Source organism: Engystomops pustulosus, chromosome 6 (genome assembly GCF_040894005.1).
Source record: "Engystomops pustulosus chromosome 6, aEngPut4.maternal, whole genome shotgun sequence".
Lineage (NCBI taxonomy): Eukaryota > Metazoa > Chordata > Amphibia > Anura > Leptodactylidae > Engystomops > Engystomops pustulosus.
The window spans coordinates 83348836-83493014 of NC_092416.1; the positions used below are offsets into that span (position 1 = coordinate 83348836).

Sequence of the window (144179 nt, forward strand, 5' to 3'; positions counted from 1 at the left end):
GTGGTATATCCGATGGTGCATAAAGAACCTGGAGTGACGTAATTCTTTTGGTAACTAATATTTCTAGTTACATTTTTGTTATTTAAGTTTATTTAAATGAAAAGAAACAGCAATATATTTTCACTGATTTTAACACTAGATTAAACAAAATTTATTATGTGAGTGAAATTTCTAATGTTGCTACAGCATAAATGTTGAAAATTTATGGAGTTTATACTAGTTCATAAAACATGTGTCTAAAAAGGAAGAATTAAGTAATTCACTTTTTATGTATTTAAACTAGAGTATACCTAGTCACATGAACAATCCACAGTGTAATAAGTTAACCCCTTAACGCCAAAGCCACTTTTCACCTTCCTGACACGGACCATTTTTTCAAATCTGCCCCGTGTCATTATAAATGGTTATAACTTTGAAACGCTTTAACATATCCAAGTGATTTTAAAATAGTTTTCTCGTGACACATTGTACTTCATGTTAGTTGAAAAATTTTGGTAGCATGTTTTGCATTTATTTATGAGAAAATCAGATATTTGGTGAAAATTTGGAAAAATTCTCGATTTTCGAACTTCAAAATGTTCTACTTTTTCCACACACAGTCATAACAGCAAAAAAACGTAATAACTAACATTCACTGAATGTCTACTTTATGTGGAGATGGTTTTTTATGCATACTCTTATTTTTGTAGGATGTTATGGGGCTGTGAACGTTAGATGTGATTTTTCACATTTTCATAAAAAACGCAAAATCCTGCTATTGAGGGACCTGCTCAGGTTTCAAGTCACTTTGAGAGGCCTAAATAAAAGTAAAACCCCATAAATTACCCCATTATAGAAACTACACCCCTCAACGTACGTAAAACAACTTTTATGAAGTTTGTTAACCCTTTAATTGTTTTACAGGGGTTAAAACACAATTCTGAAAGTAAATTTTTTTTGGCTAAATTAATGTGTTTTTAAAAAAATTTACAAATTCTCAGTGGATAAAATACCAAAACGCTCCACAAAATTTGATACCCAATCCCTCCTGTGTATAAAAATACCCCATATGTGGTGGTAACCTGCTGTATGGGCACACGCCAGGGCATCGAAGGGAGCTGCGCCATTCAGAACAGATTATGCATTGTCCCTTTTTATTGGCTATAAAATCTTTATTTTTTTGGCAATTTGGACATTTAAGGGCTTATTTTTTGTGACATGAGTTTACAAATATTTCATTTTAGTGGGTCATTAGCTTATTGATGAGATTTTATTAACTTTTGAATGTATGGGTGAAAATTGTCAATTTTGGTTTCCTTTCTTTTTGTATCTTTTGGGGGTCGTACACCGTACACTGAAAATACTATATCAGTGATGGCGAACCTTTTAGAGACTGAGTGCCAAAGCTACAACCAAAATCCACTTATTTACTGTGAAGTGCCAACATGGCATTTTACGCAGTAACTTATTGCTACCTGTTCTTCCACATCTTTCAATCGTATCAGCCCCCTGAGGTCACCAATACAGTTGAAAGAAAGAGTGCAAATTCAGACTCATTGAAGCTCCTCTCCAGGCTCTCTGCAGAGGAATAATGAAGGGTCCAGCAGGGGGACCTCAAAAAGATATTGCAGCCCTGTCCACACCTTCTCACTTTTCCCGCAGTTCCAAACAGCCAATGAAGTGTCACTTAAAAATAGCGCTGAGAGTAGCATCTCTTAAGTTGGGACTGCAGAAATATTTGGTGAATTTGTTCCTTTCTGGTGAACTCTGCCCTGGGGTGGTAACCTGAGTGCCCACAGAAATGGCTCTGAGTGCCACCTTTGGCACCCGTGCCATAGGTTCGCCACCACTGTATTATATTATCTTTATTCTACAGATCACTACGATTACGGTGATACCTCATTTATTTAGTTGTTCATTTATTTTCACAATTTTACTGGAAAAAAATTAATATAGAGGAAATCTCAGTTGTTTTTGCATCGCCATCTTTTCGGAGACGTAACTTTAATATTTTTTGGTTGACAGAGCTAGTTTAGGGCTTATTCTTTACGTGTTGAGTTGTCCTTTCAAGTGGTACCATTTTGGCGCACATAACTTTTTTTGATCATTTTTTAGATCATTTTTGTGAAGAGATTTTATGAAAAATGTAAATTTTTGGCGAGTTTTTCGTGTTTGGCGTGTTTTGCTTTTACAGCGTTCACCGAGCAGGCCCAATAATGTTTCTGAGTTATTGTAAGGATTGTAACGGACGCGGCGATACCAAATATATGCGATTTTGTGGGTTTTTGTTACTTTATTACATGTGTATAGGGAATGTTTGTGCTTAGGGTACTTTAACTTTATTTAATTAATTCTTTTTCTTAAAAAAATTTTTTGTTCCATGTTTTTAACTATTTTTATTCACTTTTACAGGTTAGCTTGAACAAGCGATCCTTACACAGTGTAATACAGATGTATTACACTGTGTAATGTAACACACTGGGGCAGATTTACTTACCCGGTCCATTCGCGATCCAACGGCGCGTTCTCTGCTGTGGATTCGTATCTTCCGGCGATTCACTAAGGCAGTTCCTCCGATGTCCACCAGGTGTCGCTGCTGCGCTGAAGTCCGTCGAGGCCCGCCGGAGTGCACGATCTCATACTTGGTGAAGGTAAGCGCGTGTCCCGCGACACTTTTTTTAAAAAAATGCGGCGGTTTGTCCGAATCCATCGGGTTTTTGTTCGGCCACGCCCCCCCCGATTTCCGTCGCGTGCATGCCGGTGCCGATGCGCCACAATCCGATCACGCGCGCCAAAATCCCGGGGCAATACAGGGAAAGGCGGCGCAAAACTGAAAACTGAAAACAGGACCTGGTTCCAGGAAGAGGATCGCGCAGCCCCGGGCACTGGCAGTCCCAGGGCTGCGATCGTCAGCGCCGCGGGGGTCCGATTCTTGTCAAATGCGATCTCCGATCGCGGGTGTTAGAGGCGGGTGTCGGCTATAATATATACCCGACACCCGCAGTTTCTGGCCCCGACTCCGTTCGGGAAATCCGTCCCCATGATTTACCTACTAAAAATAACTGTTATGTAGGGATAAGCCCACCCCTCACCCATACTTTTTATTATTGAACTACTACTTCCGTGTCAAAATGTTAAAATATGTTAAAGCCTCATTTGCATATTTCGTAAATGACGTTTTGGCATTGACTATTACATAAAAGTATGGGGGGGCATGTGTGTATAGCTCATAACATAGCTTGAAAAGGGCAGTTTAATCCCACTTCAGGTAATATGCCAGGAACAATTAATATTTAATATCATTATTCTAGAATATTTGTAAATTAAACATTGGATTGTTAAAAAGAATCTTATTCACAAGATAACAGAATTTTCACAAGAGTACTCAAGGTTTAATAGATTCTCATGTGTAAATACTTTATTTAAAGGTGAGATATCGATACTTTATGATGAACATTAGCACCAAAAATGAGGGTATCTGGTTCATTTTGAGAAGGAGTTGGGTAATTTTTTTTCCCTTAATCAGCTGGCAACAAGCAATGTAGTCATCTTATAGGATATACTTTTGTACAAACCATATTGAGAAGCTTCATAAATTACAACTAAGAAGCTATTTATCACCAGCGCAACTGGCAAAATATTCAGTTACGGAATCAGACTGCTGCTGGCATTGCAAGCCGAAAGGAGCAAGCTTAATCCACATCTGGTGGTATTGTCCCATAATTATATTTTTTTGGCAAGAACTGCTAAACTTGATTGGGGCAATATGGAATATTGAGCAAGAGCTGAGCCCAGAGTCAGCGGTTCTTAATCTAAATATGGAATCCATACTGTTCGCATCCAGATGGACAATACTAAGAATGCTGGGCTGAAGAAGCAATAGCATCTTCCTCAAAGAGTTCTATGCAGCCAGAACTTAATGCCGTAATAAATAACTTCAGACAAGTATATCAATATGGAAATATATATAAAACAAAAATGGTACTCTTATAACAATGAACTTTGAAAAGAATTGCGAACAGTAGTATTTGAATCATAATAACCTGCTCCTGTAGTGTCCTAGAGTACTTATTTGCCTCTTTATAATTGTATTTTTTGTTTTGTTAAAGATTTTTTTTTCATTGTTTAGTGGCCTTACCGCCTTGGGAGTGTATTTGGAATATTGAGTACCATTTGTTTGTAAATTATTGTAAAACTCCAATAAAGAATTATGGAAAAAATAGCTCATAACATATCTGTTACTTGGGTAGGCAAATCATGGTCTCATATTCCCTTTAATGAAATAAGTTACTGGGAAGAAACAAGGCTCTAAACTGGATCCCACACATATCCTATTTGTATTCATGGAGCTCAGGAGCTTTCAGCTCTTTGTTTTTTTTTTGAACTCCCAGAACACTTTAGCTTGTGCTGGTGCATGATATAACATCATAGCATCTGTCTATGCTGGATCACAGGTAGCTCTGGTCTTGGGCCAGAAGAAACCTATGGGCTGAACTTCTTGTGATCCATTGCAAGTGAATGCATGATATCATCTGTGGGAACACTGTCACTATGCAGAGTACAGTTATTACTGACTGTGAGGGCATTCATGTTTTTGGTGACGATTACTGTTGCTTAGGGGAAAAAAAAGGAACTCCGGAAGACGGCGCCTTGGGTGATAACGTTAGGAACAACACAACCAAATTGGGTACAGCTCCAACCTCCACCTTAATTTTCCTCACTTCCAACGCGCTTGTTTTCACAGAAGATGGAATATCATTTCATTAAAAAGGTAATATTTTGTTAGTTCACAAGAGCATATTTAAAAGGTCATTGTTAGAGATTAGCGAGCACTAAAATGCTCGGGTGCTTGTTATTCGAGACAAACTTTTCCCGATGCTCGAGTGCTCGTCTCGAATAACGAACCCCATTGAAGTCAATGGGAGACTCGAGCATTTTTCAAGGGGACCAAGGGTCTGCACAGGGAAGCTTGGCCAAACACCTGGAAACCTCAGAAAATGATGTAAACAGGAAACAGCAGGGGCAGCATGCATGGATGCCTCTGAGGCTGCTTAATCGAACCATTATGCCAAAATTATGGGCAACAGCATGGCGATGACAGAGTGACCGAATGAGGCTAGATAGCATCTAAAACATCCAATAATTGACCCTGACACTATAGAAGACGGCATGCAGAGGCAGCGGCAGCAGCGGCAGGCTAGAGAGTGGCATGGCGACATACCCCAAATGGACTCAGGCTTCAAACCAATTTAAAAAATTCCTTTTGGCGAGGATAACGTGTAGCAATGTATGTATCAGTATTTTGCCTGGTTAAGGCGGCGCAGAGGAACCAAAGGAGGTGAGCAAGAAGCGCTGAAATGATTTCCTATGTGAACAGAAGATTGACGGTATATTTAGTCGATAACACAGCATGGTGGCGACATAGTGACCAAGTTCCATAACGTATCTGGTGAGACACCCGAAAAATGAGCCTGACACCGCTCGTTTGATAAGGGGACGAGATGTGGAGGCAGCCATGGAGACGACTTCCATGATTAAGAGCGACAGTATGGGGCATCCATATTGCGCTTCTATGATTGAAACTTCAGGTCTCCACCATGGCGGCGACAGATGCGCCGAGTACCATTATGTATCTGGTGAAACACCTGAAAATTCTGCCTGACACAGCTCGTTTGATAAGGGGATGATGTGCTGTATTTCCTCTCGCGCTCCAGCGTCTGGGGTATAGACAGTTGAAATTTGCGCATGGAGACATTGGTGGACGCTGTGGAGGATTGTGGAGGCGAAATGGACAGGAAACCGCAGGGGCAGTATGCATGGATACCTCTGAGGCTGCCTAATCTTGGGATGGAGCTGGCGGTCCGCTGCCAGGCGATCTTTCGCCTGTCCAAGCCCCTGTCTCTCGGCTTCTCCCCACCCAAAATGGGCCTGGGGGCCAGAAGCGTTTACTTTGAAAAAATTATAATTTTCAAAGTAGGCGGGGTCGTTTGAATATTTCATTTAGGAATAATGGAATAGCATAGCAGTTCTATTTTTAATAGTTTTTTGGGAATTCGTTCCATGATTAAGAGCGACAGTATGGGGCATCCATATTGCGCTGCTATGATTGCAACTTCAGGTCTTCAGCATGGGCCGAGTTCCATTATGTATCTGGTGAAACACCCGAAAATTCTGCCTGACACAGCTCGTTTGATAAGGGAAAGATGTATGAAGGCAGTAAAGTAGTAGTAGATTAAAGGTGCTACAGTTAAAACTATGTTAGTTGGATCTTGGGATGGAGCTGGCGGTCCGCTGCCAGGCGAGCTTTCTCCTGTCCAAGCCCCTGCCAATCAGCTCCTCCCCACCCAAAATGGGCCTGGAGGCCAAAAGCGTTTACTTTGAAAAAATTATAATTTTCAAAGCAGACAGGGGCTACAAACAGCACTTCTTAGAACCTTTTGTATAAGGTATACAAGTGTAGTACTGTTCTTCTAAGTAATTGGCTTGGTTATGGCGGTTATTCAGGTTGAGCTTCTTTCACCTGATGGAGAATGGAAATCCTTATCAGTGATGATGACACCAGCTGCACTGATAACCCGCTCAGACAACACGCTAGCGGCAGGGCAGGCAAGAACCTCCAAGGCGTACAGCGTCAGTTCGTGCCACATGTCCAGCTTTGAAACCCAGTAGTTGTAGGGAGCTGTGTGATCATTTAGGACGATTGTATGGTCAGCTACGTACTCCCTCACCATCTTTCTGTAAAGATCAGCCCTACTCTGCCGAGGCTGGGTACAGGTGACAGTGTCTTGCTGGGGTGACATAAAACTGGCAAAGGCCTTGTAAAGCGTACCCCTGCCAGTGCTGGACAAGCTGCCTGCTCACCTACTCTCCCTCGCTACTTGTCCCGCAGAAGTACGCCCTCTGCCGATAGCGCTGTCAGATGGGAAATACTGTTTCAGCTTGTGCACCAGGGCCTGCTGGTATTCATGCATTCTCACACTCCTTTCCTCTCCAGGGATGAGAGTGGAAAGATTTTGCTTGTACCATGGGTCCAGGAGAGTGAATACCCAGTAATCGGTGCTGGAATAAATTCTTTGAACGCGAGGGTCACAAGATAGGCAGCCTAGCATGAAATCTGCCATATGCGTCAGAGTCCCAACGCGCAAGAATTCACTCCCCTCACTTGCCTGACTATCCATTTCCTCCTCCTCCAACTCCTCTTCTTCTGCCCATACACGCTGAACAGTGAAGGAGTGAGCAATGCTCCCCTCTTCTGTTTTGCCAACATTCTCCTCCTCTTCCTCCTCATCCTCTTCACCTCCTCCGATATGTGCTGAGAAACAGACCTGAGGGTGCTTTGGCTATCAACAAGGGAATCTTCTTCCCCCGTCTCTTGTGACGAGCGCAAAGCTTCCGACTTCATGCTGACCAGAGAGTTTTTCAACAGGCCAAGCAGAGGGATGGTGAGGCTGATGATGGCGGCATCGCCACTGACCATCTGTGTTGACTCCTCAAAGTTACTCAGCACCTGACAGATATCAGACATCCACGTCCACTCCTCATTGTAGACTTGAGGAAGCTGACTGACCTGACTACCAGTTCCGGTGGAAGTTGACATCTGGCAGTCTGCAATCGCTCTGCGCTGCTGATAAACTCTGGATAACATGGTTAATGTTGATTTCCACCTCGTAAGCACGTCGCACAACAGTCGGTGAGCGGGCAGTTGGAGGCGGCGCTGCACTGCCCCGAGAGTGGCAGCATCTGTGCTGGACTTCCTGAAATGCGCACAGATGTGGCGCATCGCAGCAAATGAGACAGATTGGGGTATGTCTTGAGGAACCGCTGAACTATGAGATTTAACACATGAGGCATAGTAGGCCTGAGAGACCTGGACCGAGGTAGGCCCCGCAATCCTCAGCGTCGGCAGTATACGAGCAGCCCCAGGGTCAGACTCGGTCCCAGCCTCCACCAAGTTAACCCAATGTGCCGTCAGCGATACATAGTGGCCCTGCCCGGCAGCACTCGTCCACGTGTCCGTGGTCAGGTGGACCTTGTCAGAAACGGCGTTGGTCAGGTCACGGATGATATTGTCTGACACGTGCTGGTGCAGGGCTGGGACGGCATATCGGGAAAAGAAGTGGCGGCTGAGGACCGAATACCGAGGGCCGGCCACCATGAGGTTGCGAAAGGCCTCGGTCTCTACCAGCCTATAGGGCAGCATCTCCAGGCTAAGCAGTTTGGAGATGTGGACGTTCAGGGCTTGGGTGTGTGGGTGGGTTTCACTGTACCTCCTCTTGCGCTCCAGCGTCTGGGGTATGGAGAGCTGAACGCTGCGCATGGAGACATTGGTGGATGCTGTGGAGGATCGTGGAGGCGAAGGTGTGGTTTTCGCACGGGAGGTGTTTGGGCCGGGGTCCTGGACTGGTTTGCAGCCAGATCTTGTTGCAGTGAGCTCTGCAGAGTTTTGTGGCAGATAACCTTTAAAAAAAAGCATCAGGAAAGCGAGTGTATGAGCTTGGCGATGAGTGTGCATTGATCCAAAGTGTGTGCAGTGTCTTAAGTGTGACTTACGTTTAAGGGAAGGAGTACTTTTTGGATCCAGCAACAAATAGATAAGTGCATCTACATTTTTATTTCCTGATATTCATTGTGTGATTTTTATTGCAACCAAGTAGAGCTGAAGGTATTTTACTTGCATAATCTGTACATTGTGTGGGGGGTATAGGGAGGCATTCACCTTGCTTATCTACACAGTATAGTCACAGGTGCTGCCTAATTAATAGTGGGGTGTGGCTATCTAATTAGCAGCCTTTATATACTTCTGTGGTCAGTTTGTTTGGTGGTTTGCAGCCAGATCTTGTTGCAGTGAGCTCTGCAGAGTTTTGTGGCAGATAACCTTTAAAAAAAACATCAGGAAAGCGAGTGTATGAGCTTGGCGACGAGTGTGCATTGATCCAAAGTGTGTGCAGTGTCTTAAGTGTGACTTACGTTTTAAGGGACTTAAGTTTGAGGGACTTTAGCAGGTAACTGCTGTGTTTTGTGTTACTTCGACTGTAAATTCTTCTTTCTGTGCATATTTCTATTGTAATTCCCATTAGAATAATGGACTCCATAAGTGGCATTGCTACACGGTGTACATCCTGTGCCATGTATGCTTTCCTTGAACAGCCGTTCGAGGGGGAATACTGCTGTGTGGGGTGTGTGAAAATTGCTCATCTGGAAGCCCAGATTCTGGATCTAAATGAGCAAGTTTCAAGGCTGCGTGCAATTGATAATATGGAAGGAAGTTTGCTGCTCCTGGAGCACAAACTCTCTGGGGAAGATGGGTGTGGGGAGGGAAGTATGGAGGTGCAGAGTGAGGGGGCAGCTAGTTGGGTAACATGTAGAAGGCGGGGTAGAGGGAAGAGTTGTAGGGAGTCTAGTCCTGATCTGGTACACCCCAATAAGTTTGCCAGGCTGGCGGATGAGGGGGATATCAGCTCTGGGGTAGCAATGCTGCAGAAAGACGTGGCCGCTAGCAACCAGGGGAATGTCTGCTCCGGTAAGAAGGGTAATGGGAGCACAGGCAAGGTCAGACAGGTGCTGGTAGTGGGAGATTCGATTATTAGGGGAACACACAGGGCAATCTGTCACAAAGACCGTGCTTACCGAACAGTGTGTTGTTTGCCGGGTGCTCGGGTTCGGCATGTTGCGGATCGGGTTGACGGATTACTGGGAGGGGCTGGTGAGGAACCAGCGGTCATGGTCCACATTGGCACTAATGACAAAGTAACAGGTAGATGGAAGGTCCTTAAAAATGATTTCAGAGATTTAGGCCATAAGCTCAGGGCAAGGACCTCAAAGGTAATTTTCTCCGAAATACTGCCTGTACCACGTGCCACACCAGAAAGGCAGCGGGAGATCAAGGAGGTAAATAAGTGGCTCAAAAGTTGGTGTAGGAAGGAGGGTTTTGGGTTCATGGAGAATTGGACTGACTTTTCTGTCGGCTACAGGCTCTACAGTAGGGATGGGCTGCATCTCAATGGGGAGGGGGCCGCTGGTTTAGGGGAAAAAATGGCTAGAAGGTTGGAGGAGTGTTTAAACTAGAGACCTGGGGGGAGGGCAACTACACTTGTGCAGGGCAAATAGACAGTGTACATAGAGAGCTGGGAAGAGTCATAGTTCATGGGGGAGGAAGGGGGGCTGGAATGAGATTGGGGAATAAGGACAAAAGGAATACGGACAGGGAAAACCATATAAAGTGTGTGTACACAAATGCCAGAAGCCTCACAAACAAAATGGAGGAACTGGAACTCTTGATGTTGGAGCGAAAATATGATATAGTGGGTATCAGCGAGACATGGCTGGACAGTAGCTATGACTGGGCTGTTACTATAGATGGTTATAGTCTTTTTAGAAAGGATCGTATAAATAAAAAAGGTGGAGGGGTTTGTTTATATGTGAATTCTTGCCTCAAGCCCGTCCTGCGAGATGACATCAGTAAAGCAAATGTGGAGTCCCTATGGGTGGAGATAAGGGGAGGGAAAAAGAATAATAAAATATTACTAGGGGTTTGTTATAAGGCTCCAAATATAATGGAGGCAACAGAGGAAATGCTGATAAGTGAAATGGATGCGGCTTCAAAGCTTGGTGAAGTACTTATCATGGGGGACTTCAATTACCCAGATATCGACTGGGGGGCAGAAACCTGCAGGTCCTTCAAAGGCAGCAGGTTCTTGTCAACAACAAAAGACAATTACCTGTCGCAACTAGTCTTGGAGCCAACAAGAGGGGGGGCACTGCTGGACCTTATCCTAACCAACAGACCTGATAGGGTATCAAAACTACAGGTTGGGGGGAACCTGGGGAATAGTGATCATAATATCATTGATTTTGTATTACGCTTTACTAAGAGCGTTAGTGAAGGGGCAACCAACACTCTAAACTTCAGGAGGGCAAATTTTCAGCAACTAAGGGAAGACCTTAAAGGCATAGACTGGGATAATGTTCTCAAAGACAAACCCCCCCCCCAAAAAATGGGACTTTTTCTCATATATTCTGAAAAAGTCCTGTGAGAAACACATACCTTATGGGAAAAAGCATAAGAGGAACAAGATAAAGCCAATGTGGCTAACTAGTCTTGTAAGGAAAGCAATAAGCGAGAAAGATAAAGCGTTTAAGGTGCTAAAACGTGAAGGTAGCGATGAGGCATTACAGGATAATAGAGAGAAAAATAAATCCTGTAAAAAGCAGATAAAGGCCGCAAAAATAGAGACTGAGAGAAATATTGCCAGGGAGAGCAAAAATAATCCCAAATTATTTTTCAAGTATATAAATGATAAGAAACTAAAAACAGAGAGTGTGGGTCCCCTTAGAAATAACATGGGGGTCATGGTGGAAGGAGATGAGGAAAGGGCCAATCTACTGAATGTCGCCTTCTCAACTGTCTTTACCCAGGAAAATTCCCTGGTGGAAGACACAATGTGGAATAATGTTAATTCTTTTAATAATGTCAACAGTTTAACCCAGGAAGAGGTACAGCGCCGCCTCGCAACCACTAAGATACATAAATCACCTGGGCCAGATGGCATACACCCCCGGGTTCTGCATGAATTCTGTACGGTGATAGACAAACCTTTATTTTTAATATTTGAAGATTCACTGAGGACTGGTTATGTTCCACAGGAATGGCGCATAGCAAATGTGGTACCAATATACAAAAAAGGATCAAATAGCGATCCTGGAAACTACAGACCCGTGAGTCTAACTGCTGTGGTGGGGAAAATATTTGAGGGGTTTATTAGAGATGCTATCCTGGAGTATCTCACTGTGCACAACCTTATAACCCAGCGTCAGCATGGGTTTATGAGAGATCGGTCCTGTCAGACTAATCTGATTGGTTTCTACGAGGAGGTAAGTTCCAGACTGGATCTGGGGGACGCTGTGGATGTTGTATATCTGGACTTTTCAAAGGCATTTGACACCGTGCCACATAAAAGGTTGGTATATAAAATGAGACTGCTGGGAGTAGGAGAAAATCTGTGTAATTGGGTAAGTAATTGGCTTAGTGATAGAAAACAGAGGGTGGTCATTAATGGCACATTCTCAGATTGGGTTGATGTTACCAGTGGAGTGCCACAGGGGTCAGTATTGGGGCCACTTCTTTTTAATATTTTTATTAATGACCTTGTAGTGGGTTTACACAGTCAAGTTTCAATATTTGCAGATGATACTAAGCTGTGTAAAGTTATAAATACTGAGGTCGATAGTTTAGCATTACAGAGGGATCTGTGGAAGCTTGAGGAGTGGGCAGAGAAATGGTTGATGAGGTTTAATGTAGATAAATGTAAAGTAATGCACTTGGGCCATGGTAACAAAAAGTATAATTATGTTCTAAACGGTCAATTACTTAGTAAAACTGAAGCTGAAAAGGACTTGGGGGTATTGGTGGATGGTAAACTTAATTTTAGTGACCAGAGCCAGGCGGCTGCTGCTAAAGCAAATAAAATAATGGGATGTATCAAGAGAGGAATAGATTCTCATGATAAAGACATAGTTTTGCCCTTATACAAATCCCTGGTCAGACCACACATGGAATATTGTGTACAGTTTTGGGCACCAGTGTATAAAAAGGATATAGTAGAGCTGGAACGGGTGCAGAGGAGAGCAACCAGGATTATTAGGGGAATGGGGGAACTAGAATACACTGACAGATTAAAAAATTTGGGATTATTCAGTTTAGAAAAAAGACGACTGAGGGGAGACCTCATTACAATGTACAAATACCTGAATGGACAGTACAAGGATCTCTCCAAAGATCTTTTTATACCTAGGCCTGTGACCAGGACAAGGGGGCATCCTCTACGGCTAGAGGAGAGGCGATTTTACCATCAACATAAACAAAGGTTCTTTACTGTAAGAGCAGTGAGACTATGGAACTCTCTGCCGCAGGAGGTTGTAATGGCGGACTCTATGTACATGTTCAAGAGAGGCCTGGATGACTTTCTGGAGAGAAAAAATATCACGGGTTATGGGGATAAAACATTTATTTAATTCTTAAAGGTTGGACTTGATGGACTTGCGTCTCCTTCCAGCCTTATATACTATGATACTATGATACTATGACAAGCAGAGGCAGCAGATTACACAGGGGAAGGAGCAGTGGTGTGCCCGGCCGGAGGTGAACGGCCTTGGTTCCATTGAGTGGGGTGTTTAGCATTCATATGCCTGCGCATACTGGTGGTGGTTAAGCTGGTAGTGATGGAACCCCTGCTGATCCTGGTGTGGCACCAGTTGCACACGACAGTCCGTCGGTCATCTGGTGTTTCTTTAAAGAACCTCTAGACTTCCGAAAATCTAGCCCTCACCACGGGAGCTTCACTACGTGAAACATTTGGCGCTGAGGCACCAGCTCTGGCCCTGCCTCTCCGTCTGGCCCCACCACTGCCTCTTCCAACCTGTTCTCGTCGAGGACTCGCCTCCGTCTCAGAAGCACTGTGTTCACCCGGCCTATCAACCCAGCTTGGGTCTGTCACCTCATCATCCTCCGATCCCTCAGTCTGCTCCCCCCTCGGACTTCCTGCCCTGACAACATCTTCACCACTGTCTGACAACCGTGTCTCCTCATCGTCCGACACCTCTTTACACACTTCTTCCACTACGTCAACAATGTCATCATCACCCACAGACTGCGATCGGTGGAAAACCTGGGCATCGGGAAAGCGCTCAGCAGCAACCGGACAAGTGGTTTGTGACTCTGGGAAGGGTCCAGAAAACAGTTCCTCAGAGTATGCCGGTTCAAATGCCAAATTTTCCTTGGAGGGGGCAGACTGGGGGGAAGGAGGCTGAGGTGGAGGAGCTGGAGGAGTGCTGATTTCGGGGAAGGAAGACTGACTGGTGGACAAGTGGCTAGAAGCATTGTCCGCAATCACCTGTTCGCACTGTTCTGGCCTCAACAGTGCTCCAGTGCTCCAGGACCACGGCCTCTGACCCCTGCAGTAATTGGACGCCCACGCCCTCGTCCTCTACCCCTACCCCTAGCCCTCGGGTTCAACATTTTCAAAATTAAAGTGTAAACTGTAAATTTTTTTGTGTTTTTATTTTTTTGTGTGTTTTTTTATTTTTGGTGTTTTTGTGTGTTTTTTTTTTTTAACAAAACAATCAGAAGAAATCACACAGCAACCACAGAGGATGATGATGATTGCTATGGCTAGTTTTTAACCTACACTGACAGCACACAACAGGATTTTGTGCTGTGCCTGTGATGACTTTCAGTTTTGAAAAAAAAAATAAAAAATCGGCAGACTGTGCCTAATTCAATCAAACCCCTAATAAATTGTCCCACTTAGGTGTTTGAGATGGATATGTATGTCACTAAGAGCTAAATAGAACGTTCACAAGTCTCCCTGCAAATTCGTCACAATATGGTACTAGCTGCACTACTAATGCCAGCAAGCCCAGCCACAAGCAAAGAAAAAAATAATATTCTAGCCCTAACAAGGGCTGTTGGGTTCTTGTAGAATCACTCCTGCCTAACACTATTCTAATAGAACACCCTAACGCTTTCCCTGACCAGCAGCAGCTCTCTCCCTAAAGGCATCCTGACAGAGAATGATGCGAGCAGCGCGGGCAGGGGCTAGTCTATTCCAGGGTCACCTGATCAGTCCAGCCAACCACGGCTATCGACATGTAAGTGTACCACGTGATGCTGGGTGGAGTGCAGAGTCTCCTGAAAACGGCGGGAGATGCCATGCAAAATATTCATCCGAGCAACGAGCAGTTTTGAGTACGCTAATGCTCGAACGAGCATCAAGCTCGGACGAGTGTGTTAGCTCATCTCTAGTCATTTTACAACATGTTCTTCTTCAGATAATAAGACCATATACACATTATACACATCAGTGACATTTAAACAAATTCAAACAGTCATGGTGCCGTGACGCCGACCACTCAGATTACAGATACATATATCCAAAGTTTAGACTTTGGCAATCTATATACATCTATTTACAAAGTTTATCTTAGTAGTAACTGCTTAATTGTACTAGAGTTCAAACTAATATGATTCAGAAGTGTATCTAGAGTATTGGTCATATGACCTAACAATCCCAGAATGACTTTGTAGGTCATGATCATGAGACAGCTCACAGCTGGGAGAATCACATAACCGGATAATCTGTACAGGAAATATTCACATACTGTAAATTATGTGTTCACACTGGTGTGACAGTGGTGCCATGGTGATGTTTATACTTTATACAACAAATTACAACCAGTGATTCAAGAATATAAGCTTGCTATTTTATTGTCGATTTAAACAAAGAATGAGTATTAGTCTTTAATAATGTGATCGTAGCCTCTGCCCTGATGGTCAGTCTATAAATAAAGAGAAAGATGATTGAGCGTATAAGAATCTAATATAGGTGACCTCAAATTTAACGTGAATTTTATATCTAGGGCTCACCTTGTATGTTGTACGTATTTCTCAAAGATCATAGGTAAAGTAAGTCTATGAGACTCCTTAGGAGAATACCGGAGATGATTCACCTTGACCTATGTGTCAGAAAAATCAATTATGGTCTTAGGTGGGGAAGGTAAAGATCCATAAAGGGTACATAGAGTGCAGAAAAGAAGGGTGACTGATAGATATTAGTCCATCTGGGCTTGGGTCTTATTGACCTAATAGTCATATAAAGTCCCTGCACAAGCCCTATTTAGGACAAGGCCTATCACACCCTAATGACCTAGCCTCGGAACTCTGGTCCTATGTGACCAGAGCCCTGACTGCAACCTGACCCTGCAGTAGCTGGTCCTATTACAGACCTATTCAGCAGGTATAGTCAGATTTAAAGCCTTCAGCGTCATACAGTGTCACAGGTAAGTGAAAAAACTGTGTAATCGAGTGTGTATGGAACCCAAATCCCAACAAGGCTTGTTTCGCCCTATTGGGCTCATCAGAGGAACACTGGGTTCTTCAGAAAACGCCCTATTGAAAACAGTGAGTAGGTACCGTGTTAGCCCCAATGGGGTCTAATTAGCTTGGATTTATAGCGCTATGGTGTGCATAGGTTCACTTGAAATAAATAAGGTTTTACCTTAGCACCGTAGGGGGTAACAAGGGAGTAGAAAAGGGAGCCAGGCAGTGTATGGCTGCAGGAGTCGGTATAGAGCTTCTAGTGGCAGCCCTGCAAACCAGTGGGTTATCCTGACTGATTTCAGTACAGGGATTTAAGACCCCCGAGTCTTAGGGGTCCGTCCCCTTCCGTCCCGCGTCACCTACCTATACAATCCAATCGTGTAGTTTCCTATGAGGCTTGGAAGGCTGGCGAGACGGGCGCCGGACAAAAAAGTTCAGACGCAGAGTCGGTACAGAGATGCGAATCGCGCATTTGCGCATGTGTGCATACTGCAAATCCAGCCGAGCGGCCCACACGTCAACACGCGTGCGCACTACCGCACTATGTCATCCGCCATTCATGGATAGGATCCCAAAGATGGGCGGACCCGAGGCGGCAGAGGGGAGGAGACGGGATTGGTGAATATAACTGTAAATATAGATGATAGTGAGCACAGTCATCATATATATAGGGGTGTTTAAAATAGCACACACCATATTTTATTGGACCATAACTGGACCATAACATTTTTATTGGCGCAGAACTGGTCCTAGTGCAAGGAAAGAGATTTTGATGGCATATGCATCCCAATGGCTGTATAAGGGGTCGAGCAATAGTATCGGACATAGAGCATCCTTAGTGTAGTTAGTATGAGGGCCCTGTCTTAGTAAGTGGTGATTCTCAATCGTAACAGTAATGATTAGTTATTGTACCAGTAATGATTAGTTAAAGAAAACAGGAAAAACTTAACTGTTCGTTAAGACCCAGTGGAGATTGCATGCGGAAAATCGACCATGTCTCTTTTTGTCTTAAAACTCGGTCCCAGTTTCCTACTCTATCTGGAGGTCTGACCAGATCAATACCAATAAAGGAAAGACCTGCCATATCGCCCTCATGTTCATCATGGATGTGTCTGGCCAGTGGTTTTATTTGTTTATTTACTTACAAGATTCAACCAACAAGTATCCCCTTCCTAGATGTCCTTATATCCCCTTCCTATGTCCGATACTATTGCTCGACCCCATATACAGCTACTGGGATGCATATGCCCTCAAAATCCCTTTCCTTGCACTAGGACCACTTCTGCACCACTGGCACATTATGGTCCAATAAAATATGGTGTGTGCTATTTTAAACATCCCTATTTATATATGATAACTGCGCTCACTTTAATCTACATATTTACTAATCCCATCTCCTCCCCTCTGCCACCATTGGGTCCGCCCATCTTTGAGATCCTGCCCATGGATGGCGGATCACATTGAGTGGTAGTGCGCATGCGTGGCAGCGTGTGTGCGCGTGCTGGATTCCAACGGATGCGCGCATGTACCGACTCTGCGCCAGAACTTTTTCGGCCGGCGTACACTTGTCACGCGCCCGTCTCACCCGCCTTCCCAGCTTCATTGGAACGTACATGATTGGTTGGTATAGGTGGGTGACGTGGGGTGGAAGGGGGCGGGCCCCTAAATTTCGGCGCGTCTCTTAAATCCCTGTACTGAAATCAGTCAGGAAAACCCACTGGTTTGCACATCTGCCACTAGGAGCTCAATACCTATACCTGCAGCCATACACTGCCTGGCTCCCTTTTCTACTCTCTTGTTACTCCCTACGGCGCCAAGGTAAGACCTTATTTATTTCAAGTGAACCTATGCACACATAGCGCTATAAATCTAAGCTAATTAGACCCCATTGGGGCTAACACGGTACCTACTCACTGTTTTCAATAGGGCGTTTTCTGATGCGTTCCCCTGATGAGCCCAATAGGGCGAAACAAGCCTTGTCGGGATTTGGGTTCCATACCCTATATGTGAGACACACTCAATGACACAGTTTTTTCACTTACCTGTGACAGTGTATGACGCTAAAGGCTTTAAACCTGACTACTGCAGGGTCAGGTTCCAGTCGGGGCTCTGGTCACATAGGTTCCGAGGCTAGGTCATTAGGGTGTGATAGGCCTTGTCCTAAATAGGGCTTGTGCAGGGACTTTATATGACTATTAGGTCAATAAGACCCATGCCTAGATGGACTAATATCTATCAGTGACCCTTCTTTTCTGCGCTCAATATACCCTTTAGGGATCTTTACCTTCCTCCCCTAAGACCGTAATTGACATAGGCCAAGGTGAATCATCTCCAGTATTCTCCTAAGGAGTCTCATAGACTTACTTTACCTATGATCTTTGAGAAATATGAACAACATACAAGGTGAGCCCTAGATATAAAATTCATGTCATATTTGAGGTCACCTATATTAGATTCTTATACGCTCAATCATCTTTCTCTTTATTTAAAGACTGAGCATCAGTGCAGAGGCTACGATGACATCATTAAAGCTTCTTGACTGGGTCTTTGTGACGCTTCTCTAAAAGCATTCTCCAATACTGGAAGAGGAGCCGAAGAAGACTAGGTGGTTTGGGGTTCATCCAATTGTCAGCAAGCAGCCTAGGAGGGGGTCGCTTTAGGAACTTGTATGCTGACATGCCGTTGCATCCGCACAAGTTTTACAATTATGTTTGGATGATTGTTACCTCTTTTGGAGGACCTGCGATCGGGGCTCCGGTTTCAGTATACCAATATGAGGCAGTTTGTCACACCTGAGGAACGGCTCATCGTGATACTGCATAATTTTTTTTTCAATTATATATTTTAAGTTCAAGATGTAATGTTTTTTCAATTATAGGTTTTAAGTTCAAGTTGTAATGTATTTTCAATATTTATGATTTTGCTCTATCTTTTTTTAGGTTTCTTGCCACCGGGAATTTATTTGCTCCACTGCTTATGAGTTCCTGCTGGGTGTTTCCACCATTTGGTTGATTGTGAGAGCTGCAAAGTGAAATGAGGGTGACTGAGAGCAATGGTGTTGTCTGAGCCGACTGCTGAAGACTGGATTCAGATACCTGATGGTTTCTAGGACTCGGCACAGTTTCTGAATTGCAATGGGTCACTAGATGGGAAACACATCCGTGTGAAGAAGCTGCCTCACTCAGGGTCTAAATTTTTATATTATAAACAATAGTTTTCTGTGGTTTTATTGACTTTGGATGACAGTGACTACAAGTTTATAATTGTAGATGTTGGGGCTTATGGAAGTTCTGCAGATGGTCTTCAGGGCGTCCAGTGGTTTTCAATCCAGAATTGGTGAATGGCTTTGCTCTAACCAGCTCACCTTGCCAGGGCCTAGATGTCTACCTTGATCTACTAGATCTCCTGCACCATTTGTTGTTGTTGCTGATGAAGGTTTCCCGTCATGTGTTGAGACGGTATGTGGAGTGTGCCTTTGCGATTCTTAGCAGCGGGTTCTTCATAGCTCTATTCAGATGGACCAAGACAATGTTAACAAGATAGTGCAAGCCTGTGTTATTCTTCATAACTTTGTTCGGATCCACAATGTTGCTTCAGAGGGTGAAGTGGAGGGACCATCTCCAACAGCGTCTATCGCCTGTGACCGGGAGTATGACTATTTGTTTGTGAGCAGTTTACCTCCTACTTTGTTTCTTCAGAGCGTGGAGTTCCCTGGCAGATGGAAGCTGTCAGTTGACGTTGAGGCTCTGGACTAGATTTGTTTTTTCTTAAAGGAAACCTACCACTTGAAGTGGCAGGTTTCAGATGGAAATACCGAGCACCAGCGCTGGTGCCGGAGCTTATTTTTGTTAGTGTTTTAAACCGCTGTATCGCGGTTTAAAACACTTTTTAAACTTTATAGCCGGTGCAGGGAGGTACGCGCTCGGCGCTTACCATGCGCGCGACCGTGCGCGCGGCTACATAGGAAGTGAAGGAGAGCCGTGCGCATGGTAAGCGCCGAGCGCGTACCTGCCTGCGCCGGCTATAAAGTTTAAAAAGTGTTTTAAACCGCGATACAGCGGTTTAAAACACTAACAAAAATAAGCTCCGGCACCAGCTCACCCTGAGCTGGTGCTCGGTATTTCCATCTGAAACCTGCCACTTCAAGTGGTAGGTTTCCTTTAAATTTTCCTTTTTTTCTTGGGTAGTGCAGCGTAGGGAGATGTGACCCCTTGATGAGGGTTGCAAGCTTACACCTTCATTGACCCATTCTTGATGTGTGGATTAAAAATGAATCGAGTTAACCAAGAACTCATCATATATAAAGTTTTTTTAAACTAACGCTTGTGTTGTGTGATATTTGGGGGGTGAAGAATTAGGGACTGGTGAGTAAGGCATTGGCACACAGCCTGTGTATACTTGCTGCATAGTTGCACGATCCCATGTTTTGAACACAGTGCTGTGGATGGGTGTCACAGCATTAAATACGAATATAATGCATGGACGATCCCCCTATTGGCCGATCAGCCTCGTCTGAACTATATTAACTATTATAGTGCGGGGCTGGTTGGTGGGGGAAACATTATATTTCTATATAATGCAGGGATTCTCATCCACAGCACTATGTACAGGCCGTAGGATTGTGCCATCATACAGCATGTATACACGGACTGCACACAGTCGTGGATAGACATTTAGACCCAAGAGCTTCCTTTCATCTTCTGAAAGGATTATTGGATAGGTTAAAAATCTTTTAATACCTTCTATACTAATTTCCACAACAGTACACATGGTATATGTATGGTATAAGTTGCAAACAAAGCAACACCACAAGCCTTGAGTAGATTAAATATTTGTTCAGTGACACTATATTCAAAATGCCAGGTCGATACAAACCCATTCATTCATACAAGATGACCAACATCACGACACCCTGACGCTTGTTTCGCTGTTATATCTTGTGTTGTCCACCACCACATTGTTTTCTCGATTGTTTTAAGTCCTGGTGACTATATTTATTTATTTAATATTATTTTTTGTAGTGAAAATGTATATATTTTTTTGAGTATAAGACTGTTAATTTGTGTACATTGGTCCAGCGGTGGATACACAGCTGTTAGTTCTACTAAATAGACTGTTAGAATTTGTATTATGGCTAGAAAAAAGCAGCTAAGTGAAGAAAACGAGTGGTCATCATTACTTTAATATGAGGACCGCCCTAAAAAGGAAGACCAAGAGTCACCTCTGCTGCTGAGGATAAGTTCATCCGAGGCACCAGCTGCAGAAATCGCAGGTCAATGCCACACAGAGTTCTAGCAGCAGACACATCCCTATAACAACTGTTAAGAGGAGACTGTGTGCAGCAGCCTTCATGGTAAAATAGCTGCTAGGAAACCACTGCTAAGGACTGGTAACACACGGAAGAGACTAGTTTGGGCTGAAGAGCACAAGGAATGGACATTAGACCAGTGGAAATATGTGCTTTGGTCTGAGTCCAAATTTGAGATCTTTGGTTCCAACCACCGTGTCTTTGTGTGACGCAGAAAAGGTGAACAAATGCCTGGTTCCAACCATGAAGCATGGAGGAGGTGCTATGCCAGATGATCTGGCCTCTACAGTCACCAGACCTGAACCCAATCAAGATGGTTTGGGGTGAGCTGGACCACAGAATGAAGGCAAAAGGTCCAACAAGTGCTAAGCACCTCTGGGATCTCCTTCAAGGCTGTTGGAAGACCATTTCAGGTGTCTACCTCTTGAAGCTCACCAAGAGAATGCCAAGAGTGTGCAAAGCAGTAATGAAAGCAAAAGAGGGGTGCTTTAAAGAAGCTAGAATATAAAACTAGGTATAAGACTTTCACTACAATTTAAGACATATTTTCAGTTGTTTCACACTTTTTTGTTAAGTATATAATTCCACATGTGTTAACCCCTTCCCCCACCTTGGCGTGATTCTAGGCCATTTATGTAGAATATGTAGAATCATGGCGATCACCTGTGCTCAGAAGGTATGCGGTAGCCGGGATCCCGCAGTTATCGCGATCCCGGCTTTTTAACTTTATAGACGCTGCGGTAATTTGTGAGTCACTGAATTTATATTAAATTTTGTTACTACATCAGCAAAAACATTTTAATTTACTCAGAGCTGTGACAGGCTCCAGAACAGGCGTATGCTAGATTATGAAGCTGATAACTGATGTTAACACCTATCGTGTTTCCCCAAAAATAAGACAGTGGGGCACTTTTACTTACCCGGTCCAGTCGCGATCACGATGAGGCACTAGGTCTTATTCTCAGGAGGGGTGTCTTATTTTTCCATGAAAACAAATCACCAATTCTGTAGTCATACATCAGCATAAACATCTGAATTCCATCAAGAAAGTCCTGCTACTCTTCATCCATGTACAACAATCTCTGGTACATTTTCAACCCTGGTATTTATGCACAAAAAGTTAGATTTTTTTTAATTTAAGGACCGGTATGTCAAAAACTTCTCTAAGATCCCTATTACTCTCCAAACTCTGAATTCTGAGTTTCTTGTGAGTCCATTTCTATTTGAATCATTGGCCCCAATCTGTCATGTTTAGCAATAACACTTTCCTTCAATAAGGACTTCTTCAGGTAGCTGCTCATAGCCCATTTGCAACGCAACAGTTATTTTGTCCCGTAAATTCTTCTCCCATGTCACAACCTCTTGCAATATCTAAATGATCTACTTATACTAATGTATTGCGGTGGGAGTGCTGTAGCAATGAGTGCTGCAGGGTCTTATTTTCAGGGGAGGCCTTATCTTTCTGAGCTTGAAAGAATTTAATAAAAAGGTTGACATAAAACAACTATAGTAAAAATGAATAGTAAATAGTAAATAATTTTTACTATCCATTTTTACTATCCTTGTTTTATGTCAACCTTTTTATTAGTGTGAATTTTATGGTCATACAACTTTTAAAGGAATAAAGTTATTCTGACAAAAATAACAAAGAAGTGCGTCCAGCGCTAACAATTTTTTGGGAACACCAGAGACCAAAAATGTTTCCAGAAAAAGAGATTGTACACTGACCGACCACAGGACCTTGAGTTCAGCTGACACACCCCCTATAGCAGCGGACCATTTATCCGGAGGAAAAAGCCATATATGCGTTGTGCCAGTCTGCACAACTTAGCAATGCAAGAGTACACCCACTCCACAAAAATGAAGCAGTCTGCAAATGATAGCACTCTCTTTATTTCTCTCTCTTCTCTTGTATTGTAAAAATACTGATTAGCTTAGATTGCAAAAGGGCAATTGTAAGCAATAATCCTAGTTAGATAATAATTGTACCACAGTAAAGGTGTCATCATCATGCTAATTGAGAACAAAAATTAATTTTCAATATTCACAAATATTACAACTTGTTTTCCTTAGTGGATGTTTGTTTGGGGGAGATTTATCAGAAGGTTTTTGAGGTAAAACTGCTCTAGTTGCACATGGAAACCAATCAGAGCTCAGCTTTAATTTTATAAACAGCTGTGAGCTGTTTATAAGCTGAGCTGAGCTCTAATTGATTGCCAAGGGCAACTCGAACAGCTCTGCTTTCAGACACTATGGAGGAGTTTTCTGGTGTAGAAGCAGTGGAATAATTGCAAATACTCTTGAATACGCCATGGTGTGGGGGAGGCATAGGGGGGCCCGGTGGCTGGCAAATTAAAGTTTTTTATGCAGAACTAAGCCTAGCCCTCGTTTTGCTTGCCAACCTCCCATAGTTTTTCTGGTTGGCCGCAAGATACATCAAAAGGCCTAAGCCTCTAAGCGCAGTTGTATGATATCTATGTGTTAAACAAGACAATTGAAAGTCAAATTCTATGGACTGTAAAAATGGTCACATTGACCTCAAACAAGGCAGGGCTGCGGAGTCTCTTTTGGAGTCGTAGTTGGTGAATATTTTGGTGGAGTCGGAATAAAATATCTGACACCAAAAATATGTAATAAATTGTTAAAACTAGTTTACTGCAGTATGTGCTGAATATGTTTTTCATAGGAATTTGGGGACATTATGGAACGTCCTATAGATGTCTGTTCTTCTTCAGATCTAAGGATGTAGGCTTTTAGTTGAGATGAATGTGGATGCACTTTTTGCTCATGCTCAGTATTTAAGCTCCTCCCCTACATAGCACAGTAAACAGACACTGGAAATGTTTGCAATCATCTAGTGGTTAGAAAATCAGAAAAAAAGTGCAGAGCAGCACATCTCCAAGGTGAATGCAAAGCTGCAGATCCCGAAGGCAAGGGTAATATTAGTAAGTCCAATGAAGTTTCAATAAAACTGTGCATAAATCAATTGCCTAGTGCATATTCTCTCTGTATGCTGCTTTACGTTTTAGCTTGCTTTTTCTCTGAGCTCATGTTTGAGGAGTCAGAGGTTTAGCTTTACAGCCCTGGAAAAAAGTAATGTTAGAATCTAGTATGCAACAGGGCAATGTCCTAAAAGCATTCAGACATGTGCAGATTATAAAGTGCTAAGGTCTAGGCCAGCAGTGGTGAACCTATGGCCATCTCTGTGGGCACTCAGGCCTTGTTCCTGCAGCTCTGGCATTTCTGGGTAGATAAATAAACTGCTGCATTCAGTGCTATTTTAAAGCAATACTTTTAAGGCTTTCTGGGACTGCAGGAGGAGCAAGGAGATATGGACAGGGCTGGATTATCATTGGAGCTCCTGTCCCATGATTCTTCCTGTTCAAAGGGACTTTGAATTTCCCCTCCTCCGTTACTGTCCTCAAAACACCAATACTATTGAAAGCTGTGGCAGAGCATGGAGAATAAGTTGCTGATTAAATTGCTGTGTCAGCACTTTGTGATAAATAAGTGGGTTTTTATGTGTAGTTTGTGTACTCGGCATCTAAAAGGTTCTCCACCGGTCTAGGCATTGTACTGTACTTGCAACCAGTAGATTGGGATTCACATGTGGTCAACTAAGTAGGGCCTCTAGCTAATGTCAGTTAAGAAGTACTATTGTGTCTGGTGTGGTTTGTATAATCTTTTTAAGCTTAGAATCTGGTCTGTTAAAGCAGGGAAATTTGTAAATGTGACACTGTAATGACACCATCTGGATGTTAAAACTTGAAGAAATACTACATAGAGCTTACGTTATATGAAGTTGCTTAATGCAGAAGTCATGAATAAAAGTTAATTATGTATATACTCCTCCAAATACTCCTAACTTGCAGCAGTATGATATGCTGATCCACCCTAATTGATGTTTTTGAAAAATAAACTTCAATATGGAGAACAAGAAACAGCAGTATTCCTTTTGGTTGTTACAGTCGTATATTTACCAGGATTTTTCCCATGAAACCAAATGTGGCTCAACATTACCATATTGGTAAGAAACATCACAAATGAACATGGTTTGCATGCTATAAAAGGACAGGAATCTCTGCACTATGCAATCAAAATGAGTAATGACAATGGACAAGACCAGCATGGTCAAGTGAATCATTACTTTTAATATCTGAAAGTATCAAGGGTATATTTTCTTTGTTGCCTTTTACTTGTTATTCTGTCTAATGTCACATACTGTTCCATTACAGACGTCATGCCCCTTATCTCACTGTGCCCGCAAGATGCTTATAAATTAATACAGTAAAGAAATAAATGTGAAAAAAACATAAAATACATGGCATTGGGATATCAGCCAAGTGTTCCCTCTGGATAAAAGTCATCTCTCTGTATATATAAAGAAATAATCTAATGTTCTCTGGATAATTTTCTTTTCTTGGAAAGATATTTTCTGTGGGTTTTGAGCTAGTTAATTTATTTTTCCTTTTCTCTATGACGTCATATTTGATGTACTTGATGTAAGAAAACATGGAAACAAAGGAGCTGTAGACATTTTTATTTCTGCAATAAGGTTACTTTAAGTCTTTCCCGAATAGTTTTCAAGCTTAACTAAACAGAATTAGTTTTGAAATGCATTTCGAAGCATTTTAGAGACAGGAAGTTCCTCCAGGTTCCCTTCGGAGGCAGATGCTTCTGCAGGCATATTGGCCACCACTGTCCTTTTGCATAAATACTGTAGAGACACCACTTTGCAGTTTAGTGGCTGTGTAAGCATAAGTGGGACAGGATGCTCTTTCCCTTCAATATAGCACAGATTAGAGTCAGACTCTCCTGCACTTGTCAAGCGCATGTAATGTTCAACCAGCTTCACCACACAAGGAAATGTTGGGGGAGTTTCTGCTCCTGCTACTGTCTCCAAGTAAAAAGATGTTCCCTCTAGTTTAATGCGTAGATTGGTTATACCAGCAGATGTGCGAAGGCTGAGAGTAAACAGGTGATGATGGTCTGAAGAGTCACGTATAAGAAAGGATCCAACAGGTTGATCAGATAATAGCTTTTTGGCTTCAGTACCCGAGAGGGTGCTCCAGTAGTAGCCACTGGCTTCCAGTCTCTCAAGTGCAGTCTCCACCCGTTCATAGCCACCACAGAAAGATTTGTAGTGGTAAGACAATTGGGCAGCCCGTGAGCTCATGGCTGCAAGGATGGATGATGGACAGAAGCGATGGAAGCAATTCCAGCAAAGTGTGACCATCGTCAAAATAATGAACATGGACTGCTGTATGTTTTGAGAGGTGAACTCAGGCTGGTTGTGCTTAGCTCTTTGCACCACGATTAGTGCTCACCTGTGTCCACCTTCCCAGTTCATCTGTAAGACAAAAAAAAAAAAATCTAAATCAGTGTAATGTACTTTAGGTAATTATTTACTTTGCCTGAAAGAGTTTCTCAATTTATAAAATACATTATTGCTATATAGAAGCTGTCATTTTATTTGGGTAGCACCTCGTGGTGACTTTAATCATGCCTAAAGACCATATTATTCCCAAGATAACACATCATCTAAGGTTTAGTCAACTACAATAAAAAGTGCATGCACGTTATTGCTTTTATTTTGAAGCATTCTCAAACATTGCTTGTCTAAAGCTACATACTGTATGATAGCAGTTGGTAAAACAATTGTTTGGTTGCCATCTTACCTGGCTTATCCATACATATAGATGTTCAGCTTGGCAAAGCAGTACAGTGTTTTTTTATGGGAAGAAGGTATCCTACATTTACGCTGGTACAGACTTTATAAAATGAGACCATAAAAAAGGATTTGTTTATGTTTTAAAATTGTTGACAGTGGAATGCCTCGTCCTTTATTGGGTAGGATAAGTCCATTCATGTGTTCAGATGTTTTCTGTGTTCATTTGATACTGTTATATATTTATTCTTGTGACTCATTTGTACATGTACCAGAAATATCTCAAGTCAGTGATTCATTCTCTAATATTCCTTTCATTTGTATAAGTTTGGAAGGTCATTTTCATTTGTGGTTATAAATACCACATTGCTCCCCTACTGTTTTTCATTAGGTAAAGACATTTGTCTGCCATATAATCATGTTGCAAGGCCTGTTTAATCGTCCAACATTATCTTATTGTGTTGCTACCTACAATAGGTGGCACTAGAAAGAGCCCACCAAGAACTGTAAATTTTAATCATTGGGCCTTGTCCTATTGGCAGAATAAAACATGTGTTTTTACATCTGATAGATGTAAAAATAGATGTATAACTGTAGCAGGTATCACTAATAGCCAATGCATCCCCTGATCCCCTGCAATCAACAAACTGGGAGATTGCAAGTACCCCTTATCTGCTTTTGACCTCTGGGTTTTGGCCATGCTGGTCCAGAAATCCCATACAAGTCAAGGTAGCATAGGACACGCAGCATCTGTGGATGGGGCATAGATATTGTTAAAACCCCATTAAATTATAATTGTAATGTAATTTATTAAATAAATTCTCTCAATACACTTGTTTTTATGCAAAGCCAAATGAGAAGTATTCATACTTTCTATGGTTGTCATATTCTCATACAGTATGGCTATAAACAATTTTTTTTCCTTTTTTTTTCAACACCAGAATCAACACAGTAAAGCTGCCACAAACAGGTAAATACAGTATATCAAACAATATCAAAAACAATAATATTGCAAAGTATAGTAAAGCCCACCTCAACTCCTCTGCCTTTTTACTTTTTTACAATTAAAAAACATAATAGCACACCCCAAGTGCTCATAATTTTAACCGCTAACTGGTGCTGTCAAGTCCTACAAATGCATAATATCATTAGAGGAGATTTATCAGGATTTGAAAGCCAGTTTTTTGGCATTCAAGCCCTGAAATAATTGCATTTATTGGCATTTCAGAATACGGCATGGAGGGGGCGTGAAGGTGGTGCGGCCATCTTCGGAGTGGACCAGTGAAGGGGATTCCTGCCCTGCATCTGCCCACTTACTAAAGGCTGTGAACGTTCACCGCTGAGCATTTGCAGTTTTTTGCGCAAAGCTGCCTACTCTGCCTGGCATTGTTTTGCCCAGCGACGTGGCAGCTCGTCGAAAACGACAGGAGTTCTATGCCTTCTGATGCATCCGCTGTGGAATGACGCAAGCACACAAGTGTATGATTAATTCCCCCCATTGACTCTGTAGAGCCACATAGACTTAAAGGTGGGTTCTCTCTTTTTCCATAAGGCCAAGCTGCCATTACTACATATTTTAACAGAGACATTTTTACAGGAGGCAATTTGGAATGTAGGAGAAATATATCTAAAAATGGGTGTTACTTTCATCCATCATCCAGATATTCCTCGCCTCACAAAGGATCCATATATGTCCATGCATATCTCCTAACAATAACTTAAAGATGTGAAGCACTCGCAAAAGGAATAAGTCAATCTGATATTGCAGGAATTCTCTAATTGAATAAGAGACAACTAATTTCATCCTTGAATCAGACATGATATGATGTATTGTGTCATAAAAGCAGCGTTAGAGATGCATATTCCCAGAAAGTAACATTACTTATCTTTCTTCTGATTTGTTACCGTCTTACTGGGAAATGCTCTTCAATTAGCATGTAACAATCATCTACATTTTTAAATACCTGAACTGCCCAGCCATTTTTACAGCAGGAAGAGCAGAAATGCTAGATATTAATGATACTGGTGACTCTTTCCATTGATTCATGTTTATCATCTCATTGTGTTCTAGGCGATTGCCTTTTTGCATTATTCATTTGTTCTAATAGTGACTGTAAACTTTGCAGTGTGACTTTATATTCTGGGTGATTAATTGCTACTAACACTTTAATGAGTGCCGGCCAACACTGAAACCCCAGAGCAGCATGTTACCAGCAATATTACCTTGGCTCATTGCTTGCAGGGAAATGACTGTATCCTCAGAGAAATAACAATATTTCTCACTGACCAGCACACATAATTAAATGGGATTCCCCTGTTAAAGTGATGACATGTTGTATGAATCGTCACTATTTCTGGTAACTCTAGCTATTTGGATACTTAAAACTAGAAGAAATCCAGCAGAATGTACCAGTACCATAAGTAAAACGTAACTTTTAGTAATTACTGATAAAATAAATTCACAGTGAACCACAATAGTATGCACATCAACCATCTAGTCAGCAAAAACACATCAAACCCTGTTAGTCCCTAATATGTAATCCCTACGCGCTTCGTACATCATGTGGCACACTCATCAGGGGAATAAATGTAGCTGTCCTGGCAACACCCAGGACAACAGCAGCATCCACTCAATGTCTCCTCTTTTCACATTCCAATGAGTGGGGGGGCAAGACATATCCCACTGCATGAGCATACAGTGGGATATGTTCTATCCTTCCGTTGTAAGGGCACTTTGGGAATCCGCTAAGTGTATTCTTACAATGGAGCGTAGAGCGTAAAGCTTAAGGCGTGGTGGATATGTAGCATTATGGATATGGGAATAGTGAAGAGCCCCTAAAGATCTGATAAGCCTGAAATTCTACAGAATTTTGACTTTTTTTGTTTTTTCTAGATTATTTATATGATATGCAACAATTTTTTGTAAAGTTTGGATAATCCCCATTGTCAGATATTGGATTAGAGGGTATCCTAAGGCTGGAACCCTTAATATGAGAAAAAACATTAGTTTCATTTCCTGTAGCAATAGTCCAAGAAATACATAATTTCACAGGTTCTTATTGAAATACACTGGATTTCTATGTGACACATAGGTCATATTACTCTATTAATATTGATACAGACAATGCTTAGGTGCACATCTGACTCACTAAAGTTTATTTTAGTCAATTTTCTGCCTTAAACGTTTTTTAAAGTGACCAGAGCAAAAAAGTAAAGATGCAGGACCTCTGCTCTTTTCACATATATGGCACATAAGATATACTGATAAAACTTAGCTATCAACTTCAGTTTCATAGCAGTGAATGAGGATTTACTGAAGAAGTAGTTGTACATGCACACTAATGTGCCATTTTACAATAGGACTCATGAATGCCTATTCCAGTAATAGCTGAAGGTTTAAGCAATTCCTTCCCTGGCAATCAGATACTTATCCCCTATTGTGTACAATAGTTTTTTTAATCCCTTACTTAGAATCTATATTAATATAAAATGTGAGAAGCTGCTCAACCACCCACTATGAAGACACATAGTCCTGTGCAGACGTGTTAAGAATCCTACACATAACAAACAGAGACTAGTCTTACCTGGGTGTACATTGGTAAAAAAACATTGCCAGGTGAAAGTGTTTTGCTCCGCAAATAACCTCAAATATGACTAGAGCTCCTGCTTCTGAAGCTGAACTTTTACATGTTATGTTATGGTATTATGTGCTTCTTAGAATGTAAAGGGACATAAGTGACAATGATCTCATGTGCGACTGCAAGTTTAGTAGTTCCTGATGTTATGCTGGCGAATTTGCTATTCTTATCTTTTAAAAAAAATGGAGGTGTCATTGGAGGGGATTACCAGAGCTTGAATAGATTTATCAGAGCCCTGAAATAGTTATGATTCCTGGTGCATAGCTGGGAATTAGGAATTGCAACTCTTTTTGCCACCTCCATGTTGAGTGGGCGTGGAGGGCCACTGGTGGAGTGGGCTGGTGTGGGGCCTCCTCCACACCATTCCCCTCATCTGCCTTCTGAATGCACAAGACAGGAAGTCTGGAGGGGTCAGTGTGGAGAAGAAAAGACTGACACAGGCACATACAGGCTGCAGCTGCCCCTCCTCCAGTGCTCACCACACGCTGCTGGTGGAGACCCAGATAATGTGAATTAAACCTATATAAACTACTGATATGATTCAGAATGCTGACAAACGCATTTTTAAAGTCAGCATAGCATAGGCCAGTGGTGGCGAACCTATGGCACGGGTGCCAGAGGTGGCACTCAGAGCCCTTTCTGTGGGCACCCAGGCCTTCACCCCAGCACCAGGTGCCAGGACTACACGACTTCACTACATTATCGTTGGAGCTCCTGCTCTGGGTCCCCTCATTCTTCCTCTTCAGGGGACCCTGGAAGGAAGCTATAATTCAACCTTCTCCATCTTCTTCTATTTTATTGGTGTCCTCAGGACGCAAATACGATTGAAAAGTGTGAAACAGCTGGGATCAATAGGTTACTACCCAAATTGTCATGTTGGTACTTTGCGACATAAAAGTAGGTTTTGTTTGTAGGTTGGGCACTCTGTCTCTAAAAGGTTTGCCATCACTAGCATAGGCTATTGGAATCTGCTACCAGCTGAACATTCCTCATGACAGGTTCTCTTTAAATACAGCAATGATCACAGTAAAGGGCAGTAATTTATGTTTGCAGCAGCTCACCTACCATCTTTGTTGTATATACTGGAACAATACGTGGCAGAGTCATCTCATTATCATTAGCTGGGGCAGATCTAATGGCAGAAAGAAAACATCCTAAACAACTTGGATTTATTTGCACTATTATAAAGCACTAATACCAACTGTACAGATGAAGTTTCAGGGTAAGGGTATATCTAATATGGCTGCCATGTTAAAAATATACAGGTAGAGCATTCATTCCTTAATGACCACAATATCCTTATTCTATGCTCATTTTCACCTTGAAGACAAGCTTGATTTTTCAATATATGTCACTTTATGCGTGACATGTTGTACTTCACATTAGTGGGAAATTTTGGTTGATACTTTTTGCATTTATTTATGAACAAATTTGAGATTTAGTAACATTTTGTAAATCATAAAGCAATTTTCCAAATTTTCAAGGAAATTTGAAGCTATTGTAGCTATGATTGCAGGTTGTTGCACAGCAGCCCGTGGTCCACTGAAGGAGCCCAGGGCTGCATGTGTTAAGTATCTACTAACAGATAGTTGCTTGTTAGGGAATGTATAATTTACTATATAATATAATTAATTATATAAGAGATTAAACGTTAGTGTTCCCTTGTGGGACAAAATGACATAAGAAAACACAAAAAAAATAAAAATGTTAGGTATAAAAAAAAAAAAGTCTATATAAAAAAGCACAAAACACACAAATATCACCCACCCCTTTTGAAAAAAAAGTAGAATCATACAAATTTTGCACCTCTACATTCGTACCAACAGAGGCTACAAAACTATAATAGTATTTATCCCAAAATACAAAACAATAAATACATTTATAATAATCGCAATCAAGAACGTTTATGAACCCCAAGTGTGTACAGATAAAATCTACAGGTATTTTCACCAAAAATAAGCAGATACACTGCCACAGTGACAAATGTAAAAAGTTATAACGCTTGGAAAGTGGTGTTGCAGAATATTTTTTTTCCTTAAAAGTATTTCATTATGCAAAGGAGGGCCATTTGTTGGAAAGAAAATTGGCAAAGAAAAATATAAAAGTTAAACCTTGTAGAAGGAATTGAACAAAAAAATGGCCTGAGCCGTAACGGAAAACAAATGCGGAGATAAAAAAATGTTTATCATTTTTAAAATTTTTATATGAATGTTTTTTATCTTCACCAATATGTATATTTGGTTTATAAAGTCCTCCCCCTGAAAGACAAAGCTGCACAATGAATATTGGCATACAGTTGGGGAGATTGGTTTTCAAAACTCTTTAAAGATTTGAGGCATTCATAAATATATATTATAACAGGACTGTGGACTGCTGTGTGTTTAGCTGTGGTTTGTAGAAAAATTATTTCCAAAGCCTTGTGTGTTTTGTGTATACCTCAAGGTCCAATTTATTTACTAGCTACCATAAACGGCCCTGTGTCCCTACAAACACAAATATGTTATGTACTGGAAGCTGAGATATCCTTAAATTATATGCTACTGAGATTATCAGGCCTTGCTATTGAACGCTTTTCCCAATTTCGCGCTAACCTGGCTTCTAGACGTATAATATGAATAATAAAAAATAATCAAAATCTATGAAGTAAGCTTTGCTTCTGGTACTGTGCATATGTATTAAGCTTGGTTCGGGTACTTGCAGTTGGTACAGAGAAATCAGCATGTGAGAAATGGATATTTAAGACTAATTGCATTGACATGAATTTCAGACTTTGATTAGAGGCTACATGCACAGGAACGTATGCCCGCCGGGCCGTAGCCGGGCGGGATATGTTCAGTGCGATGGAGACAAGGAGGGGTGACCCTCCCCTTAGATAGGGGTGCATGGGGAGCCTGTCAGGGTGATTTGGGACACCAAACTACCCACAGTTCCTTATTGGGTTAATATCGCAAATCACCCTGTAAATGTTCCCTCTGTGCCCTGTAGATCTCAGTATCTGCTCAGTGATCCAATAATGCCGCTGTAGTACACCATGGCTTTATGTGGCATGCACATTAACAGCTGGTTAATTAGCCAAATCTCTCTTCAGCTGTTGAAATGTGTTTTTAAACGCGATGTGTGACTGCACCCTCAATTAATTAATTAGGCAAATCCCCTCTCCACAGCTGTTATAATGTGTTTCAGAACGCAATCAAAACGCAACGTGGGACCGCGCCCTTAACTCCATGTGTGACCGCAGCCTCATAGGTCGTCATCTGCCTGGGGTGTGACTACAGTGCTTAGAAATGAAGGACACAGCCACAATTCTAAAATTAACAGTAGTGTACACTCCTGCAAATAACCCTCTCACATGGCTTGTGTCCATTCCTGCATATAACCTCCTTACGTGGCTTGTGTCCATGTGGATTTGAGACATTTGCAACAAAAAGTCTCAAAAAGAAACCAAAATTTGCGCCTGTCAGGATAGGAAAAACTGAACATGTATCGCAAGTAAAAAGACATGGTCATTAGAGATGAGCGAACATACTCGTCCGAGCTTGATGCTCGTTCGAGCATTAGCGTACTCGGAACTGCTCGTTGCTCGGACGAATACTTTGCCCGCTCGAGAAAATGGCATCTCCCGCCGTTTTGCTTTTTGGCGGCCAGAAACAGAGCCAATCACAAGCCAGGAGACTCTGCACTCCATCCAGCATGACGTGGTACCCTTACACGTCGATAGCAGTGGTTGGCTGGCCAGATCAGGTGACCCTGGAATAGACTAGCCCCTGCCTGCGCTGCTCGGATCATTCTGTGTCTGAATGCCGCTAGGGAGAGAGCTGCTGCTGGTCAGGGAAAGCGTTAGGCTGTTCTATTACAATAGTGTTAGGCAGGAGTGATTCAACAAGAACCCAACAGCCCTTCTTAGGGCTACAATAACGTTATACATTTTTTTTTTTTATTTGCAGCTAGTACCATATTGTGAGGAATTTGCAGGGAGACTTGCTACCGTTGTGTTTAGCTCTTAGTGACACACATATCCACCTCAAACACCAAAGTGGGACAATTTATTAGGGGTTTGATTTCAATTAGGCACAGTCTGCCAGTTTCTTTTTATTTTACGTTTATTTTTTGATAACTCAGCGTCATCTCATCTGGCATAGCAGTGTGCTTTCATAGTTTGCTAGAAAATAGCCATAGGAGAATCCAAACGGCTTACTTAGGCCTACAATAGCGTTATATATTTTATTTCTGGTTGATCTGCTGGTGGCTGGCCTTGCTGTAGTGCATCTACTACCATATTGTGAGGAATTTGTAGTGAGACTTGCGACCGTTGTGTTTAGCGCTTAGTGACGCACATATCCATCGCAAAGACCGAAGTGGGACAATTTATTAGGGGTTGGATTTCAATTAGGCACAGTCTGCCATTTACTTTTTATTTTACGTTTATTTTTTCATAACTCAGCGTCATCTCATCTGGCATAGGAGTGTGCTTTCATAGTTGGCTAGCAAATAGCCATAGCAATAGGATAGCATAGTTTGGTTTTAAAAACTAAAAAACACAAAAAAAAACACAAAAAAAAAGTTAAAAAGGGGTCAGAGGCCGTGTACTGGGCGGGGTGAGACACCACCTGCTGATGAGGGAGCAGGGGAACGCCGCAGAGCTACACTCCCTAGGTTCATGTCTGAAGATACTGGGACTCGTGGTAGAGCACTGTTGAGGCCAGAACAGTGCAAGCAGGTGATGTCGTGGATTGCCGACAATGCTTCGAGCAATTTGTCCACCAGTCAGTCTTCCACGCAGTCCACCCATGTCACCGAAATCGGCACTCCTCCAGCTCCTGCACCTCAGCCTCCCCCCCCCCCAGTCTGCCCCCTCCCAGGAAAATTTGGCATTTTAACCGGCATACTCTGAGGAACTGTTTTCTGGACCCTTCCCACAGTCACAAACCACTTGTCCGGTTGCTGCTGAGCAATTTTCCGATGCCCAGGTTTTCCACCAGTCGCAGTCTGTGGGTGATGATGACCTTCTTGACGTAGTGGAAGAAGTGTGTAAAGAGGTGTCGGACGATGAGGAGACCCAATCTGGGTTGAGAGGCCGGGTGAACACAGTGCTTCTGAGACGGAGGAGAGTCCTCGACCAGAACAGGTTGGAAGAGGCAGTGGTGGGGCCAGATGGAGAGGCAGGGCCAGAGCTGGTGCATCAGCGCCAAATGTGTCACGTAGTGAAGCTCCCGTGGCGAGGGCTCCCGCGGCGAGGGCTAGATTTTCAGAAGTCTGGAGGTTCTTTAAGGAAACACCGGATGACCGACGGACTGTGGTGTGCAACCTTTGCCAAACCAGGATCAGCAGGGGTTCCACCACTACTAGCTTAACTACCACCAGTATGCGCAGGCATATGAATGCTAAACACCCCACTCAGTGGCACCAAGCCCGTTCACATCCGGCCGTGCACACCACTGCTCCTTCCCCTGTGTCAGCTGATAGTCAGCCCCCTGCCCAGGACCCTGGCCCAAAAACCCCATCGTCGCCTCCACGATCCTCCACAGCATCCACCAGCGTTCAGCTCTCCATACCCCAGACGCTGGAGCGGAAAAGGAAATATAGTGCAACCCACCCGCACGCCCAAGCCCTCAATGTCCACATCTCCAGATTGCTTAGCCTGGAGATGCTGCCCTATAGGCTGGTAGAGAACGAGGCCTTTCGCAACCTCATGGCGGCGGCCGCCCCTTGGTATTCGGTCCCCAGCCGCCACTACTTTTCCCGATGTGCCGTCCCAGCCCTGCACCAGCATGTGTCAGACAACATCATCCGTGCCCTGACCAACGCCGTTTCTGACAAGGTCCACCTGACCACGGACACGTGGACGAGTGCTGCCGGGCAGGGCCACTATATATCGCTGACGGCACATTGGGTTAACTTGGTGGAGGCTGGGACCGAGTCTGACCCTGCGGCTGGTCATATACTGCCGACGCCGAGGATTGCGGGGCCTACCTCGGTCCAGGTCTTTCAGGCCTACTATGCCTCCTCCTCCTCCCACCCCTCCTCCACCTCCTCCTCCGAACTACCATCTGTGGGCATGGCGCCATCAGTCGCTAGCTCTAGGCACAGCAGCAGTGCCGTCGCTAAGCGACAGCAGGCGGTGCTCAAACTGCTGAGCCTAGGCGATAAAAGGCACACCGCCCAAGAACTATTACAGGGCATCACGGCGCAGACTGATCTGTGGCTGGCACCGCTGAACCTGAAGCCAGGCATGGTTGTGTGTGACAACGGCCGTAACCTGGTGGCGGCTCTGCAACTCGGCAGACTGACACATGTGCCATGTCTGGCCCATGTGTTAAATCTGATAGTTCAGCGTTTCCTCAAGACATACCCCAATCTGTCTGATTTGCTCACGAAGGTGCGCCGCATCTGTGCGCATTTCAGGAAGTCCAGCACAGATGCTGCCACTCTCAGGGCAGCGCAGCGCCGCCTCCAACTGCCCGCTCACCGACTGTTGTGCGACGTGCCCACGAGGTGGAATTCAACATTAACCATGTTATCCAGAGTTTACCAGCAGCGCAGAGCGATTGTAGACTGCCAGATGTCAACTTCCACCAGAACTGGTAGTCAGGTCAGCCAGCTTCCTCAAGTCTACAATGAGGAGTGGACGTGGATGTCTGATATCTGTCAGGTGCTGAGTAACTTCGAGGAGTCAACACAGATGGTCAGTGGCGATGCCGCCATCATCAGCCTCACCATCCCGCTGCTTGGCCTGTTGAAAAACTCTCTGGTCAGCATGAAGTCGGAAGCTTTGCACTCGTCACAAGAGACGGGGGAAGAAGATTCCCTTGTTGATAGCCAAAGCACCCTCAGGTCTGTTTCTCAGCGCATATCGGAGGAGGTGGAGGAGGATGAGGAGGAGGAAGAGGAGGAGAATGTTGGTGAGACCCAAGAGGGGACCATTGTTCAGTCCTTCACTGTTCAGCGTGTATGGGCAGAAGAAGAGGAGTTGGAGGAGGAGGAAATGGACAGTCAGGCCAGTGAGGGGAGTGAATTCTTGCGCGTTGGGACTCTGGCGCATATGGCAGATTTCATGCTAGGCTGCCTATCCCGTGACCCTCGCGTTCAAAGAATTTATTCCAGCACCGATTACTGGGTATTCACTCTCCTGGACCCACGGTACAAGCAAAATCTTTACACTCTCATCCCTGGAGAGGAAAGGAGTGTGAGAATGCATGAATACCAGCAGGCCCTGGTGCACAAGCTGAAACAGTATTTCCCTTCTGACAGCGCTAGCGGCAGAGTGCGTAGTTCTGCGGGACAAGTAGCGAGGGAGAGTAGGCGAGCAGGCAGCTTGTCCAGCACTGGCAAGGGTACGCTTTACAAGGCTTTTGCCAGCTTTATGTCACCCCAGCAAGACACTGTCACCTGTCCCCAGTCTCGGCAGAGTAGGGCTGATCTTTACAGAAAGATGGTGAGGGAGTACGTAGCTGACCATACCATCGTCCTAAATGATCACACAGCTCCCTACAACTACTGGGTTTCAAAGCTGGACATGTGGCACGAACTGGCGCTGTACGCCTTGGAGGTTCTTGCCTGCCCTGCCGCTAGCGTGTTGTCCGAGCGGGTTTTCAGTGCAGCTGGTGGCATCATCACCGATAAGCGTACACGCCTGTCGACTGACAGCGCTGACAGGCTGACGCTTATTAAGATGAATAAAGCCTGGATTTCTCATAATTTCCAATCTCCACCAGGTGAAGGAAGCTCAACCTGAATAATTTATGCACTCCTCCTCCTCATTTTCCTCCTTCTCCTCTTTGTACACTAAAGCAGAGGAAACTGGCTATTTTTTGACAGGGCCCACTGGCTCTAGCTATAGTACTCTATGCATTTAATTTTTCTGGAGGGCCACCTACCCGGTCCTCTGTTTTAAACAATTTTTGGGACTGCCACATACAGGCACTCAATCTATTAAATTTTTCTGGAGGGCCACCTACCTGCTCCTCTGGTTTGAAAACTTTTTTGGACTGCCACATACAGGCACTCAATCTATTTCATTTTTCTGGAGGGCCACCTACCTGCTCCTCTGGTTTGAAAACTTTTTTGGACTGCCACATACAGGCACTCAATCTATTCAATTTTTCTGGAGGGCCACCTACCTGCTCCTCTGGTTTGAAAACTTTTTTGGACTGCCACATACAGGCACTCAATCTATTTCATTTTTCTGGAGGGCCACCTACCTGCTCCTCTGGTTTGAAAACTTTTTTGGACTGCCACATACAGGCACTCAATCTATTCAATTTTTCTGGAGGGCCACCTACCTGCTCCTCTGGTTTGAAAACTTTTTTGGACTGCCACATACAGGCACTCAATCTATTTCATTTTTCTGGAGGGCCACCTACCTGCTCCTCTGGTTTGAAAACTTTTTTGGACTGCCACATACAGGCACTCAATCTATTCATTTTTTCTGGAGGGCCACCTACCTGCTCCTCTGGTTTGAAAACTTTTTTGGACTGCCACATACAGGCACTCAATCTATTTCATTTTTCTGGAGGGCCACCTACCTGCTCCTCTGGTTTGAAAACTTTTTGGACTGCCACATACAGGCACTATCCAAATTAAATTGTCTCCATAGCAGCCTCCACACGTTGTCTCCATTGCTACCTCCAAAAGTCGTCCATATAGCTGCCTCCATAAATCGTCCCCTTATCAAACGAGGTGTGTCAGGCAGAAATTTGGGTTGTTTTCATGGATTCCACATCAAAGTTGTTAACTTTGTCGCCACCCTGCTGTGTTATCCACAAAATATACTGGCAAACTTTTATGATTAACCGATATTATTTCAGCGCTTCTTGCGCATCTGTTTACATTCCCCTCACCCGCCATATCCCAAACTTATAAGAACGCTACTACACTTAACTTGGTGGAGGCTGGGACCGAGTCTGACCCTGGGGCTGGTCATATACTGCCGACGCCGAGGATTGCGGGGCCTACCTCGGTCCAGGTCTCAAAGGCCTACTATACCTCCTCCTCCTCCCACCCCTCCTCCACCTCCTCCTCCTCCGAATTACCATCCGTGGGCATGGCGCCATCAGTCGCTAGCTCTAGGCACAGCAGCAGTGCCGTCGCTAAGCGACAGCAGGCGGTGCTCAAACTGCTGAGCCTAGGCGATAAAAGGCACACCGCCCAAGAGCTATTACAGGGCATTCCACATCAAACTTGTTAACTTTGTCGCCACCCTGCTGTGTAATCCACAAAATATACTGCCAAACTTTTACCATTTACCGATATTATTTCAGCGCTTCTTGCGCATCTGTTTACATTCCCCTCACCCGCCATATCCCAAACTTATAAGAACGCTACTACACTTGATCTTATACAAAAGGTTCTTAGAAGTGCTGTTTGGGGAGTAGCCTAGAGACAGGGGCTTGGATTGGCGAAAGCTCGCCTGGCAGCGGAGCGCCAGCTCCATCCCAAGATCCAACTAACATAGTTTTAACTGCAGCATCTTTAATCTACTACTAGTTCACTGCCTCCATACATGGTCCCCTTATCAAACGAGCTGTGTCAGGCAGAATTTTCAGGTGTTTCACCACATACATAGTGGAACTCGGCGCGTCTGTCGCCGCCATGCTGGAGACCTGCAGTTGCAATCATAGAAGCGCAATATGGATGCCCCATACTGTCGCTCTTAATCATGGAAGTCCTCTCCATGGCTGCCTCCAAATGTCGTCCCCTTATCAAACGAGCTGTGTCAGGCTCATTTTTCGGGTGTTTCACCAGATACGTTATGGAACTTGGTCACTATGTCGCCACCATGCTGTGTTATCGGCTAAATATACCGTCAACCTTTTGTTCACAGAGGAAATAATTTCAGCGCTTCTTGCTCACCTCCTTTGGTTCCTCTCTGCCACCCATTGGTTTGAAGCCTGAGTCCATTTAGGGTATGTCGCCATGCCACTCTCTAGCCTGCCGCTGCTGCCGCTGCCTCTGCATGCCGTCCCCTATAGTGTCAGGGTCAATTATTGGATGTTTTAGATGCTATCTAGCTTCATTCTGTCACTCTGTCATGGCCATGCTGTTGCCCATAATTTTGGCATAATGGTGCGCTTAAGCAGCCTCAGAGGCATCCATGCATGCTGCCCCTGCTGTTTCCTGTCCATTTACGTGGTGTTTCCATCCTTTTTTGAGGTTTCCAGGTATTTGGCCAAGCTTCCCTGTGCAGAGCCTTGGTCCCCTTGAAAAATGCTCGAGTCTCCCATTGACTTCAATGGGGCTCGTTATTCGAGACGAGCACTCGAGCATCGGGAAAAGTTCGTCTCGAATAACGAGTACCCGAGCATTTTAGTGCTCGCTCATCTCTAATGGTCATACATAAGGCGCAAAAAAGAGCTGAGTATGGGATGGGTCGGAGCCAACCAGCATTCTTGCTTACTCACGTTAGTGTTTTGATACATAAAAATGTAAATTTTAGTGACATTGGGAAAAAAATTGATAGCAAGGGGAATGAGAGTACAATAATTTAGTGTATGTACTCTCATTCCTATACAACTCTCCCCACCCGCTGTCTTCAGTAAGGAATTTGATCATTTGCCAGATAATTGCCCCATATTTGGATTGGGAGACATGAATGATGTTTTAGATTTAGAATTGGATAGAATGTCTCTTAAAGTGTTGGAAAAAAATGGGTGTTAGCTAAAATTTATCTGGAATTAGGATTAAAAGATCCTTGGAGATTAAGGAACCTAACAAAATGTCTTTTTTCTGTTATAGCATGTCACATAAAACTGGATAAAGGATTGACCCAGTGATATGTAATGATCAAGGTGTCTATCTCACTGAAAAAGTAAATTATGGATCCGGTAGTATTATTGCTGTGTGTCAAAATTAACGCGGAGAACAAAAAATAAGGCTAACTAAGAGATTAGGATAATCCTTATTGGTTCACTGTATTGAACAAGGATGAGGAGATTAGAGAGCATTTTTTCGAAGGAATAATTGGGACACAGTACCAGATTGGGACACCCTGGCATTTCTGAGAGGGTATTTATCGTACTCAATAGAGGAAAAGAAAAAGGGTTTTGAAGAGGAAAAAATTAGGAAGGAGGTGGTGTTTGCTGCAGAAAAAAATATAAAAGGTATTTAAAGAATAAGGCTCAACACAAGTTATTGTTTCAGAAATATGAATAGTATAAAGGGTATATATTATATTATAGTAGTAGCAAAGTAAGATTTGTTTTAAATAATCAAAAAAATAATGGAAGAATTGACACAATTAGATGTAGTAATGGGGAAATTAGTATAATAAGAAGGCAAAATTTTTCGTTTTATTCACATTTATATCAGTTAGAAAGAATCCAAGGTATCCAAGAATCCAAGATAGAATAACCAAAAATCGCACACGAGCAGAGGGTGATGTTAGATGCTATAATTAGTGAAGATTAAATTTTAAAGGTCCTTAAAGATATCAGGAAAAACATACCTCCAGGAAATGGTGGTTTATTGTTTAGTTTGCATACAAGATACAGGTTAGCACCTGCTTTGGCCAGAATTTTTAAGAATTCAGCTGAAAGCAAATGTCTTCCGGAGTCTATGAACCAGGCAAAAGATCCGTTAATGGTGGAGTCTTATCAACCAATCTCCCTGCTTAATACAGATATTAAAATTCTGGCAAAGCTATTGGCAGGGAGATTGGTCAGGATTCTTCTGCATATAATACACAAGGACAAGAATGGGTTTATACCAGAAAGAGATAAACTGATGTTTAGTAACCCTTCCACAAATGTGAGGATATAAACGTTAAACAGACTGAAAGTTTCTGCCTGTGAAGGGGAACGAGGCAAGATTGTCCTCTCTCCCCCATGCTCTATGCAATGGCAATTGAGCCCTTGGCAATTAAAATTAGAGCTGACCCCAACATTTAACAGAAATTTACATCGGATCATTCCAACGGTGGTGATTTTATATAAATGTTGGCATTATAATAATATTTTGGAAGGTAGAAATGGTAATTTGGAATTAACTTCCTTATGGGAAAATGGGACCATTGAGGCATATGAATAATAAAGGAATAAATAAACTGAAGCATGTGCTGGAAGATGGTAAAATCAGACCATGGCAATAATTGAAGGAGGAATATGGATTATTGGATAAATGTATGTTTGAATGTATACAGCTTTTGCATGCTGTTCGTTCTATTGGGGATAAAAATAAGCACCTTGAAAACAAATGCCCAGTGATTGTAAAAAACTTACTTTTAGAGTTGAAGAAAAATGGAAAATACATGGTGTTTCTCTAAATTGGAAAAGAATTTATAGCAATGTTTTGCAGCAAAGAATGGTAATCATCGTATGATTCATTTTAATGTCATACACAGATTATATTATACTCCAAAATTTTGTTTAGTATTGTTAAAAGAGAAACTGATAATTGTCCCAGGCGTTTTATAGAAGTAGCGGATCTCCCCCATATTGTTTGGAGTTAGACTATCATAAAATAAGACTTTATTTGTCCCAAAATGTAAATTCAAATGTTTTACTCAGATCAGAACATACAGTATAATAACATTAAAACATTATAAACTTCACATTTAGTAAACATTTTAGTAATACGTCTACCTACACAATGATATGGCATCCACCTTACAACTGTGATAACTTGTTCTCAAGTCTTATGGCCATAAATTCCTCCGAATCTATCGGTTTTGTAATCCAGTTGAATGAATCTGCCACTAAAGGAACTGACGCTTTCTTTGACAAAGCTATGCAATGGGAGGTTGATAATTCCTATTATTTTTCCTGAAACGAGCAACTGTCATATCAGCCAACATGTCATTCCAGTTCTAAAAACTTTTGTAGAAAACATGAAGGACTATTAATGAAGCCACCTGGCGAAACCCGGAGTCAGGCTGGTAATGTCGAATGTGTAACCACTCTATTTTTATCTGAAGATTTTTGTGAGTACATGAAATAAAAGGAGAAGTTTCTTATGAAAAACCCTATTGCACTATTGTGTATTTTTCTCTTCCCTTACCGGTGAATGGAATTGAAGTGTTCCTTTTCTGCAACAAAGCAGAACCAACATTGGAGGAGTTGAGTTTCCGTGTCGGAAGAGGCACTTCGAGTTGAAAGAACGCTACACCAAAGGGGGATAGCGGGCAAATAAGGTTTTTTTGCCTCTACTCGGGTATATGTGTTTTGAAATGGAGAGGTACTGTGTTTTTCCTCATTGTTTTATTCAATAACACTTAATATACACGGGGGGACGTTGATGCAGAGGGACATTTGTATTTTTGTATTACAATATCCCTCAGTCTCACTCTTTGCATCCTCAGGGTTAGACAGTCCACCACCCATTCTATAATCCCAGTATCTACATTCATTGACACTAGCTTTTGACTAGCTATGGCTGCTACCACTGTTGTTAGGCCCCTATTTACATGTTTTTTCGTTTATTTTGCTATCGCATAAAAATTTTTACTAAACAAATATCACAAGTAACCTTAACATTATATCATATTCATTCCTCTTTTTGCCAAAACAGAGTACATCAGGTATCATTAAGCCTCCTTCTTTGTGTCCCTTATACAAATGGGAGATTTTAATTCGCACATGCTTTCTCCCCCATTGCACAGCCTCTCAATCAACTTAAAGAGTTTTTCTTCCACCCACACCGGAGATGCAGAAAGCTCACATAAAAACTGAGACAGAACCACCATTTTTAATAGGCATATTCTGTCCACCCTAGTAAGGGGCAATTTCACCCATATATAGATTTTTGATCTAATTTTTGCAATCATTGGCAGAATATTTAGCTCAACAGATCACCTTATATCTGCGGAGATCCGAACCCCCAAATAGTCCATAGGCGAATGAGGTTCCAGTACCTGCAGATTGCCGATGGCCTCAGTGGGAGATTCATCTATTGGGAGCAACACTGTTTTTTGCCAATTGATTTCTAATCCAGAATAATTACCACATTCTTGTATTATTTGAATTGCCTTTGGAAAAGAGTTGACCGAGTCACCTACACACAACAGAACATTGTCCGCCTTGAGCAGTATTTTATCTGAATATGTAATAAATAAGAAAAAGGAGTCAGCTCACCTGGATATCGTAGAACATGCGGTAACAGCGTAAAGGTTCGTGAGCACGGAATACTGCGGCTCTGAAGTTGTATACAAACAAGGAAAGAGAAAAATCCAGCTTCAACGGAACCCACGTGAGTATAAAAATAGAAATTTATTCAGAAACTTCTTAAAAAAGTTGAAATCAGCATACAGAAAAACCGAATCTTAGGTTCACTCACGAGTTGTCCAACCAACAGATACATTATCTAGATATCACCCTTATCAGTACTGAATGGGTTAAAGTGGAACCTTACACCAAAACTGTAGCCCTAAATTCTACTTTAAATGCGAAATCGTGCCATCCCAAGCACGTCATAAAGAACATCCCAGTGGGTGAAATGATCCGCATAAAAAGGAATTGTACAGATGAGGATACATTAAAAAACAAAATTGATAAAAAGAAAGGAGATCTCAAACAAAGGGACTATCCCAACTGGATGCTAAATAGAGCACATAAAATAGTACAGGATATCCCCAGAAAGAAGTTACTGGAAGAAAAGAACGAAAACGATAACACAGAGGCTAAATTCAATAAAAAACGTATGTCACAAATTACATTCTCTACCACATATAGCCTACAATTCTGTGAAATTACACAAATTGTTAATAAGCATCTTCCCATACTTTATATGGAGGATAATTTGGGGTCTTTACTTCCCAACAAAATTAATTGTGTGGCCAGAAGAGCTCCCACTCTTGGTATGCAATTATCCCCTAGTTTATTTCTCTATCAGCATGGGTATCAGGATGGGTGGCTTCAGGTCACAGGTTTTTACAAATGTGGCCATAAGAAATGTATCTGTTGTAATTATTCCGCACCAAATAAACAGTTTAAATCAGCACGTACACAACAGAGGTACAAAATACATAAGTACATTAATTGTAATATGACGTTTGTTATATATCTCATCACCTGTACTATTTGCGATCTTCAATACGTTGGCTGTACAACATGCTCGCTCAAAACACGAATACGTCGTCACATATCAGATGCAGGAAAAAAGGATTCCATTAATGTCTCTATGGTATCCCGGCATTTTCAAAACATCCACAAGGGCGATTGCTCAGGGTTATCTGTTACCGCCATAGAAAAAGTTACACGTCCTGCTAGGGGAGGCAACCACAGAAGGAAACTTCTCAATAGAGAAACCTTCTGGATCTTCACACTGCAGACACGAGTTTCCGAAGGTCTGAACAAGAGGCAAGACGTAATTCACCAATACTAGTTTATATTTTCTGCCTGCATGCTATCATCAAACATGTTCCACAGTGTATACAAAATGCCTGCCTTGTTTGTTTTTTAATTATAATGTTATGTTTTTATGTATCACTTTGATTTGAAAGGGTTGTCAATCAAATGGAAACACACACGTGATGTGTGACATCACAGCGTTGCACATCACGTGACTGTGGTAAACGAGTATATCTACTTCCCGTTTGTATTTCCATAGTAGCCATGATTAAGGAGATGATTCTCTGAAACGCTTAGGCGATTGTTGGTCCCCCCACTACCCTGTACACACATCAATTAAGCGGTTTTTCTGTATGCCGATTTCAACTTTTTTAAGAAGTTTCTGAATAAATTTCTATTTTTATACTCACGTTGAAGCTGGATTTTTCTCTTTCCTTATTTTATTTGAACTTTCGTTACATCTGCACCCGATTATGTCTGGGCTTGATCTTATCAATGTTGCCAGAGGCTTGATAAAAATATTAAACCATAATAAGTATAGGGGGCAACCTTGTCGGGTTCCCCTTTTTAAACTAAATTTATCCTATATGGAATCATTAATGATGATCCTGGCCGTCGGGTCCCTATATACCAACTTGACCCACGATATAAATGTTTCCCGGAAAACAAAATTTTATCATGGGGGCCCATAGGAAGGGCCACTCCTCCCTATCAAATGCCTTAGAAGCGTCTGGATCAATAAGGTTATGGATGATCCCCTGTAACCTTAATGCCAGAGATTTAGCCAGGATCTTCAAGTCTGTATTAAGTAAGGATATGGGTCTATAGGACGCTCTCTCTAGAGGATCTTTGCCCTTTTTTGGTATAAGAACGATTAATGCTTCCGACATTGACTCAGGACGATCACCTTTCAAAATACTCGCATTAAGGACCTCAAGTAGTAGGGGAAGCAAAATTTTACCGTACCTTCTGTATACCCCAAATGGTAATCCGTCGGACCCTGGGCTCGTATTACCCGAGATGGACTTGAGAGTTACTGAAATCCCTTCCAAAGCTAACGGCTGATTCAGCAACTGTTTCTAAATTTGTGACAGTTGAGGGAGGGGGATTTTAGACATATACTGCTCTAGCTCTAAACTATTCACTTTTAATTCTGTTGAGTAAAGTGAGGGAAAAAAAATCCATAAAAGCCCTGCTGATGTCCTGAGGGGGGTCCACAATCTCCCTTCTTTTATTTAAGATTTGATGTATATATTGACTTTCCCTTTGGTTTCGTACTACTGTTGCGAGTAATTTCCCTGGCCTACCTCACTCACAATAATATTTTTGTCCTTGGAAAAAGGTCTTCTGTTGGGCCTTTTCACTAATGTATTTTTCATACTCTGCTCTAGATTTTTGCAATTCTACAAGTTGACTATCTAAAGGGAACTTATTATATTTTTCTTGGGCCATTTCCATTGTACTCTTTAATGATGCCTCTTTTTGACGAAAATCCCTCTTTTTGGCTCGGATTTCCTATCTCATATGTACCTTCAGGGCGTCCCATACAACTCCGATGTGGGTGGACCCAAAGTTGTCCCCCCAAAAGGTAGAGATCTCCTCCTGTGTTTCCTTATCTCTGGTAAGAATAGAAAACCAGTGTGAATTGATTTTTGGAGGTTTTCCTCTGTTCTTGTTTTCTACTTCCAACTCCAGCACCATCAGGGCATGATCCTAATGACTCGCCATTTCATATTTCATTTTTTTCATAAAATGGAAGGTGTTGTCTGAGGAAAAATTAGATCAATTCAGGACATGACCCTGAGAGAGCTGGAGAAACAGGAAAAGGCCTTTCTGTACCCATATTTCACCCGCCACCCGTCTCCCAGCCCAGTTTCTAAGCAGAACTTCGAGTGGGGGGAAGCCGAACATGTCGAACCATCCCCCTTACTACTGCTAAATCTATCAATAGCTGGATAACACACGTATAGTCCCCAGAAACCCATAGAGGGCAATTCCCTTTCTGATCCATAACACTTGAAGGGAGAAGAGGGGAGGGATATAAACAAAGGCTAAGACACATTTCAACCCATTTTATATACCCACCAAAATATGTCTACCCTCAAGATCAATTTTATGTGAGATAATTTAATAATTCAATTGTGTATAAGAACACTGACCCCCCGGGGATAAGTGGAAAACACAGAGTGAAATTCCTTAGTTGCTAAGTTTCTACTAACTCTCATCACTGTATCTTTGGTAAGGTGAGTTTCCAATAAGCATATTTTTGCCAGGAGGTGTCTTTGAATGATGTAAAAAACAATACGCCGTTTAATCCTTTTCCCCAATCCTCTAATGTTCCATGTTATTAGAGATATCATGTTTTATGCTTAAAGGTACTGAGGGGAAAAAAAAGGGGAAATTCCTTTACCACAGGCAGATAACCTTCCCCCCACCCCTGCTCCAAGCCCCAACATGTATACAGTATAACCTGTAATACTCTTCTCCTCTAGCAATCCTGCCAGAACGTTTCTATGTCCCCATCAGTGCCCCAAAGAAACTTTTTATTATATTATACTAATCAACAAGACCCAAGCCAGGCACCTTATATTTCCTTTGATTCTGCCCATTTGAAAACTTCCTGCGGAGAGGAGAAAAAATGTGTAGTCCCCGGATATATCCCCCACAACTTAGTGGGGTAGAGCAATGCATAGGGCAAATCCTTTTCTGCTAGTTTTATTTTATGATCTTTAAATCCTTTCCTTTTATCAAAGTGTCCCTAGAAATATCAGGGTAAGCAGAGATTTTTGAGCCATTGTAGAGGGTTCCCCCCTTTTGTGTAGTTCTCTAAGTACCATATCTATGTCCCTGGCACATAATAATTTTGACAAAATAGGACGTGGGTATGCACTCAGGATGAGTTTGCGGCCAGGGACCCGATGGGCCCGTTCAACCACATAAGTTAGAGAAATACATTGCTTACCCAACACTCAGCCACTTTTGTAGGAACTAACCTGTGTCCATTTGCTCTACCTCCTCTGGGAAAGAGGTAGAGCATCACCTCTCCTGGATCGATCTTCCAGATTTATTATTTTGGCCTGTAACTCTTATTTTTCTACCTCCATTTTAAATATAATTTTTTGTTGTTTATCTTCCACTCCTTCGATTTTAAGTAGTCTTTCCCCCTGGTCCTTAATGTGAGCTCTGATTTTATTTAGGTCCTCCCGAATACCCAGAATATCATTTCTTGCCACCTCAAGCTGATCTTTCCATATTGGTTTTATTGACATCCTGTAAAATGTATTCCCAAATAGCTGGGTTACTTTCCTGCATTTCACCCCCTTCTGTCTTGAGAGGAGAGTATCTTGACCCAGCTTCCACCTCTTTAGCAACTTTTGTGGGTTTCAATGGTGGGGTTTTCAAATATTTGTCTAACTTGTTGGAGTTTTTTTCCTGAGGGGAGCTGACTTGCATGAAATTTTAGCTGGCATACGCGCAATCTAGAGATCCCTTTCACAATCACGGACAGGGGGCAAATCGAACCACAACTCAGGATTATCTACGGGTGACCCCTTTTCCTCTTTCCTTTCACTTGCCTTAATTTTTGTTTCACCCTTACTTATATCCTTTCCTTTCCCCCTTTATCTCCTCTTACCCCTTATAGTAACATTACATTGCGTTGATGTTACATAGCATTGCAATAAGACAAGCAAGCAACAAGTAGCTGTTATACAGAGTAAGGGGGGAAGAGAAGCTTTCAGCAGGCCCAGAAAAAGTCAGAAAAATTGTCCAGACAATAAACTCCTTAGGCCAACCAGGTCGATATTGGCAGATTCAAACAAGTTCATACAAGGGACCAAGGTTATTTTTGGGTACAGTCCCAGGATGAGGCTGTACGCTGTAGCAAGATCCACCATGTGACCATGTGCGCAGAAGAGGAAAAAAAAAAGAAAACATTTTCCATTCGAAAAGGGACCTTGTAACAACCTCTCAAACTGCAGCTGCATATAGGCTAAAGGGATCCTAGGGGACCAGACCCTAATAACTGTACCTTCTTTTATGAGAACTAAGTATAACCACTATCCCAAGTGTGGAGGACAGGCTTAGAAGGACACAAGGCAGGAACTTTCCTTTTACAAGCAGCAATACACTGCCGCACCCGACTAGGTTCTTGAGCCCCTTTATAGCCGTGCAACAGGAGAGAATATAGTTCTTTTTGAGTAGAAAGAAAGGCTGTACAGGCAGGTATAAGCATGAAGATAATGCTCCGGACAGTTCATCACATCGGCCAGCACGGACAAGTCAGTGTTTTCATACACATAGCAATATGGAGTAGCAAAGCATTTTTTACATTACAGAGCACCTCTCTATCCCGTTAACGGTGCTTACATCCAGGCAAATGTAAGCTTGAAAATTATACCCCATACAATTAATCACACTGACCAGCACTGACATTCCCAAGCACAAACACATAGCAGTTTGGGGTAGCAAAGCGTTTTACATTACCAAACACCTCTTTGGTCAACGGTGCTGGTTCCCGTCGCTGTGTATGCCTGTCCTAAGCTGTAGCAGTGCGGGGGGGAGGATGGGGTAGGTTACGCTGTGGAATCGGTCTGTGCGCTTAGCTCCCGTGCGCCTGACTTGCAGTTCCACGTGTCCTGCGACACCATGCAACCTTAGCCCGGAGGTGCCGACAGTGCTCACTCCCCGGCCAAAAGAACCCCCATAGTTGTCAACGGAGAAAACCTTCTAGCCGCGGGAGGACACAAGCTTATTCCTCCACATCGCTCCTAGAGGCTGCAGGGGGCCTGTGAGAGAGCTCCTGCTCATGGCGGCTGGCTTTTCCTCGGCACGACAATCATAAGTTAGTTTTATTGCTTTTGATATTCCTTTGTTACTTATTTATATAGTCCTCACCCGTAAAATACAGATGTATATCCTATATGTTTGGTGCTATAAGAGCTCCAGCAATGTTAATCTAGTACAAATTAGACCACACTTCATTGTAGTAATCTAAATGACCATTTCCAGATTATTTAGATTAGAGCAAATTATGGTGGGCACATCTCTATCTAACATATTTCTGCAACAGGCCTATACTTGACTCAAGAGGTTTAGAAGCTTCAGTTGAATAGACGTATACTTTTATAAACGCCTTATTATTTGTGCAGAGTGTACTGGGAAGACAGGTGACTTTCATTACGTCTACCCACTACAAGACAGCAGTAAAACAGTAATTGCATGCTTCTCCTACAACAGGCTCGTTAAATAGCACTCTACACTAGCGCTCATTCATTGCTTTTGGGAAATGCGTACATTACATCAACTAGGAAGATTTTTTTTACTGGACGTATAAAAGGAACAGTTTATGCCAAAGGGTTAACCTGCTTTTTATATTTACAGCAGTTAGTGAAAGGGTTAAAGGTTTCCATTCATCCTTGCTGTTAGCAGCACTTCTTGCAAGTTGTTAAATAGCGCTTTTTATCTGGAGTTCACAATCAGCAGTAACAGGTTACTAGAGTGCTTCATTTCTGGGAAATGATCAGGAGACTGAGACGGAGAGGGTTGGATGCCCAGGCAGGGGGTTCTGCTGCTGTCACGGCAAATGTGTAAAGGAGAAAGAGAGGCAGTAACAGGACGGATTTCAAAACCACAAGCTAGCTGGTTATTTCAGCGCTGTGCAAAACATTTACACTGCAAACACACTGCTACATAACAAAGATTGACTTTGTGTCATAGACATTGGCCTCATAAGAGGTCTGTTTCATCCAAATGTAAAGGGTGACTTTTTCCTGTAAGATTCCAAGATTGAGAGGGTTAAAGCACAAAATATGTAAGCATCACATTTATTAACCGGAGAATACCCTGTTTTTCCATTGGAGAGGATGTTATGAGAACTGCACAGACCTTTTGCTCTAATGAGCAGAAAACTAACTTTGCAATGTTTAGGAATCATGTTTATTGAGGTCATTGAGAAAAAAAAAAGCTGACTTCCAGAACTGAACCAAGCTAACATTAGTCATTTCCAGTTAGGTAATCTACATAAATTAAACCCGGCAACTGGGAACTAGGGTTATTGCCTCACTTTACCTCTTCTGACCATACATGAGTGATATCTTAATGTAAGGGAATGGCATAGATAAAATTATTGGTCCTGCACAGCAGTATATATTACTATTGGTTTAAAGACACAGGGGGTCATTTACTAAGGGCCCGATTCACGTTTTCCCGACGTGTTACCCGAATATTTCCGATTTGCGCCGATTGTACCTGAATTGCCCGGGATTTTGGCGCACGCGATCTGATTGTGGCGCATCGGTGCCGGCATGCGCGCGATGGAAATCGGGGGGCGTGGCCGAGCGAAAACCCGACGGATTCGGAAATACTGCCGCATTTAAAAAAAAATGTGTCGCGAAAATTTCACTCACCTTCATCCAGGATAGGCCGGTGTATTTCGAGGCATTCCAGCGGACTTCAGCGCAGCAGCGCCACCCGGTGGACAGCGGAGGAACTACCATCATAAATCCCGGCCGGACCCGAAACCAGCGCAGAGAAGGCGCCGCTGGATCGCGAATGGGCCGGGTAAGTAAATCTGCCCCACAGTATCAACTGTAGACCAAAAGCAAGAAAGATGTGTAATTACAACCATAAAAATTCAATAAATCAATATGCTTTATTTTTACAAATACAAACAAAGATAGACAAAGACCAGACAATAACATTTAGAAACACCTAAAAAGTGCCACAAAGTACACTAAAAGAGACCCAGTGTGGTGAATATGATAAATTCACCTCTAAACCTCCCTGATTGCAAATAGTGAATTAGGTGTTTGTTGATCACAAAGATCACCAAACAGCAAGGAAATATCCAATGTTCATACCATCAAATAACACAAAAATGCCCTTTTAACCAAATTAATTGTAATGAATCATCAAAGATGTATTGAACTTGTATGAAAAAGGAGTAAAAAGGTTCATAGGAGAACAAACAAATAATGCAGCCAGCGGCGCTCAGCAATTTCCGTCAGCACCATAGAGATTAATGGAGCAGAACAGTCATGCACGGCCGTCTGCTCCATTAGTCCAAAGGAGGTAGGTAGGACCCCATCGGACCCCTTGTTTTTGTGATCAGAGGAAGTTAGTCCCTATCCCATGAACAGAGGCTAACTTTTGTTCATGGGAAAACCCCTTTAAGAGAATACATATCCATATTTGGATGTTCCACAGGACTATTGGGAGAATGTCATATGGTCAGATGAAACCATAGTAGAACTGTTTGGCAGTGGCTTCAGCGCCACTTTAAAGCAACACTTCATTGGCTGTTTGGAACTGCAGGTAAAATTAGACGGTGTGCACTGAACTGCAGGTCTTCCTGCTAGACCCACCATTCTTCCTGTACAGACAGAGACCCTGGAGAGAAGAAACTATGATGGTCTGAATTTGCCCTCCTTCTTTCAACTGTATTGGTGGCTTCAGGGGACCGATATGATTGAAATATGTGGAAGAACAGGTTGCTATAAGTTACTGCTTAAAATGCCATGTTGGCACTTCATGGTAAATAAGTGGATTTTGGTTGTAGTTTGTGCACTTGGTCTCTAAAAGGTTCGCCATCACAGACTTATGATGTCTAGTACTGGCCTCTCTCATGTTTTTAAGTGGGAGAACTTGCACAATTGGTGGCTGACTAAATACCTTTTCCCTATTGTATATAATGTAAATTTGTACAGAATATACAATAGAATTTGTAGAATGTTATAGAATATATGTAGAATATTTCATGTATACTTTTCTAAGTAGAATAAAGGTAGACCCCAAGCATTTTACTCTCAATTACATAACCTAAAACAGTTTAACATAACCTAAAAGTTTAGTTGTTGAACTTTTTATGTGTCTTTTAATGAGAATTAACATTGTTTGAAGAAAGTATTAAATAAAATTAAAACACGCTAGGAAAAAAAAACATTGTAGGAAAATTAGGGGAAGATTTATCTAGCATGCCGAAATCTTTGCCCCTCTGGTATTGTTGTATGCATCAAGAGGCTCCTGTCTCTTGAGGTATAAGCGGGCCTGGCTGTACAGGGTTTATTTCTATGCCAGAACCTACCTGGCACACAAAAACATGTGCAGCAGGTGTCAGCCCACTCCCAGACGGCTGCACCCCCTTCATGCCCTTCCACACCCTCTTTGCATGGAAATGGCACAAAGGGGGAAATAATCGCAATTGCTGGCGGTCTTTTAAAGACTGGAGAAGATGTATCAATCTGTTTGCCCCAGAAAACTGATATAATCTGCACCTAAAATGCTGGGTGCCACATTTGTTGAAGGTTTTAGACCATTTTTTTGCAGTTTTCTGACTTGTGTGAAAAAGGGGTGTGTCCTCGGTAAGAAGGGAGCATGAAATAGCCAGAAAATTCAATCTGTGCCCCAGAATATTCAATATTGTGGTGCAGAAAACTGGACCAACTAATAGGAGGTGCAAAGTACAACTCTCCAGTCTTATACTGTACCAGATTAATCATCCAGAATCAGACACAATAATTAATCTGGCGCAGCAGAGAACTGTCTAGTTGACTGAACCCTGACTTAAACCAAGTTGAGCATCTCTGGAGAGGCTTGAAAATGGCTGTCCACCAACGTTCACCATCCAACCTGAGGGAACTGGAGAGTAGGAGGAGGGAGAGACAGCAACAGCCTGTGAGCCTGCAGGATGGAGGGGCTCTGTTAATGCCCCCAGAGCCCTCCATTTTCATTAGCATAAATGTAAAAGTTGATTTTAAAAGTAAGTAGGCCATGGATAACAAATATAATCATTGTTAAGCATTTACTCTTGCAGCTTCACATTTCAGTCTTCCTTTGTTAAGCTAAGTTTACACCTGCTTTCGGCGTGTTCCGTTCTCCCGTGCGTTATTGAGTAGCAGAAAATAAAGTGCAGCAGCTTGCACCATTTTTTCCACTTTTAATTAAGGAATTGAAACAGAGTGTAACCTTTCATACATTGAAGTCAATATGGAATGGAAATCCTGTTATCTCTCCTAAATCAGAGATTGTGTAATGCAAAGAAACAGAGCATAGAAAGAAATTATTTCCTCTAGCATCCCAGTCTGATGCTGGAGGGCAGCAATTACCGTATATACTCGACTATAAGCTGAGTTTTTCAGCACAATTTTTGTGCTCACCTTTCTGGTGCCCCCCGCAGCTCCACTTCTTGACCCCTGCCAGATGGTAGGTCCACGTCCGTGCTAGCTGTGCACAGACTATGACGTTGGTAAATGGCTATATACAGGCACTGGCTATATAAAGGGGCTGGCTTTACACAGGGGACTGAATAGCTGGCTATTTACAGGGGGCTGGCTAGCTACATACTGGGGTAAGTCTGTGGCCAATGCATTTTCCACCCTAAGCCTCAAGTCAACTTTTCCCAGTTTTTTGTGGTAAAATTAGGGGCCTCTGCTTATATTTGGGTTGGCTTATACTCAAGTATGTACGGTATAATCTTGATAATTTCCTCCAAATACAATTATTTTGGCTGTAAACTTTATTTTTTAGTAGAGCATTCTGCAAACACACAAATTAGTCCATTCATTGACCTGATAACCCTAAAGCTTCTTTACTGGCAGGTGCGTTTTGACCTCTTATCTGCAAAACATTACCTCTTCTCTGCATAATCACACTATTTTGTGTTCATTTTTCAAAACTTTTAAGTGTTTTTTAATCTTATGACCAGTTCCTCATTTTGACATCACTGCAGAAACTTAACATCCTGTTCTTATCGAAACCCTAATTAACAAATTGTAGGAAGTTTCCTGCTTCCTTTTTTCTGTATGAAGTCTACAGGGAGGTGGGGGAGTTCACAAAGTATATACCAATCATAGTTGATAGGACAGATGTTGATTGGTCATGTTGCTCGTCAGGCTTGTGATAGCTGTGTGCATTCCTGAACTAATTTCTAGACCTTGTCTTCATTCCTATACTGAAAATTGGAGTAAAAAATGTTGCCATATGTATACTTTTAGTTTAGTTTATTCTATATGGAAAAGGTGCACTTCCAAATGTGGAGCCATAAAAACCACCAATACCAAGACTTTATTATATCCTGTAAGTGGTTACTGGTTCTGCTGTATGACATTTCAAGTATAAACATGTCTCTTTTCATGCTGAGGATATAAATGATGTATATGGAGGAAAAAATTAATGACGCTTCTTATGACTGTAAAGTGACACCAGCCTCAGGAAATCTACCATAAGAATCAACCATGATAAACCAGGAGCACTCAGTCAAAGATCCATGCACTGTGAAAGTGGTATTCTTCTTATATTTTGTATTCATGACCTCCTTCCTACTAAAAACAACTGTTAACATTATGCTAATGAGTCTGAGGCTGATGGCTTTTCACTTGTTGCTACACTAAGCAGTACAGTTCTCCCTTCCCTCTGAATTTCCTGTTGCTGCTAGATTACAGGAAAATGGAGGAGGGAGAGAGCAGGGAGTTGGGTGGGATGTGTTCTGCTAATTGTAACAACCAGTGACATCACTGAGGGGCTCTGAAAACACCGACCAGATCCCCTCAGGCTCATTAGCATAATTTTAAAAGTTGATTTTAGAAGGAAGGCAGCCATGGATAACAAATATAAGAAGATTATCATAGTCGCAATCCCTGGATCTATGAGGAAGTGTCTCTGGTTTAAACATGCTTGATTATGATGGAAGATTTTCAATAAAGATTAATTGACAATTGGATTGTGTAGGGGGGAGATAATAGACACTTCCCAAGGATGGATACTTGTTCTTACATTCCATACAGATATTTTTTATTCTAATTTTGAAAAACACTAGTTTGGTGTTCACTGCCTGTAATTTTTTTTACCACATCTATGAGTTTTTGCGTATATAATCCAGAGACTTCCACGGATATGAGATGCCTCCACTGTTTTTCATGGACTTAACTTCCTGTGCTGTTTCCCTGGTCTGAAAAGACCACTCATTAGGGAGTAGATGCCAAATATTCAAGTTGTAAGTCCAACATGATATTGGTCCAGTCTTATAGCAACTTGTAAGCTGGAGATCGATCCACATAGTATAAAAGCAAATGCTAGTTCCTGGTAGGGGGAAATTCTTTTGGAGAAGCAATATAGACAGAGCACACTCTCCTCTGTGTTTCAAATAACAGATAAAACAGGGAAAAATCCACAGCTCCTCTCCTTTGTTACAAAAAGCAGTTCCAATGCATGAAATGTCATTCTCACCTCTCCACCATAGTCGAGAATAGACAACCCTTAAGCGATCCTTCCAACACTGATCCTTCCTGCACGAGGTCCAACCCGGTCCACAAATTCTGTGTTTTTACATGAGGAAATGTATACAACATCGCGTAGATAGCCCAGGTATAGAGATAAAAGGTATGCTATTTAAATACTCACAAACCAATCTTTTAACAACATGCATAAAAAATGTTAAAAAACGCAGAGAAACCTCGCCTAACCTCAGGTTTCGTCTCTCCAGGTGTCTGGAGTTGGCTGAGATATCTTTTTGTTTTTTAACATTTTTTATGCGTGCTGTTAAAAGATTGGTTTGTGAGTATTTGAATAAAATACCTTAATAAAATACACCTGGGCGATTTATGCATGTTGTATACCTTTGCTCATGTAGGACTCCTAGCTGGAGTGTATTTGCATTTGGATGAGTAATTTAAAGGAAAAAGGTGGACCAGATATATATTTCAATTGTAACAGCAACAGATGTACATTGTGTCAGGAACCACTGGACCACCGCGGATGGTGACATAAGCCGACACCTGGGAGTGGAGTCCAAGTGGCGACCGGTTGTCGCCAGAGCCCGCCCAAAGCTGCGGCATGTTTCTAACAGGTCGCTCCACAGGCGCTACTTTGTCAGTGGTTGTGGCCAAGGCAAGGTACAGAATCAGAAGGCAGGCACAGAGTTGTGATCAGGCAGAAGGTCAGGACAGGCAGCACGGAATCAGAGTAGGGGATGTAGCAGAAGGTCAAGGCTGGTAGCGAAGTCAGGAACAGAGCCGAGGTGACAACGGGAAATCACCATAAACACAAAGGACATCATGAGCAAGCTAAGGCACAAGGCACAAAGATCCAACAGGGGGCACAGGGAGAGCCAGGGAACTTATCTGGGAAGGCGGTCGGCCAGCACCAATCATTCGTGCACTGGCCCTTTAAATCTTAGATGGCCGGCACACCCATGCCATGAGGTGTCAGATCTCAGCTTTGATTTTCCAATAGCTGCTTATAAAATAAAGGCTGCATTCACACAAGCGTGTTCTCTAGTCCTGTATTTCCGTGCTGTATATATTTGCATATACATGACGGTTTTCCTCCTCTTGTGCACGTATGTTACCGTATCCGTATAAGATATGGTGTGTTAGCAAGTTATGTTACTGCTTTGCACAACCAGAGTGCAGGCATTACGGGGATTGCCGCTGGAGCTGGGACAGGTGAGTTCAGAAGCTGGGGCACACAGAGGTACACGGCTGCGCCTGTGACCCGGGATATGGGTCGCAGGGGCACACGTGACAGTACCCCTCCCCCCTCCCTTTTTATGGACTGGAGAAACCTTTGCAGAAGAGCACGGTTAAGGATGTTGTTCTCGGGCTCCCATGATCTCTTCTCTGGCCCTAACCCCTTACAGTCAACGAGAAAGTACCGTCTCCCTCTAATCGATTTCTTGTCCAGGACCTCTTTGACTTCATAGACATTGGTGGAATGAGCCACAGGAGCTATTTGCTGGGAGAAACGATTTAAGATGAGGGAGAAGGGAGACATGGAAGGAGGTCGGGATGCGCATGGTGGGAGGGAGACAAAGCTTGTACGCCACGGGGTTGATGCGCTTAAGTACCTCAAATGGGCCCAGAAAACTAAGACCGAGTTTGTAGGTGGGGCTCTTCAGATGGACATACCTGGAGGACAGCCAAACTTTATCCCCAGGAGAGAAGACTGAAGGAGGCCTAAGTTTCCTGTCGACCTGAGTTTTGGTGCGGGCAGATGCCCGAAGAAGAGAATGATGAGTTTGCTCCCAAATGGACTTAAGATCCCGTAACAGTCCCTCTACAGAAGGTACATCAGAAGGAACGGCAAGAGGAAGAGGTGGGCGTGGAAGTCATCCATAGACAATGTAGAAGGGAGAAGAAGGGATTCAGAGTCTAGAGAATTATTAGAAAATTCCGCCCAAGGTAAGTGGGAAGACCGTAGATAGCAGCCCAAAGTCTAGTTGACTGCGGAGGAAAAGTTCAGCTTAACTTGCAGTTGATTGCAGAGAGAACGCCAGAATCTGGAGACAATCTGATCTCCACGGTCCGAGACAATGTGCAGAGGGAGTCCATGTAGCCGGAAGATATGGAGGAAGAAGAGACTGGCCATAAGAGGAGCTTACTGCAGACCTGGCAGCAGTATAAAATGAGACATCTTAGAGAACCTGTCAGTTACCACCCAGATGACGGAATTGCCAGAGGAAGAAGGCAGATCCGTGATAAAGTCCATGGCTATGTGAGTCCACGGGCAACTGGGTATCGGCAACGGCAGAAGCAGACTTTTAGGCTTGAAACGTGTCGACTTGTTACGGGCACAGGAAGCGCAGGAACTCACAAAATCTTGAACGCCCTTGACCAGATCTGGCCACCAGTAGTAACAAGATATGAGAGTGGCAGACTTCTGCACCCCAGGTTGCCCAGCCACATGAGAGCAATGTTGAGTATCCTCTTCCAAAGAGCAGGTTGGACATAAGTTCGCAGATCCACAGGAGCAGCCACAACCAGTCATTATGAAGGAAAAATATGACAAGGAGCCGATTCCTCCCCAATGACATTGGATGCACGAGAGAGAGCATCGGCCTTAACATTCTTCTCTGCTGGATGAAAGTGTATCGTAAAATTGAAATAGCAGAAGAAGAGGGACCAATGAGCCTGTTGAGGATTGATATGCTGGGTGGTCTGGAGGTATAGGAGGATCTTGTGATCCGTGAAGATACAGACTGGATGAAGAGCTTTCTCCAGCAGATAACGCCACTCCTCCAATGCAAGTTTTATGGCTAGAAGCTCCCGATCACCTATGGAGTAGTTCCTCTCCGCAGCAGAAAAAGTCTTTGAGAAGAAACCACAGGTGAGCGTTCGACTATTGGGCCCTTTCTGGGTGAGGACGGCTCCAGCTCCTAGAGAGGAAGCGTCAACCTCAATCAGGCTGTGTGAGAACAGGAGCAGAGGCAAAGGCAGACTTCAATTTAGAAAATGCTTCTTCAGCCCCCAGGGGCCAGAGCTTAGGGTCAGCATTTTTCTTTGTTAATGCCTCAAAAGGTGACACGAGGAAGGAAAAATGTGGTATGTAGTTAGTCGGTAGTAGTTAACAAAGCCTAGGAATCTCTGTATAGCTCATAGTCCAACTGGGCAAGGCCAGTGGAGAACCGCAGACAACTTGGAGGGATGCATCTGTAGACCCTTGTCAGAAATTATATACCTGAGGAAGTGAAGACTCTCCTGGTGGAACTGGCACTTCTGGAGTTTTGCAAGTAGGCGATTGGCCCTTAGACGCCTGAGAACCTGTCGCACGTGGGCCTGATGGGATTACAGGTCAGTAGAGAACACCAGGATATCGTCCAAATAGACCACGACACAGGTATATAACAAGTCTCTGAAAATGTTGTTGACAAATTCTTGAAAGACAGCAGGCGAATTGCAGAGACCAAAGTGCATGACCATACTCAAAGTGCCAATCGCGAGTGTTGAAGGCAGTGTTCCATTCATCCCCTTCACAGATGCGGATGAGATTATATGCCCCCCGAAGGTCCAACTTAGTGAAGACCTTAGCTCCACGGAGGCGGTCAAAGAGTTCCATGATCAAGGGTAATGGGTAGTGGTTCTTCACGGTAACTAATTAAGCCCACGATAGTCTATGCAAGGGAGGAGAGAACCATCTTTCTTGGCCACAAAAAAGAATCCAGCACCGGCAGGAGACAAAGATTTGCGTTTGAACCCTTACTGCAGATTCTCTTTGATATAGGCTGACATAGCCATGGTCTTGGGTACGGACAATGGGTATACCTGACCTCGTGGCGGAGACGTGCCCAGCAGCAACTCTATAGGGCAGTCATAAGGATGGTGTGGTGGCAGAGTCTCTGCTTGCATCTCCGAGAAGATATCAGCAAAGTCTGTATGAGCAGAGGAAAGACCCACCAGAGGCTTGGAGGACACTGAGGCAGACATGGTGAAGAACACCGGGTGAAGAACCTCCCCAGTCTGCCAGTGGAGCACTGGAGCGTGTTGCTGTAACGGGAGACCCAACAGAATGGCAGACTTAGATCGGGGAAGTGCATAAAATGACAGTCTCTCCTTGTGCATAGCCCCAACATGCAGGGACAGAATCTCTGTGCGGTAATAAACTGGATCGCTAAGGACCTGTCCACTGACGGAGGAGATAGCTAGCGGCTTCTCTAGCCGAACCATAGGATGGTGATACTAGGAGACCAAGGCAGCATCCACGAAATTTCCTGCGGAACCAGAATCCAAGAAGGCTGTGGCTTGAAACTGAGTACCTGTTCTGAAGCTGAGTAAAACAGGCATGTTCAATCGTGGTGAGGCTTTGCTCTCATCTAGGGGTGCTCCTCCCAAGAGCCCTTGGTGTGTGAGTTTCCTGGACACTTGAGGATGGACTGGACAAGACTCAAGAAAGTGTTCCCAGCTGGCACAACAGATTCTCCCGCATAGTCACCGACACAGGAGTCCTCTTGACACAGATACAGCAAGGTGGTCTCAGCAGAAGATGCCCGAGCTGGTTCCTCAAAGACAGATCGGAACTCAGCGAAGAAGGTGGTGACATTAGCCATGACCGGGTCTTTCCTGTCCAAGTGGGGGGTTGCCCATGCCAGGGCCTTGCCAGAGAGAATGCTAATGACAAAAGCCTCTTTAGACCGTTCCGTGACAAACTGCATAGACATGAGTTCCATGTGCAGGGAGCACTGCGTGATAAAGCCCCTGCATAACTTGGGATCCCCATCATATTTGGACGGCATGGAGAGTTTTTGCTTGGGTTCCGCGGAAGGCAGACAAACCGGAGTAGCAGAAGAAACCACAGGAGATTGACGCTGGTGCTGAGTAGCCAATACTTGCTGCATCACGGCGGCAACTTGTCCGAGTTGCTGACCTTGCGCGGCAATTTGCCAGGACTGCTGGACCACTATGGTGGTAAGATCGACCTGAACAGGTAGCGGGACCTCGGTGGGATTCATGGTCGGATCTTACTGTCATGATCAGAGGTAGTGGATCCTTTGTACCACCGCGGGCGATGGCATAAGCCGACACCTGGGATCGGAGTCTAAGTGGTACCCAGTTTTAACCAGAGCCTGTCGCAAAGCAGGTTGGACTTGTTGCGGCGTGGTACCACCAGGTCGTTCCACAGGCGCAACTTTGCCCGCAGTGGCGGCCAAGGCGTAGTGCAGAATCGTGAGGGAAACTCATGGTCAGGGACAGGCAGGAGGTCAAGACAGGCAGCACAGGTTCAGAGTTGGGGACGTAGCAATAGGTCAGGACAGGCAGCAGGAAATCGGAGTCAGGAACGGAATCGAGGTCACAATGGGAAATCTGAATCAACGCAGAAGGCAGGGAACATAGAAAGGGTCTGGAATTTATTAGGGCAGGCAGCTGGCCAGCGTTAATTAGCTGCCGGAACTGGGACAGGTGAGTTCAGAAGCTGGGGCACACGGAGGTTCACAGATGCACCTGCGACCTGGGATATGGGTTTTGTGTGAATGCAGCTTAAAACTAAACTGTGATTGGTTTCCATAGACAACTAAAATAGTTTTACCATAGACACTTCTGGTAAATCTCCCCCACTATCATTTAATACTCAGGGACAAAAGTGTTTTGGTCCTGTGATGCATTGGAGAGCCTGTGGAAGGAGGCGGAAGATTTAATGGATCATGATCCTAAGGCTGATTTGTTGAGCTGTATGGATGGACAGCAGGGGACCCAAAAAGAACGTTTGGCGGTGGCAAAATTTCTCTACCAGGACAGGAAAAGCATAGCTAGGCACTGGTTGGATGCGGTACCCCCAGGGTTGGGAGAGGTGGTAACTATGACTAATAGAACTATATGGATGGAGATGAAAGTCTGCCAGAAAAAGGGAAATATAAAAAAAAATTGAGACACAGTGGTCTGAATGGGTGGAGTTTCCAGGGTTGGCAACTAAGGAACTTCAGAGAGGTTGGTCCATGCTGAAACTGGGGCGTTAGGGTTGTAAGGGGTATACTATTATGTGTAAACTCTTTACAGACATCCCTGGATGATCACTTCAAAGAGCTAAATTTTCAAGGCAAATATTTGCTCAATATGCAAAGAGTTAATCACTAGCCTCCTTATCTGTCTGAATATCTTACAAACTTCTTTCAGATACTTTGCTCATTGCAGGAGAATGAAGCAGAGAAAAGCACAGAGAAGCTGTTTTACTGATGTTTTCTTAAAGTTTAATATCACCTGCTCTATTAATTTCTGAAATAAAAATCAATTATCTTCAATGGTTTAGTTACACTTTAAGAGGTGACCAAAAATGTATTTTTCTTATCTATTCATGCATATCTATACTTATACATTACATAAAATCTTTGGCCCCTTAAAGGGGTATTCCAGGAATCAGCATAATTCATATACAAGTGGGCACTCAAAATATAAGCTAATGTGTAATTAGTTGTTATTTAACATTTTGCTCCCCTTAGCAGAAAATGCTGGTGACATAGACTGTTATGAAGAATTAAAATGCTACCGGCCCTTTAATCAGTCCGTTAATTTCCTCCACGCGGTCCGTCGCAGAAAAGAAGATGGACGCTGGTCACATGTCCACATCACATGTCCTGTACCTGCCTGGGCTGGGTCATGTGATCACCACTATGTTTGGCTGTAGTCAGTTGGTTGCAATGCATCCAGTATGGTCAGTGTTGTGGTGATGGCAGTTACACATCATTACTATGGTAACAGAGCAAGAAAACCTGTTACATCATCACTGTTAGCAGAGCATAAGTGGTAGGAGGAGTTACTGAGAACTAAAGGATCATGGAACTTGTAGTTTCCAGTGGTGGCCATCTTAGTGATAACTCCACCTACTTTAGAGAGGCCATAAATTTTGTAAATCATAAAATCATATTATTTTAGCTCCGTTTTGTGACTAATGACATTGAGTATTGTTGTATTCATTTATTTATATCATCAAGGGTTTTTGTGTCAGACGTTCATATTCCCGGAATACCCCTTTAAATATCAGTGCAATAGGGTGCCCACTCTTTAAAATGGATTTTCCTTAAATGCGACAGATGGTAACTATGTGTGCATGCATTCTTATAGTCAATAGGAGATCTTAGTTGTGCCTAAAACATTATACAGGCAGTCCCCGGGTTACATACAAGATAGGGTCTATAGGTTTGTTCTTAAGTTGAGTTTGTATGTAAGTCGGAACTTTTTTGGTCTCTGTGACAATTGGATTTTAAAAATGTTGGGTTGTCATAAGAATCAATATTAACAATAAAGCTTCATTACAGATATATTTGATAACTGTTATAGCTGTTTATTGTAGCCTAGGACTAAAGTACAATAAATTACCAATATCCAGAGGGCCGTTTGTAACTAGGGGTCGTATGTAAGTCGAGTGTTCTTAAGTAGGGGACCGCCTGTATTTCATGACATATTAATCAGACATCATGTCAAAACAGTTAGGACACCACCAGTCTGGAAGCTTGGACCACACTTATTACAGCAAACCAGACCTCCTTATTCTTGGGGTGCAGCACAGTCTCCATTTGGAAAGCCTATGCTATTCTGACTTTAGAGACTTTTATGCTTGTTTTCTAACCCTTTAACATATAACCTGTGTCTTGTTAGTGAAGTCGTTGTTTAGGTTCCCAGTGATTAACTTTATGAACAATAGCTACAGGACCTAGGTGATGACAGTCCATTAATCCCCATGGACTCATCGTGACTCTATGGAGAATATTTCAATATTATCTACTGTTATGTGTATACAGTCACATTTTCCATTTTATTGTCATCGACTCCTTGTATACGTCATGGTATTTATATATTGTAGAAAGGAAAGTGTGGGAAGTCTCTGGGGACATAGATACAATGTGTGGAATACAGTCCAGCATCTATTTTAAGCCTTCAGTAAGTATTTTGCAGGATGGTGTGTGATCCTCAGTACTCATTTCCAAAGTTTCCATTCATCTTATTCGAGCAAAGGAGAATTACCGCCTGGTGCCATGCTGCACCAATGCCAGGCTACCTTGTCTAGTTCATAAGGGACGTACTAAATTATAACACTGCAAATTGCATATACAGCAGCTATACACATTAACAACATTTATCCCATGCCTTCTAAATGATACTACATTGTAATGTCACAATCATATTGTATAGTAAAAAAGGCTAGAAGGAACATTTTAGACATGGAGCTGATAGATTGTTATCTCTTTGACCAAGGAGAGATGAACAGTTCCAAATACATACATGCTGAACAGTTATTAGTTATTGTTTGTAATCAAATATTATGTATCTATCAGTATGAAGTGCAGGCGCAGCTGTGCTGAGTATGTTAATGTAGGAGAGAAGAGTTTGTATTGTCACACAGCTCATTGTGGATTACAATAATATGTGAACTTTTATTGCCCGAAGTTCTACTTTGCTACATGTATAGATTGCAAGCTTCTGTGGAACAGCAAACCATGATTACTATACTTTGGTGACAGAAGCACTACTTTGCTAAATGCAATTTTTTTTGTATTATCTGTGAAACTTAATGTATTGTTCATCCACTATGTAATTCATTTGCAAACGTAAGAGACTAAGTGCAATTGATTTCTGATTTGATTATGTTGCTGTGTTTTAATTACGGTAAAATGCTGTAATGTATTCAGTTTATATAATGCCTCGGAGTAGCAGATCCCAGTGATAGAAGAACATGCAGCAAGCGTGAATCAATATCATTCTCCACAACTTAATATTCATGAATAATATTATAAATATTTATGCCCTGGTACGGTGTTTGTTACTGGAATTTACCAGAATGCGGGATATTATGAGTGTCATTTAGCAGAAATAGCAAGAATAACATTAGCATATTTACATAATTATCATACAAACAGGTCAGCTGACAACCCTTAGACCCTATTCACACAAGCAATTGCTGCCTAATACAAAACTTTTGAGAATATATCTGGAGATACAAGGTTTACTATCGTTTGGACAAACTACAGGGGGGAAGTAAAGGGATTACGGGTAGCAGAATAGGAGAATAATGGAAAAGCATCTTACCTTGTTGCATAGGGTCCCCTCTATGGTGCTTGTATACAACTTGCACAGACTATCTGGAACATCAGTAAAGTGATGCATGGTGGTAACTAGTAGTCTAATACATAGTTATGCACTGCCAAAAGCATGGAGAGGAGGACAGGTTCTTAGGGTTTTAATGAAGGTGAATGCAAATATTAATCCATAAATAATGCTGGAGGGGGCATGTGCTTGTCTGCAAAAGTCTCCTTGGTTCTGCATTCTTCATGCAATTTTCCCATTGGAGTCAGACTCCACTTCACCACACTCAAAGCTTTACTTTTTGAAGGGGAGGGGGTTGTTTTTTAATGGTGTGTGTGTTTTTTCCCCTCAGTTGCAGGCATGCTATTTGTCAGAGTAAGGTTTGGGTTGTGTTTGCTTGGCTAATGCCTTGCTGAGTCCCTCCTCTCCAAGTCCCCACTCAGCCCTCCCTCCCTGAGTATTCCTGGAAGTGCTGAGGGTGATGTTGGTAAAGGGGTGGACTTGTAATGCTCTATCTCTTTTTTATTCTCTTTCCCTGCAGTGCAAATGTCATTACAAACAGAAGCTGAAATGATAACAGGAAGTCACCCCCTACCACGAGGCTTTTTTCTTCTTCAATATATCTTTCCTAATAATCTTATTAACACCATAATTATTGGAACTGGGTGATATACAGCAAACAACTGGGAAAGCGAGCGGTATTACAGGAGCTGGAACATAATAAACAATACACGCTCCATTCCCGAAATAAAGGATTCTAGCTACTGGCAAGCCCCCTGGTTATAAATAGGAAGACAAAAGATAGTATGTGTGTAGTATGAATTAACCCCTTCAATTCACTCCGTGCACAATGGACAGCACTCATGGAGTTAAAGGAGCAGTAACACCTATGCTGTCAGCTAGAAATGAATCTTACATAAAGCATTATTCTATAACTCACACATATGGCTGTGAATATTTCCAGGGGATCTTGGCACTGGAAATAAAATAGAGGATTTGTTTGCATTTCCTATCACGCATCCCATTGAGGAACACTATATTTAGCCCCTAGCATGAATTGGTTGATATAACAGACTGCACAGCAAGGCGAGATTTTTGGGTACTGTCCCTTTAAGAAAAGTTAGTGGATATTATTAAATTCATAAGCTAACCCCAAAGCTCCTGTGGCTTTCTGACAATTTTGGCACATATGGAATTTTCTTTCATTTTTTTTTCTCACCACTGGATACATTGCTTTTTTTTAACCCCTTATGATCCTTTTTTCATTCATCGATTTTAACATCCTGATGGCCTCAAAATTTGTCAGTGGGTGATGTCACGTTGTGAATGAAATGTACTCAGGCATAACACAGCTGTGCTAATAATTGACAGATTGCAATACAGTTCCCAGGATACTCTAAAAAAAAAATCAATTTACCGTATGTTACTAATGTGCATCTACTTCTGCTTTCGTCAAACAAGCCCTGCTTCTGTGTACAGGCTTTTCAAGGCTCATTTCAAACCGTGAAATCAAACTTGCAACAGTTCAAGAGCGTGTATAGATGGCCATATGACCACAGCTGTAAAGAGAAAGAAATTGGCACAGTTATTTGCACGCCCTTAATGTCAAGTCCCCCCCCCCCCACACACCCGTGTGAATTTAAATTTTTGTACACTTTGTACACTTAAATTTTACCTTTATGCTATATTAATAAATAGGATTGGTAATCACATATAGAACAATTCCTGGTATATAAGGGGTCCTGTGATGTTAGGATCTGGTAGGATCTGCCCTTTTTACCTTCTTATTTCATGGTTTTTACAAAAAAAAGGTCATAGTTGTTTCAGGTGTCATAGGTGTTAATGGAGCCTGGAGCTCCTCAGTCTCTTCTGCATAATTTTAAAAGCCTTTTTTTTTTAAAAAAAAACAAGTGAATAGGAAGCTTAAAGAAGAGCAGAGCCAGAGGGGGCACACAGAGTTTCAGATTAATGGAACCCTCAGTGACTGTAATCTCTTGCTGAATATGGCAGCAAGGCATGGGTCAGTGCCACCATAACATAAATGATGCATAAGAACATTTATATTTACTTCAGTGAACACCCATTGTACGGTTTGGATATCATGTTATATGATGAATGTTATATCAATTGAGAAATTTTTACAGTGCCCTTGATATCCGCTTCTGTCGCAGACAGATACTATAGCATTCTACTATGCAGAGTCCTGCTGCTGTATTACCAGGGGTATATAGATTGGTACTCAGACCCTGGTAACAAAAGGAATATATATTCCGACTTGACTGGACCTTGTGAAAAAAACATGCAACTCCAACCCATGCATGAGCGGTGCATAATAGATTACTAACACTGTACTTCATGCATAAAGGAAAGTCCAAGCAGCACAAACCTTGTCTGAAAAAATGGGTGCGGGCATCCCAGGACTTGACCACAAGTCCTCTAGTTAAAGCATGAAGAAAACGGGCAGCACGTCAATGTGGATAAAAAATGTCAAAAGTGACTTTATTCCATGGTGAGTAACAGTAACAGCAACGTTTTGGCCTTGTAAGAGCCTTTCAAGCCTTTTTTATTTCATAAGAAATAAATGTGGCAAAATGTAAAAATGTAATGGGAAATTCTAATTGATTAGATGGGCAAAATGTATAAAAAGAACAGTTAACCTCTCAATGACACATGATGGATCATGGGATCGTTAAGGAGTATGGAGTGGACTATAGTACCAGAGATATGGGCAGTAAAAGAAAAATTACAAACAAGACAAAAACAATAGTCAGCTCACCAACATGGTGTCTTCATTAATCAAAGTCCACTTGGTTAGTCAAGGGTCCGTGTAGAGGAAGCAGAAGAGAAATTTACTGTATCAGAAATGGCTGATCACAGTCATTGAGAGCTTCTAGAGATAGCTCAAAACGCATAGGTACATCTGCCCCCCCACCCACCAATGGATGTGCATCCTGTTTTTAAACATGTCTGAATAAAGGGAAGTTTTTAATCTGCTAACTGGAGGACTTCCTGTGAATTAAAGATAAAGGTTGGAAGTGGAGTTTTATCTGAAGCTTAAGGATATAGGAAAAAATAGTTCATCCAAATTAACAGGCTGTTGTCGCATTTTTGTCAATGATTTATTTAGTCTTAGTACACACTGCGTCTGCCCGGCAGGGAGATCTCTCCTTGCTGGGCAGTTAAACCCCATTAACAGCTACGATCTAGCACTATAGCGGCAGCTAAGGAGAGAGACTGAGGAAACAGTCACTCACTCAGCCCTCACAACACGATTGCAAGATGCCGGGCATTTTCCATGGCAGCTGGAGGTCGAAGACGAAGACTTCCGTTTTGCGCTGAATTGCCCCGTTTTTTGGTGCACGCAATTGGATTGTGGCGCATCGTCGCCGGCTTGCATGCGACAGAAATCGGGGGGGGGGGGGGGGCCTGACGTCGGACAACCCGGTGGATTCGGACAAACTGCGGTATTTAAAAAAAAAATTGTGTCACAAGATCAAGCACTTACATGCACCAGGAAGAAGAAGGTGAACTCTGGCGGATCTCAGCGGGGAAGCAACACATGAAGGAAATTGGACGCACGGCCTTAGTGAATCGCAGCAGACCCGAATCCTCGCCGGACAACGCACCGCGGGGATCGCGACAGGACCAGGTAAGTAAATCTGTCCCTTTATATTGCAACACGGAAGTACTGCAATGTATTGTATCAGGGCTTAAGATATCCCTAGTTTAATTCCCCTAGTGGGGACTTAATAATAAGTTAATAAGTTAAATAAAGTTTTTTAACAAAAATAAACAGCCCAAAAAAAAAAAAATAAATAAACAGCCCAAATATCAGCCATTTCCCTATATATAATTATATGATGTTAAAAAAAATTAAATATCTCCCCACACAAAATTGGTACTGTCGCATCCGTAGAAACCTTGGCCAAACAGATATTACATTATTATACTCGTATTCTAAAGGGTATAAAGAATTCAATAAAAACTAATTAAAAATAGCAATTTTAGTGCTTCTTACTTGCCAAAAATATATAATAAAAAGCAATCCAAAAGTCAGATGTACCCTATAACAGTACCAATCTAACCGTTAACTTTTCCTGCAATAAACAAAACCTAATAATCCTCTTTTAATTATGGAATAAAAGCATTATAGCTCTCAGAACATGACAGCGAGTAGGAAAATGTGGTTTCCTTAAAAAGTTTTTATTTTCTTAATTAGTAAAACATAAGAAATAAGAAAACCTGTACATGTTTGGTGTCTCCTTAATCATACAAACTCTATAATCACGTCTCAAGCATGTAGATCAGTGTAAATAACATTTATAATGTTAAAAGGCTGATTGAAGTGTGGGGAAGAGATTTACTAAGCAAAATGATGATCTAGAGTCCTGGTGTAATTTGCTGTAACTTTTTATACTATTTGTACAATTTTGTAACTTGTATGAATGGCCTTGCAGGAGAGGCAATGACTTATTGTAAGGTCCTGACCCTATGAACTAAAAATGCAACATTTTGAAGCAAATTCTAGTGTCTCGGGTTGCTGGCGTACTCGTGTGACTCGTGTAACAGCTGCAGCCTCACTTACCTCTCCGCACTCCAGAGGCGACTCCTGCGGCTTGGCGCACGCTTCATTGCCTCCTAGGGCGTGCGTGTGCCAGCTATGTAAGATTTAAAAAAAAAAAGAAAGGGACAGTGGACCGCTAATTGGCCCTGGCCAGCCGCTGATATGAACTGCAATCCTACCTGCCAATTCTGTACCATTGACCACCACCACAAGCAAGGTCGCACCCGTGGAGCTTTGTGGCGGGCTCTGGTGAAAATCGGGTGCCATTTAGACTACGCTCCCAAGTGTCGGCTTAAGTTATCGCTTGTGGTGGTACTGTGGGTCCACTACCTTGTGATATTGACAACATATACAATCAGTAGAAAAGCAGAAAAATAATGAAACAGATTTATAGAATTTTAGCACAATTTATCACTATAAAAAATCTGCTGAATTTTAAGACCATCGAGTCTAATTATTATACATTAACATTTATTATGCCTCTATGTCCTGTTTTCTGTTATGTCTTGCTGTCCCAGGCAGCAGAAGTTATGTTCCTGGCTGTATCCTCCACATGCAAAGTTGAATGCAATGGTGAAGCAGAGAGGTGTCAGTAACCCCACTGAGCCTCTGTCACTGTGGTAGAGGAAGTGTTGAAGATATGATTCCTGCCATTCTTGGAGCCGCACATGAAGAAGCTCTCCTCTTCTGAAGACAGAACAGGAGAGGACTGCTGTGGGGAAATAGGGATGATACAGGAAAGGGGGTATAAAACAGTGGGGGCTGCAGAAAGGGGCATTGTAAGTGGAATAGTGGCTAGAGGGAAAGGGCATTATAAGAAAGAAGCAAGAGAAAGGGGCAATTTAATGGGAACCAACAGAAAAGGGGGAATTATACAGTGTAGCGGGTACAGGAAGGGGCATTATACATGACTATACTGTCATGTGGGGGTCACATTATAGGAACATTATATAGTTTGGGGCAGTAAGAAGGATATTACACATTTTGTGCAAACTTGGGGTTAAGGATGTGGTTAGTGAATTGCAAATTTTGAGGGGTCTAATCTTTTGTCTCTCTTTTACCATTCTTAAAAGATGGGAGCTATGCCCTAAGTGTTAGGTGCACCTGTCTACTGAAAGTTGCATATCCTAAAATTTGCCTGAATAATAGGAGAGACAGCCTGGAATGTTCAGCCCTGTAGCTCCTAATATATAAGTGTACATTTTATTGTGCGTATGTTCTGTATTACATTTATTCATAAGTTCCCTCGACATTCCTGGCACTGATAAGGTTAATGATACTACTTCCAGCACTTATGGCTCCCTAATGAGTGTTATTCCTGTGACTGCTGGCACTTTCAGGATTCCTGGCAGAGTAAGAAATGAGATTTGTAGATATGATGTATGTATAACTATTACTGGGATGTCCTGATCCCCCCTCCCACTCACCACACCCCATGTATTCAGCTAATTCACCCACAATACATCTTTGCTGAGGATTTGTGAATATTGTACATGACATTACATGTTGTTTTAAGTACATGATTATCTATGGATCACTCTTTACTGTGGTTAATATCCTCTTTTAACATTTCTTATATAAACTGTTAATTGACTTCGGTAATAGGATGAATAACAAATGATCCTATTGTTTGACATTCATTAAACAGGTTGTCCACTTTCACAAAAAAATTGATATTGTTTGCATAAGGAAAAGTTATACAATTTTACAATATACTTGCTGTATCAATTCCACACCGTTTATAGATCTCTGCTTGCTGTCCCACCATAGAAAGCTTCTCTGTTTACTTCCAGTGGATAGAATCTGTTCCACGTTGTTTTTTGAAAGTGGATAGAATCTGCCCATGATGATGTGATGGACACACAGGTTTATGAGGCGTTATTATCACTGAGGGCAATAGGAGTTGTGTGCACCTGCACCTCCATCATATCACAGGGACAGAATAGAGCACATTTACTTAGGCTTTGCGCCGCTTTGCAATGCACTTTTTTCAGACTGTGCCCTATCTTCGATTGGAAAATGGCTTGCACAGGTATTTAAGTAACGGGTGCATAGAAATTGCGTCACACGTGAACCTGTTTTTTGGCACAGCTGTGCTGGCTTACATGCAACACAATTTAGGGGGTATACCGTCGGACGATCCAACTGATTCAGACTGAGGACGGGATTTAACTTTCAAATTGTGCCGCAAGCCTTAACCGTAACATGCACCACTAAAAAGATGGTGAACTCTGTCGGATCTGAGCAGGAAGCGACACATTCATGATATCGGATGCACAATGCCCCATTGGGGGGCACATTAGCCCCATTATATCCCCTAGAAGTAAACTTAGAAACTTTCCATAGAAGCAAAGCAAGCAGATCTAGAAAACTGTGAGAAATTGGTATAGAAAGTGTCAGGGCTGTGAGTCTGTGGACCCTCTGGACCACCGCGGAAGATGCTACTAGCCGACACCTGAGACCAGAGTCTAAGTGGCACCTGGTCTTCACCAAAGCCCGCCCCAAACCGGGATGGTCTTGCTGCGGCAGGGTACCACCAGGTCGTTCCACAGATGCGACTAGCCACGGTGGCAGCCAAGGTAGTAATGCAGGATGAAGTCTGTACTCGGGTTGACAGCGGGAGAACAGCACAGGAAGGCACACTAGTACTCATGTCAAGAAACACAGGAGCTGGCACACGGATCAGGAACACAGGAACGGACTAGCACATGGATCAGGAACACAGGAACGGACTGGCACATAGGAATCACAGAAACAGACTGGCACACAGGACAGGAACGCAGGATACACAGAACTGCAGGATACACAGGACCGCAGGATAAACAGGAACGCAGGATACACAGAAGGGCTTTCACTTCAGGGAAATGGCTTGAAGATCCGGCGGGGAAAGATGGGAGTGGCCGGATTAAATGCAGCCCCAAAAGTGCCCAGTGTCAATCACCTGTGCGATGGCCCTTTAAATCTTGCAGTACCGGCGCACGCATGATCTAGAGAGTGGGGCAGCGGGGAGGGCACGGATGTACCCGCGATCCGCAGAATGGATCGTGGGGGTGCCCATGACAGAAATTATATTGTAAAATTGTATAACTTTTTCTTACACAAACAATATCAATTATTTGCTGAAAGTGGACAACCTCAACACTTTGCGGCACGTATGTGTGATCCACTGTAATAGAAGTATTAGTATTGCTATCGTGAAATGCGGGGTCATAACCTATAAGTTATATAAACCTACAAGTTATATGTGTAAAAAAGGGGAAACTATTGAATCTATTGCTAGCAGCATATGCTGTAGATATGGTGGAGGCAGCAAAGGTGAGCTCCACTGTATGTAGGTTTATGCTATTTAGGAATTGTTTTTTTGTATCTTCTAGGAAAAAGCCCTGTTGGGATTTACTCTGATCTCTACTAAAGAAATCTTATACATCTGTACAGCGATAGGAATAAAATTTTTCACAACAGGCTCCCTTCTTTGGGAGCACAAAGTCTGTTTATTTAGCATGACAGGTGAAAAAAATAATTTCTACTCTACATTTTACAATATTTAAAATGATCCTTCAGGCTTTTCTAAGTGCAAAAATGGTATTTATTTTTTATATTTTTATACATATCTAATATATAAAGCTGAGTGTATGTGTGTGTGTGTATGTCCGCTAAACGAATCTCCCTATGACTCGTCATAGACCACGATTTGAGTCGAAGTTTTCACCCCACACTTTCCAAAATACACTTATTAACGACCATATACAAGACATTGGGGGTCATTTACTAAGGGCCCGATTCGCGTTTTCCCGACGTGTTACCCGAATATTTCCGTTTTGCGCCGATTGTACCTGAATTGCCCCGGGTTTTTGGCGCACGCGATCGGAATTTGGCGCATCGGCGCCGGCATGCGCGCGACGGAAATCGGGGGGCGTGGCCGAACGAAAACCCGACGTATTCGGAAAAACCGCCGCATTTAAAAAAAAAATTGTGTCGCGAAAATTTCACTCACCTTCATCCTGGGTAGGCCGGTGTATTTCGAGGCATTCCAGCGGACTTCAGCGCAGCAGCGCCACCTGGTGGACGGCGGAGGAACTGCATTGATGAATCCCGGCCGGACCCGAATCCAGCGCAGAGAATGCGCCGCTGGATCGCGAACGGACCAGGTAAGTAAATGTGCCCCATTGTCTGCTGCTGCTGGGGCATTTAGCAACCAATCAAAGCTCAACTTCTATTTTGCCACTGTTCATTACCCCCTTACTGCCGAAACCACTTTTCAACTTCCTGACACGGCCTATTTTTTAAAATCTGACACGTGTCACTATAATCGGTTATAAATTTGGAATGCTTTAACACATCCAGGGGATTTTGAGAATGTTTTCTGATGACACATTGTACTTCATGTTAGTTGAAAAATTTTGGTGATATGTTTTTCATTATTTATTAAAAAACCTGATATTTGTTGTAAATTTGGAAAAATTCTCGATTTCCGAAATTCAACATTTTCTACATTTTCAACACGTAGTCATAACAGCAAAATTACTTGATAACTAACATTCACTGAATGTCTGCTTTATGTTTACATATCTTTTTATGTGTCCTCTCATTTTTGTAGGATATTATGAGGCTTAGAACTTCACGTGCGATTTTTTACATTTTCATAAAAAATGCAAAATAAAACATTTTAAGGAACCTGTTCAGATTTCAGTTCACTTTGAGAGGCCTAAATAATAGTGAAATTAATGTTTTTTTAAAAAAATGGACAAATTCTCAGTGGATAAAATACCCAAACAGTAGCCCATGTGTGGTGGTAACCTGCAGTATGGGCACACGCCAGGACATTGAAGGAGAGGTGCACCATTCAGAGCAGATTTGGTAAAGGGCTATACATTCTTTATTTTTTTGGCAACTTTGTTGCCCAAGATTAGATGCATTTAAAAATACTTCATTTTAGTGGCTCTTTAGCTCATTGATGATATTTTAATACCTCTTGAATTTATAAAGGAAAAAGAAAGTCATCAATTCCGGTTTCCTTTTTTGCATCTTTTAAGGGGCATTCACCGTACCAAAAAAATGTTATCTTTATTGTATAGACCACTACGGAGATACCAAATTTGTGGATTTTTTGTGATTTTGTGTTTTTTGTTCTTTATTAGATGTGTATAGGGCAGTGATGGCTAACCTATGGCACGGGTGCCAGAGGTGGCACTCAGAGCCCTTTCTGTGGGCACTCAGGCCATCACCAGAGATGACTCCAGGTATCTTCCTGTTGATGTTTAGGGGACTTTTACATTATTTAATTAATTATTTTATTGAAAAGCGCAATAGTACGCGTATAGTAATAGTACAGCGCATGTCGGGTGTGGGTACATGGAGAGGGCTCACAAGCTGAGCCCCCTCCATAGCCAGTGAGTCTTTGCTGCAATGAGTATAAGACAGCTTATGTGAGGTAATATGGATAGAGATAGTGAGACAGAAAGAGAAATAAAGACAGACAGAGAGAGACAGACACACAGAAAGAGACAGAAAGAGTCACCAAAGGGAGCTTGCTTATATGAAGGTCAATTGCAATGGATAATAAACAGAAGGTCTTCCATTTACTATTAGATCTAGGTGGCCGTTTTCCTATTCTGTGATGGATAGAGTAACAGGGGGATATTTATCATACGCTGGCGCTCGTGCGCCAGCGTATGATCGCCCCGCCCGATACATCAAGAGGCTTCTGCCTCTTGATGTATCGGGCTGCCAGTAGCGCAGCGTTTATCCTACGCCAGGCAGGGCCTGGCGCAGAAAAAAACGCAGCCGGCGACTTTTCACGTATGAAAAGTCACCGGCAGCAGCGAGTGCGCAGGCGTGGGGACAGTAACGCCCCGCGCCAGCCCACTCCCGTCCGGCCGTGCCTAGCAATATGCCCCACAGTGTGTAGCGCCGGTGTATGATAAATATCCTCCACAGTGTGTTACTAGCAGAGGCTGGGCCCCATAGAAGATTTCTGCATGGTCCCCCATTCCCTCAAAAAATACATATTTGTATACTCGCACATGTTTATACAATCATACACATTTATAAACTGATATCTACATACATTGGCCCACATTTATCAATAGAAGTGCAACTATGTGCAACTTGCCTGTGGAGTGTGAAGAGTGCGCCAGATGATTAAATACTGGCACATGGTATTCATGAATCTGGTGCACCCTGCTCTGCTTGGAAAGTGTGCGCTTACTTTTTATTTGTGCACTTTTAACATAAAGCAAGCGACACAATTCTGTTGAGTTGCTGTAATAAATGTGGAGAACGGTCCAAATTGTCAATCTCAGCCACGACACAATACTGGCGTAAACACTTCATAAATACATGGAGTTCATAAATACTCCAAGGAGTTTGCAAGTTCTTTTAGTGCAAAGTCAGACAGAGAACTGCTGCAAACACATTAATAAATGTGGGCCATTGACACTCATATATACACACACATTTCTGTAGTTCTATACACAGACATACATACATACAGTGTATACACATCTACACATTTATATACATACACATACTGTAGTTACATGTTGTATATACATACATATACATAATATACTTATGCAATAGACACACATATAGTATATACGCAGCACATACAGCATACACTCACCATATATACCAGGCCGGCACCAGCACTGGGCATACCTGGGCAAGTACCAGGACCCAGGCTTCCTGGGGGTCCCACATAAGGCTGTACATAAGGACTCTATAGGGGTGAGGAGGGCTGTATCCAATGAATACATAGGGGGTGCGGGGAGCTTTATATAAAATAACCATGATGGGGCTGTTTGGGATGATAAACTAGGGAATATTTTAGGGAAGAGGAGACTGTTTTGGTTTCAGAATTTTTAATGCTGCCACATGAGTTCACTGCAAAGGGGCCTACCTAGGTTATGCTGCCCAGGGGCCTACTGAAACCTGGAGCCCGCCCTGTATGCACACACAGTATATACTGCATATCCACAACAAAAACACACAAATACAGTACATATACAACATATATACACACATACAACATATTGACAGCATATCCACTCATACAGAATATACATATTCACACACAGTTATACATTCTCTCAGAGTTCAATTTCTTATGAATTTCTTAGTCTATCATACACTGATCTCAGATGCGACAGCAGAAATCACTTTAAAATGGATCACTTTAATGAATGTATTGGTGTCAGAGCTCAACATTATCTCAATTATCAATTATGAGAGCAAAGTGCTGTCTACCATAAAGGAACACATAGGGGCAGATTTATCAAGCTGTCTGAAAGTCAGAATATTTCTAGTTGCCCGTGGCAACCAATCGCAGCTCAGCTTTCATTTTACCAGTGCTGATGAATATTTTAAAGGGCAGCTGTGATTGGTTGCCATGGGCAACTAGAAACATTCTGACTTTCAGACAGCTTGATAAATCTGCCCCATAATGTATATCTTGATAGCAAAAATCTTTGGGAAAATGTTGGATTGCTACCCATTCAATATGGGCATGAAAGGAATAACCAGGACAAAGTGGTCCATTTAAATACAAGGGAGAGTTATGGAATATCTTGTTCAGGATGAAGGCGATTTAATCAGTTTGTGGGTTTCATTAGTTTTTAATTATAAATGAACGATAAACATCCAGTCCAGAATAAGCCAAGAATTGATTTATTTATGTATGCAGATGACTAATGTAAATCGATAGACCACTATAGTTTCTCTACAAGAAAAAGAGTAACCCACCATTGCTTTAGATTAGGAGTTCAGTGTACATAAGTGGATAAGATAAGTGGATACAAGCGACAAGCCTATTCGGATCAGCATTGATAGAAGAGACTGAACACTAAAGTATCCATGTTATATTCTGCAACCAAACTGGTTTCTGTAGTAACAGTGTAGCTTAATACCCCAGTGTTGGGTACTACATTTAGGCCGAGTTAGAGATGCGTTCTTTTCATGGTAACAACTTATTTATATGATATTGCAACTAACTCAACAACATGGGGACAACGGGGGATGGGACATGGGTGTAGAGAGATTTGTAATGGCCCACAGGATGGTGCATTTCGAATCAAACCAATTCCAGTTTGCTTCCTGGCTAGTTAGAAGTGTGTGCACATTGTATAGTAATTCAGGCAAGATTATCTATTTCCACTGCACACCATACTCATTCCTTATCCTATATCACCTAGTGATATAAAGTGGTATTTCATCTATCATTTGCTTTGTCTGATGTTAGAGGCTTTATGTTTTACTGTTTATATTAAATTTGATCTTGAAGCTCTGGGTCCAGTAGAGTTTAGTCTTATCAGTGGGAAAAAAATTGGTCGCCACGCAAATAATCCATATCTAACCCCGACTCATATAATGTGCCATTTGAACAGCCCCCTGTTATAAAATGCCCCGTTTCCTGCAGATGCACCCTTTTCTGTAGACCCCTATTTCCGTTATCTGTCTATAAAAGAATAGGGCTACAGAAAAAGGGACATTATAATACCCATTTTTCTATAGTCCCCACACATTTCTCTTTGTCTTTGGCCTTTTCACAATGAGGAAAAAAATATACAAGGTGCATATACCCAAGTTTAAGCCAAGGCACCTAATTTTACCACATAAAACTGGGAAAACTTATTGACTTGAGTATAAACCTAAGGGCTCATTCACACGGCTGTCCGGGGGGGCGTACATGCGGCCGCAAATTTGCAGCCGCATATACGTCCCAATAGATATGTGGCACCGTTCCACGCCGTACAATTGCAAAACGATAGAACATGCTCTATCTTTTCGCGTGTGTGCGGCCATGTGCCACTGTTTTCTATGGAGGAAGGAGGGGCCACACGTCGGGCATATCGCATGTGAATGTACCCTAAGGTGGGAAATTCAGCCAGCCACTAATAAAAGGTCCAGCAGCCTCCCCTCATCAATGAAATGTCCAGCATCCTCCGCCTCAACAATAAAATGTCCTACAGCAGAGCCCCTCTCGCAAATGAAATATCTGCAACAGAGCCCCTCTCACTAATGAAATGTCCACAGCAGAACCCCCTTTAATGAAATATCCACACCAGAGCCCTCTTAATGAAATATCCATAGCAGAGACTCCTTTTAATGAAATGTCCAGAGCAGAGCCCCCTTGCTAATGAAATGTCAACAGCAGACTCCCCCATCAATTGAATGTTCACAGAGAGACCCCCTTTAATGAAATGTTCACAGTAGAGCTTTCCTCACATTAATAAAATGTCAAGAACAGAGCCCCCCTTTAATAAAATATCACAGCAGAGCCCCCTTTAATAAAATGTCCACAGCAGAGCCCCCTTTAAAGGGAACTCATTTTCACTAAAGACACGTTGTATGTCTTGTCTTTTGTGATGAGCTGACATCAGTGGGGGAGGGAGGAGCTGTACAATAACACAAAGTGAAAGCTGAGGAGTTTGCAGCACAGGCAATTCATGTGTTGTTTTTTAAATGCATCCCAAACCAAAGTCAACCCCTGGGACTTAACAGAGGATTCTGTCAGGGTGTAAGCAGGACTGAATTTGCGATGAGGCAGGATGAAGTTTGCGCCTCAGGTGGCAGAAGACGAACCCCTGATGGGGCCAAAGTCCGAACTATCGAAAAATCACTTGCATCAGTGTCTTTAAGATACTAATGCAAGTGATGTGCAGAGCGGCGCACCACTGATTCTTCAGTCAGCACCACTCTGTGGCTCTGTATGACACCTGGAATTGCATCATACAGAGCGACATCAAGATGCTGCACGGCTGCCGGGAGAGGAGGAGACCGCGGCAGCGGCAAGGGAGAGCAGAGGTGAGTATTACTTTTATTATTATTTTTTGAGGCAGAAGGGGCTTCTGTGACGTGGCCAGGAGCCTCTGAGGCTTATTTGTATAATTTTAAAAGATAATTTCCTAAGAAACAAAGCTTAGAGAAGCAAAAAGAAGAAAAGATCCTGTTTTAGGAGGCACTTGCCAGCATGCAAGTTTGCTTGGTCTAGAACCACAGCATCCATGTGGCAGATCTTCATCAAATAAAGTTACTGTTACGTGGCCAGGAGCCTCTGAGGCTTATTTGTATAATTTTAAAAGATAATTTCCTAAGAAACAAAGCTTAGAGACGCAAAAAGAAGAAAAGATCCTGTTTTAGGAGGCACTTGCCAGCATGCAAGTTTGCTTGGTCTAGAACCACAGCATCCATGTGGCAGATCTTCATCAAATAAAGTTACTGTTACTGTCTACATTGCTTCCATGTGTGTGTCTAAGCAACTTTTACCATCTTGGGTATGACCTAGATAGGCCACTCCACTATACGAACCAGAGCCTAGAGATGCCTGCATGGTGACAACTGCTTCCAACATCTACCACAAAGACACTGGGGCAGATTTACTTACCCGGTCCATTCGCGATCCAGTGGCGTGTTCTCTGCAGTGGATTCGGGTCTCGCTGAGATTCACCAAGGCAGTTCCTCCGACGTCCACCAGGTGGCGCTGCTGCGCTGAAGGACATCGGAACGCACTGGAGTTAACCGAGCCATCCTGAATGAAGGCAAGCGCGTGTCCCGCGACACTTTTTTTTAAAAAATGCGGCGTTTTTTCCGAATCTGGAATTTCATAGCCACGCCCCCCGATTTCTTTCGCGTGCATGCCGGTGCTGATGCACCACAATCCGATCGCGTTCGGCAAAAACCCGGGGCAATACAGGGAAAATCGTCACAAAACGGAAAAATTCGGTTAACCCGTCGCAAAATGACCCCAACTGTCTCCCCCTAGCCATCCCCTGGGACAGCGCGTGTATATATGTGCACACATTGTAGATTGTGATTAGAACCATACAACTTACATAGGACAATATAGAGTATTTTGATATGCATGTGTTTCACATGTACACAAGAGCACAGGATGTACACGGACCTTTACTTTACATATTGATAACACTGGAAAAAATAGCTATATAACTGAGTACATAGCTATGTGCTTCTGTTACTATGATACACCTACGGTAAATACACTAAAATAGTTATTTGGTTTTATAAGTCACAAGCTTAGATGGAACAGCTTAGTTACAACAGTTTCAAACATTTGATCAAAAGAACAAGTCAGTGAATCAATGAAATATATTTTCCAGAAATAAAAGATCCCTTAAAGTAGTAAAGTTAAAAATTAAGAGGAAACAATCACTATACGGAGAAAAGTATTGAAATACCTACACAATACACCTACATAAGTATTTATTACATATAATTCTAAATCCATTATTTTGGATTTGGAGTGTTGGGTGTAACTGTGGGAAATTGTGCTCATTCAGCCAGAGTCACTGATGTTGGATGGGAGAGCTTAGCGGACAATATTTGTTCCAGCTTATCCAAATGGCGTTTGATAGGAGTAGGGTCTGGGTTTTCTGCAGGCCAGTCAAGTTTTTTCACACCAAACTTACCTTGTCATGCTTTATGGACCTTGCTTTATGCAATTCATAGTCATGCAGAAACAGAAAATTACTTTCCCCAAAGTGTCCTAACAAAGTTTAACGCATCCAACAGTCCATGTCTTGTAATGCTAAAATATGAAAGGGAACCCTGCAGTAGGATTTCCCATATCAGGGTAGTTGTTAGCTTTTATGGCTCAGATGTTCAAAACAATAGCAAACAACTGTTCTTCTTTATTAAGTAAAAGAAAGATACATCTACAGTTTCTTTGGGGCTGTTTGAAATCAAGTCGGAAAGGTACTATGTTCTGTTTCGCTATAAAAATTAGCTTTTTAGTGGCATATGTAGTAGACATAGTAGAGGCTCTGTAGGCTGTGTAGGCCCTGGTGACTTCACAACCCAGAGGCATCTCTGCCATGTAAGGATACAACAGTATTTTAACTTAGGCAGTATTTAGGCATTGTACAGATTATGTACGGGGCCCATATTATGTTCCCTTTTTAAACTATGTACTGGATGTTGCAGTGGCAATATGGCGGCATGGGAATGTCAAAAGATTTAGAGGATCCCCGGGGCATTAGTAACATGTTGAAAAAAGTGGTCACACTTATTAAACTACCCTCGAGTTTTACAGAGAATGTCACTGTTCCTCTATTGTATTATGGAAGAACTGTCGATGATCTGTTTTGAAATCCAGCTCTTATGAATGAAATCACTCATGTGTGCACAGAGAATGCTTAGCCAGCGTGGGTTTATGGAATTTTTTACATTATTACCAAGTTGTATTAACTTTATAAAAAAAAACAAAGGAATGTAACTTATATACACCAAGTGCATAGTAACAGAAAACTATGAGAAAGTATCGCTAATCTGTTGTGGCATGGAAAATAGAAGGAAATTTAACAAGACATCATATAGCTTTGAAAGAAAACAGCAATATCTAGCTGCCATAACATCCTCCCTAATATCTATAAAACTGGATATGTTTTGAGTTCCAACTTTTATCACTCGTAAAGAAGGGAACTTAAAGATGTATTCCCACAAAGACACGTTTCTTATATGTACTCACTGTTATACTCACTGGTGTACACAATTTTGGTTTCCCATAGACACGACCATGTATCTTCTGACTTAGGGCCGGGGAAGCCATCTTTGCAGACAATGATAAATACATTTTTACAAGGATCAATGTAATCAAACAGTGAGAAATATTAACGTTTGCAATTAGAGATGAGCGAACACACTCGTCCGAGCTTGATGCTCGTTCGAGCATTAGCGTACTCGTAACTGCTCGTTGCTCGGACGAATACTTCGCCAGCTCGAGAAAATGGCATCTCCCGCCATTTTGATTTTTGGCGGCCAGAAACAGAGCCAATCACAAGCCAGGAGACTCTGCACTCCACCCATCATGACGTGGTACCCTTACACGTCGATAGCAGTGGTTGGCTGGCCTGATCAGGTGACCCTGGAATAGACTAGCCCCTGCCCGCGCTGCTCGCATCATTCGCTGTCTGGATGCCGTTAGGGAGAGAGCTGCTGATGCTGCAGGGATAGCGTTAGGGTGTTATATTAGCTTACTGTTAGGTAGGACAGCCCTTCTTAGGGCTAGAATAGCGTTATATATATATATATTTTGTTGATTTGCTTGTGGCTGGCCTTGCTGGCACTAGTAGTGCAGCTAGTACCATATTGTGAGGAATTTGCAGAGAGACTTGGGAACGTTCTATTTAGCTCTTAGTGACACACATATCCATCTCAAACACCTAAGTGGGACAATTTATTAGGGGTTTGATTGAATTAGGTACAGTCTGACGATTTTTTTTTCTCAAAACTTAAAGTGACTTAAAATCCAGTTGTTGTGTGCTGTTATAAACTAGGCATACAAGAACCCAACCAACTTTCTTAGGCCTACAATAGCATTATATATATATATATATATATATATATATATATATATATATATATAGAACAGCAAAAAAAACAGCAAAAAAAGCAAAAAAAGCAAAAAAAAGGCAGCACTCCGAGATTTGTGGAAATCAGAAAAACATACTCATTTATTCACACATGTGTCAAGGCTACGTTTCGGCTCCTTGCATCTGGAGCCTTTCTCAAGCAAAGGTGCATGTAACACAGTGAAAAATTTATACAAAATACACAGGAAGTGACATCATCTTACAGGTCATGTGATCACAGCAATACCAAGTTTAAATCACATATTTGAATACAAAAAGGACTTTACAATTACATATAAACATTAAGTTAGAGACCTAGTGCAGTCATGTGCATAATAAAAGGAAGATCTGGCGCCTACCTAAGGATCAGTAGCTGGCAGGATGGGGAATAGTGGCGTGCCCCCATGGAGCACCGCCTCTGACACAATCATGTGACTCATATAAACAGAGCTGGCAGTCACGTGACGCCATCTTGTGAAAGGGAGAACCATGCAGTGTATAATAAATACGAGATTATTGTCTCTAAAACGGGTGCCGGGTCTCAATGGGTCCACAGAGTGCCATGCACAGACATCAGTCACATTATCGTGACTGAGTTATCAGCACTGCCCGATCCATAGCAACCCTTTCAGGACCGGAGTCCAGCGGGTGCATAATCCAGGTCAGGTTATCACTCTATATCTGGCCCATAATAGAGACCATTTGCAACCCAAAATAAGTGCAGTCTCCCTATAGATCAATAAAGGTTACTGAAGGAGGTGAATCATGATATGTAGTGTCTGATCCTTAGGATAATCAGCGGAGATCACATCTGCAGAGTGAAGAAAACAGTGGGGTGCCTCTAGTGAAGTGTTTGCGAGATCTAAAAAAGAAGAAAAAGTGGTAAGTATACGGCTTGGTAGGAAATAATCATTATAAATATACAATATCATACACCAATGTTTCACTGATTCAGATAAGGTGACCAAGATTCCAACCTACATAGGTTTACGCCCATTATAGAGCAACTTCCATGGTTCTAAATTCAATATTGAGACCCTTGGGTTTCAGAGTGTCCAATCTATGGATCCACTCCAATTCTTTCCTACGAAGTCTATATAGTCTATTTCCCCCTAATCTATGAGGTGGGACATGGTCAATAATTCTGACTCGTAGTTGAAATTCCGTATGTTTGGCCTCCACAAAATGTTTTGAGACTGGTAAGTCAACTCTCCTGTCCCTGATGGACTGCCTATGATTATTCAATCGCAACTTCAGTTCTATGCTCGTTTCCCCAACATACCATAAGCCACAAGGGCATTCCAAATGGTATATAACATAAGATGAGGAACAAGTGAGATAGTGTCTGATAAAGAACTCCTTGCCAGTATGTCGGTCGATGAAAGTATTCCCTTTAACAATGGTTTTGCAATTAACGCAATTCAAGCATGGAAAACATCCCTTCTTCCTAGTGGTTAAGAAGGATTGTACAATTTTTTTCTTTGGGCCAATGTCAGATCTTACTAACTCGTCCTGTAAGTTCCTCACTCGTCTGTATGCGAATACAGGAGGTTGGTCAAAGATGGTAGGAGTACCTAAACCATCTCTCAAGATGGGCCAGTGTTTTCTAACAATGTTAGAAATAAGTGGGCTAGTCTCGGTGTAGGTAGTGACAAATGTGAGTCTGTCAGTCTCCGATCTGTGGGGTGTACTGCTTAAGAGTTTTTTTCGATCAATATCTGTCACCTTCTTCTTATGGGTGTTTAAGATGTGCGAAGGATAACCTCTCTGGCGAAATTTATCTGCCATGTCATCTAGTCTGTTTTGTAATGGGGGGTCCCCATCAACAATCCTCTTCACCCGTAGCAACTGACTGTAAGGCAAAGATTTAATCATCCGTCTCGGATGGCAACTATGAAAGTCTAAAAGATTGTTCCTGTCCGTTTCTTTTGTGTACAAATCTGTGGCAAGTATATTATTCTCAAGTAACACTTTGACATCCAAGAATTGAATCTCCTTCTTGGAGTGTATGTAGGTGAATTTTACAGTGGGATCAATACAGTTCAGATAGTCAAAGAATGTATGTAATTGTGTCTCATCTCCAGACCAGATGATGAATGTGTCATCTATATAACGCCACCAACATAAGACCTGTCTGAAGTGATGCGAACCATAAATATGATGTTCCTCCAAAAAACGCATGTACATATTTGCGTAAGTGGGTGCCACATTCGACCCCATGGCAGTTCCTTGGGTCTGCATAAAGAACTGATCTCTGAATAGAAAATAATTGCAGGTCAGTATAACCTCCAAGAGCGCCAAAATGAATGTGTTGCACTCCTCCGAATATTGAGAAGACTCAATGAGGAAGTGTTTCACTGCTGCAATACCCCTAGCGTGGTCTATTGAAGTGTATAAGCTCACTACATCAAAGGAGACAAGTACTGTTTCTGTGTCGCTGGGTAGGCTAACATCACCTAGTTTTAACAAAAAGTCAGAGGTATCTCTCACATACGACTCTGCTTCAATGGCAAATTTCCTTAGTAACTTGTCTAAGAAGATCGCAATATTGCTGAAGATGGACCCCGACCCCCGACCATTGTTGATGGGGACCCCCCATTACAAAACAGACTAGATGACATGGCAGATAAATTTCGCCAGAGAGGTTATCCTTCGCACATCTTAAACACCCATAAGAAGAAGGTGACAGATATTGATCGAAAAAAACTCTTAAGCAGTACACCCCACAGATCGGAGACTGACAGACTCACATTTGTCACTACCTACACCGAGACTAGCCCACTTATTTCTAACATTGTTAGAAAACACTGGCCCATCTTGAGAGATGGTTTAGGTACTCCTACCATCTTTGACCAACCTCCTGTATTCGCATACAGACGAGTGAGGAACTTACAGGACGAGTTAGTAAGATCTGACATTGGCCCAAAGAAAAAAATTGTACAATCCTTCTTAACCACTAGGAAGAAGGGATGTTTTCCATGCTTGAATTGCGTTAATTGCAAAACCATTGTTAAAGGGAATACTTTCATCGACCGACATACTGGCAAGGAGTTCTTTATCAGACACTATCTCACTTGTTCCTCATCTTATGTTATATACCTTTTGGAATGCCCTTGTGGCTTATGGTATGTTGGGGAAACGAGCACAGAACTGAAGTTGCGATTGAATAATCATAGGCAGTCCATCAGGGACAGGAGAGTTGACTTACCAGTCTCAAAACATTTTGTGGAGGCCAAACATACGGAATTTCAACTACGAGTCAGAATTATTGACCATGTCCCACCTCATAGATTAGGGGGAAATAGACTATATAGACTTCGTAGGAAAGAATTGGAGTGGATCCATAGATTGGACACTCTGAAACCCAAGGGTCTCAATATTGAATTTAGAACCACGGAAGTTGCTCTATAATGGGCGTAAACCTATGTAGGTTGGAATCTTGGTCACCTTATCTGAATCAGTGAAACATTGGTGTATGATATTGTATATTTATAATGATTATTTCCTACCAAGCCGTATACTTACCACTTTTTCTTCTTTTTTAGATCTCGCAAACACTTCACTAGAGGCACCCCACTGTTTTCTTCACTCTGCAGATGTGATCTCCGCTGATTATCCTAAGGATCAGACACTACATATCATGATTCACCTCCTTCAGTAACCTTTATTGATCTATAGGGAGACTGCACTTATTTTGGGTTGCAAATGGTCTCTATTATGGGCCAGATATAGAGTGATAACCTGACCTGGATTATGCACCCGCTGGACTCCGGTCCTGAAAGGGTTGCTATGGATCGGGCAGTGCTGATAACTCAGTCACGATAATGTGACTGATGTCTGTGCATGGCACTCTGTGGACCCATTGAGACCCGGCACCCGTTTTAGAGACAATAATCTCGTATTTATTATACACTGCATGGTTCTCCCTTTCACAAGATGGCGTCACGTGACTGCCAGCTCTGTTTATATGAGTCACATGATTGTGTCAGAGGCGGTGCTCCATGGGGGCACGCCACTATTCCCCATCCTGCCAGCTACTGATCCTTAGGTAGGCGCCAGATCTTCCTTTTATTATGCACATGACTGCACTAGGTCTCTAACTTAATGTTTATATGTAATTGTAAAGTCCTTTTTGTATTCAAATATGTGATTTAAACTTGGTATTGCTGTGATCACATGACCTGTAAGATGATGTCACTTCCTGTGTATTTTGTATAAATTTTTCACTGTGTTACATGCACCTTTGCTTGAGAAAGGCTCCAGATGCAAGGAGCCGAAACGTAGCCTTGACACATGTGTGAATAAATGAGTATGTTTTTCTGATTTCCACAAATCTCGGAGTGCTGCCTTTTTTTTGCTGTTCTATGGTTTGATGGACCTTGGTTCAGGTCCTGGGAATTGCACCCGAGTTCATAACTTTTCCCGAGTGCTGCCTCACCTCTTTGTATCTTTATATATATATATATATATATATATATATATATATATATATATATATACATATATATATATATATATATATATATATATATATATATTTGATTTGCTTATGGCTGGCCTTGGTGGCACTAGTAGTGCAGCTAGTACCATATTGTGAGGAATTTGCAGAGAGACTTGGGAACGTTCTATTTAGCTCTTAATGACATACACATCCATCTCAAACACCTAAGGGGGACAATTTATTAGGGGTTTGATTGAATTAGGCACAGTCTGCTGATTTTTTTTTTTACTTTTATTTTTTTTTATAACTCAAAGTCATCAGGCACAGCACAAAATCCAATTGTGTGCTGTCAGTGTAGGTTAGAAACTAGCCATAGCAATAGGATAGCATCGTTTTGTAAAAAAAAAACACAAAAAATCACAAATAAAAAAAAAACAAAAAAATCCAAAAAAATTTACAGTTTACACTTTAATTTTGAAAATGTTGAACCCGAGGGCTAGGGGTAGAGGACGAGGGCGTGGACGTGGGCGTCTAACTACTGCATGGGTCAGAGGCCGTGGTCCTGGGCGGGGTGAGATACTACCTGCTGATGAGGAAGCAGGGGAACGCCGCAGAGCTACACTCCCTAGGTTCATGTCTCAAGTTACTGGGACTCGTGGTAGAGCACTGTTGAGGCCAGAACAATGCGAACAGGTGATGTCGTGGATTGCGGACAATGCTTCTAGCCATTCGTCCACCAGTCAGTCTTCCACGCAGTCCACCCATGTCACCGAAATCAGCACTCCTCCACCTCAGCCTCCTTCCCCCCAGTCTGCCCCCTCCCAGGAAAATTTGGCATTTGAACCGGCATACTCTGAGGAACTGTTTTCTGGACCCTTCCCAGAGTCACAAACCACTTGTCCGGTTGCTGCTGAGCTCTTTTCCGATGCCCAGGTTTTCCACCAGTCGCTGTCTTTGGGTGATGATGACATTGTTGACGTAGTGGAAGAAGTGTGTAAAGAGGTGTCGGACGATGAGGAGACACGGTTGTCAGACAGTGGTGAAGTTGTTGTCAGGGCAGGAAGTCCGAGGTGGGAGCAGACTGAAGGATCAGAGGATGATGAGGTGACAGACCCAAGCTGGGTTGATAGGCCGGGTGAACACAGGAGAGGCAGTGGTGGGGCCAGACAGAGAGGCAGGGCCAGAGCTGGTGCATGTTTCACGTAGTGAAGCTCCCGTGGCGAGGGCTAGATTTTCGGAAGTCTGGAGGTTCTTTAAATAAACACCGGATGACGGACTGTGGTGTGCAACCTGTGCCACACCAGGATCAGCAGGGGTTCCACCATATCCAGCTTAACCACCACCAGTATGCGCAGGCATATGAATGCTAAACACCCCACTCAATGGAACCAAGGCCGTTCACCTCTGGCCACTGCTCCTTCCCCTGTGTCATCTGCTGCCTCTGCTAGTCAGCCCCCTGCCCAGGACCCCGGCCCAAACACCTCCCATGCGAAAACCACACCTTCGCCTCCACGATCCTCCACAGCATCCACCAATGTCTCCATGCACAGCGTTCAGCTCTCCATACCTCAAACGCTGGAGCGCAAGAGGAAGTACAGTGCAACCCACCCACACGCCCAAGCCCTCATCGTCCACATCTCCAAACTGCTTAGCCCCTCGTTATACGGTCCCCAGCCGCCACTACTTTTCCCGATTTGCCATCCCAGCCCTGCACCAGCACGTGTCAGACAACATCATCCGTGCCCTGACCAACGCCGTTTCTGACAAGGTCCACCTGACCACGGACACGTGGACGAGTGCTGACGGGCAGGGCCACTATATATCGCTGACGGCACATTGGGTTAACTTGGTGGAGGCTGGGACCGAGTCTGACCCTGCGGCTGGTCATATACTGCCGACGCCGAGGATTGCGGGGCCTACCTCGGTCCAGGTCTCTCAGGCCTACAATGCCTCCTCCTCCTTCCACCCCTCCTCCACCTCCTCCTCCGAATTACCATCCGTGGGCACGGCGCCATCAGTCGGTAGCTCTAGGCACAGCAGCAGTGCCGTCGCTAAGCGACAGCAGGCGGTGCTCACACTGCTGAGCCTAGGCGATAAAAGGCACATGCCATGCCTGGCCCATGTGTTAAATCTCATAGTTCAGCGGTTCCTCAAGACATACCCCAATCTGTCTGATTTGCTCACGAAGGTGCGCCGCATCTGTGCGCATTTCAGGAAGTCCAGCACAGATGCTGCCACTCTCAGGGCAGCGCAGTGCTGCCTCCAACTGCCCGCTCAACGACTGTTGTGCGACGTGCCCACGAGGTGGAATTCAACATTAACCATGTTATCCAGAGTTTACCAGCAGCGCAGACTGTAGACTGCCAGATGTCAACTTCCACCAGAACTGGTAGTCAGGTCAGTCAGCTTCCTCAAGTCTACAATGAGGAGTGGACGTGGATGTCTGATATCTGTCAGCTGCTGAGTAACTTTGAGGAGTCATCACAGATGGTCAGTGGCGATGCCGCCATCATCAGCCTCACCATCCCACTGCTTGACTGTTGAAAAACTCTCTGGTCAGCATGAAGTCAGAAGCTTTGCACTCTTCACAAGAGACGGGGGAAGAAGATTCCCTTGTTGATAGCCAAAGCACCCTCAGGTCTGTTTCTCAGCGCATATCGGAGGAGGTGGAGGAGGATGAGGACGAAGAGGAGGAGAATGTTGGCGAGACAAGAGGGGAGCATTGCTCAGACCTTAACTGTTCAGCGTGTATGGGCAGAAAAAGAGGAGTTGGAGGAGGAGGAGATGGACAGTCAGGCCAGTGAGGGGAGTGAATTCTTGCGAGTTGGGACTCTGCCTATCCCGTGACCCTCGCGTTCAAAGAATTTATTCCAGCACCGATTACTGGGTATTCACTCTCCTGGACCCACGGTACAAGCAAAATCTTTACACTCTCATCCCTGGAGAGGAAAGGAGTGTGAGAATGCATGAATACCAGCAGGCCCTGGTGCACAAGCTGAAACAGTATTTTCCTTCTGACAGCGCTAGCGGCAGAGGGCGTACTTCTGCGGGACAAGTAGCGAGGGAGAGTAGGCGAGCAGGTAGCTTGTCCAGCACTGGCAGGGGTACGCTTTACAAGGCCTTTGCCAGTTTTATGTCACCCCAGCAAGACACTGTCACCTGTCCCCAGTCTCGGCAGAGTAGGGCTGATCTTTACAGAAAGATGGTGAGGGAGTACGTAGCTGACCATACCTTCGTCCTAAATGATCACACAGCTCCCTACAACTACTGGGTTTCTAAGCTGGACATGTGGCACGAACTGGCGCTGTACGCCTTGGAGGTTCTTGCCTGCCCTACCGCTAGCATGTTGACTGAGCGAGTTTTCAGTGCAGCTGGTGGCATCATCACTGATAAGCGTACACGCCTGTCGACTGACAGCGCTGACAGGCTGACAGGCTTATCAAGATGAATAAAGCCTGGATTTCTCAGGATTTCCATTCTCCACCAGGTGAAAGTAGCTCAACCTGAATAATGTATGCACTCCTCCTTCTCATTTTCCTCCTTCTCCTCCTCTTTGTACACTAAAGCAGAGGAAACTGGCTATTTTTTGTCAGGGCCAACTGGCTCTAGCTATAGTACTCTATGTATTTAATTTTTCTGGAGGGCCACCTACCCGGTCCTCTGTTTTAAACATTTTTTGGGAGTGCCACATACAGGCACTCAATCTATTTCATTTTTCTGGAGGACCACCTACCTGCTCCTCTGGTTTGAAAACTTTTTTGGACTGCCACATACAGGCGCTATCCAAATTTTATTGTCTCCATAGCAGCCTCCACACGTCGTCTTTATAGCTGCCTCCACATGTTGTCTCCATTGCTACCTCCACACATCATCTCCATAGCTGCCTCCCAAAGTCGTCCATATAGCTGCCTCCATACATCGTTCCCTTAGCAAACGAACTGTGTCAGGCAGAATTTTGGGTTGTTTTCATGGCTTCCACATCAAACTTGTTAACTTTATCGCCACCCTGCTGTGTTATCCACAAAATATACTGGCAAACTTTATCATTTACCGATATTATTTCAGCGCTTCTTGCGCATCTGTTTACATTCCCCTCACCCGCCATAACCCAAACTTATAAGAAGGCTACTACACTTGATCTTATACTAAAGGTTCTTAGAAGTGCTGTTTGGGGAGGAGCCGAGAGACAGGGGCTTGGACAGGTGAAAGCTCGCCTTGCAGCGGACCGCCAGCTCCATCCCAAGATCCAACTAACATAGTTTTAACTGCAGCACCTTTAATCTACTACTACTACCTTACTGCCTCCATACATCGTCCCCTTATCAAACGAGTTGTGTCAGGCAGAATTTTGGGTTGTTTTCATGGCTTCCACATCAAACTTGTTAACTTTGTCGCCACCCTGCTGTTGTATCCACAAAATATACTGGCAAACTTTTATCATTTACCAATATTATTTCAGCGCTTCTTGCGCATCTGTTTACATTCCCCTCACCCGCCATAACCCAAACTTATAAGAACACTACTACACTTGATCTTATACAAAAGGTTCTTAGAAGTGCTGTTTGGGGAGGAGCCGAGAGACAGGGGCTTGGACAGACGAAAGCTCGCCTGGCAGTGGACCGCCAGCTCCATCCCAAGATCCAACTAACATAGTTTTAACTGCAGCACCTTTAATCTACTACTACTACCTTACTGCCTCCATACATCGTCCCCTTAGCAAACGAGCTGTGTCAGGCAGAATTTTTGGGTGTTTCACCAGATACATAATGGATCTCGGCCCATCTGTCGCCGCCATGCTGGAGACCTGAAGTTGCAATCATAACAGCACAATATGGATGCCCCATACTGTCGCTCTTAATCATGGAACCATTTACGAAAAAACTATTAAAAATAGAACCGCTATGCTATTCCATTATTCCTAGGTGAAATATTCAAACGACCCCGCCTGCTTTGAAAATTATAATTTTTTCAAAGTAAACGCTTCTGGCCCCCAGGCCCATTTTGGGTGGGGAGGAGCCGAGAGACAGGGGCTTGGACAGGCGAAAGCTCGCCCGGCAGCGGACCGCCAGCTCCATCCCAAGATTAGGCAGCCTCAGAGGCATCCATGCATACTGCCCCTGCTGTTTCCTGTCCATTTTGCCTCCACGATCCTCCACAGCCTCTACCAATGTATCCATTCGCAACTTTCAACTCTCTATACCCCAGACGCTGGAGCACGAGAGGGTATACAGCACATCATCCTCTTATCAAACGAGCTGTGTCAGACAGAATTTTCAGTTGTTTCACCAGATACATAATGGAACTCGGCCCTTCTGTCACCGCCATGCTGGAGACCTGAAGTTGCAATCATAGCAGCGCAATATGGATGCCCCATACTGTCGCTCTTAATCATGGAACCATTTACGAAAAAACAATTAAAAATAGAACCACTATGCTATTCCATTATTCCTAGGTGAAATATTCAAACGACCCCGTCCGCTTTGAAAATTATAATTTTTTCAAAGCAAACGCTTCTTGCCCCCAGGCCCATTTTGGGTGGGGAGGAGCCGAGAGACAGGGGCTTGGACAGGCGAAAGCTCGCCTGGCAGCGGGCCGCCAGCTCCATCCCAAGATTAGGCAGCCTCAGAGGCATCCATGCATACTGCCCCTGCTGTTTCCTGTCCATTTTGCCTCCACGATCCTCCACAGCGTCTACCAATGTCTCCATGCGCAACTTTCAACTCTCTATACCCCAGACGCTGGAGCACGAGAGGATATACAGCACATCATCCCCTTATCAAACGAGCTGTGTCAGGTAGAATTTCAGGTGTTTCACCAGATACATTATGGAACTCGGCCCATCTGTCGCCACCATGCTGGAGACCTGAAGTTGCAATATGGCAATATGGATGCCCCATACTGTCACTCTTAATCATGGAAGTCGTCTCCATAACTGCTTCCACATGTCGTCCCCTTATCAAACGAGCTGTGTTAGGCTCATTTTTCGGGTGTTTCACCAGATACGTTATGGAACTTGGTCACTATGTCGCCACCATGCTGTGTTATCGACTAAATATACCGTCAACTTTTGTTGACATAGGAAATCATTTCAGCGATTCTTGCTCACCTCCTTTGGTTCCTCTCTGCCACCCATTGGTTTGAAGCCTGAGTCCATTTAGGGTATGTCGCCATGACACTCTCTAGCCTGCCGCTGCTGCCGCTGCCTCTGCATGCCGTCCCCTATAGTGTCAGGGTCAATTATTGGATGTTTTAGATGCTATCTAGCCTCATTCGGTCACTCTGTCATGGCCATGCTGTTGCCCATAATTTTGGCATAATGGTGCGATTAAGCAGCCTCAGAGGCATCCATGCATGCTGCCCCTGCTGTTTCCTGTCCATTTCTGTGGTGTTTACATCATTTTCTGAGGTTTCCAGGTGTTTGGCCAAGCTTCCCTGTGCAGACCCTTGGTCCCCTTGAAAAATGCTCGAGTCTCCCATTGACTTCAATGGGGTTCGTTATTCGAGACGAGCACTCGAGCATCGGGAAAAGTTTGTCTCGAATAACGAGCACCCGAGCATTTTAGTGCTCGTTCATCTCTATTTGCAATGCATGAGTCAATTTAACAACATTAATTTAATCTCACAATAAGGGATTTAATTGACAGTAAAATAACCCTAGTGTAGAAGGATACAACACAAAATATAATTCTTATCCATAGTAAAGGCACTTCTGAAACCATTTGCATATGAGCTATTAATCTCTCATTGCAAGGAAGGTTAGACCCCACCAAGTGTTAAGGAAACTAAGGAGGGAGGAAAGGTGTAGGGTTGTAGGGGGTCAGTCATCAGTAAGAGATGTTTCAGATTCATACTCAGTGGCGAGTACACACTTCGAGACCTACGAAAAGGAAGTCAAGCCATGGCCCTCAGGTCTTTATATGTTGTCCGGTAGTGTGGTGAGAGTCCGCTGAGAGCTCTTCCATCCTGTGTAGTAGTGAAATCTCTGTGAGGAGGTCAGAGCTAGATAGGACCCTGGTAGACATCCACAGACGTGATATCAAAAGTCTGGCTGCTATCAACAGGAATCCCACAGGTGATTTAGACTTGCGGGTTGCGATTGGGAGCATGTTCAGCAAAAGAGTGTCGGGGTCATCATTTAGTTTAATGCCTGTTAGGATCGAGATGAGATTAATGACCCTGGACCAGTGGGGCCTCAATAAGGGGCATCCCCACCATATGTGGGTCATAGTTCCTGGAGCTTGTCTTCAACACCAGCACCCACTGGGACATGAGGGGTAGATTCTGCAGTTTTGCAGGAGTCCAGTACCAACGTGACAATATTTTAAAATTAGATTCTTGAGCCCTGCCTGAAAGAGATAGCTTATGACAGAGCTCGAAAGATTGGGACCATTCCTCTACAGTGAAAGTTTTACAAAGCTCAAGTTCCCACATCTTAAATTAAGAAAGGTCAGAGAGTGCCCATTTGTTCAGTAGAAAGTCATATATTGCAGAGATTGAGTGAGGAATCGAAATCTGGGATGTGCACAGCTGTTCAAAAGGAGTTAAGGGTCTGTGGACATTCAGAGTACCCTTGTTGGCATTGTAGAAATGTCTTAATTGTAGATATTGCCACCTCACTCTACTGGTGCAAGTTCCAATTTCCAGCACTTCCTCAGTGGCTAAGGAGTTGGGGGGGGGGGGTAGAAAATGACAGAGACACTGACCTGGAGGAAAATCAAAATTGTCCACCACTAGGGTCAGTGGCCCGTCTGAGGTAAACAATGACATGGTATCGCCCATACGTTTGAGTAGTTTAAGGACTTGGGCGGACACATATGGCATCTTGACTAAATGATAGTCGTGATAGTCAGTTGCCAGCTAAATGGACCCCTTTTATGCTGGTATAGGCCAAGTGTGCAAGAGATGAGGGAGTGATCGGATAAATGAATGGGCCATATCTCGGGCCACCCCACCTTTTTTCCTGTGCCCTCCCCTTCATAGTACTAATCACACCCCTTCCCCTAAGCAGTGCTATATTACTGGAGTTTTCAACATGGCTGTCCCCTTAAAAATTATCTAATTTAATGCTAAAGGGCTTAATGTTCTGGAAAAAAGATCGCGGGTTCTATATAATTTCCATAAACAGCAAGCTCAGGTCCTATATATACAGGAGATCCACTTTAGCTCCGCTCCCCTCTTGTAAAAACAAGTCCGATAGATGTATCATCCGGTCAAAGTGAGCACAGTGTGCCTTCGGGCCCATATAAGTAACCAAAGATAAAAGTAGTTAAGCAATTAGGGAATATAAGAAAATTCGCTAAAACATAACAATCATGGGAGCAGATCATGGGCAGGCTGGTATCGCCACTCAGCGGCCAGTGGAGAGCCAACCCTCAATATCAGGAATAGTATGCCATAAGCAGGGAAGAACGAATCAATGCAGTCTCACCCATCCTGGCAAAATAGACGAATACCATCAGTCTTCCTGGGAACCTTCGGTAGAGTGACGTCAGTGCTCGCGTTGGCTTTGGGGCCTGGGCGATGCTTCCGTCAGGCCCTGTGCGACGAAGCTCCTGGATTGGAAGGAAACATTGTTAAATTCGGAGTGTCCCAATCCGGTAGTGACAAGGGTGGTAGGTTCAAATCTCTGAGAAAGGCTAGGAGATCTTTCTAGATGAGATAGGGTCACCTGGGTTTCACCTGTGCAGGCATATAGAGCAAAAGGAAGTTCCACCTGTAGGAAATGCCCTTTTCCCGGAGCTGTGTGAGGAGAGGTCTTAATATTGCCCACTGTCGCAGTGTGTGTCTGGATAGGTCAGGGAACAAGCTGATCTTGGCACCATCAAAGTCCAGTTCTCCCTTTACTCTTGCTCTCTGCATAATTCACTCTTTTAGGCCATAGAAATGTATCCTGCAAATCATATCTCATGGTCTTATGGGATCAGCATTCCTAGCTCTTAGCGCCCTTTGCGCCCAATCCATTTCTATGGGTGTGTTAACTGGACTGGAGCATATTAAAAATCCCTGTAAGGGTTACAGCCAGATCTGGTTGATGTGTTGCTTTCGGAAGGCCTCTGACCCTTATATTGTTGCGGTGGTTTCTGTTTTCAATGTCATCAATGTGTGCCACCAGTTGCTGCTGCTGAGCCGCCTGCTCCTCCAATTTTCCCTGAAATACACTGACTACCAAAGTTGCAACACCCCTGCTGAAGTATGGGCAGAGGAGTGTTTGCGAATTGTTACAGTTATTCTGAGGTAATTAGCAGTGGTAGATACTGCCTGTACAGGCAATGGTTAAAAGGGTGCAAGTTTTCATCCAATTGTATTCCACAATGTACACTGAAGTGTGATTGGGGAGTTAGCCACCACCTGACCAGGTTAACAAAACCCCTGGACAGGGAGGGGCTAAGCCTCTTGGGTTTCAGAAGACATAGAGTGAAGAGGGAGACTGTGTCTGTGCACGATCAGCACGATCCCAGGACCAGAGTCTGAAGACTCATAGCTGCAGCATCCATAGATTGGACACAGCTCCATCCCAGCCTGCATCTCCTACCAGGCTGGTGAACCATTCCTGAATACTCCAGTAATCGGGAATCTGTTACCAAAATCATTTAGGCCGTTGCCTGCAGTTTTTCCAATAAAGAACCGTGAGTTATTTTGCACAACGTTGCCTCCGTCTCATCCCTGGATATGGCTGTATCACCACCATGGGCTCCCCATCCATTACCAAGGGACAAATCTTACAGACACTATGGGGTTGCCCCAGGGAGAACCAGTACATCAGCCTCTCCCTCCATATTACTTGCACACACCACCTGCTGGAGCCCTCCCAGGCCGTAGGACAGCCCTCCGGTCCCCATACCATGCACCGTGACATCAGCGCGTCCTAGGCCGCAACTGCCAGCCATTCCGGTATTCTGGGCCCCGTCTGCCTCCACGCCCCAAGAAAAGGCTAGGCCTTGGTGGGGGATGTTGCAAAGTCATCTCGGCCTTAAAGGAAACCTACCACTTTGCAATAGGGCTTCCTATTCAGGCGCACGCATGGTGCGCCGAGCGTGTGCCACTGTGCGCCAGAGCTGCTTTGTATATAAAGATTGCTAAAGTGTTTAAACGCTTTACAACGGATTAAGAACATAACGAGGATATGCTCCGTCACCAGCTCACCCTGAGCTGCTTAGAAGCTCTATTGCAAAGTGGTAGGTTTCCTTTAAACTTTTCAAGATCCACCACACTTTCATGTAGATTAGCTATGTCCTCTCACACAACTTGCAAGTTCCTATCCCATGCTCCTTTTAATTCAAAGGCTATATTGTCCATGTCCTTCTTAGAAGGGAGAAGGACTTGTAATTCAGGATGACCTCTTAAAGTAAGTGCAGCCTCTTCTGGAGGAGTAAGGTCTGTGGTCATAGTGGTGCTGGCCCAGCTGAAAGATCCATTGTGGGGGACCTAGCCTCCGCAGGAGGATATGGAGTGGGGCTGTGAGAAGAGAAGGTAGGTGCCTCCGCAAGTGTGGAGCTTGCCACTGGTCTATCTTCCCTGGAGCTGATTCTGTTTCCAGGCATCGCCTTAGAGCCTGCTGAGTTAGCTGACATGGGCAAGATGAAGCGATAGGATTAGCTTGAAACGTCTCGTCCCGGAACTCTCCTTATGCATAAGATTCCATTTTTAAAGATGTAAGAATAGTATTTTAAAGAACAATATCAGTGTTACAATTATCACTGAGGTGGGCATGGTGAGAGCTTACACACATCACATGAAAGTAATATATTAAAGGATATGTTACTACCACAAATATTGTTACACCTGGTACATACATACCGTGATATTTACCTAGTTATATGTAAAAGAGAATGCCGAATCAGAGATTTCTTTGTCGGAGATTTCATTTACCTTAATTTAAAACCTTCTAAGGATCACTTTTCAATACACTCTCTTCTAATTTTTTGGTTTTATGTACTTGTGAATGAAGCCTTATACTTTATCTGCTGTGTACTGTGTAAATGAATTTTAACAGTCTTTAATTTTGAAAGTACGGAAAGTTTGAAGTTTGGAAACATCCTGGACCAAAAAAAGTGGTGGTCCTGGTATTTTGGGAATAGGACCTCAGCAAAATAAATTTTGGAAATAATAAAGCCAACTAATAAGTGGCAAAAAAAAATCAACAGTCTAAAGACGTGCCTTAATTATCATCAAGCATCAGACAATGTGATAAATCTAGTCTGCCCGGTCTTGGTTTACACTGTCTGATTATTAGACAGGATTAGTATACCTGAACTAAAATGCATGTCTCTAGACTGTATAGGAGGGCAGATGAATAGTTAGCAGCTTTCTTCATAGTTTACAGCAGTGATATAGTAAGATATGACAGGGGGCATTGTGGTTGTCAGCAGTAGAACCATTCACTTTCCCTGGAAAAGGCTACGAAGTACAGTTGTGAGCTATAATAGAAAGTACAGAATACTACATGGGGGCAGGCTGTATACTACTGCGGGCTGGCTGTGTACTACTGGCGGCTGGCTGTATACTACATGGGGGCTGGCTGTATACTACATGGGGGCTGGCTGTATACTACTCGGGGCAGAATGTATACTACACGGGGGCAGGCAGTATACTATATGGGGACAGGCTGTATACTACATGGGAGCAGGCTGTATACTACTGGGGACTGGCTGTATACTACTGGGGGCTGGTTGTATACTACATGGGGGCTGGCTGTATACTACTGGGGGCTGGATGCATACTAATGGGGGCTGGTTTGCTATATACTACATGGGGGCTGGCTGTATCCTACATAGGGGCAGGCTGTATACTACATGGGGGGTGGCTGTATAATACATGCGGGCTGGCTGTATACTGTATGGGGGCTGGCTGTATACTACAAGGGGGCTGGCTGTATACTACTGGGGGCTGGCTATATACTACATGGGGGCTGGCTGGCTGTATACTACATGGGGACTGGCTGGCTGTATACTACATGGGGGCTGGCTGTATACTACACCCTCAGCTTATACTCGAGTCAATAGGTTTTCCCAGTTTTCTGTGGTAAAATTAGGGGTCTCGGCTTATACTTGGGTCAGCTTATACTCGAGTATATATGGTAACGGTATACGGTATTCTATAGTGCGCCTCAGACCTTAGATTCATCCCTGGATATGGAGGGACATCAGCATATAGTACAATACATGTAACAGAGAGAATATAAGTCAATGAGTTGTTTAATTTTGCTCTTATTTGTAGTCTAGAAGTTTCAGAATACATCAGGAAGTGGAAGTGGATTTAGTTATTAGAATCCCAAGGTACATATGCCATATATCATATTGTCCTACAAGTTGAAGTGTTATTAAATTCTACAGTTTAATGTAATATAAAGCACCATCTGTGTTTAAAACTGATTATTTCCTGTTTGTCCTGATTCTATTATCCACATGTACTGTTAACCGCTAGGTGTCCACTATTATGCATTGACTTTATTCTCTTTCATCAGTTGTATCTCTATTGTGTTATATTTATGTTATGTTAAGTTAAAATTCATACTTACATTAATTGCTTATATTTTGAAAAACATAGGACTGTAAAGTTCAAAAGTAGAATTTTAGGAAACAACCATTCTGCAGTCATGACCACCATATCTGAATGCACAGTGGCTCTTAACCTATATATATACCTGAATATACCTATATATGGTCCTATATTGAGAAATTTCTTTACGTGACCCAACCCCTCGTCATGTGCGTCCCCGCTTCCTAGGGTGTGCTCTCCACCTGTCTAAGATTTAATGGGCCAGCGCACCAATTATTGGTCCTGCCGGACCGCATTCCAAGATAAATTCCTGGCCTCTGCCTATGCCCCCAGAGGATCTTCATGACTTAGAGAAAGCTTGCCTCTGATGTCCTTTGCGTTTATGGTGATTTCCTGTTGTGACCTCGGATGTGTTCCTGACTTCGCTCCTTTGCTGCCAGCCCTGACCTTCTGCTACGCCTCCAACTCTGATCCTGTGCTGCCTGTCCTGACCTTCTGCCTGACCACGACTCAGTGCCTGCCTTCTGATTCTGTACCTTGCTTTGGCCACCACCGTGGACAAAGTTGCGCCTGTGGAGCGACCTGATGGCACCACGCCACAGCAAGTCCAACCCGCTTTGCGGCGGGCTCTGGGGAAAACCGAGTGCCACTTAGAGTCCGCCCCAGGTGTCAGCTAATGTCATCATCCGCGGTGGTCCAGTGGGTCCACTACCCCTAATTCCTGACAGGAGCTCTGTTAAATATCCCCCCAAAAGTGTAATTTTCCATTCCCCAAATGAACATAGGACAGGGCGAAGTCACTTTGACATAAACCCTACTTCCACCAAACTCAATATTTGCAAAATTAATTTTCACAAGACAATTGCTATTTGGGGAAAATTTCTGTTTAGGCACAAGTTTTGGTGCAAATTAACACCAGTCCCCGTCCTGGTCTATGTTGAGACTTTTGTTGTTTTTTCTGTGACTATTCATGCGCAAACAACAAGCACAGCAAAAAACATTGCCAGCAGATTTATCAAGGGCCTAAGCCACTTTACTGAAACTCACTGCAGCAGAGCTCCAAAGACAGACATAGAACTGTCGTAAGGAGCCGATCTAATGATGAATTACCCCCAATGAGTTATCTGTGAAAATCATGACAGTTTGTCTCAAAGGCCTTTGTAACTACTCTACATTCAGGTCATTCAATGAAATTTGTGAACAGGGAAGACCCTTGAAAATATAGCATCCACAAAAAATTTGAGACTATTATTTGACATTTGAGACTTATTTCACAACTAAACCTGGCTTGACAGGTACATGAACTGGTTATTCTGGAGCAGCACAACTAAGGTGGATCATAAACAAGAACTGTGCCAAGGACTATAATAAAGAAAGACATAAAGTCAAAACATAAAAATGATTGCCATAATAAAGTTGATATAAGTTAAATCCATTTCTAAATTTTAAAGTATATATATATATATATATATATATATATATATATATATATATATATATATGTATGTTTGTGTGATATTTATGCTACAAGTGAAAGTGAAATAAAATATATAGACTGTATGTGTCATGTAAGCCACAGCTTGTTAGAAACCAGAAGCGTCATTATCAGTTTCACATAACAATTTATTTCTTGTTGAAATTAATAAATAATGGTCCTTGAGACCATTCTACTCAAGTCAACAAGACTATCAGAATTTTGTGACTAGAGTAGTAGAACTTGTCTCAATAAGTCTTCTGCTTATTGTAAAAACTAAGCCCCAGGAGCGTAACAATCGTGGTCGCACCCTCTGCAAGGTCCTTTTGAAGGGAGGGGCTTTTCTTCCATGCAAACCCCGGTCACAGTGCTGATCAAAGGAAGCCTCCTTCCCTTCCATCTCTTATTTCACTTTATCTCCCATCCCATGCTCTTCAATATGCTAGTCTTAGATTATTCTCTTCCTTAACTTTAACCTCCCACTCAAGTCTCCAGAACTGCACCAGTTCTCTGGAATGCTCAACCCCGGTCTATCAGACTAACACCCAACCTCCAAAGCTTCAAACATGCTCTTGAAATATTTATTTAGGCAGGCCTATCACACTTGCTAACTGCATGCAACCAGAAAATGCCAGGTACCAAGCTCCAGGCTTCTCTACAGTCCCCCTGACTTTGGACTTTGTATATAAGACCATTTGGATTTATTAAATTATTTTTAGTCCATTCCCTTATAAATATGGCTGGACCATTATTCAAGCTCTTTTTCTTCTTGTGTCACCCCATCATCCTCATAGCCTGTAAGTTCTTGCGTGCAGGGCCCTCAATCCTACTGTTCCATATGACAGTTATTACTCTGTAATGTCTTTTTCTACTTCTATATGTTCCCAGAATCTGTAAAGCGCTATGAAATTTGATGGTGCTAAAGATTATTATTATTATTTCTCCTGCACATACGCTGGAATGCTACAGGGAAACAAGAGGTCAATGGTGTCCTTATTGAATAAGGACAAAAGACACACCAGGTAAAACCTGCCGAACGGTAGCTTAAAACATATCTTTATTGTGGTAACATTAACATTATCAATTTCATGCTGAAACAAGTGGTGAGAACAGGTTAATGGCTGCAGGATGTGATAGGTGATGCTCTTTGTGGTAAAACAAACATATCAAGGATGCTGGTTTAAAAAGAAATCAGAGAATTTCATCAGTAAAGTGAACATTCTTTTTACTGGGTTGTGAATGTTAAATGATGTAATAACATTTCTTATTGTTTTCCTTTGCTGCATGATGTGAGAAATGACTCCATAGTTATAAGTCGCTTACTGTAAATGTCTATTTTCTGAATATGTTAATTTTCATGGGCAACAATTCAAGGCCAGGGTTTATTAAAGTTCAATGACAAGTTTATTGGCAACAGTTGCAAGACATAAGGAACAATTGTAACCTAAAGCATAAAAACAACTACCTTCCTTCCCAATGATGCGGACCTGTGCCAAGTTCAGTAACTGAACCATTTACCATAAAGAAATATATCAAGACCTTAATACAATTGTTTTCACTATTTATATATATACGGTCCCACTTATAATTGTACAGCTTCTGTAGTGCCATTATTGGCATTCTTAGCATGAAATTCACATTCTCTTTGCTTCCACTTTCTACCATATCTTCACAACAACTGCTTCTTCTATAAAACCGCTATTACCCCATCTTTTCATCTGAATCAGATGTATATTAGAAATGATAAAAATATGTCAATTACAAGGTTCCAGTAAAGGTTATGGGCACCTTTGATCTATATATATATATATATATATATATATATATATATATATATATATATTTGTTCAAGTTCTCATCTGAGTTGGAGTTTCAGTTAGGGACAGATTCCATCAGAAATGGAGTATTATGATCTCTCACTCTGCACCATTAGTGTGGTCCCAGTCTCTGGGTTAATTGATGACTTCTGCCATATTTAGCACATTTAATACTGTAAAGTGATGTGTACAACCATTTGCACCTAAACTAGCTAGAAACATCACATACCTGATAAAGCAGTTGTGGCAGGTTTATGTCTGGGTAGTGACTTAAAAAAAATACAGAGGCATGAAACATAGCACAACTCCAGGGAGTCCCTACTTCAGTTCAGCTATACGCGGACTTAGACCCTTCCACCCTCCTCAAACAACGCTCACTCCGGCCACTTACCCAAGTGCTTCAGAGACTAGGAATGTGTTAACGTAGTTGGGCTTTCTCTTTCTCCCTGCAATTTCACCTGTAGAACCAACAACACACAGTCTGCACTCTTGCTGAGGGCAGAACCATCCTGGAAGCAGAGGGAATCCCAGTTGAGGACTCCCCACCCCTGCCTCACATCACATCCTTGGCTCCAAGCTGCTAGACAACGCTCTCCACCTGATGACATGCAAACGTCGCTGGAAGCTGTGGATTGAAATAGGTCATTCTTAAGATAAGTCTTTTTCATTATTTCTTTCCATTATTGGTTACTCAAGGTTTGTTTAATACGGTTCCTCAAGTGCTGTGGTGGCATGAGATAGTTGCTGCCAACACCCCAGACTTGATGGCCAACTGACTACAAGTCTGCCGCACCAGGTTCCTCTACTTGTGCATAGTTGTGGAACGTGATTCCATGACAGTTGTTTGGATATTGTGTTTTTTAAAATTTTCTTTTACTCTTGTTCTTGTTTTCTGTGGTGTCCTCGTCTTCCTTACTTCTTTCCTTAGTGTATTTCCTATCCTTGCTCCCCAATCTGAACATGTTTTAGCACAGTCCTTAGGTCCAGCTACTGGTATTTCCATGCTCACTATAATGTCACACAATGTCAGGGGCTTTAATTCTTCTCTCAAAAGAAGGAAAGCTCTTCATCAATATCTAACGAACAAACCTGCTGTGATAGCAATACAGGAGTTATTTTTCTCATACATCAGCCCCTGCCTATTTTCACGCACAGTACACCAGATTCTTTACCTATACTGCAACGAAGAAACCCAGGGGAGTACTACAATTTCTACATAACTCACTACCACTACAGGTACAGAATGTCTCCACTGCCCCCCCCCCCCCCCATGGCCGATTCCTTATCCTGATGGGGGAACTACATGGTTTCAAAGTAGTCCTGGTTATCACAGTTCAACCAGAGGTCCTGCCAGACTATAGCCCACCAACATTCTTGCACAAGTATCTTCCACTACACAGGCAGTACGTCAAAATAAGTCTCTAATTTTACTTGAGAAAGGGACCCTTGAGTCACGAAACGTGTTGTATCCAGAGACAATTAAATACAATCAACCCCTTTTAAGACAACTACTTGAGGTGTGCGCCCCCATTTCCTCCTACATTTCTCCCCTACAATTCCACTGATCAGAAGCAGCAAGGCTACTGCATTCCGATACAAGAGGAGGTAGGCTGCACCTCGATCACTGAAAAATGCTTCAATTAGAGTTGTGTTTATTATACTACCCTATGAGCGCTATTTCTTTTCCATCTCTCGCCACACCATCGAGAGGGACTAGACAGGGGTGTCCTTTTCCCCAGACGTTTTTTGCAATAGCCATGGAACCCTTAGCACGCTTAATAAGAAGCGATCATAACATATCTGGCATAAAAGTTGGAAACACATAATATAAGCTTAATTTTTTCACTGACAATTTACTACTTACTATAACCAAACCCCTTCTGTCCCTACCTAAGCTTATGGCGTTATTAGATAAATTTGATAAAACAGACGTATCATAGTTCGTTATTAGATAAATTTGATAAAACAGACGTATCATAGTATCACTACGATAAAACAGAGGTATCATAGTATCATAGTATCATAGTATATAAGGCTGGAAGGAGACGCAAGTCCATCAAGTCCAACCTTTAAGAATTAAATAAATGTTTTATCCCCATAACCCGTGATATTTTTTCTCTCCAGAAAGGTATCCAGGCCTCTCTTGAACATGTACATAGAGTCCGCCATAACAACCTCCTGCGGCAGAGAGTTCCACAGTCTCACTGCTCTTACAGTAAAGAACCTTTGTCTATGTTGATGGTAAAATCGCCTCTCCTCTAAGCGTAGAGGATGCCCCCTTGTCCTGGTCACAGGCCGAGGTATAAAAAGATCTTTGGAGAGATCCTTGTACTGTCCGTTCAGGTATTTGTACATTGTAATGAGGTCTCCCCTCAGTCGTCTTTTTTCTAAACTGAATAATCCCAAATTTTTTAATCTGTCAGTGTATTCTAGTTCCCCCATTCCCCTAATAATCCTGGTTGCTCTCCTCTGCACCCGTTCCAGCTCTACTATATCCTTTTTATACACTGGTGCCCAAAACTGTACACAATATTCCATGTGTGGTCTGACCAGGGATTTGTATAAGGGCAAAACTATGTCTTTATCATGAGAATCTATTCCTCTCTTGATACATCCCATTATTTTATTTGCTTTAGCAGCAGCCGCCTGGCTCTGGTCACTAAATATGCTGTATTGTAACATCCCCCCTCCACTAAATAACTGATAAACCTTAATTTTGGCTCTGCCTCTCATGATAAATATATTAATTACCTTGGGGTCAAGATTACCCCTTCTTTCAACATGTTATATTCCACTAACTATATCCCCCTATACAAACAACTCAGATCTGACCTTGCTGGAACAATGCCATGCTCTCCTGGGTCGGAAGGATAAACTCTGTAAAAATGAACACACTTCCCAAACTCCTTTACCTATTTAGATTCCTCCCTGTTCTGTTGAACTCCAAAAAGACATATACCACTTCATCTGGGCTGGAAAGTGGCCTAGAATAAACACTAAGATCATGCATTATTATAAGGGCCTGGGTGGCATATCTGTCCAAATAGCACTACTGACCACAATAAATACTCTGGGTCAATCTAGGGGGAATCTCCTTCATCCCCCTAATATGCTTGCTATGTACTGGGACGCAGACCCTCTCCCAAGGGATTTACGTAACAAAGCCCCTACACCTTTTATTTGCTACAATTGTGGCGCAGGGTGCGCTCCACTTACTCTCTCGCAAATTACTCTCTTGCAGTCCCCTCCAGACTCCTGCCCATCATTCTGCATAATGAATTTACCCCATCAACCCTCCCACGCATCATCTCAGCAGCGAGCTTTATGGAAAAATACGACCTTCGTCAGTTTTCATTTTCATTTTGTATGCTCCACCTGCCCCATACAAGTAATCCCAAACATCACTCCATATGAACTGTTTTGCAGAATTTCTGTGTACTCTGTATTTAACCAACCAACCAAGAAGTTAAGATCCCATTTATGTTGCGATGGAAACCGGACCTGGGGTTTCAGATGACATTGCAGAGATGGCACCATTGCTGCGAGATGGTAGTCATCAGGTGACTCTTACTAAAACCTCTATAAAAATATGCACCCAAAACACATGGTTCCCTCTAGAATCCACAAATTATTTCTGTCCTCATCACAACTTTGCTTCAAAGGATGTAATGATATGTGCACAGCTCTATGTCTTTGGAAAGACATCATACATCTGATTTCGCCGATGCTTTGCACCCCTGTAACTAAGTTCATAAATTCAGCCAATTTATCTGTATGGCCACAAGAATTCATGTGGCTGCTAATTGGAAGTCACCATTACGGTCAGTAACACAGTTACCAAGATGATGACTTTTGAAAAGATATTGGCAACTAGGGAAGATAACATGGAAGCTCTTCAGAAAACATGGCATCCCTGGATTGATTATATAAATTGCCGAATTAGGGGGCTGTACTGGCTATTTGGAAGTTTACAGCACCTTCTTTATGGTTAATGTGTGTGTGACATAGCATATACGACTGACTTAACTTATCTGATCTTTGAACCCCCCCTCCCCTTTTTGTGTTGTCCCCTTGTCTAACATCTTTGTCTGTCCAAACTCCCAAAGTATTAATTTGTTATGTTTTTCGCAGGTTAGATCGGGTAATAATAAAAGCATTTTTACTTCCCCTGTGTGGGTTGATGATCTACGTTTCTATTGCATTTTCTAAGAGAGTTCAGGCAGCTCAGTATTATGTGACTTATTTGTGCATCTACCCCCTGTATGGGGAAAACCTTGTGCCTTGAGCGAACATTTGTTTTCTCTCAAATAAAACCCTTTGAAATAAAAACAAAAATCCAGAGATTTTAATCTCAAATGTCCATGTATTATTTGAGCAATTCAATGATTTCAAATAGATCCATAATGTTTCATTTGCTCTGTGGTTATAGTGAAATTGAACACTTGCTATGCCACTCATCATTTGGATCAGTGGCTTGTCTGTCCGGCACACGAATCATACATTGGGTCGTATGTGGTACACTTTGGGATCCCTTGTTGTTCATCTATATTGGTACACAGCATATTAGGACTTATATTTGCCTTTATTCTGTGTGACATTATTAACTGTGCATGTGAGAGGTAGCTCACCATTTGCACCGTCTGTGCAAGTGACTCTGAGGGACTCCCGGCCTCCATTTCCACTGTATACTGCCACAGTGCTTCTGGGTCTTCTGCCTCTTCCAGATGCTCCTACTCTCTTGCTACCTGAGTGGAAAAACCACTAATCTCAACAGAGTCTGCTTTTGCTCCAATGTCCTCCTCCTCCTCCAGTTCAGCCCCCACCGGAGGAGGAAGCAGACAGTGGCACATGAGCAGCAGTTTGACAACGTGGAGGAGAAAGTGTCGTCTCTTGTTCAAGTTGTTGGTGTGGCTGGGCGGGAAGCATATTCACCCAGTGGGCCGTAAAAGGACATGTACTGGCCCTGATCGTAATTACCGCTCCACACGTCCCCACTGCCGTGTACCTTGGAAGAAACCGATAAGTTCAAGGACTGGGCCACCTTCTGTTCTACATATTTGTGAAGTGGATGACCGAGTCAACCAATAGACAACATTTGGGTTTTTGATCAACACACTGCTGCTAGATGACAACTGCAGTTCTGGCCTCACAGAGTCAATGCCGCAACGTCCCCTTACTGTGCTGCAACCTGTGCCTGCTCCACCTGCCACCTCTCTGTGTGACATATTTGTTAATCAACTGTGTTGATTTGACACGGATCTACTTTATCTACCAGAAAAACATGAAATTTGGGGTATACAGAAGCACAAGAACTGACACCCTGGGATACGAGCAAAAAATCACTACAGAAAGTATGTGGATTTTACACAGATTTCTTCCTATTCACTTTAGCAACAAAAAAGAACTGAAAAAATCACTACAGCACAGTGCAGTACAAGCAGATGGACGCTACAGACAGCACATGCAGTGTGAAATGCCAAGATTAAAAATGGCTGCCTGTTTTTATAGGGCTGTGTGACATCACATAAGCCTGCCGGTCGCTGATTGGCTTGCAGGTTTGCACATGTGATCGAGGGTGTTCCTTTCTCCTTCCCAGAGGTCTCTACCCCATGTATGAAGGTGAGATAGAACTCCTTAGACCAGCTTTTAATTGCTCTAATTGTGAACCAAAAATTGCGACAAAAAAAAAAGTCTGAAAAATAGAAGCATCAGAAAAGTGTCGGATTCACATGTGGTGCAACAATTTTGCGCCCAAAAGAAGTGTCGGAAAAACACCAAAATTGTGGTTTCCGTCAGTTTTCCATTTGGAAGTCGATAATAAATGGCCCACATTGAAAAAAAATGCTTTGATGATATTTGAAATAGTCAGTATAGAAACATGGCGCACACTGGGATATTCTTCCATTTTTTCTAATTTATTCAAACATGGTGTAAAATTAGGCCTTTACCAAAAAAAGATTCACAAAAAATGAATAGTATTCAGAAGATCACAGTGGTTTTACGTTTTGGTCGTATAGACCTTTGTCAAGTACATTTGGATATAAGGCAACAAGAATGTAGTATGTGCAGTGTGTGCCATGTTTCTATACTGATCAATTGGATTGAGAATTCTACATCTGCACCACCCACTATTTATGAGTGTACAGTACCTTCTCTGCTATCGAAATTTGATATAGTGACACCTGGCCAAAGTGTTTTTGAAAAAAACAGGCTTATAGAAATGCAAAGCAGAACAGAAAGAAACATTATGCACAATGCAGTGTGTAAATCCAGCCTGAACATGTAATAGAAAGTAAAACTAATGCTTACTGTAATTACTTTATGTCATATGATACACAGTAAAATCCTAGTTATAATCATATTTTTTATACTTATTACTGTGTGTTACTGCCATAGAACATAATTTTATCTTATTGGTTGAGACAACGGGGGTTTATTAAGTATATGAATTTCATGGTGGAATTGAAGGCTACATCAGGACAACACCCCTTAAAGCTGGGTGCTCACCAGCATCATAGCTTTCTATTGTTTCCTTCTTTTCTGAAGTAGAATAACAGAAATTGCTACACTATCACATAAAAAGTTGGTACATAAAATTAGACTGCTTGGACTAGGGATAAATCTGTCTCATTTGGTTAGAAATTTGCGGAACCTGGCTGGTGAAAATGGCTGTATGCTACTTTTACCATAGCGATGCAGTACGGGTAGCATATGGCTCCGTGCATTTCAATAGGCAATAAGTCAATCCATTTTATTGCCCTGAGTCCATACCAGAGAAAAATATAGAGCTTGCTTTATGTTTCCCTGTAAGTAATGCCATATCACACTTCTCTCTATGGAGAGGGGTGAGCAGTTCTCACCCCTCCTCTCTCTAGCACACGGCTGTATGCATGTCTGGGTACGGCCAAGGCGTGCATAAGTTTGTGTGAAAGCAGCCATATATAAAACAAAGGGTTCTTGTTTATGGTACATTCCCAGATTGGGTCGATGTTACCAGTGGGGTGCCACAGGTGTCAGTATTGGTCACCCTTCTTTGTAATATCATGATGACCTTGTAGAGGGTTTACACGGTAATGTTTCAATATCTGCAGTATTTGCAGATGATACTAAGCTCTGTGAAGTGAGTGTAAACAAAAAGCTCTACCTGTGCTCTGTTAAAATTATAGTGTTAAAAATGACCGCACCCTGCAAACAGGTATATCTCAAAGCCTATAATTACACTGTGCGGTCATGGTGTGGTCGTGTCATGGTGTGCATTTGCGATTCTGTCATGATGCCAATTCTGACAATTACCACAGTATTCTAATACTTAATAACAAACTGATTTATTGAATGTTCCAGGTAAACATTAGCTTGTATGTGCAGGTTACAAAAAACAAAATTAAGGTGTAACACACAGTTTGATATGAATTATTCGAATATTGTGTTAATTCTAAATGTTCAACCACACCATGACCACATCACAACCGCATCTCAACTGCATCATTAACTTATTATTGATCCCATTACAACCACACTATGTAACGGCGCCCTAAATGGCCTTCATTAGTATATTGATTTAATTCTTACTTTCTTGATTGGCTGTGTGCTGTTGTTTTTTAATGAACAGCACCTGGCTACAGTGCAATACTAGATCAATACAATTTTTTTTTAAATGGTGCATGCAGCCGTTTATCATGGCTTGTATACCAGCTTCCTGGTGTTCAAGGCAAGAAAAAGTTACTGGTGTATGCACAGGAATTGCCAACCCCCAACCCCTAGTTTGTGAGGAGGGTGTGTGAAAGGGCATGGAGTTGGACGGGCCAGGGACGCATTTGTTATTGCTTGGACCAGCATCTGGACACAGGCTATAGCAGAATTGTACATCAGGCCAGACCTGGCGTACAATTCGAACTGGCACCAGAGCCTCTCCTGTGTAATTGGTGCACTGGCGGGTTTGGGGGAATATAAATCCCTCCCATAGGTCTGTTTTATATGTCCCAGTAGAGCATGTTACAGATCCTTCTGTGGATCATTCATTTACTGTAGTTTATAAGTATCAGTGAAAAACGAATGCAACTTACTGAAACAAGTTTCAAGCATGACTATGTACAGATAAACCAATAGTGCAATTCTGTCCTGTAAGCCTAAAGCACATCAGAATAACGAAAAACAATCAATCCATAATCCAGTGCTTGGTTGTGGTCTGCATCTATTGGAAAGGGTTGAGCCAGTAAGTATAAGTTCTTGTAATGTTATGATATGGGTCCAAGTACAAAATTACAAACCAGTCACTCTCTAGCTGCTTCTCCTGCAACAAACACTTGAGTACTGCACATTCACTATGCTTCAACTGTAAGTCGTCAAGGGTTATCACCCTTCAAATTTACAATGGCTGACCAATGATTTACAAAAATGCAGAGGTGTTACATTTAAAAACAATATAAGTGTTTCCTAAAAGATCACTAAAATGTTCCAAACTGAAATTCTGTGAATAAAGACATTATAGGGGAGATTTATCAAAAGTGTCTATGAGCAGAATAGCTCTAATTGCCCATGGAAACCAATCAGAGCTCAGCTTTCATTTTATAAACATATGTTGGAAAATGAAAGCTGAGCTCTGATTGGTTGCCATAAGCAACTTGAACAGTAATGCTCTCAGGCACTTCTGATAAATATCTGATAAATGAGGGATTTCACCGCATATATTTATCTATCATTTTGCTGTATGCATTTGTAAGCGCAGTCTAATACTATTTAATAGAGGAAGCCCATATACACAATTTAGCATGTGTATGTCTGTTTTTCTCTGGTGTAAATCATTTCTGTGGAAGCCACTTTCAGGTTTTCCATTTTTCTTAGCATAACTTGGTAGCGAATGCGTGAAAATGGAAAGCATGTGGTTCTTATTTTCCATTTTACTGCCTTAGTGAATCCCGGCAGGACCCGAATCCACCGCACAGAACGCGCCGCTGGATCGCGAATGGGCCGGGTAAGTAAATCTGCCCCATAGTCTTTTGAAAAAAAACGGATGTCTGTGTGGGTCTATGTGCTGTCATTCTCACATCTGTCAGGTAACAGTAGTCAAGTGCAGGAGGTAGTGGCATCTCTGCACTTATGCAATTTGTTTCAAGCTTTGTCCAAAAACCCAAAAAGTTACTGACCTGTTTACAGTTGAGGACTGCAGAAATGTCGAGAGAGTTCCATATGCTTGATATCTCACAAAGCAGTATATACGCCCTTCTAAATACCTTTCACTTTCACAAGATCAGTCTAATGATATCTCAAGGTGTGCTCATATTTCAAAGCATAACTTAAGGTAGGGATGGTGAAAGTGAAAGTAGCTGCATGTATGTTTTCCATATTTTACGTTGTGAGCACATGAGCATAAAGAATGTTATTAAAAGCTTAAACATCAATGACAATAACTTGGGTTTGAACAATGGCACATATAAAACAAATAAAGAAGTAACACAGCACCAGATTATAGATGTAATGTCACTTAGTCATCTGGTTACACCCTTATATATAACCCCCATGTTAACTGACATGTTATTACTGACAGAGACATAACCTAAAGCCTCTGGGACTCCATGCAAAAATCTATAAACAACTGCCAGGTCCTATTGATAATTCATCTTCTACAGTCTTCCAGGGGAAAGAGGAACATTGGTACAAAGATCACGGAGAAAGAACTGAGTGAGAAAGAAAGTCACAAGATAGTCCTGTTTTTCTTAACGCTACTTAGCAACATATAGGTTTTGTGTAAACTTCCCTCATCGTTAATCCAGGGTAACTCCAGGACCCAAGAGCAACTCATATCCTCTGTTGTACCTGTATACCCTGAATATTTGTATCTACTTATGTGGCAAACTCAGGTGAGAATCTCTCCAGTATACATGGGGGAAGATTTAGTATATACGCTGGTGCACGAGGCTACATCCCCTTCATTCCGCCGGACACATGAAGAGGCTAAGGGTGCATAATAATTGCAAATTCTTGCCTTGCAAAAAGAAAAGTGCCATAGAAGCAGTGATAAATTAGTTTTAGCTACAAATTATCTGATGCAAAAAAAGTCCTTAAAGGAAATATACCATCTGCAAACTACTTTTTTCAATACTTCCAGAGGTATATAGCCCATGTGTGCATCATCTGTGGACATATTTTATAATTTCTCAGCAAGTTGCCGATAGTGTGATAAACTGTATTGAGTCTTTATGTAAATTACCTTCAGAGGCTACACAGGGTGTGAACTTCGGGGGGCTAAGGCTACTCCATGCCTGAGGAGCCTCTGCCCCAGTAGCCTCTGCCCTCTTGCCTTACCATACTACTGTGTGTAACTACAACGTGTTAACATTGTGCAGTGGTAAAGGGAGCATCTTACTGAATATGACTGCTTGTGTCCCCTCACACAGTTGCTCACTCCCTTTGTCTCCCCACCAAAGCTACTCATTCCTGTGCCCCCCCCACCCCAGTTACTCCCTCCTGTGTCCCCCACCCCAGCTGCTCACTCCTGTGCCCCCCACCCCAACTGCTTACTCCTGTGTTCCTGAGGTGCACACTTCTCTGTCGCCCTATACCAGCTGCTTACTCCTGTGTCCCCCACCCCAGCAGCTCACTTCTTATTGCTCAGAAATCTAGCACAAATGCTTTAACCCCTTACCGATAATAATACGGCGCGCTGGGCACGTATACATGGAGGGGAATCACGGGCTGAGCCCTCTCTATAGCCAGTAAGTCTTTGCTGCATATCGCGATCGATGCTAGCATGTTTATCCATTAAGATAAACAGGTTCAAAGCAGCCAAACGCATGGTAAACGGTAAAAATACAGAGCGTTTTAAAAGTGCGATTTGCACTTTTTAATGAATGATCAGACAACCTAGGGTTAAAGTACCCCTAAAAATCACCCCCCTTTCCGTAGAACTGATATAAATATAAATAAACACTAAAAATCATTAAAACATTAAGTATCGTCGCGTCTGAAAATGCCCCATCTTTCAAAATAAAATAATAATGTTTTTCACAGCGTTTAAGTCTAAAATGGCACTTTTTGACAATTTGAAAAATTGCCCAAAACCCCCCTTCATTTTATGCACAACCCTACAGGTGGACCCCTGTCACCCCTGTCCTATTGGGGCATAATACATCTTATGGGGATTGTAAAGAAGCTTGCAATCAGGGACTACTGGAGCACAGACATTCTATACCACACCCCGATGTTCCGCATGGCGATAAGCAGGATGCGCTTTGAAGCCATCCATAAGTGTATGCACTTATGCACTACAGACAACACACAGTGGTCACTCAGAGATGACCCCAGTTATGATTGTTTATTTAAGGTCAGGCCCATATTAGATCATTTTAGTGCCAAGTTTGCGTAGGCATATACCCCCGCCAAACATGTGGCCATAGACAAATCCCTGGTACGATTTAAAGGGAGACTTCAATTGCACCAGCACTTGCCCAATAAGAGGGAATGGTATGGCGTGAATATGCATAAGCTGTGCGAAAGGACATCAGGGTATACCTACAAGATCAGGGTATATGAAGGGAAGGACTCCAGTATAGTGCCCCCAGAATGTCCCCCCTTCCTTGGTGTTACAGGGAAGATAGTAATTTTGTGTTGCTTGTCAGATCAGGTGCTTCAATCATACAACGCCATGCGGAAGTCGAGGGTGAGGTACAAGAAGCTGGTTGTGTACATGATGCAGATGGCACTGTATAATGCTTATGTGCTACATCGATGTGCAGGCCAGGGGGGAACCTTCCTGGAATTTCAAGAGGTGGTTATAAAGTACTTTCTTTTTGTAGATCCGGAAGGGGGGAGTGCCAGCACTTCTGGAAGCGAGGCCACATCACGCATTGTACCAGGGCAGCACTTTCCAGGAAAAGTTCCCGAAACTGCCAAGAAGGGAAGGACACAGAAGAGGTGCAGGGTGTGCTCCAAAAAAGGCATGCCCAGAAAAACCAGGACTATGGGGCACATTTATCAGGGCCTCTATTGCTAGCACTTGCCACTATTTAGCCCTCTCCGCCAACTTCACTCCAGTGGGACGTTAAGGGGCATGAGGGGTGGGCGCAGCTGGCCAGTGCGCGGCATTACTGTCCCCACGCCGGCACACTTGCTGCCACAAGCGCCAGTGTATGATAAACGACCCCATATGTATGAAAGATTGCTTCCGAATTTATCATACATCCCTGGATTTTTATGGTTCAACATCAAGCTTTATTAATTGTTGCTTATTGGTAATACAGGAGTTTGTGATGCATCATGAAATATGCAACGATTAAGCATGGGAATACACTTAAAGGATTTAGGTAAACACTCTTAAAGCATGGTATGCATTGCATATAAAATAATAGGTTAACTTTGAACAATAACAATTAAACAAATCAACTAGGGGTTGTTGAGGAAATTGTACAAATAAAAGACAAGACAACATACAACAGGGTAACAGGGTTAGGAAGGGGAAAGGGAAGATAGGAGGTTATGAGGAAATAGGAATAGACCGTGCACATCTTATCTCCTGTCTGCACTTAAGGTACGTGAAAGTCGCCGCCTGCGGACAACCAATCACGGACAATGGAGGTAGACCTATGATCTATCCAAGAGGACCATACATGATGGAATTGTTCATATCTTCCCTCATCACTTGCTTTTAGTTCTTCCATATGCCTAATTGAGTGTAGCGCCTCTATCCATTGCAGTCTGGTGGGAGCCTCAGCTGATCTCCATCGTCTAGGGATAATTTGTCGCATGGCCATAAGAAAGTGGCGCAACAGATTCTTTTTGTATTTTGCAATGGTTCCAGAGAACATGGAAAGAAGCGCCAGCTCCGGAGTTGGTACCATATTTTTCCTATGGACTATGTTGAAGAGTTCAAAGATAGCTCGCCAGAGCTCCTGTATGGGTCTACACTCCCACCAAATGTGGAGCATAGAGCCTATTTCATTGCCACAGCGCCAGCAAGCGTCCGGGACGGAGGGAAACATTTTGTGCAACTTTACTGGTGTCCTGTACCACTGGGTCAGTATTTTATAATTCAATTCCTGCATGCGGCACGAGATGGACGACTTATGCGTCAAGATCAGTGCCTTTTGCCACTGTGCAGGGGTAAATGATTTATTGAGTTCCTCCTCCCAGACGCTTGCACATTTGGGGAGGGAATCCGCCAAGTCCACCCGGGTCAACAGAGAATATACCAAGGAGATCGCATGAGATGGTGCAGAGGTGGAGAGGCAGAGGTCTTCGAAAGAAGAGTTAGTCAAAAGACGCTCTGTCTTTCCCAGCGAGGATATATAATTACGCATTTGAAAATATGAGAGCCATCTGGTTGATGGGATGCCCAATACTGTTGTTACTTCTGTCTGTGAACGTATTCCTGTGTCTGTTAGGATGTCCCTTAGTCTGGGTAAGTGTGGGGAACTTGTGTTTGATGGTGTGTAGAGTCCCTCTATGGCTGGATTACCTACTAACGGGGTAAGTGGGCTCGGGCTATTTATTAGCCCCGAAGATCTAGCAAATTTACGCCACGAGGTTAGGAGCATTGTTAAAAGTGGTGAAAGATTTACGTTTGTGTATGGAGCTAGCCACCAGAACGCTCCTAATGCCTGTGAGGGGTTGTGTTCTAGTTCCATCTCGACCCAGAGCTTAGATGAACGTTTATGGAGAATATCTAAAACATATGTGACGATTGTCGCTTTATAATAATTATAGAAGTCAGGGAGCCCAGTTCCACCATCATGCTTGTGTAACGTTAAAGTCGCATGTCTAATCCGTGCCTGAGAGCTGTGCCAAACAAAGTTTTGGGTCATGCGCCGGAGTCTATCGAAGTACGACCTGGGAAGGGGGATTGGGATGGTCTGGAAGAGATATAGGAGGCACGGGAGCACATCCATTTTAAGGACATTAATCCTCCACGATAGAGGAAGTTTCGCCCATTTCTCCAGGTCCCCCTCGATAGTCCGAAGCATTGGCTTGTAATTAAGATCAAAGAGTGAGGTGGGTTCGGGTGATATTTGTGTTCCTAGGTATTTTATGGAATCAGTTGCCCATTTAAAAGGAAAAGTTGCTTGGAGCCATGCTTGCTCAATTGCAGGCAGGGTAACATTAAAAAGTTCTGATTTATGAGTGTTTACTTTAAAATTACTCACCACACCATATAGGCTAAATTCTTTTAGTATTGCGGGTAGGGATGTTTTGGGAGATGTGATGTATAACAGCAGGTCGTCCGCAAATAGGGACAATTTGCAGTGCCTCTCGCCCACCATGAGGCCACGAACATCAGGATTTGACGTCAAGGCGTTCGCTAGGGGCTCCATTGCCAGTAAGTAGAGAAAGGGGGATAGGGGGCATCCCTGACGGGTCCCATTGGTGATTCGAAGTGGGTATGACAGTGTCCCGTTAACTCTAACTAAGGCTGTCGAGTCACGATAAAGAGCCATTATGGCCTGTATAAATTTGGGGCCTAAGCCAATAGTCCGCAGTACTGCACCCAAGAACTCCCAGCTCAGCCTATCAAAGGCCTTCTCTGCATCTACTGTGAGGAGGCATAGTTTGTTTCCGTTTGCGCGTGCTTTAGCCATGAGGGACATGGTTTTCACTGTGTTATCTTTGGCCTCCCTCCCTGGTACAAAGCCCACTTGATCTCGGTGTATAAGCCCCGGAATTTGTGGCTGAAGGCGAAAGGCCATCATTTTTGCGAACAGTTTTATGTCCACATTCAGCAGGGATATGGGTCTGAAATCCCCACAGGTAGACATTGATTTCCCCGGTTTAGGTAAGACCGTGATGGTGGCTTGTAGGGATTGAGCCAGGAAGGGAGTGATATTTGCTGCAGCGTTAAATACTTGTAAAAGTATGGGTGTGACATCTTCTCCAAACATTTTAAAAAACCGGGCCGTGAAGCCATCTGGACCAGGACTTTTTCCAGATTTTAGGTCCTTGATGACCCTTTGAACTTTGTGTTCTGTGAAGTCCAGTTCCAGAGCCTCCACAATCTCCTGCTTTAGGGGCCTGGGTCATCCCTGGATTTTTAGATTACCCTGTTGTTACCCTGATATACTATGCACAGCTTATACATCATGCCGCATGTCGCACCTGCCCTTATAAAACCCTGCCATGTGCCCAGCCTGTAGATGATTGCTCCATATGGGGTATTGCTGTACCCGGGAAAACATGCATCATGATTCTTGGGGTGTTTGTCTCCCGTGGCAGGAGCTGGGCACAAGATGACATAATGGATATTTTTTACTATGCACTATCCATTATGCATTTATTGGGGGGTCCACCTGTGGGGTTAAAATACTAACTATACCCCTAGATTAATTCATGGAGGGTTGTAGTTTCCAAAATAGTGTCAATTCTTAGGGGTTTCTACTGTACTGGTCCCTATTAGCATCTACAAATGCTTCATGATGCCAAAAAGAAAAAAATGTGTACAATGTCTGTGCTACAAATGCAAGTTACTCCCTTTTGAGCCCTGCAGATTATTGCCTCCTATGGGGTATTGCCCTAACCGGGGTAACCCACAGAAAACTGAAACTTGAAACCTTCTCATATCCGTAAAAAAAATAGAAACGTAAAACAACTTATGGAGATTAAAAGAAGACCAGTGGCAAAAGGTTTCTACAAAAAAAAATTGTGGTTTGACTTTGTGTCCAAAAAGTAGAACATTTGAAACTTTGAAAACTGTCATTTTTTTCAAATTTTTCCTAAATTATTGAATTTTTACCCCTGAAAAATAAAATAATCACTGAAATGACATTACGGACTTAAACTACAAGATAAAACAGTCTCAAAAAGTTGTTACCACAGGGAGAGACACTGGTCAAATTTAAAAAAAGGACCGAGCCTTAACGTACAAACAGGCTACGTCCTTTAGGGACTAAGCTATTAGAGCCTTATGTTGGAAGTTTATATTGGGAGCGTTCCCCAACATATCCCTTCAAGCAAATAGCTGTGATGTATACAGCTTGTATATATGACAATACCTGTATTGGCATACAGAGAGAATAGATCATCAATAGGCTTGCAATTACATTAATTTACATTAAATACATTTTATCATGTAGAATTTTGTAAAAATATCATACTCTACTATGTTATAGCATATATAGAAAGAATCCTGAAATTCATATTTTTTATGGGAACACTTGGGGAGGATTTATCATCTTTTTTGCGACTTTTGGTTGTGTTTTTTGCAACATATGTATTTGTACCATATTTGGTCTTTTTTGAGACTTTCCATAAATATATAAAAGAAGAAAAAATGACAAATAAAGTAGCTAATAAATTGTAAATTTTATTGTTCAAATACTAATACTAAATAAGTTAAAATTGACACACAAATGGAGAAGCAACATACAGAAACACATTACTACACAAGGCCCGATTGTAAACAAGAGAGGCAATCATTCGTGTTTCCTGCACTTTGTAGTGTACTAGGTAAGTAGTCCCAAAAACGGTCTCAAACTAATCAGACTCTGACCAAGGCATGAAATAGAAAAAAGTAATAGATATTCGCACAAATGCCCAAGAATAAATAAATGCCTACAAAAACAAAGCCTGCAGGAAAACATGATTAAAGTGCATACAAACCACGGACCAAGACAGAATAAGCCCCGACACGTGTTTCGCCATGAAATGGCTTCTTCCCCCAGAATGCATAGCCACATCTCAATACAATGCAGCCTAGGGAAGGGGTGAGGAGGCAGGAAACTCAGTATATTGGATAGATACAGGATCCAGAGGTGTCATCAATATCACCTTTAAATTGCAAAGACTGAATTTTTTTTAAATCATACATGCGGCTAGGTTCACATGTTGTTTTTAGTACATGCTTAGTGTACATGAAGGGAAAGCTTCTGACATATACGCTGAGCGTACCCAATGACATATAGTTGCAGAGGGAGGCATAGTTGTTGCCTTTGTCTTCTCAGTATACAACATAGCCATAAAAAAGACAGGATGGAAAGATTTAGTAACTATCACTGGGGAAACAACCCTAATAACAATGGCAGCAGCCAATCAATGGCCACATTTAGGGGGAAGAGGAGTTACTGGGCGATGTATCCCACTGTATAAGCATATAGTGGAATACCTCTGTGCCTTATGTTGTAAGAACAACATCAGTGCTGCAGATAAATACAGACGTGGCCAGTATTATCGTCACTGCCGATTCCGTAGATATGATATAGTTGTAAAAGATGAGGATACCAAAAAAATAGAACAAGAAAAATTAACAGTCGCTATCTTTTCCTGACAAAAAGCTCACCACTCTTCACAAGGGTATGACAGGTCTGGTATAATTTTGGGGTTGAATTGAAGGCTCCGAATCTTAAGTGGTGCAGTAGCCCATTAGAACAACAAGGTGCATATCAACCATAGACATAGAGGGGGATATTTATCATAAGTCTCCTGTTGCCTGTCCCAATCATATATATGATTCAGTTGAAATGCAAGCAATCAGTAACCAGCAGTGGTTACCTTTGGGAAAGGCATATGCGATCAGGCCAAGCAATGCCCCCAGAAGTTTGCGATGGGTTTAGTCTAGTGTAATCGCAGTAGGAGAGCAGCACATTACACAGATATAAAGGGGCAACTAGCACATCACATAAATATAAAGAGGCTGTAGAGAGGTACAAATATATGTACCCAAAAACAGTGATATCACTTTCCCCCCAATTTACATAATGAAATGCAATAAAGTTTGACATTATCCCCACCACAGCCAAAAAGGTCTGTTTACCTTTTACCTGCTTGTTCTTGTGTCTTTGCAAACAGGGCCCTTTTTTATAGCGACCTTTTTTATAGCGGTTCAGCTGCTAATTTCTTGGATGCTAAATTAGCTTACAGATTCTACATGCCCTTGGTGTTGTTTTTAGTCCTCTTGGGAATGGATAACCTGTAGGTCGTCAGTCTGTTTATTATTGTACACCAAATGTTACTCTCCAGGTGAGCTCAGAACACTTGGACAATAGCTCCTTCTTTGTCATTCACAGTCTCTCACATTCAGGTCCACTTGAGGTTGCCTTGGTTGGTAGACTTGACCACACCCAAATTAGTCATGTGAAACCAGGGCTGTTTTGAGTAGTGAATTTAACAGAAATTCTTTAGGTATTGAGGGCAAAACAATTATTTGGATATGCTCTTCCCAATGCCTCAGTTACCCAACTAAAAGAGTTGTTTATTCATCATACTATATGTCATATTCTGGTACACAATGTGCCTAATCTCAGCGTTCAATATATTTAAAGATTTTTGAGAGTGTACAAAGCAAGGTAATTTCTTTTGTAGGCATTGTAGAAGGATGAGATTTGGTTCAAAATTCTTCCACTTTGCTGCTATTATATGTCCTAGTGCTATTATATGTCTTCAACTGCTGGGCCGCGGCCCAAAACTGGGCCGTGGAACATCCGGGTTGCGGTCTGGTGGTTGAAGACTGCTGGTATATGCCTCTTAAAAAAAGATAAATCGGTACTCATCTTGGGTGCTTCTCTTCACCCGCATCCCCGGCTTCTTCTCATCTCAGATTTATGGCAGTGCAGGCAGAGGCAAGTCTATGCGTTTTGCCCGCATGCACTTGCTATGATGATATCATCAAATGGCGACACAGTCCCGCCATAGCAGGTGCGTTCGGGCAGAGAGCATAGACGTGCCTCTGCCTGCGCTGTTGGGAATCTGAGGATAGATGAAGTCGGAGCCTCGGGGTGAAGAAGAGCGTTGGAAGTAAGTGTTTTCTTTATTATTTTCATGGAGCCTCCATTCTGAACATTTTATTAGTAGGGAGCACTCCTGGGGATATTTTATTTGGGAGCACTGCTGGGGGCATGGCAATGGGGGGAGCACTGCTGGGGGCATTGCATTGGGGAGCACTGTTTGGGGCTTTTCATTGGGGAGGAGCATTGCTGGGGGCATTTCGTTCAGGGACTCTGCTGCAGACATTTCATTGGGGGACTCTGCTGCGAACATTTCATTAATGGTGGGGAAGCTGCTGGGAACATTTCATTATTGGATGGGAGGCTGCTGCAAACATGTTATTAGTGAAGGGAGGCCACTGCTGGAAATGTTATTAGTTAGGAGAGGCCACTGCTTTACATGTTATTGGTGAGGAGAGGCCACTGCTGGACATGTTATTAGTGAAGGGAGGCTGCTGCTGGGGCATTTTATTAGTGAAGGGAGGCCACTGCTGGACATGTTATTAGTGAGGGGAGGCCACTGCTGGACCTGTTATTGGTGAGGGGAGGCTGCTACTGGGACATGTTATTAGTGAGGGGAGGCCACTGCTGGAACATGTTATTTGGGAAGGAAGGTCACGTTATTAGTGAGGGAAGGCCGCTGCTGGGACATGTTATTAGTGGGGGAAGGCCGCGGATGGATATGTTATTAGTGAGGGGAGGCCACTGCTGGACCTGTTATTAGTGAGGGGAGGCCACTACTGGACATGTTATAAGTGAAGGGAGGCTGCTGCTGGGACATATTTAGAGTGAAGGGAGGGCACTGCTGGACATGTTATTGGTGAGGGGAGGCCGCTGCTGGGACATGTTATTAGTGGGGGAAGGCCGCGGATGGATATGTTATTAGTGAAGGGAGGCCACTGATGGATATGTTTTAATGAAGGGAAGCTGCTGGTTGTCATGTTATTAGTGAAGGGAGGTCACTGATGGACATGTTATTAGTGAGGGAAGGCCACTGTTTGACATGTTATTATTGAGGGGAGGTCACTGCTGGGACATTTTATTAATGAGGGAGGTGGCTCCTAGACATGTTATTAATGAGGGGAGGCTACTGGAGACATTTTATTAGTGAGGGGAGGTTGCTGGGGATATTTTATCAGTAAGGAGAGGCTTTTGGACATTTTATTAAAGAATAGCAGCTGCATTTCCCAACTTAGGCCTATAATCGAGGCCAAGTTTTACCACTTTTTTGTGGTAAAATTAGGTACCTCGGTTTTTACTCAGGGCGGCTTATACTTGCGTATATATGGTATGTATATTTTTTTACTCACGGCGAAAAGCCCAAATACAAGGGGACATCATAGGTGTGTAGGGGCTATAGAAAAGGGTATTATAATGTCCCCTTATCTTTAGCCATCTTCTTATCAAGATATTAAAAGGGGACTACAGAAAAAAGGGCAGCTGAAGGAAAGGGGGCATTTTAGACCATGGGCTGCAGGAAATGGCACATTATATAGGTTTGGATTAAATATGGACTATTTGTGGGGCATTGACTTTTATTTTCCAGGGACTATGGTAAGAGGGTTAACCTGGTCCAGTCCCTGATAAAGAATTTTGGGTGTATCCGGTCCCCAGAGACAACAAGGTTGGGGAATACTGTCCTAGTAGATTTTCCGATGTCGGTTTATCCACTGTATCGATTTTATGTCGGTCTGTTGTTTTCTCCATATGTGAAAAATTCACCTCCAGCATACCTTTTGGCTTGGTATATCATTAAACTCTTGAACTCCTAAACAAGATAAAAAGAGCAGCAATCTTGAGATGGTTTGCTGCTCCACCCCCCCCCCCCTTCCATAATTTCCAGTAACTCATATTTCTGCCAGTGTTTCTGTAACATATTTTCCACTTAAGCCCAACTGCTCATGTTGAAATTACTGTAGAATAAATGCCAAACAGTTGTTCACATCTAGTATAAAGATATTTTAATAACTGAAAATAAAATAGGGATGGTTCCTGTGCCAGGTAGAGAAATCTGCTACAAATTCCTTTTCAATTGCAGTACTGTATATCGCTATGAATATTATCGGAGCAGTCATCTGTTCTGCACTCTGGAGGTTTACAGCTCTGATATGACATGATGGATTCTGCAGCTCGGTACAAACTGACATTTTGTACAGCTTTTGCTCCTTACGGGAATAAGGAATTCTAGTACCTTTTCCGTAATCTCCAGAACCAGCTGCATGCTGTGTGGGTGCAGCAGAGCCAAGGCATTTGTAGACACATTGTCGCTCAGCAGTCTGGGAAGAAAGAACATTGTATAGACCAACAAGAAAATCAATGGTAGCGATGAAAAAAATTGTTGAAAAAATACATTGTGTTCTCCTTTCTGCCAGACAGGGAAGTGCTCCCTAAAGGATTGAGATGTACATTTACACTTTTCTTCCCATAATTCTGGTAAGAAGGAGGTGTGTGTGTTTTTTTTTCTATTAATTCCGTGAACAATAGCAGTAATATGGACATTGAATTTATCTCGGCAAGGAAACATAAGGAGATTATTCCTGGAACTAAACAAAAGGTTTTCACACATCTCCTGCAGGACATTTGCACTGTAGTCATTCATACTTTCGCTCAGTGCAGCAGTTCATCCCATTTCTCACATCTAGTACAATTAACAGCAAGGGTCGGCAGCTGTCCAGTGCTGGAAGAACAACATTTCCCAGCATGAAGTGAGGCAGGAAAAAATAGAACAGATAAAAACTAATTACGTTTCTAAAACACTTTTTAGCTTGGAACGTTTATGAGGCCCATGGTTACAAGTCAATTGTATTTAATGGGTCGGTTCACATTTGGATAATCTTTGCACAAAAGAAACATTTACCTGTAAAGAACTGCTAAATGTACTATTGACTTTCAATGAAAAGTGCCATCAGAAGTTTTATACTCGTTTTTTATGAATTTATTTTGACTTTTTTAATTGTTCCATAGTAAACTCCCACCTTCTCTTAAATCTAGATGTGCTGGCATTAGCAACCCCAGCAATGACCAACAGCACAAGTAATCTTAAGTCTGAGAATTCAATATATGACAAATAATTATTGTTCTATTGTACAAAAAATATTGCAATATTACGGTATATCCCAGAGGAATGAGTTGAGGGTGGAAACGCTGTCTGTTACAGTACAATGGGACAATAAAGATACTTCTTCTATGGACTGATGACATCATTGCTTATAACAATGTAACCTATGCACAGGTGATTGAGCATGCCCACAACATTCTTCAATATAAGTAATTGAACATCTCCAGATTACAGGTTTCCATGGCTAATGTGCTCTAAAGTTTATCATTTCAGTAAAAAAAAATTAAAATCTCTTAAATGGTCTGTTTTGGAAATGTAAAAAACCCAGGCTGTGGTTTTATTGAGCTTGTCTGAGGTTCCCTGCTCTGTGCCACCCCTGTGCTGCACTCCTACCCCTATCAGGGTCTCTGTATTGCAACCAACTACAGGGGGATGTAGTTGAACTGAAATTGTCACCACAAATAACCTGTTTGAATGGTCATTTTCCTTCTAACTTAGCTTGAACTTCACTTTAGTGTTATTGCACCTTTATTTATTTTCTGTCTCGTTTTAACCCCTTCATTACAATGTGCTATCAGCACATTGTAATGAATGAGGAGGAAAATCCCCATATACTGCCACACTGTAGTATGGCTGTATATGATAGGATTGATCAGACAACCTAGGGTAAAAGTACCCTAGGTAGTCTGAAAAAATAGTAAAAGTAAAAATAAAAAAAAAAGTTGAAAAAAAAATTGTAATAAAAAAACCTAAGAATTCAGATCACCCCCTTTCCCTAGAACTGATATATACATTTATAAACAGTAAAAATCATAAACACTTTAGGTATGCCCACCTAAGAGAATGCCCGTTTTATCAAAATATAATAGCTGCTTTAACCCTGTAACAGAAAATAGTGCCCAGGAGATAAGGGCACACACAAACTGCAGTTGTCCCCCCTCCCCAAGATTCACCACATGCTGCTGGCATGCAGCCAGGTAATGTAAAATGAACTTATACAAACTACAGAAATGATTCAGAATGCTGAAAAAGGCTTTTCTAAAATGAGCATATCATAGGCCAGTGATGGCGAACCTTTTAGAGACCGAATGCCCAAACTACAACAAAGACCCGATTATTTATCGCAAAGTGCCAACACAGAAATTTAATTTGTGATTTATACTCCCTTCTCTGTCACAGTTTTCATTGATACCAGCCCCTGAGGACAGCAATAAAGCAGAAAATAATCCCAGGTAGAGCTGTCACTTTAAAATAGCTCTGTGCACAGCAAGTCCTGGGCTGTCTGGGACTGCAGGAAGATACCTGGAGTCCTCTCTGGTGATGGCCTGAGTGCCCACAGAAAGGGCTCTGAGTGCCACCTCTGGCACCAGTGCCATAGGTTAGCCATCACTGTCATAGGCTATTGGAACTTGTCACCAGCTAAAAATGACATGCGATATGCAGCAAAGTCTTACGAGCTATGGAGAGGGCTGAGCCCGTGACCCCTCTCAATGTACCTGCAGCCGACCCGTGACATGCTATTACATCACTGGTCGGGAAAGGGTTAAGATTATGTTTGAAGTTGAAAAGTTTGAAGCACTTTTATTTATTTATATATTGCAATAAAACTTTCTGCAGTACATTGACAATTTGCTGCTTCTGAATTAATCCAGTAAAGATCACAGGGCTGGAGAAGAGTAAAGCTGTTTGTAGTTGGAATCCCCATTTTAAGATTATTTCTTTTACTATGTCTCTTTATTTGGTGTGTCAAATGCTGTCATCTTGGCTTATACTGCGTGTTATGAATATTAGACATGTTTGGGTAAAGTCTTTATATTCATGATTTTGCTTGAAGAGCTCCTTCACTCACTGCACAGGTGGGAAATCAAATGAGAAAGCCAGGAAACAATTCCTAATCCAGGATAGTGGGGGACAAAAAACACTCCTATGTTCACACCTCTATGTGGATTGTTCATACACTTGGATGTTCCAATTGTGTAATTCGCCCAAATCCGCTAGGTAGAAAAAATAGGCAACACCATAGTGTAGATTATCCAAAGGTATTTTAATATCACTCTTAAAAATTATACTCCCAAAAGTATTTTGTAAAAAGGCCTATAATTAAAACATGTTCAACACACAACAGAATCCTAGCCCTGTTTGGGTACAGTAGTTATAGGAAGCAGGAACAATAGATAAATATAAGGATGTGGTGCAGGGGACTTTGATGTCTTTCTGACTTCTGTGCAGGTGTGACTATATAATAAAGATGTTTACTGCACAGACAGGATTTTGATGATTATCAGTAACACAAGGTCTGCAGCCGGTAACTAGTCAGTATATCTCCAAGTCATAGAAATTACTGGAACATTTAGTGTATTGGACAGATTATTTGTATCAACAATCCAGTCACCAATCTATTTTGTTATTATAGTTGCGGTCCATGGGTTTATATATTTTTTCTATAAAAACTACAGGAAAATGAAGAAGTATGTGGACTTGGCTATCACCAATAGCTAATTTAATGTGAATGCTTAAATGCTGAGAGCTTTCATTTGACATGAAAAGGTCTGAGAACAGAACTAGATGCTAATTTCTCAAATTATACAATGTTGCTCTTGTATTATTTACTGTAAACTGTGCTATTTTTGCATTTATCTCAATGTCATATGACCAACATGTGGATGTTGCACATATCTTAAACCAATGACTTTAAGCAGTCAAAGCAATAGTTTCTCAAAAGCACAACAAGTTTTGATGGCAATCTACTTTAAATGAAATTAGCCAGCCCCATGCGACTTGGAAGCGTTTCCAACCTTTTTTTCTTATCCCATGCATCAAGTGGTCAAAATTACTAAGGGAAGTTTGACAGAATTCGAGCTAAATCATCTCAAAACATAAATGCATTGTGCTATATTTTTTGTGGATATAGAAGGGTGTTCTTGACCAAATCAGGTGGGTTCCTCCAAACTGGGATTTCACTGTGGATATTGCTGTTAACTGGGAAAAGTTGCTTGACATGGCACTAAAGTAATTAAAAGTTCCCTTCATTCTAATTGTTTGCTCTACTTTTCTACCCCTCTTCCCTTATAAATAACTGGAGTGTTCCTTACTGTCTAATGCATCAAACTGTTACATTGTCTTTAAATTGGAGAATGTCTGATGTTTATTTCTTTACAGTTTCTGTGTACATTTTCATGAAGTCTCAGCAAGTTACAGCATGTAACTGTTATAGCATTTGTGGAGCCAAGAGGGGACTTGGTGTTAAGGTACCAGGACTGTCCAAAACTTATAGAAATTGTGTCACAGGTGGCATTGCGGTGTGCTAGTCCTGTGTCCTTCACTCTAAGCCTACACAACTTTTTGGGGTGGTGCAAATCTGTAATGACCAACACAGACATAGCCACCTGTGGCTTTGCCAACAACAATTAAGGGTTTAACATGTGCAATTAGTGCCGATTGCAGGTGTTATTAGTGGGTATTTGCTGTAATATGCCACAAACCTCACGTCTTTATGATGAGGGCTCACCGCTTAATCCCTCTTCATACATCCTTAACAACTTCATGCTGTAATAGTATGGCGGGGAGCGTTAAGAGGTGAAACACATAGTACAGTTTACAACCACCCAACAACTATGTGCGGAACTGGTACACTACACATTAATATAAAAGGTTATATTCCTACCTTCAGTCCCGTCATCAACCTCTAAAATTAAAACAGAAAAGTGTGGCTTCCATATTGGGTTGTCTTAAGTTAGACTTTCAATTTTCTTAGACTGGAGCACATTATTGTTTTAGAAGCTAGGCCCAATGGTAGCTCCCCTTGTATCTAGATGGCTTAGATGAAAGAGTAAAGAAATTAAAAATACTTCACATTGTGGCAACATTTGGTGCCCAAAAAATTATCCAAGGTATACCAACCTAGAGGTGGCATAAAGTAAATAGAGATAAGCCACTTTTATAATGTAGTGTGAGTACTTTATAAAGTAGTGTGCATGTCATTTGCAGTATATGGATCCATGTTCTACAAATCCATAATACTGTTTACTGTACGACCACATGTCACACAGAGATTGCTTCATGCTCCTCTATATGCATATGTCATGTACAAAGTCATTGGGGGGGCAGAACTTATCATGCCTTGTACACCAGTTTTCAGGTGTACAAAGCATAAAAAAGTCACAATTCCTGACACATGGCCAGAGGATTGCGACTTTTTCAAGTTTTACAGCCCACACACTTGATGAGATGAGATTGTGGCGCCCATGAGGTAATCAAGAGGCAGCAATCAGTTGCCATGACAGCCGGGAGTCTATGCTAGACACTCAGACCCATCATTCAGTTTGCTTTCTAGGTGTCTGTAGTACTGTAGTATTGCAGTATATGATAGAAATGATATGATTGAAGTAACGCTAGGGGGTCTAAAAATTGTAAAAAAAAAAAATTTAAAAAGTAAAAAAAAAAAAGTATAAAAGCCTAAAAGTTTAAATCACCCCACATTTCCTATAACTGCTATAAAAATAAATGATCAAAAAAAAAAAAGAAGAAACATATTAGCTATCCCTGTGTCCCTAAATGCCTATCAAAATGTCATATCAAAACAGTCATTCCTGTCGGTGTACCCCGTAACAGAAAACGACACCCAAATGTCTAAACAGCCACTTTTTTGCCATTTTCACAAAAAGTGATCAAAAGGTCAAACAGTCCACAAAATTTTATAATTCCTAGCTCCCCCGTACTATACATAGCTACCTTGGCATGCCCCCCTCTAGTGCTCGGGAGATGGGAAACAAAGGATCAGACAAAGAAAAATCTAACCGACTCAAGATTATTTATTGAGGGAGGACTTTCAGGGTCCAGAGACATTTTCTTCTAATTAGATCTCATGATCAATACAGCTACTACATTACATCTACTAGAAGCCATTCATTATGTAATACATGTTTAAATAACTGACTTTTGCATTCCCTTTGTTGGAATTTGAAGTTATTTCAAATTGTAATATAAACAGGGCATAAATCCCCTATAAAACCTAGGTACAGTATATAAAAACGATTCTGTGCAGAAGTTATTTGCTCATTCTTGTTTCATGAATCTTTCTCACATTAACAAAGTTTTGTCAGTCTATCTCCGTCGCTGAGTGTGACACGCTCTTCTACTCTCCTGCCTCATTTACATAGTATACGGTCAAGATTTCCCAGAAATGAGAAGCTCCTCCCCATTCTGTAAATGACAGATAAATGTTTAACAAGAATTCATGCAGACTCCCGTAGAAACAGATAAATCAGAGAGGGGGGAGGTAATGGGCCTGTGATAAGAGAGGTACAATAAATTCAATGCAGACAAGAAATAAGCATTAGATGATAGAGCAGACACAATGCTGCTATGTTATATAAATCAATGGGGAATTCTTTTTGTGTGGTGACATGGCAAGTGCTGCAATTTGACCGAGAAGCAGAATTGCCCTGCAGTTAACTATTTCTAACACTGCGCTAATGTATTCCACAGAATATGACAAAAAAGGTGCAATATTTGTTGGACAATTAGAAAAATAGACATTGTAGACAGTATATGCATATATTGCTGAACATCTCTTAAAACAAATAAAAATTTAGTCTTATGTTTTTCTGTAAAAGATAGGGCAACAAATCCAAACTGTCGGGCAATATTACAGCCTAAATACAATAGCATGTCAGCATATTTATACCTAAAACCAGGGCCGGCACCAGCACCTGGCATATGCGCGAAATCTCAGTCCCCTGCAGCCTTGCAGTACCTGCTGAAGGGTAAGGGGGCTGTATATAATATAACCCATGAGGGGGCTGTATATAGTTAAAGTATGAGGGGCTGTATATAAAATAACCATGACAGGGCTGTTTGAAATGATAAACCAGGGAATATTTTAAGGAACATGGGACTGTTTTATTTTCTGGATTTTTAATACTGTCACACAAGTTTGCTGGAAAGGGCCTGAGGTTCGGTTTCCCAGGGTCTACTGAAATCTGGAGCCAGCGCTGCCTAAAACCTAAGTACAGGCAGTTCCCGGGTTTCATACAAGATAGGTTCCTTGGGTTTGTACTTAAGTTGAATTTGTTGGTAACTCAAAACTGTATATTTTATAATTGTAGCTCCAGACAAAAAAAATTTTATGCCCCAGTGACAATTGGAGTTTCCAAATATTTTGCTGCAATTGGAACAAGTATTGTCAATAAAGCTTCATTACAGACACCTTACAGCTGATCATTGCAGTCTGGGACTATAGTAAAACATCCAGAGAGCTTCACCAGAGGTCACAGTAGTCAGAGTGGTCCGTCTTTTACTAGGGGTCGTCTGTAAGTCGGGTGGCCTTAAGGAGGGGACCACCTGTAGTATATATACGATTTATTATTTTATGTGCCTTAAAGGAAACACTACAGTATGTGGATTTCAGAAGATTATGGGGATCAAGACTTTCCCTGCAGCCTAAGCACCCTCAAATGAAGCAGTTGGTATAAAAATATATCTGTGTAACAGGTGGGGGGATCCTATAAGAAGTGGTAAATATTATACTGTAGTGGAAATTCCTCAAAATATTTGTGCTGTTATATTATTATTGCAGATTTTCACAGTTTTTATTTTCCCACAGATGTTTATGAAATTAAAGCTGATCTCTGATGGATTTCCATCGGCAACTAGAACTGAGTTTTACCTCAGACATTTCTGATGAATCTCCCCCAGACACCCCTAAACAGCAAACCCTGGGGCAGGAACTTATGTTATTCTTCATGCACAACTAAATACATTTCTCTACCTACATGGAGAGCAATGCTTTGGGATTCATAGCATTTCCCCAGCCTCATCATCTCCAAAGACTTGAGCTGATTTTCCCTCCAATTTTCAAACATGAGACAAAGAGCCATATAACTCTTAAACCAATACATTGATTAGGGAATGTTATGGAGTTATAGTCCATCTCAGACCAAGGCAACTACATTTTTGTATTTCTTATTCAGGAAATCAGGAAATCACAGGGCTCTATTATCCTTGGGTCCAGAGATATAAATATCTCTGCATAGGACCATAAAAAATGGGTTTGGTATCAATGCGATGCAGGGATTCACCCGGATCCAATGACACCAGAACCATGACCCTAAGACTTCCCCTTGAGAAGCTATGACTTCTCCAGGGTTTGGGACATAATACCAGGGAGGAGGGACCCATGATCCCCCCTGGGGGTGGACAGACACCTCTAAGCCCACATCGTCTTTTTCTGGGTACCCATTATACCATCAAGTGCAGAGGAAGATCTTAAGGTGTGGACTATTAGGTTCTAATAGGCCCACAAACAAGGTAACTAACTTACTGAACTGCTGATACTTATAGTGCTACCTTGTATTTTGTACTCTACTTTACTGTGTATATCTCTACTGTATATATTGTTTTGTCTAGTGTGCCCTTAAGGCAATGAAATATAAAAACACTTCCGAGTCTCGCTTATATACATGCTACCGAGTTGGTTCCTCACCCTATATTATCCTTTATATTAAAGGAGAACTGGTGGAAGCTCCTTGGGTTGGTAAGATTCTGTTTCACTGAGGCTATTGAAAGGGGTCTTATAACTATTCAGGGTTGTGATTTATTGTTGTGCCATATCTGGTAGTTGTGTGGACAAATTTAATTCACTTCCTGTGCCTCTCAGAATCCGAGCATTCTGGGAGTGTGTATAAAAGGATAACTGAGTGACCTTCAGGGGTCCAAAACGTCATGATTTCCTTCACACTTCAAAAGCCAGAGCTTTTCTATTTTTCCTTTTACTGAGCTGTATGGGGGCTTGCTATCTGAAGAGCAAATTGTACTTGATAGTGGCACTGTTCACTATTACATGCAATGCACTGTGGAAAAAAATCGAGAATGTCCCCACGGGAATACCACTTTAAAGGAAGTGGTGCAAATGGATGATGAGTGTCAGTTACCCATTGTTGATTAATTAAGTACTAATTTAGAAATTGTGGATATTTAGGCATGAAATAAATACTCCATATACAGCCTCCCTGCTTAGTAATATACTGTATCCCATATGCAGCCCCCTGCCAGCTTAGTAATATTCTGTATCCCATATACATCCCCCAGCTTAGTAATATACTATATCCCATATACAGCCTCTCAGCATAGTAATATACTGTTTCCCATATACAGCCCTCCAAGCTTAGTAATATACAGTATCCCATATACAGTCCCGCAACTTAGTACTATACTGTATCCCATATACATCCCCCAGCTTAGTAATACACTGTACTCCATATACAGCCCTCCCAGCCTAGTAATTTACCTATATCCTATATGCAGCCCCCCCCGTATGCAAAGAATCTGTCCCCATATAAATATAGACAGCCACCCCAATATAAGAATAATCTGGCCCAAATATAAATATACACAGCCCCCCCAGTATAAAATAAATCTGGCCCCATATAAATATTTACAGCCCCCCAGTATAAGAAGAATCTGTACCCACATAAATATACACAGCCCCCCAGTATAAAACAAATCTGTCCCCATATAAATATACACAGTCCCCCCCAGTATAAGAAGAATCTGGCCCAAATATAAAAATACACATTCCCCCCCAGTATTAAAGGAATCTGGCCCCATATAAATATATACAGCCCCCCCCAGTATAAGAATCTGTCCCCATATAAATATACACAGCCCCCCCCACCAGTATAACGATAATCTGGCTTAAATAGAAACAGACACAGCCCCCCCAGTATAAGAAGAATCTGTCCCAAATATAAATATACACAGCCCCCCCCCCAGTATAAAACGAATCTGGTCCCATATAACTATATATAGAAGCCCCACCCCCACCCCTATCCCATTATATTAATATTCGCCCCTTATACATATGACCACATTTAATTGAAAAGTGTATGAAAAATAATAAAACTTAATTTTACCTCGAGGCAGTGTGCTCCCACAGCACGTGGCTCTTCTGGCAGCCGCTCCTCCACTCAGAGACACAGGCGGCATGATGTCATCAGCTGCCGCCTGTGTCCCTGCATACTATGGAGTGACGCCAGGAGCCGGAAAGGTGGTGTCGCGCTCCGCATGTAAATTGCGCCTGTGTCTTAAGTAGACAGGTGCGATTTATCTGGTGGGTGATTCTGGCGACAACGGGCGCCTGAATCGTCCACATTAGAGTGGCAAAATGCCTCATCTTGCCTCATGGCAGATGCATCCATGATCTGGCCCAATATATAGCCACCCCCTCAGTTTACTTTTATACAGAGTCCCATATAGTTTCTCCCAGTTTAATTAATATCTTGCCCCCATATTTAGATCTCCCTCAGTTTGACTATATACAGCCTCCCATATATATATAACCCCTGATTTAAATATTAACTTGCCCCAAATATATACAGTAGATTTCCCTACCCTAGTTTATTATATTTATATACAGCCTCACATATAGCCAACCCCTGATTATTAATATTTTATATAGCTATATATGTTAAGTTTAGTTACGTACAGACCCCCTCCCCCCAGTATAAACAGTATCTGTCCCATTATGAATATATACAGACATGGACACCCCTAAGATATCAGTATCTGTCCCCATATGAATATATACAGACCCCCCAGTATAACCAATAACCAGCCCCATATAAATATATATAGAAGCCACTACCAGTATAAAGAGAATCCAGCTCCATATAAATATATAGAGCCTCCCCCTTGCCCCAAAAGAAAAGAATCTGGGCCAATATAAATATATACAGACCCCACAGAAAAAAAAAGAATCTGACATTATATAAATATATACAGCACTCCAGGAAAAAGAATCTATCCCCATATAAATAAATACAGCCTCCCAGGAAAAAAGAATCTGACTCCATATAAATATATACCCCCCCCCCCAGGAAAAAAAGAATCTGGCCCCATATAAATATATAGAGACCCTCTTCCCCAGGAAAAAAGAATCTGGCCACATATAAATATATACAGCCCCCCCCAAGGGAAAGAAGAATCTGGCTCTATATAAATATATACAGCCCCCCCCCCCAGAAAAAAAGAATCTGGCCCCATACAAATATATATAGAAGCCCCCTACCCCTACCGCGTTATATCAGTATTCAGACATTTAATTAATAATTGTCCATGATAAAAAAAGGTGATAATTACCTGCCGGTGTGTGCTCCCACACTGCACAGCTCTCTTCTTTTCCCGGCTCTTCTATCAGTTGCAGCTCCACTTCAGGTCATCTAATTACAAACTTGCTGTCCTGGTTCATATGAATGCCTTCCGTGCTCTGGCTTCAGTGCCTTGAGCTAATATCACAACCAGGAAGTCCCGCCCACCTAAGGAGAAGCTGCAAGGATTTTAAAGATAGCCTCATATATCTAATAGCCATATATCTCAGGCTAGGAAGAAGCAACTCTTCAACTGTGCTATGACAATTTCGCCATAAGGATACCACTGACAATAAATAGCAATAACAGTGACAGATATCTGTGCCAAACAAAGAGCTAAAAACTGAAGTCAAGGACCACAACAATACACATCTGACAATAGTGGCTGGGACACATATTTTGAGGGTTCAGTGTTTTTAGAGGCTTAAATTCTTTTACAATAAACTATGTACTGTATTTTCCAATCTAATAGAAACATATTTTTCCCTTATAACCTAAAGAAGATTTGAATTTAAACTTTACTTTAAACTTAGTACCTTTCCCATCATTTAGAAGTTGTTACCATATCCTGTTGAGGACCCCTTAATAAATACAGTCATCTTAAAATATGGCCTCTGTTTCCTTGCTCAGGCATATCTGATTTTCATCAAGGTTGGGATGTTATATATCCTGTGCTCTTTCCTGACCCCTAACTGAAAATCAACAATGAAAGACAACAGATTAGTAAGAATTACAGTAAATATGCATATTGTTAGAAAAGAATGTGGAAAGTTTATGGCCTGAGCTGTTTCATGTGTTTTTTTTTCCCGTATTTATGTATTTTTAGAAAAAGCTTCCACACTGCCCTATATTTTTGGAAATGAGAAGATCAATAGGAAATATAGATATTATTCAATTATGTACAGACATAAAGTCATCATTAATTTATGTAAAATGCAGAATTTACAGATGTTAACGGACATATACCATCATATTACTGGTGGTAGAGTGTCCTAATTAGACTAGTGATCTTTTTAATAGGTTCTGGCATCTTTATTAATGAAATAAATAAATAAAAAAAAAAAAACTTGTAAAGAAGTTGGAGGCATCTCCTGAAGTCTGATGCATGATTTCAATCAAAAAGGAGTAGGTATTCAGTCCTCCCCACTTTGGCTTTGTTAAACTTTCCTCCTCCTTGACTTTATACAACCAATGTACATCTCATTTCAAAAAGTGAAAGAAACAAAACTAGAAGGTGTTCCGGTGCTTGACAATATTCTGGTAGTGGTTTATTAGGCCAATTGCTGATGACAGGTTCCCTTTAACATTGGATGTGTACAGTTCTGTGGAAACTAGAAACAGATATCATACTTAAAGATTCTCCTTTTTAACATGACACCAGGACTGTGCCTTGGATCTAAAGATATAATATAATCTAAGAATTATTATAGAATGGAGAAGTAGCTGGGGGTAGACAAAGCTTACAGTTTGCAAAAGTAAATGTACACTCTGTGGACATGAAAATGGTGCAGAACTTTAACTGAATATATATTGGTAAGCTGCTTGTTAACATGTCCCCTGTACATAGTAAAACATTAACATAAAGTGGACAAGCCCATTAAAGTGATATGTAAATGAGTACATACTGGTTAGTTACTTTCTGCAGATCTTGGCTGCCCCTTATTTTAACCCTGCTACTGCTGTGATCGGTGACTCCAGCTTAGCTGAATGCATATGGGGAGTTGAAGTTCTAAGAGTAGTTCTAATTTCAGCCTTGTTGAGACTTCTTCGTTTCAGAAGTATTTGTCATTAGCTACTTTTCTGGATCTATATGCAGCCAGGCACCTTGTGCAGTGTGCCTTACGTACCCTTATTTTTCAGATGTTCAGTCCGACTTTTCACTTATGTATCACTTTTTTGCTTATTTTTGCGACTTTTTAAGGATTGTTTTCATGGACCCTGTTTTAATATGTAAATTGGAATTATTTCACAAGCTTTAAATGTTTAAAATTTTGCACATTAGCCAGTTTTTAAAAAATGTATACATTTTTGCATTTACATTTTTTTTAATTTATTGTTTACTTGTGAGTTGCATGTGTCACACCTGGCATTTGGTTTTATTTTGAAAGACATTACAACAGCTGAAGAGAGATTATTTGCTTAATTACACTAATGTTAACATTAGTGTTTACAAAATGCTATGTAAACACAATGTGTTCACCATGCGTTAACGATTGCATTTTGTAAATGCAAATGTTAGCAGTAATGTAATTAGGCAAATCACCTCTCACCGCTGTCTTACAAGCGCAATGAAAACGGAACCAAAAAACAATGTGTAACCGTACGCTTAACACCACATGTGACCGCAGCCGCATATGTCATCATCTCCCTGCGGTGTCACTAGAGTGCTTAAAAAAGCAGGCCATGGCCTCAAATCCAAAATTCACAATAGTGTCCACTCCTGTATATAACCCCCTCACATGGCTTGTGTCCACTCCTGTATATAACCCCCTTAAATGGCTTGTGTCCACTCCTGTATATAACCTCCTCACATGGCTTGTGTCCATGTGGATTTGAGACATTTGCAACAAAATGTCTCCAGGATAGGCAAAACTGAACATGTATCACAAGAAAAAAAGACATGATCATACATAAGGCGCAAAAAAGACCTACCAAATCTCTTAATTATACATCACAGAAAAAAAACTATGATACATATCCCAACGAGCCAGCAATTTTCATGCAGGATAATGCCCCCTGTCACTCAGCAAATTACTTCCTTGAAACATTTAAAAAATGAAATGGCCAGCCTGATCTAATCCCAATATAAAACCTCTGGAAAATCCTTAATGACAAATTTATCACCAAGAAACCCACAGCCACAGAACTGTGGAAGAAACTGGAAGAAGAGTGGACCAAAATCCCACCAGAGCAGAGAGTAGTGATGTCCTGTGACCGCAGATGTGCTGAAGTCATTCAAAGCAAAGGCCTCTACACTTTCTACTGATTGGTATATGTAACCTTCAGAAAATGTAATTATAATCTTTCTCTGTGCTTCAGACACTGTTCTAGTGCCATGGTGTAACCCTTATAAAAAATCCATCAAATGTTGATTAAAGGAGATTACATATTATCTGAAAAGAATCAAGTGTTCATACATTGTTCTCTTAATTTTGAACTTCAGTATATAATAAAACTTTTCTATTGTACTATAAGGATATACAACAATAAATTTAAAGTTATGAAGATATTACATTTTCCTTGAAAAAATATTTTTCTAAATTCAGTGGTTAAATCTGCATTTGTTAAAATAGCTACAGCAACTGCCAGTTAATGTGTTTAAGAAAGAATTTTTATTTATATAAAGGCCTGCAGAGTCTTTTCTTAAAAAGCAAACAGAAATTCTAGAAAAAGAACTAGCGAGCAGTCATTTTAGAATAAATTTCTGCACATCCAGTAGAACCTGCATGAACATGAAAAACTTACGGTAAACCACATGTATAGTTTAAGGATCATTCCAAACCAGCTAGCACATAAACCCTGGCCTGCGTGGCCAAAAACTACAAATATACAAAAAATACAAAGAATTAACCTTTTCTGAATTGTAAATCTCAACACATGCAGTGAAGTAAGAGATCTTTATAGAAAATATCCTGAACCTAAATATTTTGAAAGTATTTCCAAGAAATAGAACAGGAAAACACACACATATTTTTATCTCATGACCCAGTTTTAAAATAATTAACATTTTTCCAGTATATACAAAAATAAGGGAAACATCTATAATTTATAGAATAAATTTTAGAATATTTTTGTTTAATTTTGTAAAATTTAATTTGCTTAGTTAAATTACATCTACCACCAGGATGAAGGATTGTAAACCAATCACACTTAAATGCTGGTTTGTGCCTCCTCTGTCAGGCACTGCTCTTCTTTCAGCTTCTTAGGACCTTATTTAAAAAAAAAAGGTTTTAAAAATTATGCAAATGAACCAGAGGGTCTTTATTCCTTACAAACAAGGGCATAAGAAGCTACAAGAAGAGCAGATCCTGCCAGAGGGGGCACACACCACTATGTCAGTGTGCTTGGTTTACGATCCTTCATCCTGATGGTAGATGTCCTTTAACTTTATATATATGTTATTCAGCTGCAGGACAGGATGACTGGTTGCAATTGAAGGAAAGATTAATGTGGCCGAGTGCAGAGATATCCTGGGTGAAAACCTCTTCCAGAGTGCTCTGCACCTCAGACTGGGCTGAAGGTTCATCTTACAAAAAGACAATGACCTTAAGCACATAGCTAGAATAATAAAGCAGCGGCTTTAGGACAACTCTGTGGCCATTCTTGATTGGCCCAGAGCCGCTACCTAAACCCTATTGAACATCTCTGGAGAGACTTGAAAATGGCTTCCATCAACTTTTATCATCCAACCTGAGGGAAATGGAGAGGATCTGCAAGGAAAAATGGCAGAGGATCCCCAAATCCAGGTGTGAAAAACTTAATTTAAAAAAACTCATGACTGTACTAGCTCAAAATGTGCTTATACTCAATATTGAACAAAGGGGCTGAATACTTAGAACCATGTGATACCATGTCTTACCAATTAGCTGCAATGAAACATGTGAAAAATGTAAAGGGGACTGAATACTTTCCATACCCATTGTATTGTACTTGTATAGAATATCCAAATATCTATGTTTTTGGTAGAATATAATTTTGGTGATTACATAACATACGAGCAATAACATCAAGGGCCTCAGGGATATCTAGTCATTTTGTCATATATCAAATAAAAAATTTAATGAACTAATTTTTTTTGTAAATGCTCCAAATTAAAAATGGATGAAATGTAAAAAACAATGAATTTTTACCCAAAATAATTTTATATTTATTTACCAAAAAAGAGAGCAAATCTACCATGACCTAAAATAAAAGTTAATGGCCTAAATTCAGTTATCTATGAATGGTCATTTTTCTGAATAATACATATTTTACATATTTATAATGTACCAGATACATCTCTTATTAAGTAGCAATGAGGATGAAAGGACAGAATGCAAAAAGACTTTTGTAGATTAGTGCTTTAGACATCATATTTAATTAGCACATCCTCATGTTTCTTGCATTGCCAGTAATTTCAAAAGTCTTTTGAAAAGCAGCACAATAATAAAAAAAATTACATGTGCCGATAAATCTCTTACTCATCACTGAAAGTTCTTGTAAGGTTATTAGGTACAGAAAGGTACACATTGACAGTCCACGTCTTTCCTGGGTACCAGCTATATAAACTCTTCCTCCTATACCTTCCATAAGTTTCAATGTATATCACAGTTTGGGGGAAATAGCTATGATGATGTCTTTTGAATGTTATGATTTAAAAAAAACAAAAATATATATGTGAATTTATGTTTTACGGCCCTTTTAATGCCATCTTTTTGATTTTGTTTGTTGACCTTAGTTTTTGTTGCAATACCCATTTCCAAAACCAATGGGGAAAATAGGCATTTTTAACCCCTTAACGGTCTGCGCCGTAGCTCTACGGCGCAGAGGTATAAGGGATGTATGAAGAGGGCTCACGGGCTGAGTCCTCTTCATACAAAGGTGGGGGTTTTTGCATTTTGCACAAAACCCCCACCGCTAATAACCGCGGTCGGTGCTTGCACCGATCGCGGCTACTAACACCTTCTTTGCCGCCGGCAAAGTCGCCGGCGGCGTTTAAAAGACGGCGGCGCGCGGGCGCCGCCATCTTTTTTTTGATCGCCACGCCCCCGAACGTCATCGGGGGGCGGCGATCGGTTGCCATGGTAGCCTCGTGTCTTCTCTTGACAAGAGGCTACATGGCAGCTGCAGATTCGTTACAATGAGCCAGTGGCTCATTGTAATGAATGTGCTGCAAAAATGCCATATATTGCAATACAGAAGTTTTGCAGTATATGGTAGCAGCAATCTGACCATCTAGGGTTAATGTACCCTAGATGGTCTAAAAGATAGTGAAAAAAAAAAGAAAAAAAAAAGTTTAAAAAAGAAAAAAAATTAATAAAATATTAAAAATTCTAATCACCCCCCTTTCCCTAGAACTGATATAAAACATAATAAACAGTAAAAATCACAAACATATTAGGTATCGCCGCGTCCCAAAATGTCCAATCTATCAAAATATAAAAACGGTTATGGGCGGCGGTGACCTCCGAGGCGGGAAATGGCGCCCAAATGTCCGAAATGCGACTTTTACACCTTTTTACATAACATAAAAAATGAAATAAAAAATGATCAAAATATCGCACAGACCTCAAAATGGTAGCAGTGAAAATGTCGCTTCATTTCGCAAAAAATGACCCCTCACACATCTCCGTGCGCCAAAGTATGAAAAAGTTATTAGCGTCAGAAGATGGCAAAATTTTTTTTTTCTTTTTTGTACACATTCGTTTTATTTTTGAAAATGTATTAAAACACAATAAAACCTGTATAAATTTGGTATCACCGCGATCGCACCGAACCAAAGAATAAAGTAGAGGTGTTATTTGAAGCGAAGAGTGAAAGTCGTAAAAACTGAGCCCACAAGAACATGACGCACGTGCGGTTTTTTTTCAATTTTTCCACGTTTGGAATTTTTTTTCAGCTTCGCAGTACACGGCATGTTAAAATAAATAACATTACGGGAAAGTAAAATTTGTTACGCACAAAATAAGCCCTCACACAGGTCTGTACATGGAAAAATGAAAAAGTTATGGATTTTTGAAGTTGGAGAGCGAGAAATGAGGCGAAAAACCCTCCGTCCTTAAGGGGTTAATTTCCCCCTCTGCTGGACAGATATACTGCAGCCTCTGACCATATCCCACACTTTTCGTTTTTAAAACTTTATTTATATCTCACAGTACTTTTATAGACAAATCATCCCCCTACATACTTACTGTTTGCTTTCCAGCGTGGAACACATACATCTTCTACAGCACTGTATCTCGCAATACTTCAGGAGCCGGGCCTCCTCCCCTTGTGGAATGCACTTCCAGCACAGACCGGAAGTTCCACTAGCCGTTTCCTTCATATTAAGGACCCCAGCACACAGCAGATAGAGTCTTTACTACTACCGGCATTTGCCACCATCACACTTGAGCGCAGGATACTCTCAAATGACACAACCCATATTCTATGGAATACCAAGCAATCATATTATTCTACTGCCATTGATACTATCTCTTGCTCCGTTTTGCCTATACCATTGCTTATACCATTGCAACTTGTTGATTGATATACATTGTATTTTCTTACAATATAAATATAGTGCAACATAAGGTGTTTTCAAGTGCCACATTTAGCTACATATTTGTTTCCATTTTATAGTATATTGTACCAGGAGTGCATTTAACTTCTAAGATTAGTCTGGAATATTCTGTCTGTTCTTTACTATATATGACATACTTACAGTGGGTAAGGAAAGTATTCAGTCCCCTTTAAATGAGCAGTGCTGGTTTTATCCACACATACCGCTTAGAATTAAGACCAAAAAGTTCAGTCTTTATCTCATCAGACCAGAGAATCTTATTTCTCATAGTCTGGGAGTCCTTCATGTCCTTTTTTTGTAAACTGTATGCAACCTTTCATATGGCACACTCTGCCATAGAGCCTCGACTGGTGGAGGGCTTCAGTGATAGTTGACTCAGCCACAGTGATCTTGGAATTCTTCTTCACCTCTTTCCTCAAGGCTCTTTGTCTGGATGACAAGGTTGAGGAACAGTTGTGGTTGTCTCAAACTTCTTCCATTTAAGGATTATGGAGGCCACTGTGCTCTTAGGAACCTTGGGTGCTGCAGAAATTCTTTTGTAACATTGGCCAGATCTGTGCCCTGCCACAATTCTGTCTTTGGGCAGTTCCTAGGACTTCATGATTCTACTGTTCTCTGCTATGCACCTGAGCTGTGAGGTTAGGTGCATAAAACAGCTGTGTGCCTTTCCTAACCAAGTCCTATCAGTTTAATTAAACAAATATGGACTCCATTGAACCATTTCAAGGAGAATAGAAAGGAAATGGACAGCATGTGAGTTAAATATAATTGTCTAGCAAAATATAAGCAAAGAGTCTGAATACTTATGACCATGTGATATTTCAGTTTGTCTTGTTTAATAAATTAG

The 144179-nt window shown here is 42.2% G+C and overlaps 1 protein-coding gene across 5 annotated transcripts; it reads right to left on the reverse strand.

The window, feature by feature from the left end:
• Positions 1-25292: 25292 nt before the first annotated feature.
• Positions 25293-113415, reverse strand: LOC140135382 (suppressor of cytokine signaling 3-like). Of its 5 annotated transcripts, XM_072156830.1 has the most exons (5): positions 113332-113400; positions 96828-96951; positions 67445-67586; positions 31533-31599; positions 25293-26511 (listed from the first exon to the last, which is right to left on the reverse strand). In XM_072156830.1, the coding sequence occupies exon 5, from the start codon at positions 26413-26415 to the stop codon at positions 25765-25767; it is 651 nt and encodes a 216-aa protein (XP_072012931.1). In that variant the 5' UTR covers positions 26416-26511; positions 31533-31599; positions 67445-67586; positions 96828-96951; positions 113332-113400; the 3' UTR covers positions 25293-25764. The 5 variants fall into 5 exon arrangements, with proteins under 5 accessions (XP_072012931.1, XP_072012929.1, XP_072012930.1 ...); XM_072156828.1 differs by lacking the exon at positions 96828-96951 and having other exon boundaries at positions 113332-113415; XM_072156829.1 differs by lacking the exons at positions 31533-31599; positions 96828-96951 and having other exon boundaries at positions 113332-113415.
• Between the last annotated feature and the right edge of the window lie 30764 nt (positions 113416-144179).

What these genes read in the sequence shown, in the direction of transcription:
- LOC140135382 (XM_072156829.1), bottom strand. Translation starts at nt 26,415, where the DNA reads ATGTTCATTATTTTGACGATGGTCACACTTTGCTGGAATTGCTTCCAT.